The sequence below is a fragment of the Argopecten irradians genome, chromosome 6 (assembly GCF_041381155.1).
Source record: "Argopecten irradians isolate NY chromosome 6, Ai_NY, whole genome shotgun sequence".
NCBI lineage: Eukaryota > Metazoa > Mollusca > Bivalvia > Pectinida > Pectinidae > Argopecten > Argopecten irradians.
In genome coordinates, this window is record NC_091139.1 from 19,670,380 (window position 1) to 19,810,981 (window position 140,602).

General features: G+C 35.6%; 4 protein-coding genes across 7 annotated transcripts; 2 read left to right on the forward strand and 2 right to left on the reverse strand.

Moving 5' to 3' along the window:
- Positions 1-7,159: 7,159 nt before the first annotated feature.
- On the reverse strand, positions 7,160-38,501 carry LOC138325257 (transportin-1-like). 4 transcript variants are annotated; one of them, XM_069270786.1, is made up of 22 exons: positions 38,343-38,501; positions 32,854-32,929; positions 32,445-32,701; positions 27,000-27,130; positions 26,524-26,605; positions 25,725-25,847; positions 24,726-24,905; positions 24,323-24,427; positions 23,853-23,913; positions 20,777-21,102; positions 20,348-20,497; positions 19,914-19,988; positions 19,247-19,333; positions 18,427-18,534; positions 17,946-18,104; positions 16,575-16,662; positions 15,452-15,550; positions 14,972-15,070; positions 12,696-12,771; positions 11,422-11,596; positions 10,642-10,763; positions 7,160-10,162 (listed from the first exon to the last, which is right to left on the reverse strand). In XM_069270786.1, the coding sequence occupies exons 1-21, from the start codon at positions 38,448-38,450 to the stop codon at positions 10,656-10,658; spliced, it is 2,673 nt and encodes an 890-aa protein (XP_069126887.1). In that variant the 5' UTR covers positions 38,451-38,501; the 3' UTR covers positions 7,160-10,162; positions 10,642-10,655. The 4 variants fall into 4 exon arrangements, with proteins under 4 accessions (XP_069126887.1, XP_069126885.1, XP_069126886.1 ...); XM_069270784.1 differs by having other exon boundaries at positions 16,575-16,692; XM_069270785.1 differs by having other exon boundaries at positions 24,305-24,427.
- Positions 38,502-38,810: 309 nt separating this feature from the next.
- On the forward strand, positions 38,811-50,813 carry LOC138325258 (uncharacterized). The gene is made up of 9 exons (XM_069270787.1): positions 38,811-38,866; positions 41,160-42,535; positions 42,735-42,920; positions 43,248-43,394; positions 45,453-45,560; positions 45,728-45,819; positions 46,626-46,693; positions 46,967-47,265; positions 48,167-50,813. Exons 2-9 carry the CDS (start codon positions 41,179-41,181, stop codon positions 48,331-48,333), a joined length of 2,424 nt encoding a protein of 807 aa, XP_069126888.1. The 5' UTR covers positions 38,811-38,866; positions 41,160-41,178; the 3' UTR covers positions 48,334-50,813.
- A 4,259-nt stretch (positions 50,814-55,072) lies between these two features.
- On the forward strand, positions 55,073-89,933 carry LOC138325259 (ras-related protein Rab-3-like). Its single transcript, XM_069270788.1, has 4 exons — positions 55,073-55,297; positions 63,077-63,195; positions 70,566-70,690; positions 87,920-89,933. The coding sequence occupies exons 1-4, from the start codon at positions 55,073-55,075 to the stop codon at positions 88,108-88,110; spliced, it is 660 nt and encodes a 219-aa protein (XP_069126889.1). The 3' UTR covers positions 88,111-89,933.
- A 37,057-nt stretch (positions 89,934-126,990) lies between these two features.
- LOC138325260 (uncharacterized) lies at positions 126,991-134,362 on the reverse strand. Its single transcript, XM_069270789.1, has 5 exons — positions 134,242-134,362; positions 129,853-130,774; positions 129,466-129,530; positions 129,081-129,150; positions 126,991-128,830 (listed from the first exon to the last, which is right to left on the reverse strand). Exons 2-5 carry the CDS (start codon positions 130,766-130,768, stop codon positions 128,703-128,705), a joined length of 1,179 nt encoding a protein of 392 aa, XP_069126890.1. The 5' UTR covers positions 130,769-130,774; positions 134,242-134,362; the 3' UTR covers positions 126,991-128,702.
- Positions 134,363-140,602: the final 6,240 nt, after the last annotated feature.

A 140,602-nucleotide genomic window follows, 5' to 3' on the forward strand; every position in this document is an offset into this window, starting at 1 on the left:
GGTGACGACTTTTTTATTTGACTCGTATGCAGTCAAAAATCCATCTATCGGGTCCATTTATTCTAATAATTGAATTTATGCAAAAATAACGTATCATGATTTAAACTTATATATATCTATAAAGGGATCTTCTGTCGTCAACTTTTATATCCCTAAAATGGTATGAAATAGTTTCGTCTAAGGACATGTAGAGTATTTGAATTTTAGTGAAAGCAAAGATGTGTCAATGAACAGAATTAAAATTACGTCGATGGAATAAGAAAATAAAGTACGGATGTGTCCATGAAAATTTAATTTAAATTGCAATATTTTTTTCTGTAATAACATGTTGCAAAATGATTTTCTAGATTCTATTTTACAATTAATTGAGCAACATTGTAATTTCTAAAACGATTTTTATGCTTTGTTCAGGTTGGGCTTGTTGATGAACGTCATAATAACATCTATAAATAGGGAACTTTTGCCCTTATGATAAGGCTACATCTCACAGAAACCATTTTCGCCTTAAAACACCCACCCGGTCACATTATCATGATCATACCATATGCCTTTGGCATTAAACTAACATCCTATGGCATCTTTGGTATATATAAATGCCAGAGCTTTGCAGACAATTTTCATAATGCGTGCTAGCTCACCATGAGATGCCATACAAGATAGTTTAATGCTTATATTTACATTATCAACTCATTTTGGGGTATCTGTTAAAGCTAGACCATGAAAATTGTTAATCAACGACGATTTAATCCACAAGATGGAACAGTTTTGGGTGTCAGTTATACCGTCATATACTTCACTTTGCCTTGGTTAGTTTATATAGTAAAAGTGACAAGTAAATGCTGATATAAATATGTATATACATCACGTGACAGAATACTTGATTCTGATTGGCTACACACATTGGTACTATTTGCAATACTGCCCGGGCAAGCGGGCACTATTGAAGTGGCGGGAAATTGAACGTGTATGTATTGTGACGTCAACGTAACATGGCGTCATTATAACGTTGCGCTTCGACCAAGACGTCAAGATGGCGGACAGGCTGTTGTGTGAGGGGATGGAAGCTTTTATACAAAAGACAGTTATTTATGTTCTATATTGATCTACTTTTAAATCTTCGTGAAGCTGAGTCCCATTTTATAGAATCACAGATTTCTGCGATAATTCATATATATGTTATACTTTTAATGTGACAACGTGGTGTGGAAATGAAAATAACGTTGCGAGATGTCGCCTGACGTGCTTCTGCTAGCCTACGATGACATGAAAACAGGTCTCATGTGAGGATGATGTACTAAACCCATTATGGCCTGGTCGAGAGGGCACTATTGCCTAATAGTATTGTCTCGTGATGGGCCTATTCCACCCCTCGACAATACTATGAGGCATTATTAGTACATCACGTGATAGAATACTGGATTATGATTGGCTACATACATGCGTACTATTTGCAATAGTGCCCGGGCAAGCGGGCACTATTGAAGTGGCGCGAAATTGAACTTGAATGTATTGTGACGTTACCATTACATGACGTCATTATAACGTTGTGCTTCGACCAAGACGTCAAGATGGCGGACAGGCTGTTGTGTGCGGGGATGGAAGCAAATGTTGCTTTTCTACAGATAGAAGACAGTTCACTAATGTTCTATATTGATCTACTTTTAAAGTGAACAGTCGGGCAAGGATGGCTCAAGTCGGTAAAAATGGTGTGAATGTATCCAGTATAATTTCTTATGAAATGGAAAAATAAAATCTCTCGTCAAAATCTGTCTGCGTACGAAGAAATTAATTTAAAGTATGGAAATTCTAAAACGTCCTCCCGGCTCACTATGTCCGTGGTTACATTTCCACGCAGCCTCGCTTTCAATGCTTTCAACTTTTCTTTACTTTAATGGTCAGAACTGGGAAACTAAGCAGAACTTGACCGTCGTATTAATATATTAATACTTTTAATGTAACAACGTGGTGTGGAAATGGAGATAGCGTTGCGAGGTATCGCTTGACGTACTTCTATTGCGATGATATGAAAAACGGGTTCATGTCAGGGTGATGTACCGCGACAGAGCATAAATGATATTCATCATTTGAACAATAATTGGTGTTTAAAATTTGTTTCGCCTTTGGTGCATGCGCAATCATTACTTCATTCTATATAGGATATAGTTGGAATTTTTTCGGATGCAATAATTATTTTTCATATTTTTACTTGAATAAAATTAGAAGCTTAAACTTTTCAATGGTGGTAATGGGTAAAGTAAATAACTTTGTAACTGAAGAAAATACTAAATCGTCTGCTTATGTTTTTGATAGTGAAAAAATACCATTTGTCAGGGTGATGTACTAAACCCATTATGGCCTGGTAGAAAGGGCACTGTTGCCTCATGATGGGATAGTTCCATCCCTCGACAATACTGAGGCAATAGTGCCCTCTAAACCTGGCCATAATAGATAAATAGTGCCATCTCAACCAGGCCATAATAGATAAATATACGCACATCTCTATATATTGTGACGAATGTTCATTTGAGATCAGCTGACTGACGATCAGCTGTTGTGTGTTTGTTACTGAACTGTACCCCTGGTGTGTTTACATGGAATAAACGTGTAATAACGGTTGGATTGTAAATAATTAAAAGTACATGTCAAATGGCAATGTTTTTTTAATCTAACTGACCATGCTATGAGATCGTAAATGTATGTGATAACAGATTGTATGTTTGTTGGCAAGTAGCGTATCACTGGCCGCCATATTGGATCGTAACTAAGCAAGCGGTCAGAATTTGAATCAGCTATTTTGTTTATTTAAGCTTCATGATCAATCTTCTGATTTAATTCAGTGATCGTTAAGACAATAACAATACTATTCATCAAAATATATGTGTTTAATACGTACTTTGGCGTACAACGGTCGATTTCAAGACATATATGTTACTGTTGTATTTTAGTTAAATCTCTTTATTGTTTCTTTATAAACACAGGCAATATTTCTTCACGTGAATTTCACGTTTATTTTTTCACGTGAATGTTACGTGAAATTCACATGAAAAAATTTCACGTGAAATTCACTTTTTTGCCCCGGTTCACATAAAATTCACGTAAAGAAATATTGCCTGTATGTTTAGATAATTTTACATTTGTACTCGCTACCAATTAAAACTTCTATATTCTGGCATAATCTCTAATTAAACAGTAATTAGAGTAATAGAGAGTGTGATTACACACTGTGACTCTGTATCTGCAGAACCAGAATTATATGTATGAACTTGTATTGAGGCGTTGAGTTATTCTTTCAAATAATTGGCTAATCCGATGATCTGTAATCACAACCCAGTACATGTATAGGTTGGAGACGAGGACATTTAGATAATTTTGGCGCAATTTCATCCCGAGGCATCCTCGATACTCCATGGGTTACTATCACTGACGTTATAGCCCCGTCCTCGACAGGTAATTTGATCTTTTGATGTTCATTAAAGGAATTGTATAACAGAACACTGTGGTTGACTGTGTTGCTTTGAAGTTGGGCGTTGCTCTCTCTCTGTAATCTTCAAAGGAAGTCTCTACAGGCCTATGATTGGTCAGTTTTTAGCCCACCATCATAAGATGGTTATTCAAATTGCTTTTAGTACGTGGTCCGTCCTTCCGACCAAATCTTGTTACCGCTATTTTTCAGAGAGTACTGAAGGGATTTGTCACAAATTTGATACAAAGGTTCCCCATAAGGCCATAGTTGTGCATATTGCATTTTGAGATCGAGCGGTAAACAAGATATACCGTCTTGGATTTTGATCGTTGAAGTTTGTTACCGCTATTTCTGAGAAAGTACTGAATGGATCTGTCTCAAATTTTATAGGTAGCCCCTCCTTGGGTCCTATTTTTGCATATTGAACATTGGGACTTATCGATAAACAAGATGGTCGACACGCAGCCACCTTGGAATTTGAAAGTTGAAATTTGTTACCGCTATTTCTCAGAAAGTATTGAAGGGATCTATCTCGAATTTCAGATGTAGGTTCCCCTTGGGTTTTGCATAATGCATTTTGGGACTAATCGGTGAACAAGATGACCGACAGGCAGCCAGTTTGGATTTTGCTAGTTGAAATTTAAAAAGCAGAGAAATATCCCTCTTTCCATTGTCAGACATAGACCATTCTTTGGGGGCCGCCAAGATCCTCTCGTTTCTTTCCTAAACTGCCTCCGGTTTTGTTTTACTATAAGATAGTCCAGAGACCACATGGAGTATCAAGGACGGGGTCCGCTCTGCAAACCAATGTATTGGCAGACACTCACTCTGGCAAATCTTGTATTACTGAAGTCCATTATTGCAAACACTGTATGGGCTGAAGGCCCTTAATGCCAAACCTTGCATACAAGATGCCCACGCTGCTAATGTACACATAACCTTCGCTTGTCAATAGTAACAAACTAACTACTTCATTAATAGAAGCAGACGTCTATTTTGGCAAACCTTATATGTGCAGGCGTCCGCGTATTGACTGATGGATTTTCACTTCCCCAAACCTTTCGCGGACAGAAATATCTGATAGATATTTACCGACGCTTCCTCTGCCGAAACTTGTCATTCCATTGGCATGTACACGTGTCCACTCTTTTTAAAACCCGTGTTTGCGCATACGTCCGTTCTGGTATAAATATTGTATGGACCGATGTCCACTCTGGCAACCTTACATAGGTAACGTTCACTGCCAAACCTTACATGGGCAGATGCTCACTCTACCAAACCTTGTATGGGTAGATGCTCACTCTACCAAACCTTATAATGGCAGATGCTCACTATACCAAACCGTGTATGGGCACATGCTCACTCTACCAAACCGTGTATGGGCAGATGCCCACTCTACCAAACCGTGTATTGGCAGATGCTCACTCTACCAGACCGTGTATGGGCAGATGCTCACATACTAAACCTTGTATGGGCAGATGCTCACTCTACCAAACCGTGTATGGGCAGATGCTCACTCTACCAAACCGTGTATGGGCAGATGCTCACTCTACCAAGCCTTGTATGGGCAGATGCTCACTCTACCAAACTTTACATGGGTAGATGCTCACTCTACCAAACCGTGTATAGGCAGATGCTCACTCTACCAAACCTTGTATGGGCAGATGCTCACTCTACCAAACTTTACATGGGTAGATGCTCACTCTACCAAACCGTGTATAGGCAGATGCTCACTCTACCAAACCGTGTATGGGTAGATGCTCACTCTACTTAACATTGTATAGGCAGATGCTCACTCTACCAAACCGTGTATGGGCAAATGCTCACATACTTAACCTTGTATGGGCAGATGCTAACTCTACCAAACCGTGTATGTGCAGATGCTCACTCTACCAAACCGTGTATGGGCACATGTTCACTCTACCAAACCCTGTATGGGCAAATGCTCACATACTTAACCTTGTATGGGCAGATGCTCACTCTACCAAACCGTGTTTGGGCAGATGTTCACTCTACCAAACCTTGTATGGGCAGATGCTCACTCTACCAAACCGTGTATGGGCAGATGCTCACTCTACTAAATCGTGTATGGGTAGATGCTCACTCTACCAAACCGTGTATGGGCAAATGCTCACATACCAAACCGTGTATGGGCACATGCTCACTCTACCAAACCTTGTATGGGCAGATGCTCACTCTACCAAACCGTGTATGGGCAGATGCTCACTCTACCAAACCGTGTATGGGCAGATGCTCACTCTACCAAACCGTGTATGGGCAGATGCTCACTCTACCAAACCGTGTATGTGCAGATGCTCACTCTACCAAACCGTGTATGTACACATGCTCATTCTACCAAACCGTGTATGGGCAGATGCTCACTCTACCAAACCGTGTATGGGCAGATGCTCACTCTACCAAGCCTTGTATGGGCAGATGCTCACTCTACCAAGCCGTGTATGGGCAGATGCTCACTCTACCAAACCGTGTATGGGCATTCCTTTCATACCCTCTATTTACTATACAGATTTTATAGCTAGTATGAGCAGATCTGCATAGATGCTAACTCTGCCAAACCGTGTATGGGCTTATGCTCACAGTTATGGCCAAATGTTCACTACTGCAAACCTATATGTATAATCAGACATTATATGTTTTCAGGAAACCGATATCGATCCATGCTGCAGACTTCATCGCTGAATTTCCGTTAAAATAAGTCATATATTTGCCAACCTTATATAAAGGCAGACCTTTCTACTAAACCTTGTATAGACAGACGCTGCTTTTTCTGCCAAACCTTAAATGGACAAACGCTTTCTATTCTGCCAAACCTTAAATGGACAGACACTTTCTATTCTGCCAAACCTTAAATGGACAGACACTTCTCTTTCTGCCAAACCTTAAATGGACAAATGCTTCTCTTTCTGCCAAACCTTAAATGACAGACGCTTGGTTCTCTTTCTACCAAACCTTGTATAGACACACGCTGCTTTTTCTGCCAAACCTTAAATGGACTAATGCTTCTCTTGCATAAAGGTACGATAAACCAGCTATTTCTTCTGTAATTAAATCTAGGCCTCCATTTTTTGGCTAGTTGTTCGATTTGAAACTAGCATCAATAACTACTCTCAGCCTGCGATGGAAAATAATTTTTGTTTCTGAATGCCTGTGAAATACACGGAAATATTATGGCATGCAAAAATAACTTTACAGTAGTCTTTAAAGATGCTCCACCGCTGACAAATGGTATTTGTTCACTATCAAAACCAGGAGCAGATGATTTAGTATTTTTCTTCAGTTACAAAAGTTACTTACTTTACACCATTACCACCATTGAAAAGTTTGAGCTTCTAATTTTACTTGAAGAATTTTTTTTTTTTTTTAATAATAATAATAATAAAAAGTGAAAAATAATTAATTGCATCCTGAAAAAATTCTGTGTCACTATATCCTATATGGAAGGAAGTAGCGATTGCGCATGCACCAAAGGCGAAATAAATTATTTTATATTATTTTTTTGTGTTAATTAGACATATATATACATGATCAAACACCAATTATTGTTCAGCTGATAAATATCATTTATGCTTTGTCGGCGGTGGAGCATCTTTAAAATGCTCATTTAAAAAGCATCTAAATTTTAACTAAAATCATTTGTCCAGATTGAAATTACTCTTTAGAAAATACAACACACAATTCTTCCTTTATACATTTTAATTCCATGCATGCAGATTAAAACTTTCTGTATGTACAAATGGTACAGATAACGCTAAGCACAAAAATGTCCAAATCTAGTGTAGCTGAACAACTAATCATCACATCCTAAAATTGGTTGATCAGAAAAATTAACTCTGTGTATCACAACTTCAGATTAGGCGCTGTCCCTTAACTAAATGGAAATGTGTTTTACTACATAGCTGCACAAAGGTTCACATGACAACATTACTGAACTACTTACACGCCAATGTTGCTGGAGAAGAGAGTAGATTGACAGTTATCCTATAATACAATTTATTACAAAATAATTTATTTACTATTTATAATTATAAATAACGAAAAAAATAAAATCCTTCTCATTATCCTCATCATAACGCTACTTTTCAGTATGGCTGTTCGTACCTAATATATAATAATAACCGCATCTACAATTGAAAGACTTACAAAAACACCTATCATAAAATGAAAAATACAACAACAATAATAATATAACTTCAAAAAAAAAAGATATAAAAAATATTCCCAGATTATAATAACATCACACGTTAAAAACTTAAGAACACCTATAGTAGATCACAGATTGCGGTACACAAGGACCTGCTAATACCGGTGTGCGGTCGGTCGGACTTGGTTCAGGTTGATCCCAAGGGTATCACTTTTGTCCAGACACTGAACCACATACACCTGGGTAACAAGCTTCAGAAGCAAGGCTGTCAATGGGATCACTGGGCATTGTCTTTCATTGTTGGTAATTGTGTAGCAATTATCAGAAACAGAACAATAGGCTACAAGAACATTTCACAGACCCATAACTTACCCTAGCCACTTATAATTACCATTAATCGCGATCATCAACTTCTCAAATAAGCAGTTAATCTATTCCTGTTACCTATCATATATTTAACATCAGTAAAACATAAATAAATATTTAAAAAAAATACCTATCATTTACAAATCTATATACACATATCACATTTTAAAAGTAACCCTCTAAAATTAACATGAATTCATTAGACCTGCCCAATGATCCCAGTTACAGCCTTTGTGATGACAAGTCTTTGAACTTCTGAACTCAAATGAAGCAAGCAAAAGTTGTGTTCGGTCTTACAATTAACACTTCGTTGCTTCAATGTATTAAAACACAGTTTATCAATGGTTCAGAACAATCCTGCCTGTTGTCAGACACGACTCCTACAGGTGGCTTGTAGGACACAGAACTGTGTGAACTCCATAGTAAAGGCGGTGTTTACCTTCTAGAACGTAATGTACGTAAAACGCTTCCAGCGTGGTGGATGCAGGATTTCTTGGATGTTAACTCCTGCTGATCCTCCGCCCCCTAGTCCCAGGGGACCATCCCCTACCTTCTTGGGCGGATTCTCTATTTCAAGTCGCTTATGTTGGGTTTAGGTAATAATTAGTGACAGTAGCGATTATATTAGCATTGTAGATGTTGGTCAAACTAACAACTCAGGACATGAGTAAGTCTGCTAGTATATGAATGGTCCGACTGTCCCACCACTTACGACATATTAGGTCATTCAGTCTTAGCTCCCAGAACATGGAATGGTCAGTCAGTCGGACCACCCAGGACATCAGTCGGTCAGTTTGACCAGTCAGGAGATGGACAGAATAGAAAGGACAGAATAGTGCCCTGGACAATCCAGGTTGTAGTCAACACATTGACATGACAGGTGAAAACACAACTTCATCTTAAGTTGTAGGACATTTCCTCTAGACTACTTAAAACTTACTACAAAACAGCAAAGTAGTTATCTGTATTTACTCAAACTTGGTTTTCTGGTCCAAGAAAATTAGATAAATTCAAATGGTTCATTTTTACTAAATTGCTTTTCTTCTTAAAATCACTTATTCATAAAAACAAAAAAATATTATTTGCGGCCTTTACCCTCTATAAAATTCCAAAACATTTTTGTCTTGTGCTATATGGATTTAAACCTACAAACTCCTTAATATAATATTTCCTAGATTTGTTTTCATATTAAGAATTCATACATTTCAGAAACTTGAAATTCTCAATTTACAATTTTGACCTTGAATTTCAAGTAGGACAAATTGCAGACATTATATTAACTTCATGTGTTTGAAGTGCATGTGGTAATTTGATACTTTGAATAAATGTATAAACCATCTGTGTAGAAAACAATTTGATTAACTGACAAATGTCAAGGCGTCTGAACAGACCAATCTAAACCTGCACATGTACACAGGACGACGCTAACAAAATGAGGATGCAGTCTGCAAGCTATTAACGAAAGCACTAGGTCTCCAAGCTTGTTATGTCCATTGATTTATACATTTCAAACAGAAAACCTGATTTCCTCAACATCAATAAATACATAGAAAAAACAGTTGATTTTCAACTCATTTTGGAGCAACAAAAAACCCTCCTTAATTAAGGTAGTTGAAATAACAGTAATCAAATTTCAGTTCAACGCTGAACATGGAAAGAAAGAGAAAAACAAGTGATTTTTTTATCATCTTAGACATAACCAGCTGTAGAAGGTCCCTAAGCCCTCTTCATTTTACTCTACTGCTATACTTCAGAAGAAAAATACTGATGCTATGAAATACAAGTACTGGACACGGGTCTCGAGGAGTATCACGCAACTTATATGTCGGGCATGCAATACTCTACTGAAACCACAGTTACCTAACAATCCCGGTGACAAATCTGTCGGACATGTAATATGATGTATAAATACTTAGCCCTCCCCTTGACGCGACCCTCCCTCCGCGATGGATACAGTTGTGCTGCGGTACAGCTGGGCACACTGAATGGCTAGTTGTGGGATGGAGACCTCCCCTAGCTCCCTGCCCTGCTGTTACCCGCGAGCTGATTGGCTACAGAGGCCCCCCTCTGAGCTGGCCCTCCCATTTCGCGATGCCAACCCCATTGTGTGTGGCCCCATAGTGCCTGGGCATAGGATTTGCCCGGTTAGCACATTCCCTTTTCCCCGTGGCCTGCAAAAAAATAAAAATAACTTATTACAGAAACTATCAAACATAAGTCATTCAAGATTTCAATAAAGTATGATTTGAATTTTCAAGGAACATTGGTTAATATTGCAAAATTCATTATATATATTATCATTTTTATTACCTGATTGTTTTTTGTAATGTGTATAAGGAACTTATAAGGTTTTCAAATAGAGTTCCTTGGTCTGCAATGATTGATATTTTACTGTGATAATGACGATTATGGCTTTAATTCAGACATCACAATAAGATTGCTTGCATTCCTGTGACCTAGTGTAAAGGGAGAAAACTCCATCACAATTTACAGCACTAATATAGTATATCTAAAGATATGATTGCAAGGGAGACAACATCACTATGTTTAAAACCATTTCACCATGGACCAATTAATAAGAAAATCTCCTACTTATACGTCACACATTGGCAATGTTGTTTATAGGGAAGACAACTCTGTCATTACTTACTGTTTGGATACAGGTCACACAGCGTAGTGGACAGCCAGGCGCTCCCTCAGAGGTTGAGGGAACTGATCAGAAAACTTGGTCCAGTTTTCTTCTCCTACCTGGTTCTTGAAGCCGTGTAGGATCTGCAACAAAGCAAGGAGATTTCTTATTTCTGTAAATTAAAATACCTACAAATTTCAAATTTAATCCAACCTCTTTTTCCTTTTTAAAGACTAAAACATCTGTTCTACATAATATAAAGCATATGTTTGATATAGAAATGATGGCTATTCTCTAGCATAGTAAAATGATAACATTTCATTTATAATCAATGGGAACAGTTCATACACTATGTGATACCCTTTAATGTTTGTGTGGGAATATTACAAATAATTACGTTCCATCACCAGTATCTCTGGTGGTGATTCACCACCGGAGATACTAGTCCCGCACAAACATTATCAAGTATCATGTGTATTAGTCTCATTTCCTAATGCTGAAGATATTGACTTGCTAATTCCTGGTTTTTTATATTGCTAAAACTAGCCTAAAAAGCAGTCATCTGGTATTTGGCAATAGGACAGCAAGTATTCTTTGGAAAATGTTCCCTACTTTTTATTTCATACATTTAAATTGGTTTAAATATTGACGAAAGATGCATATTGCAACCTATTGTGGAATATACCAACTACTGCAGTTTTTATTTACTAATCACCAAGAGGGCACATTTGGACTCTTCTTCTTCACGAACTGGAACAGTGCATTACAAAATTTTGGGGGTGGAAGCTTTGATTGTGTTACCTTGTAGAACATGTCTTTAAGGTCTGCTTTAGGCTGTGACCAGGATGCCACAGCGTCGCAGAAGAAGATGAAGTCCTGCACCACACCTCCAGGGTTTACATTGATCATGTGACAAACGCCACGGAAAGCAGAGTCCTTCTCTTCATTATCACGAATGTTACGCAGCGATGTGCACCTGTAAACCCATACAAGATTAACACTGCACAACACTCACTAAGTCTGGAGAGGCACAAAAAAAACCCAATCAGTCTATAAAAGCTATATTCACTTAAAATTTCTGTGCAATTAATATCATTTCAGATTCTGACACTATGAGCTGACTTTATCACAAACATTTCCTTTTAAATCATGTAAGTGATTTCTGTTTAGTTTGCAAACCCAAGAAAATGTCCAAAAGCATAGAAAAAGGTATCCATGTATTTTGCATCCTTATGTAAAGCTTTTAAAATTTTATGGAGGTCATATTTAAAAACTGCGAGGACTCCAAAAAATCGATACCAAAAGTAATTTGGAATTGATCTTGGATCTTTCATTGGGCCTAGAATGCTCATCAAGGTACAAATTTGCTGTACTTCACATTTATTTTTGAGCCAATGGCTGAAATCAAGTCTAGGTTGGAGTAATGAAATATTTTTGAAGCATAACCCTATCAAAAATATCATAGAATTGTATATTATTTTGATTGGCCAAGAAAAACACAAATAATCTTAGTTTTTGAAGTGTGGTATTTTCTACCATATTTAACAAAATATCTAAAACACTACACCAATGAAAGTCATTTTTTTAGGAAACAGATGGATGATGCACCGAGGCATTTTCAATATTAAGGTTTATCACTGAAGTACCCACATTCCTTACCCCTAACCAGCAATATAGGTGTTCAACAATATAAGTTAAGGTCATCAGTTTGAATTAAATTTCAAATGCTTAAATGCTTCAGGTTAATATTCTGGAGTTTGAATTTCTATCCTAAATCTTTTAACAGCTGTACAGAAAATGTTTGTTGATATTTACAGTACTTTCATTTCATCATGCAAAAAGAAATGATCTTGAATCAAACATTGGACATTTAATTAAATGTACACAATTATGCTTTTTAATTTGGTAAAGCACTGATAACAAGAAATTACAGGATTTTTTCAAAATGAAAAAGAGCAGGCATGTGACCCCATATATTGACTACAATACAAACACATACACTAATATATCAATATATATATCTACTAATAATGATATAAGAGAAAAGAAAAGTAAAAAAAACAAGTGTTACACACCACTGTCGTATAAACTGTTGTAAACTAGGTGCCACTTCTTGTGGGCATACTAAACCAAGGCGACCGATTGTTATGGCTACGTAACCACGGTGACGATGATATCAGACGACGGTGGCACAGAGACGAGCACGAGGGCAATGATAAGGGAAGAAAAACAGAGAAAGACAACAAATCAACCAAACATACAAGCAAATTAAATAATCATTGATAATAAACCCACACCTGCTCCACTTAACCCCACACAAGCTCCCAATAATATATATACCGGATGCTTATTAGTGCTGTTCAAGGAATTTCTGAATCTCATACCAATTAAAAGCTTTTTTAGCTCATGCATACTGGATACCAATATTGAAAAAGTTGTTAATTTAGTTTTCATCTACAGACAGAAACTGCAGAAAAGCTAATGTAATGACTGCACCTAGAGATACTGCAATAAAACAAATTCTCTTTTTTGTAATCCCATCGGAGCACTTTTTATAAGGTTGTGCATAAGGAATGGGTTTATCAATTAACTGATAATTAATAAGATTAAATGTTCTATTTTTAGTTATAATGGTGACTTCTACCTTTGACCTTTAGACATAAAAAGCAATCCCAAAGCAAACAATTTTCAAAAAGAAGATGTGTATGAAGTTCTAAATTAATTTGCCTGCGAAAACAGTAGAAATTTTAGTACCAGGTTTATTTGAAAAATGTGAAAGAATGAATTCTCAAAACCATTTTCACTTTGTCAAATGAACATTATTCCAGGTATATACATGAGCGTATATCTTTTTTCAGACATTATCAAATTTTATTTCAGCTTGTTATGTAGTTTAAATTTCCTTGTCAACATCTTGTAAATTGTGTATCAATATTTTGTTCAAGAGGTTGTGTGAGGTTTAGAGCCTGAAATCATCTTGATAATCATGTAAAATATAATACAAGCAAAAGAATGTGACAATGTTGTGTGCTGGCATTGAATACAACGGTCAGATGAACACTTATACAAATCTTCAGTTCAAAAAACCTGAACAGAAAAAAAGAAACAAGGAATGTTAAAACATGTATAGACGAGACATACACAGATAAATTCATCACCTGTATCTTTGAAGAGCAATTACAAAATGAATTTCTATGATAATTAATCTTTGTCAAAACAACTAAATTCTATGAAGCTGGAACTTACAAAATGAACTCCTTTGATAATTAACCTTCGTCAAAGTAACAAAATTCTATGAAGCTGGAACTTAACGTTTCCATAGAAGAATGAAAATTAACTGAATGTTTATGAACAAATTTAAGTAATTATTACTTGGACTATTGAAACTTGACCGACAGTTCCCAAAATATAGATCAACTTGGCTTATTTTGTATTGACAGCTACTGCGTCAAAAGTTGTAAATACATCATTTTACAATGTATTCACCTCTGGGGTTATGATTTGAAGCTCTAAATGAAGCAGTTCTCTCTAACATTCTGAAGTTTTCTCAAATGCCAAAAACTCGGCATCACCTTAAAGACTATGGCTGTATTGTAACGTAAAACACGCCCAAACTAAAGATATTTATCTATAAGTGAGTTATGCAATCAGACTTGATATCATATCGAATCTTCAACAATAAGGCTGTGTGATGTTATATGAAATTTCATCGTTAATACAAAAAAAATTCTGAGATAAACCTACATTTTTTAAGGTTTTCAATACTGAGCAAAGAACAAACAACTTGTTACTACAGTATTTTATGACACCACATAGACATATACACTAACAAAAATATTTAAAACCTAAACGTTGAGAAAACACAAACTGATTTCTTTGGTGTACATATACACAGAATTAATCAGTTTACAAAACAACGCAGAACATTGATCTAGTTTTTGGCATTTTCTTTAAAAATTAGAAAGGTTGAAATTTGTGTTTTCTGATTCAAATAAATCTGTGTATGAACAGTTTTAATAGTAAGCCACAACCAACTGTAAAAGAAGACGGTATAGCGTGCATATTGGTCAGTCATCACAAAATACAGATTTATTACAATAATCAGGGTACACTTCTATTGTGAACAGTACAAAAGAAATGTATAGAAGATTCTACTGTCCGGCCTCAGGATCTACTAAGTAAGATATCAGCATGCAACAAACAACATAACTATTTAGTAAATTCCTCTCCATTTGTAACATCATATTTATAAGATTTATTTTACTGATTAGTGACCTTACTACAAAAACCAAAATTGAGATATTTTTCCATCGATAATGGACTAGAGTAAATGTGCTGTGGAGACACTTACCTGTGTTCTCGAGGAGAGTTTTAGGTGTATTGGGTCGGTTAATGATGTCAATTAGTGGAGCCAACACCAGTGTAACGTAGGGCTGCATCTCCGTGGCAACTACAAAACATAGCCTTCATTATGTCTCAAAATCTAAATATTTAGATAAACAATACAAGTCTATTTGGATCAACGATCTCTGTGGCAGTCATGGTATCCTAAACTCAATATTCTTATTTTAAAAACATTTCTCATTTGATTTTACTTGATATAAAAGTTAATTGTACCCTACAGAGATAAAATTATCACTATTTTGTGTGAAGTGTTACAGGGCAATAAAATTAACAAATGCTGAAAAATTTAAAATGATATCAATATTACCGCCAAATCTATCTGAATGAAACTTTCTTTTAATTTTGTTATTTTAGATTTAACACATGAGAGGGGAGAGAAGATATATGTGGTAAATTAATAAGCTTCAAGTTACGAAAACATCCATACCCATTTTAATTGAGATTTCTCCAATGGCCCAAGTGGCATTATTACACACAGAAATAAACTCAGGATTTAGGTTGGAGCCTAAAATTGGCATGAAGTCTCCTAAAAATGCAATAAACAACATGAATATGGCTTAAACAGATGTAAACAGATGCAATTATATTTCTGAGGATTTGGTTTCTATTCAAGTGACTTCATAAAATGAATTTATGTATTTATTTTTTAACAACAAGTTCACTCCAGAAAACCTTTCCATGTGCAAGCATTTATAAAAATAATTTTGGGCATGTTTTAAGATTAGGAAACCTTGATATAATTTTGGTTCTGGTATTTTCTGTTTATCAATTAAGGCTGAAAATTTTGACATACAAAATCCTCAGTCCTAAAGAGCACTTACGTAAATGTCACTTTTTTACCCCCATAATAATATTTCCAATTTTACTTGATTTTTAATGAAACTGGTTCAATCAACATATAATTTAAATATTTGTCCTAAAAAAGCCAAGTCAGACAGTACGAATACATTGCAACACTCATCGTCCTGAAACTTGTGTGCAAGTGAATATCATCATACCTAGCTTTCAATACTGATATTCCTTGTAACCTACTTATTGATGATCCTGTGGCCAAGTTTTCTTCTATGTTCAAGGAACAGGCTCTTTAATTTCATTTTTTTTAAACAAATCAAGTCTAATACAAAGTATTATAAGTGTTACGGAAGTTTTTACATCACAGCTCTATTCCATGAACATTATTCACATCCCCCCCCTCCCACAAGATTTTGACTTCAGACTGGATGAATACATGTTTAATGATGAAATGACAAGAACATCTTTCTATTTGAGAAGAATTTTCTCTCTCTACAATTCAGGAATGACACAAGTTATTAGTTTGAATAAATCCCCTTATTGATTTATAGACAGAGCTAACAAGCACTGTCGATACAGAATCACAAAACACAGAAAAGAAGAAAGCCACAGTGACAAAATAAAAGTCACAATAAAAATCACGGGTGATTTCTAATTGATAATGTTATTACCCGCACACGAGGTGTTGAGGAGAAGTATCACTACAGGTACAACATAAGAGAAGTAGTTACCAACCATGCTTGCAAACAAGCACCCACCTATGCAAGGTTTGACATGCTGAAAACAGGCCTTGGTCAAGTCACCTAGAAGTGCAAATGAGCTCTGTCGAACCTCTGGCATGGGGTCCTGTGGTGTAGGGCAAGAATACAATGTCATCTAAAGGCAAAATTAAAACTCAAAAGCATCTGTATAACACCTTGGCTATGTATGTTCCACTTCCGTGACACTTTGCGTCAGAATTATGAATTTAAAAGCAGTAAATTTCAAAAAGTTCAGGCACCATGTTTTCCAATTATATAATCATTTTGAAAGTAATATAATTGTCCTGAAAATTAACAGAAAATTAAATTTCACTTTAAATTTTATTCTGAAGTTGGGAACAGTATAACCAATATCAAAAGAAAAACCATTATCTGACCTAGTTAAAAATGAAGGACATGAAATATTAAACATTGGGGGATATCACAATAGATACTGTAAATGAAACAGATAGGTGAGTAAAACAAACCATGTGTACTAGTTATGTACATAACTACTGAAGTCAGCTACATATAGTCTTGTAGTACTAAACACATGCAAAGTGTATAGCATCAAATATAGACATCATTTTTATCAAAAAAAAAAAAAAAAAAAAAAGTAAAATAAAATACAGATAAAAATCAACAACAACAACTCCGGGCACAGCCTCATTCTGAAAGGGGGAAGCCTCTAACACTAGACAGGAAGTCAGTATCTGTTGATTTATCTAAACAGGAAGTCCATAGCTAACATCTTGTCTGTATCACTTTAACAGGAATGTTAATGCTAACAGGATGTGTATTCCGTCTTTGCATATTACAGAGTTAGCTCCCTTGCGGGTAGGTATCCATTGTTACGTCATTATTTTGTGAGTGCAATTCACGTCATTTTCTCTGAAAACTAGGAATGTTAATGCTAACAAGATGTGTATTCCGTCCTTGCATATTACAGAGTTGGCTCGCTTGAGGGTAGGTATCCATTGTTACATCATTATTTTGTGAGTGCAATTCACGTCGTTTTCTCTGAAAACTATGACGTTATGCTTGCAAACACATGACGTCACAATCAATACCTACCCGCAAGGGCAGATAACTCTGTAATATGCAAATACAGATTAACTCTATGTTAAGTCACTTTTTATATATTTATATTTTTTTTAAAGTCTTGTCTTGTTTTATCTTTGCATAAGAAATCTGTTTGTGGAACACATTAATGACAGCACCTGTGATATAAGTTTGGGATTTAAAATCAGAACTAAGAAGCTAGGACATGAGGCATTGTACATGGAGTAAACAACACATTACCATTATAATGCATAGTTCTATGGCATTCACCCAATTCTTTATGGCAATTTAAAATTCCCAGGATAGGAAATCCTGAGAACAGCTTACCTGCATACACTGGAATAGCAACTTCAGGATGTTACTGTTGGCTACGAGCGCTTCAATGTGTTGTTCAAGACCTTCTGCTAGGCCACTGAGAAGGTCGAGAGCCACAATCATGAAATCCTTGTCTGGGGGTTCATATCTGTCTGGGTGTGACATACTCATCTACAAAGTTACCGAGAATCAAGTCTTCAACTTTCAAAACAACAATTTATATCCGGCTTTGATATGTGAATGCCAATGCAGAAGAGAACAGTTGGGGCTAATTATAACCTTACTTTGAACAAAAACATTTTAAGGATTTTCTGAGGCTGATGATGAGTCCCATTCCAAATTCAAATATATTTCAAACTAATGGAAAAATACACAAAAACTTTCCCACCTCTCTTAAAAAAATAAGGTATTAAAATGAACTCTCAGTCAACAAGGCCTATAATATGAATAGATATAGATGAATTACCAATTGTGGCATGACCATTCTACTTACATAGTTCTGATTGAGAGTCTGTTCCACCAAAGATACACATCTACGGTACACGGGCTCGCAGTATGGCAGGAAGCCTGACTGAAGGGCCGTCGCTACACTAGACAAACACTGTCAACACATAATAGTAATACATATATCAAACTGTAATAGTTCAATATCCTCATCATTCGACAGATTGGTGAAGAATTAAATACCATATAAAACTAGGGATGGACAAATTCATAAGCTGGATAACTAAGAGAATCAGCACTGGTCAGACAGTACGAATACGATGCAACACTCATCGTCCTGGGACTTGTATGCAAGTAAGGTAGTCATCATGTAGCTGCAACAACTTTTCTACTTTTCTAGCAGTACACACTCAAAGACATGGGAGTTTACTAAACCAACCCTATTTTCTATTCTTGATTTAGAATATCATTATTATAATTGGGTTTTTTTGTGTGTGTTTTTGTTTGTTTGTGTGATTACGTGTAAAATTTAGAAACAATCATCATTCTCTGTTCACCTTCATCTCCATTTCAATTATTTCCAAGATGAACACTAAATTTCAAATCTGAAGATGTTTCATTGTAGAGAATGGACAAATCTAACTTTTTCCCATTACATGTTTTCACAAAATATGTCTTATTAAAAAGCTCGCTAGAGGTCAAAGTTTTCAAAATGTAACAAATTCTTCTCATGATAGTTTACATCAACTAGTTCTACAATGATGTCTTGGTCATAGTCGCGTTGTAATACAGAGATTGACCTTAGCATCTTAACACTAGTGGGTGAGTGATTTACAGACTGAATTACTGTGATGCTTTGTATCACTTACCTCTAACAGGGGGAACAGATCTTTGTCTTCGTCCTTCAGTACATTCCATTTCTGTATCAGTGGGGGCATCAACATATTTACATAGTCCTAAAATACACAAATGTGTTGGTAGTGAGTTCTATATATCATCATCAACATATTTACATAGTCCTACATTACACAAATGTTTGGCAGTGAGTTATATATTATATCACCATCAACATATTTACATAGTCCTACAATACACAAATGTTTGGTAGTGAGGTATATATTATATAACCATCAACATATTTACATATTCCTACAATTCACAAATGTTTGGTACAACACTGGTACTAAAACACAAAAATATATGTAAAGAATCGAAGATATTATAGATAGCCATGAGACATCAACATATCCACATATTTCTACTTAAGGAAGGTCACAAATGGGCACTTTTTCAAAATATGTTATTTCTTATAAATTTACCAAGTTAACATGTTAAAATTTAGCATTCAATATCAACTAACTCGAAAATCTCAACACAAGGCTAAAAATTGATGGCAATGAACACAAGACTCCACTCAAGACTGACAGTAGATCAGAGGCTTATATATTAGGAACATTTCATTTTATTTTTCCTCTAAATAAGCTATAAAATCGTCCAATCGACATCAAATCAAGGACAATATACCATCAAACTTACTGGCTTGTTTAGGTGATGTCCAACAGAGTCTGCCAATGTCCCGATAGCATCGTACAGAATCAACAGATTCTTGTGCTGAAAATACAAATCATTGACATGATCTACCACATTTTTATACTGAGTAGGCCAAACAACACACTGACTTAATATATTTCTATGACCAGTGACACTATCACAAAAGTTTGGTAATTTCTGACAAAACCATAAACATTTGATAAATCCTTACAAATGCAAAATCTCTTACTTGTCATCTATTGACATTATACTTGACGATGACCACTCATCTAAGCTAACTCTAAGCTTTTTGGGGATCCTGATTTGTTAAAGGTTGATTTACAAAGATTTTGTTTCACCATGTCTGAAAATCTTTAAGAAGTTCTGTGTGTGTGAAAAGTATTACAGATACTAAATACTACAACATTACATATGTTTACCTGGTATTTGTTAAAAGCATAGACAAGCGTCTCCAGGATAAAGCCGAGGTATGGTACTAGTTCTGTACAGGCCTCCTCTTCCAGTGTAGCAAACGCTGAGCACGCTGCTTCCTGTACTCGCTTGTTGGAGTCCAGCACTCGCTTCAGTAGCTAAGACAGTTAACAAATCATAAGTCTTCCGATTTATCGTTAAATAGTACGACAATTTACCACAAACAATATTTTGAAAACAGTTTAGTGAAAGAAAATCTCACAAGATGTTCATCAACATATTTAATCTTGTATTGTACAATTTGATAAACTTGGGTCATAAGCACATTTCAAATCTTAGCTTAATCATAAATTTTTGATTTTAGTTATGCGTGATTTAATCTGAATTCAACTATGAATATTTTTTATATGTCTGATCCGAGTCATCTAAACTCTTACCTCAGTCATGAGTGGTTTGAGGTAATTCTCATGAGGCTGTCCAACAACCCAGTGGGCATATCGACTGAGTGTCCAGCATGTTATGGATCGAACCAGAGCCTTCTTGTCTGACAGTCGACTGATCAGGTAAGGAATGAGTTCTGGAAGGTGTGGAATCATCCCGTTCATACAGCCCTCAGCGATAGCACCCAGCACTAGGATGCCCGATTCTTTGATGTCCCAATCATTGTGGAAAAGTGTCTCTTTTAGAATTGGTAGCAGTATTGGCAGGATCTCTTCCCTGAACACATTGGCTAGCACATCTAGAGCTGCAGCCGAGCACTTTCCTGTAGATAGAGCGATGTATCAATATATAACATTAATCAAAATCATCTTTGGACAAGAAAGGATCAAGATCAAAATCCTGACGAAATTAACTTACGATAGCAAAACAGCAGAATCAGAAAAGCTCCGACTCATTCTGTCATCAAATTCTGAATAGTACTGATCATTAAATATTGTGTCTATTGAGTAAAATTCATTCAATGCTGTGAACAAGACAACAATGAAACAATATAATTCCATTTATCTTTAAAGATGCTCCACCTCTGACAAATGGCATTTTTTCACTATCAAAAACAGGAGCAGATGATTTAGTATTTTTCTTCAGTTACAAAAATTACTTAATCTACACCATTACCACCATTGAAAAGTTTGAGCTTCTAATTTTACTTAAAGTTGAAAATATAAAAAATAATTAATTGCATCCCGAAAAAATTCCATGGCACTATATCCTATATAGAATGAAGTATTGATGGCGCATGCACCAAAGGCAAAATAAAATATTTCATATTATTTTTTGTGTTAATTAGACATATATGCACGATTAAACACCAATTATTGTTCAAATGATGAATATCATTTATGCTCTGTCGGCGGTGGAGCATCTTTAAGTGGGCTATAAATAATGATATTTTTGCTTTTTTCCCCCATTTCATTTGAATTGACAACCTCAATCAATTCAGCATATCAAATACAGTGAACAATTTTTATAACCTGATTTCAATTTGTTTCTGAAAATAAAATGAAAAGCACGCACAGCAACCATAATTGTTATAAACTATAGTTAAGACACTGAAAACCAAATGCTTTCAAGTAGTTTTTGAAATAAGCATGTACATATAAGTAATATTTGCATTAAACAATGTGCAAGTAGCATTGTAGTTTTTGCATTGAAAAGTACTATATGGGAACTAATTGCACTTCAAAATATTGAATTGAAATAAATATTAAACATCACAAATAGGTTACCATAATAGGATGTCCTTTTTTTCTTAAAATCAAAATTGAGCATGCTGATTTTTTGTAAGGAATGGAGTCAAATATCTTTAAAATTGAGCTTAACATTGAAATAAATCATCACTGTCAAACATGATATAAATCTTATATTAAAAGCATTATATATAATTTATGCTGTAATTGATAAGTATGAAGTGTTTATAGAAAATATTAAATATTTCAAGTATTGAAGCAGAGGCAAAGAACATTTGAAGATTTGATATCCATCTTAGGAAGTACCTTAAAATATGTACCCGATGTTGTAGTTCTCCAATATTTTTGCTTGTTTCTTTACTTTGATAGGACTATTAAATATTTTTTGCTTGTTTGTTTGATTATTTTAACGTCATATGGGTTATGTCAGGACAGCCTCCCATGTGTGCAGTGTGTAGCGCATGTGAAGTGTGAGGTGTTTGTTTTGGGAGACTGCAGTATGTTTGTGTTGTGTCTTCATGTATAGTGGAACTGTTGCCCTTTTACAGTGCTATATCACTGAAGCATGCCGCTGAAGACACCAAGCAACACACCACTGAAGCATGCCACTGAAGACACCAAGCAACACACCACACCCGATCACATTATATTGACAACGGGCGAACCAGTCGTCCCACTCCCTGTGTGCTGAGCGCTAAACATGAGCAGAAACTACCACTTATAAAGACTTTGGTGTGTTTCGGCCAGGGGACAGAAACCAGATCCTTCCTCACAGGGGCAAACGCTCAACTCAATGCCAAAAGTGAGGGGGTGTCAAGGGAGGCATTAGGAAAGATTAAAGTCAGTTTAGGAAAAAGAGAAAAGATAAGATCCTAAATGTAGTCGCCTTTTACGATCATGCAATAGGGGCAGCAGGTACAAGTCTAACGCCCTACCTGCAGGGCAGGGATACTTAAATAATTTTTTGAGTCCTGGAGGAGGTTAGATCATTATGAGAATTGTCCTGATTGTACATGCATTTCTATTACTAACACAAAGTTATATCTAAATAATGTTGTTAATCAAGGTCAAAACAAACAAATTATGCTGTGATAGCAAATAATCTCAGTATGAACATTTTTCAACTTCTACACCAAAATTTGGGGTACATAATTAGTGAAAATAATGATAAAGATATGTATGTATAGTTAATTGATATGTATAATTTTCCTTTATGTGTAAGCAGAATATAGGCCAGTATATGCAGAATAATGTAAATATACACAGTTCAGGGAGGCATCCATATAGCAAAGCAGGTATTACAGAGCAGTAAAATGTTGTGATGTGTCCATCTAAATATTATCAAGGAATTGTTTTTCTGATCAATCTAAACTTGCAAGATATTTTTTTTCTGCTTTTGTTTGAGAAATTATCTGTTTATATTCCAAATATCTATTCTCACTTTCACTTTGCTGATTGATATCCTAACACCTGTTCTGGTGACCTTTGCAGTCTGTGATGACATTTGCACTTTGTGGTGACCTTTGCATGTTCACACCAAAGGTAAATAGTCTAATTGTAGGATGTTAGTGCCAGCAAATTTGTTTGTCATAACATGCAGATAATTACAAAAAGTATTATGCAAGCAAATAAACATATTGATTATTCACATTAATTTTGAAATAATATAATTGGTAATTAGATTGGCCAGTACTAACGATCACAAGAACATGACCTCTTATAGACTGTTATTGAATCCAATCAATGTGGAAATGTAACACAGATTCTTAGGTATTGGTTGGACACAAAACAACATCTTGAAGCAGAACCATTGCTGGAAACTTACGGAGGTTCCAGTCTGAGAGACTATCGTCGTCGTCGAAGCCATCGTCTGATAATTCTCCATCCTGTCATTGAAATAAAACAAATTATCCAAATACAACTGTCAATGTCTTGATAGTGATTAAAGTGCAGTAATTCATAAAACATCTTTGAAATATGAGTCACTTCACATTCCTATAGCATTCATCAATTTTGTTACAGTATTTACATTTTCAAAACTTCATTACCTGTGATTTGAGTGTTTCCACAAAGGTTTGAAATATTGAAAAGACAGAGAAAATTTTTGAAGTGTTGGGGTCAAATTAATTAACCTTAAAATAAGAACTAAAATATTGAGTCAAATTAGCCTTAAAATAAATGTATTTTTTTATTATTCACATGAGGACAACATATGCTTTGTATCAATAATGTTGAGATATAAGAATAACCTTAATAAACAATAAAACTTGTACTTACATTGGTGCCGTTACCTACCTCCTCGCCGTCCTGGTGTTTCTGGCTGTGAGTTCGGGATTTGTGGAAACGAGGTTTGATGTCCGATTCCTTGTCTGGAACCATCTCATCCTCTTCCACATCCCCCTGTAAAAACAAAATGCATCACTGTAAACAACAGTCTTATTTCCCCGTAAAATTACATTTACACCTTTTAACAAACCTTTCAATTCTCTAAAACATATCATGCGTGAAATGCTGCATGTTCTCTTTAATAAATAATAATTATTCTAATTATCAAAGTCCCTAATATCAATGCAGTTGAATTAATAGATTTTTTAAGAAGATTGCAAAAATAAAGTCAATGGTCATTTTTAATTAATTGTATATTTTTTCTTTAAATAATGTTTAATATTATTTCGTCCTGGTGCCAATATCTGCTTACCTTCAGCAGTATAATATCAATCTCGGAGTACTTCATGCCCTTTACAAGAACAGGAACAAGGCGTTCGATGTGTGAAGCGAGGACGTCTTTACAGATGGGCTGTTCAGCCAGTGACAGCCAGAACTCACACGCCTCTAATGCCACACTGTCATCATCATCCTGGGTACGCAGCATCATGTACTGTAAACAAATAACACACAACATATACACTTATCTTATCTAAATACCTCAATGATACAGTTTCCTTAGCAGATCTCTAACTTGTGTATTACTCTTTATGTGACCTCTGACCTCTATGTTACTGTAACTGTAATCCTTATCCTCATAGCAATATAGTTTAATAATACTGTTTCTATGACACCTAACCAATACATGATTCGGTTTATCTGACCCCTGACCTCTATGTAACTTATTGTACATCAAAGAAATTTACAAAGAGGGGTCAGAGAAAGTCTATCATAGATATATATATACATATCTCTGAATATTTCTATGACCTTTGGCCTCTTTGTAACTTACTTTGATCACTAATCCCCGTACCTCTGAATGTTTTTATGACCTCTATGTAGCTTACTTTGACCCTTAACCTACATACCTCTATAATACTGTTCCTATGACCCCTGACCTCTGACCCCTAACCTACATACCTCTATAATACTGTTCCTATGACCCCTGACCTCTGTAACTTACTGTGACCCCTAACCTACATATCTCTTGTTTCTATGACCCCTGACCTCTGTAACTTACTGTGACCCCTAACCTACATACCTCTATGATACTGTTTCTATGACCCCCCGACCTCTGTAACTTACTGTTACCCCTAAGTTACATAGTTACATATCTCTGATTGTTTCTATGACCCCTCACCTCCATTTAACTTACTGTGACCCTTAACCTACATATCTCCGATTGTTTCTATGACCCCTGACCGCTATGTAACTTACTGTGACCCCTAACCTACATATCTCCGTATGTTTCTATGACCCCTGACCTACATACCTCTATGATGCTGTTAATGTGTGGTATCAGCCTATCCATTCGAACTTCCACCAACATGACCAGAGCTCGGCAGACATTCTTTCTGACCTCTGTATCTTCATCTGTGGCCAGGAAAAACAGGTTCTGTGCAAAGGCAAAACATTATCAATAATCAGGACAAGTGTGGCAATAACTTCACAACTGTTATATTTACAAACTATTCTGATGCCTGCATTTGAATTGATCGAACCAGTTTTTAATGAAGCATGTAGAATTTCTTTTTAAAATTTAATATTATATAATCTTGACTTGTAGTTTTCTTAATCCGCTTCTAATCTCACGAAGAATATTGTTAGCTCAACACAAAATGGCAAATCCCAAAGGGATTTCATATCTGTCAGTGTTAAAAATGATATATTGCAAATTGTTTATCATAAGACACATCAAGTTTTTATCCCTGAAGCTATTTCTGGTTATAATCAAGAGGATCAGTGAGAGCAGTCAGAAATCAATACTAATTACACAGTTTCTCAGAAATCTGTTAACAGCATCAAAGATTTCACAATATGTCAAGCAGATACTGAATCAATACATCTAACAGTCTCCCTTTCTAAATCAGATCAGCTATTTCTATAGTAGCACAAGACATTTTTTAACCCCAAAAAATACCTTCTTGATAGGATGACAACTTTATTCTTGGAACTTTTTCTATTGTATACTCAAAAGTTTTCATATAAAAATTGCTTCAGAACCTCTTACTCTCCCTTTTGGAGCAGAATTTGTTTTTATTTTTGATGTAAACTATTTAATTTGAACCTACCTCTATGAAGGCGTCGATATGCACCATCAGGGCCTGTGTACGACTTATGATGAACTGGTTCACACATGCTATAGCATGGGACCTGGGAACACAAAATACATCTGTTACTATATGTGACACTGGATGTTACCCATTAACATAGCTACAGCATAGAACCTTTCAAATAAGTAATATATGTTCCACATAACACATATTGATAGATACATAGCATGGGTACCAATCTATTAGCTGTCAAAGATGTAATATTTATTCAACATACACTCTCTCTCTCTCTTACCAATACTGTATTATTATGTTGGGTTAAATTTTCGAGCTTTCTCAAAACTCCTCCCTCTAAATTATCTTTTGTGGCGATCAATTAAAGACATGAATTCTTGAATCAGAACATTATTCTCATGGACATAGAAACTTGTATATTTGAAATTGAGAAGGAAATGAACACGGTCATCAGCTGACACAAAATGTTGTACAATCACCTGATCTTTGGACTATTGTGTTTGAAGAACTGGAGAAATTTTGGTATGAGGATGTTGAGAGGCCGTGTACTATCATTGTCTAGGTCCTCTGCTGTGTCTTCACAAATCTTCTGGAGGGCTCCAAATGCTCCCTGTCAAAATAATCATCAGAACATCAGTGACATAACAAAATGGTTTTATCAAATTAATAACATTTTACTCGTTGAAATGTTGGATTTTTGTACTATGTTGTGACAATAGTATTATACGCAAGTTCTGTCACATCAAAGCATTTGTTGTAGAAATCATTTTTTTTTTATTTTATTTAAGTTTTGCTGTTTATTTGTAGTTGAAAACTATAAATATCATCTACAAGACATATGGCAAACACCATCCTCGATACTCGAGGGGTTCCGATCACATAAATCTTTACTTCCTGGACTATCTCTTAGTGAAACTGGAGGCAACAGAACTGAACAGGTAACTTTGTCTTTTAATGTACATCAAAAGAGCTGTATAAAAGTACACTGTGGCTTTGAAGTAAGATGTCACTCTTTCTGAAGTCTTCAAAGATAAAACTTGCAGGTCTGTGATTGGTTCAGATTTGTTCCCTTGAGCTACCTAGAGTTTTGCTATGATATAGTCCAGGGGTGAAGAGTGAGTAGTTGATCAGAACCTCTGGAGTATCGAGGATGAGCAAACACTTCCAATAAGAATTGGGATTTGCTTCTAGATAGAGCTGGAATTGAACAGATGGATATATGTCTGATACTACTTCATATGTGTCTCACTCCCCTTTTCATATAACCTGATGTCATTCTTTTATGTGACAATATCCAATCAATCATTTCCTTTTAAGATGCAAGCATATGTTGTGATGTGTACTTGTCATTGCAATTGCAAGTACAAATACCTACGCTTGTGGAAATCACAAGCTTTGGCGACTTTGTAATTGTATATGCATGACAGATTATCAGTTTTGAAATCTCTATGAAGCTCCAGTAAATGTGCGGTGGAGTACTTGTAAATATTATATCAACATAAATACCATGTCTGGAAGATGAAACCCATGATATTCCATTAAAGATAATACCCCACCATTCTTCTTAACCTTTCACTGGTAATCCCCTCCCTCTAGCTATTATAATGTGTCTATGAAAAACATTTCCCTGTAAGAATAATGACACCCCTACCCCGCTTTTGGTTTAAGGAAACTCCCAACGGCCCTTTCCTGAGTTGTATTTACCTTAATTTGTATCCCCTCCCCATTGTTTATTGCCCTATCTTTGATTTAATATATCCATTTCCTTGTGCCCTATTAGTATACATTTCCACATCCCCACCCCTTCCATGCCAGTTCATTGGACCCCCTCCCCACCCTGTTTATTGGCAGTCCTACATGATCTTCCCTTATTTTAGAGCTCCCCCCCCTCCACTTCCATGTTTCCCATTATCATGCTATAAGCTATCATTAAACTACTGTAGTCCAATTTTCAGCTTCTGGAGTTTCAACATTCCTTTCATTAATGGCTTACTCAACAGCAGGTTTCACTTACACACAAACCTATACACATAATACATTTCCCTACAAAATTTAAGAAGCATCAGATCCAGGAATCTCGCTATATATTCTATACAATGTAATATCATAAATATCCCAACAGAACAAAACTTTTAAGGGTATAAATCTTACATATCAATTAAACACACAGGCAGAATAGGACATAATACCACCATATTGATAGTTTTGTTGTAGGAAATTTCTACAGTGTGCTCAACCAAGGATAGTACAACTTTCAAGTGTAGAACATGCCTAGCAAATTGATTTTTCGTTTTGAGTCAGATTTTTTTTTCTTCTAGACTATAGCTAATGCAAAATACCATTCTTGCCACAGACACAAAATACCTCAAACAAAAGTTCAGATTCTATAGACGGCATGTCTAAAACTGGATAATGAATCTTTTTATTATCAGACTTAATCACAACACATGTTTTCTAACTATGCAATTGAAAATCTGTAATTCTATTTTGACCCATCCCAGTATCTAGGTAGTGTGTTGATTAAATCTTACTTCCTCAAACTAAAAGTCACTTAATGACACTACTGGTTTAATGATGATTATCTCATCAATCTCTTATGCCCAGAGTCATGTGCTCATTAAAGTTTGATGAGACTCCAAAGAATTTCTAATGATGGTAATTATAAAATGGAACTTTTAGCATTTCACAAAAAAAGGACTAATTACTTCTGAAAGAATAAATGAGAATAATTTTCAAATTGGTCACTGCATACATATGTGTTACAGCAAATCATAAATCAATTTGACTTAAAAAGGAATTTCCTTGAAAATCAATGACTTTCAATTGTAATATATAAAGAACAACATACTGTGCATGTTTGCTAATTAATGATGGGAGAAATGCACGCAACATATTACATTGATTATACAACCCCTAGCAATAAACCAGTAACATCTTGTCTGAGAACAAATACTGAACATTCCAAAACTACGACTAATGACGGTTTCCATGGCTTTTAGAGTTTGTTGGCAAAACAAAACTGAATTTGGATTCAGTATTACTGTTAATGCTATTTTTTTTACACTAACTGATCTGACTGGTCACGATCAACTGTACACAAAGCTGCTCATTAATCTTTCTGCATTCATATGTATAGCAGGGTATTGTATGGAATTTATTGTATACATTCTTCAGAATGTTGATGAAAAATCCCTTTAAACACATTAAAATGGCACACAGGAACATAAATGATGCCATTATAATGCAAATGATGTACAGCTCTTGTACGACTGCTTTCTTCGTAATATGATATATATAATCCCCGTCTAGATCTCAGTATGCCATATCATGCTTGAACCACTGGTGCCCATTGGTATATGTACAAGTTGTATTGTAAAAGGTTTTGTATCATGAATACAAAAGAATATATAAACTAATTAGTATTTATCGCTAGAATACTATCGAGTCTGGAAAGGCCCCGCTAAATGACTAACTCACCAAGCACGGATATCAGAGATCACTCACTACAACCAAGTCAGCATCTATATACAATGTGCAAACTGAATTATTTTTTTAACAACAAAGTTGGATTCCAAGCAAGTGTTAGTGAACTATTTGTATTATTCTTAACTTTATGAAGTGTTAAGAACTGGACAGCTCCGCATCATCGAAACATAAATAACTTAAAAGCAATATATTGAACTTAATTTTCATGCTAAAATTAGAGATGATGATGCAGTAAACTTAGCTTGACACAATGACCTTGACCTATGACCCACTGTCAATTACATATATATATGCTCAAGTGACTTGATTAATTCCTTAACAGCTTTGCTTCATTGATGTAATCAAGAGAAGGTCCATGAGAAAAGGAATATTTAATATTGACCTTTCAACTTTTGACCTTGACACATTTCAGTCAACTTTGTGTTTTATTGTGAACAACATAATGTTATAACACTTCAGGGTACCAAGCAGTGACTATGCTCTTGAATCTCTTAGTATGAGCATTGCCATGTACAGGGTACCATGCAGTGACTATGCTCTCGAAGCAGTAGGTATGTTACAGCATTGTGATAGGGTGGACCAAACTACAAACTTTACCTTCACAAATACTTAAGGCAAAAGCACTTTCTGTTTTTTTTGTTTTTTTTTTTTACTTATCAAAACCAAATGTTACCATTGATAAAGAAATTGTTACATTGAAGATAGCACTCAACTTTAGTTACTATCACCAAAGAGAAACAATGGCTTGCATCAAAGAGTATGGTATACAAAGATGCAGATCAATGGTTCTTTCAACAATATTAGTTATCATTTTTTTCTATAACAAATATAACTTCAAATGCAGATTTTGTTTTGGTTAAGATTATTTTTTGTAATAATCTTATGTAATACTTTCAGCAATTTTCCAGTCAACTATCTAATCCAGGAACTAATCAGAAGTTTTTAAATATTAATATGTTGAGACTCTCACTGAACAGGAATTTACTGATGAATGCTACCAGCAACACAGTACTGTCAAGCTTAATTAGTCAACCATATGAAAGGAAATATGTCAGCTTTAACATCAATATATGTACACAATTCGACAATAACAGATTTGTAAACATTAATAATATTTGTACAAAATTCGACCAAAACAGATTTGTAGATATACCCTAACTCAATCAAATGTGTTGCGTGCTATATAATACCTAAGTATTGATTTTTTCACCAGTTGTTCAACCAAAAAGTCCATTAGAGTGTTTCTGTCAAATTCAATAAGAATTGATTGATACGGGGCTCATGCATGAAACAATAGCACTACCTAGATCTATGATCTACTCACTGAGCAAGTCAAATTACCAGTACAGAGCAGATGCTTTCAACTGTTGACTAAGCAATCCACACCAATTCTGATGATAAATAATTCAACTAAACAATGGCTATGTCTATCCTGTACAGAGTTAATTGGATGTAATATCTTAAGTGCTCTTTTTGGTCAATTTCTGATATAGTTACATGTGTGAACTTGGTAGAACCTTTGGGCTGCACATGTAAGGAATTAGAAAGAAATTACATACCGGTACCTTACAAAACTTATCCTCAACACTATAATAGATTTTTAAGATATCTGAAGCAGATCATATAATTCAATACTCAAAAGTCAACACCATCTACCGGTCCACACAAGCTAGAACAGTGACTATAACCTGATCACAAAACACAGCCAATGAATTTCTGAAAATAGCAATGGTGACCTTGATCTGACATTCTTTTCAACTTTGTGAATATCTTTACGATGAATCAATTCAGTTTGACATTGATTTTCTATAAATAGCAACAGTGACCTTGGCTTTTCAACCCTGAAACTCAAACTTATCAAAGTTATTTTTATGCTTTACATTGTGCTAGAATTTCATTGAAAACAGCCCATCTTTACTAAAAATATGGAGTAGAAACCACTTTTTAGTACAATATTACTAGAATTGAGGTTACTTCTGGTCAATCTGATTGCTCATTTTACACTGGTGAAACTAGGTAGTACCATGCAATTTTGTGAAGACAGACTTTCCATTGGGTATTGATTTTTTTCCCTTGTAAGGATCTGTGCATGTTCCACAAATTGCAATGTATTCCCCAAATGTATATGCTTAAAACCTTGAAGAATCTTTCAACACAACAGCTAAACTGTTTTTGTAAAGATTCATTTCCTATAACTGTTTATTCTTTACACATTTCCTTTATTATGCATCATATTTTGTCAGAAGGATTGGCTGATAATGAGCATTATTCCTGGAGTTTTGAAAAACTTCATCACAACTTTTCATTCAAAATTAATTATGACAGATCTAAAGTCTTCTGTATCATATATGGCTTACAAAATTGTTGAAAGTCAGTCCAAACATTGAATTATATCTAAACGATAATTTTGACACCAAATGATTTTTCGTCAGACTTACCTCACAGACGTTGTAGTCGTCCGAGTCGAGACTACTACACAGTGACGGTAGTAGCTCTGTCCAGTTCCTAAGCTCTCCCTTGGCGACTATAGTGGTGACGAGGATACCAATAGTGGCACGGATCAACGGTGACGGATCCCCTATACTGTTTAGACATTCTTGCTTTATGAAATTTGTCACCTCAGGAGGAAACTTCTCAAAGTGGGCTCTCACATTGTTCTTCAAAATCAAACCACTCAGTGACCGAGTCGGGTCGTCTACAAACAAAATATTACTTCTGTTATAGTTATTTCTAGTTTCATAGGTTAGCGATAAGTACTAGGATAGGACAAAGTCTGATGACCTTTAAACGGTTTTAATCAAATTACCTTTTTAATATAGAAATTTCACATAGATGTAATTAACTTACCTTCTGTGGTTAGCTTGGTCAACACAAATATCAGGTAGTTGTTGAAGTCTGGGTACTTATTTAATTCCTCAAGTTTCTGGTGGTATTGGTTAAGGCTTTTAGGTTTGTATGTAGCATGTACACATTTTATTTCTTAATGTTCACCATGCCATCGAGCATATACATTGCCCCCACCCTCTCCCAAAGAACAAAACAAAATTACAATACCAATTTATTGCAGTCAAGAATTGTAACATCCTTACAGGATAATTCAAAACAAGTCTTTTTCTACCAAATGCAATTTGCCATAATGACTTTCTCAGCAGCAGGACCAACAAACATTGGCATGCAATCTTTTAAAGTGTGCATGAGTACACATAACCCTTAGCAGTTTTCTTCACTTTTTAGCTACTAATCCATAAAAAGGATATTATGTAACAACACCTAAGAGTGATCAGTTTTTAAATACAGGAGATGTCTGCGGGGGATCTCAGCACTATTACAATATAATCAATAAAAGTCAAGTGGATTGAAATATCTTTTTTTCCCCTCTTGTTCTTCTTTCATGAAACTTCACAAAGCTTTTTCTAACTTTTTTGGAAATGGGGCCTGTGGCTTTGAATTTGAGAAAATGTGCGACAAAACCAAGATTTAGGAAAAATAATGAAATGTGAAATAAATCATAACAAATAAGATTTTTTATTTTCAGTGTAGTTATGTACTTTTCTGAAGCCAATTCACAAATATTTCAAGTCTTGGCAAACTAAATTCATGCAAAATTTTTGGAAAGTTTTCAAGAAACTTTGATTTTGAGAAATTTAAAGCTTGAATTGGGAAAAACTTAGAGGCTTTGCCATAGGGAATGAGGTCCAAAACCGACCCAAAATTATGCGAAAAAGACAACCCTGCTTCATAATCCATGTTCAGCATGTAACAATTTTTTGTTCATGTATGCATATGTATGAAGTGTAAACTTAGCTAACCTTTAAAACTTTAGCTACTGGTGAGAATTTTTTTGCAGTATCATTGGAAACTAACTACAGTATTCATGATAAGACACATGAAAAGCTAGTATTTCAATGTTGTTTTAAGAGGGAATGTACGTAAATAATTTACATTTGAGTAATAAAATAGTTGTATTTCTCCAATTTACATTGTATATTCTATTGATCCTTCCATGAATTATTTGGTAGTCAATCTCACAGGTCAGCGAGTAGTGATACAACTACTCAAAAACAATTCTAGTTCTACAAGGCTGAGATCAAATATTAATGTTTTCTCCAACATAAAGAGAGTTCCTTGGTTTATGTTAACACATATACATAGTTTTACTGATGATCTAGCTAATTTATGATTAACAAAAATATACTTTTAGTGTTTCCCACAGGAAAAAAAAGGGCATGGTGCTGGGTTTTGAAAAGGGCACTTTGACCGCGATAAATAACCATCAGAGGGGCACAAAGGTTATATCGACGACTTCCAATACAAGGGAAAATCTTTAAAACTGTCTTGTTGTTAATGTAATTCTGGTTCAACTTAATATCATTTAAATGCTTTAAACTCTCTTAGTTGCTAAGTAATATCAGAACATCCATTTAATTATTCTGAGTGAACAAAATGATTTTGGAAATAGTTATCTGCCGATCACATATGATCATGACTATAATTGATTCACAAGAAAGATCTAAATTTCATTTATATTAATTAAAAGAATGGGAAAAATGCAAAATGTATTCCTTTATTTCAATCCAATTACCTTTATTTTAATATATATCTTTATTGAAATATTAAAAATACTGTATTGAATTGAATAAGATAACATGTTTCATTATAATGAATAATTAATTAAAAAAATGTTCTAAATTTACAAGCATTAAATTAAGAAAATACAGATAATTAGATTAGTATTCCAAATATTTGAATTTAATCTGATAGAAAAAAAAAAAAAATCTTTTTAATTTGATTTATTTTAATTACTTTGCTATTAATAATTTTATTAATATTAATATATCTTTTCTAAAAATAAATTCACATCGAAATTCTAAAAAAATTTATACCGTTTTCATTTTTAAAAACGTGTACATATTAGTAAAAATCCTGAAATTCAATACCTCCGGATCTACTTTTACAATACACCCAAAATGGCGGCCATTACGATTGCAAATTTTGTGACATCCATCAGATATAGATAGGCCTATTTAACATTAAAAACGTGAGTAAATAATTTACAGTTGTAAGCAGTATTTGTTTTTGAAGTAATGCTCACTATCTGTGGTAGTCATAAAACTTATTGAAAGGCCAGCTGATTGTTTTCTAGGCTGCCGATCGGCTGCTCAGACTTCAGCTTACGTAATACACAGACCTGAAAGTGACACCACAAGCCAAGGTGGAAATAGCCCAAGGCTGCTAATTAGGGCCACTGGGGTGTTGGTCATGGGGTCAGGGAGTGGTCACACCTCTTTTGTTTACTTAATTATCAAGCCACTGCCTGGTATTTTGGTAGTTTAGTAAAAGTGTACTGGGGACAAACGGGGCAGGGCGTTAGGTTATAGGGGCATGGCGTCAGGTAAAAAGGGCACGGCGCGGCGCCATGCTAATCGGGGCTGTGGGAAACACTAATATACTTTTAGCCTGGACTTGCCTCAGATACACTACGTCAACAGTAATGTTCAATAAATTTTTATGCATATAAGCCAAGTTTTAATTCAACAAGAGTTCCCAGAGGGACCTTGGTGCCAACCAAAGAATGATATATATATGAAAATGGATAGAGGGATCTTTCCTTTGCTTTTAAAACTGTAACTATCAAAATGGCAGTCTGTAAGCTAGGGCTGTAACGAGTATCAGAGTACTCGAGTATTCACGAATCATTGAGAAAGATCGGATAAGAATATTCGTTGCTCCTGATATTTGTGGATCGCGATCTTTCAAAAGCAAAAAATAATACCTTCTTTAATGCCGTCATAGCTCAAAAATGTGAAGGTTTGTACACTAAAATCTGAATATCATCGATGTTTTCACTTTGAAGTAGACCGGAAGTACACAAGAGCTGCGTGAAGTAAAGCTAGCAACATGTTATTTTCGTATCCGCGCTTCGATGCAATGTTGTGATTCTTCATAAAATATTAATGATAAAACATAATTATTGAATTCTAGAGATGTAAAAGATTATAATTATTTCGTTTTCATTACTGGTCGGAAATATGTAAAAATACAAATATATTATATTACGCGTACTGAGTACTGTAGACGTGAACCCCATGTCAAAAACGAAAGGTAGGCTAATTATGAGTCAAAATCATAAATCACCCGATTAAAAATAAAAACTATAGGCCTGCCTTGAACCAAATTAAATTGTAACTACTCTTACAGATTTAATTTTTTTTTCTAAACTCAATGTTTTTCTGTATTTGACCAAAATAAAAGTAAGTGAAAATGTTTTGATATGGTGATAATTTATATGCAGTGTAACAGTTCAGATGATTTGACTTTTGATTCATGCCGTAATTGGTGTGCAGTAGTATTTCTGAGATGACGTCATTTCAAAATTCAAATGATTTGATTTTTTTTACAGTTGCAGTGACTGAATCCTGCTGTACTTCACCTGTAACTCTATTGCTTAATGATAACGAATGTAAAATGGTTTTATTATCAATCAAACATTTAGCAATATATCAATATATAAGAGCATTTTGATTTATCAATAAAAACAGTTTTACTTCAATTGAATCTTTTGCTTGTATCTAATTGGTGATTCGTGGTCCGATCTGTGAATCATCAACCCTGAATCGTGGATCGGATCGGATCGCAACCTGTAACTATCAAAATGGCAGTCTGTAAGCAATGTTGTTGACTGATCGGTCCCAAAATGCAATATTCAAACAAAGGCCACATGGGAACCTACAGATGACCTACAGCTTTGTGCCCAGCTTTGGGAAGGTCAAGTGAGACGACTAGTTAGCTCTTGTCAGTATACGTATAATGTGAGCGTGTGAATCGTGACGTGTGCTTGTTTGGTGTCTTTGACAGCATGCTTCAGAAGGATAGTACTATAAAAAGGGCATAATGACACAACACAAATATTCCCGAACCATGCACTACACACTTCACACATACATTACACCACATACATAAGTTAAAGAATTTTCCCAAACCATGCCAGGGATCAATCTAGCTCTGATTTATTACCGTTTATGGGTAAATTTTCCCTCAAGCAATGAATTCCCTTCTGGCCTTAAATTCCCCTGAAGATTTAAAAATACCCCATTTGAAGCTAGAAAATGACTGTTTTTGTAACACAATTTCCCCTGTGACTTATTTTTCATTTTTTTCTTTTTAGATTTCGTTTGCAAATTTCTTCATATTTATCATACAGCTACTACATATTTTATGATTAACTCAAATTTTTCACTATTGAGCTTAAAATATTACTTCACTAAATCTAAAATAAGAAGATTCAAATTCCCCTATATTTTGCCAAACTTTTCATCTATCTTAAAAAAGGGTGATATTTCAGTCTTCTGTCAGAGAGCAAGCCAATTACACAAACAAATTCATACATTGCCATAAAAATATTGGCTTACTACTCCTTAAAATCCTGTGTATAATCATAAGACATTTTTTCTTATCCTATACAATTAACCTATTTGAGGCTTCCTTTAATACAGTGGTTTCGAGATACCAAAGCAATGTCACAAAAATGACGCCACTAATTGGAAGGTGGGACTAATTGACAGTAAATAGTACTTAACAAATGTCGTTTTGGGATCTCAAAACCCTCTTATGTGGAAAACAAGCTGACTGATTAATACATATGGAAAAAGATTTGGAAAAAATAAGAATCTTTCATCCACTGCTACAGGAACTCTCCTGCACTATATATATATCTCTTATCCAAAAGATCTAGGTTTGTGAGAATGAAAAGATAAAGAATAACTTTCTCAATTCTTATAGTTTTGATGCTGTTTATTTAGTAATGCCTCAGGTAAAGCAATGCGATTTTTCTCAAATTAATTATGAGGTCATCATTATCATAGTTGGAATATTTGAAGTTCAAATACAGTATGTACAATACCACAATATCTAATCTTTCACCACAATATAAAACATATTTGTGTTATCTATATCTATATGAAAGTTGGCATACTGATGATAAAGTTGAGCCAATAATAAACCTATCCGTTCTGTCGAAATGAGGTCTCGCATCACGTGAATGCTTACATCACGGTTGGTCTACATCTGATTATAAGAACTCGACAACGATTTATATCAATATTTATTCACAATTTTTGTCCAGTTTACAACCACGAGGTTGATCTTCAGTTCTTCTGTTATCCAAAGTCATAAAATGTCATACATACAGTGAAAAATTGGCGAAATTTTAAACATGAATAGGATAATAAGCTCAATATTCGCGCGAAACACGTGTGGTGAACAAAATGAATATACAAATACATAATTTACCTTCGACACCGAATTTTCAAAAGAGACAAAACTGTTATAAAGGATACTTGTTGAACATTCCTTTGTGTGGCAGTATCAGGAGATTGTGACTCCTTCAACAGCTGAAGGATTTGTCGGAGACCATTCTCCTCCGGCTGCCACGCCATCTTGCCCATTTGATCTTTTTCGTTGGAAAGATTCGGGAATGGTCGTTGAGTTCCGGTAGACTACTTCCGGAAGTTGACGGAAAGAACCGACTCCATGACGCCACGACGGACTTATCCGAAAGTTATAAAAATGTAAAACCTGTACGCACTGCCTGTTCCAGAGCTACATTGCAAATGTTTGCGTATTAAAAAAAACCAATAATATAATAGTTTTACTTTACATTATTTTTTCTTGGTTTAAATACATATCATTTGGAGATATGCTAATTTACAAGATAAAATGTTTCACCGATATAATAATAAACTGATAATCAATGTTCCATTGGCCAAGTAAGTGTGCCCACTTCGGGTACGTAGTACAACGGGCAACCCCCGCAATGCCATAAACAAAATGGTGGACAACAAACAACAATATCTCATTACAGGTAATAAAATGAAATGGTGAAAAATGTATCATTTGAACGATGGTTGAAATTAAATTATGGTTATGATCATTTATTATATACATGTACTAGTAATATACTTATTTTACAAACATTACGTGTCAGTATTTGATTTGTAGACCTCAATAATATGCATTGGTTACCAGTGTCGGTGAACAGTCCGATCACAGGAGTTTGACGTTCTGTCAATAACATATACAGTATACATGTATATGAAAATACCCCTATATACTATATAAATTATTGACAGAACGTCAAACTCCTGTGGTTAGGTTGAAGACAAATGAAGTAACCCGAGATACTCTAACCCTGACACCATCTACATCTACCTTATCATGTTGGGGAAAACCACTAACTTGCGTATTATACGCTATACCCCAATTGGAGTATGAATTTGTTACTAAAAATAGCCTAATTTGCTGAAATCTCAATTTTTGCTTTACTTTTCAAAAAATCGCATTAATATATGCCAAGATAATGTGCAATTTACTAAAATTTGTGCAGTAGTAGCGTTTGTTACTTAGGAACTAGATGCAACTTTTCTCAAAATATTGCATCTATATCCAATACTTTCCGACATGCAAATAAATCTATTTTTTGCATTTGTGTACTGTTTCATAGTTAAATAAATGTGATTTGTGAAAATATTTTGGAAAAGTTCATTTTAAAGCATTTTTATCTATTTTTAGTAACAAAACCATACTCCAATCGGGGTATAATACTCCACTTTGTGTATAATACGCAAGTTAGTGGTTTTCCCCAACCTGCTTATGATTGACCTAATTCATCATATTGAAGACCATGTCGATATGTTGAAGGTGTGGCTATGTACAGGAGAAGAGAAGAAAGTAATCAAATTAGAGATTAAAGATAAGTTTTGAAGCAGTCTTGCGATTTGAGATTACAAGATCTGGCGGAAGCGAGTTCCAGTCTTGAATAGGCTAGTGTGGGGTAAGAAAGAGTGTTTGCAACAATCGGTTCTACAGTAAGGAATTTGGTATGCAAGTGTATGTGATTGTCTGGTAGGGGTAACTGTAAGGTCAAGTTTTGGTCTTTTTTAATAGCTACTATGCTGTTAGTGATTTTGAAAAGGATATATATATATATCTATCCATGCATTTTTCCTTTTAACCGCTAAGCTCACAGGGACTTGTCACTTGTTACGTAGTGAGAAAATCTGACTGCATTTTCTATGTTCATAGTGAAATAAAGGTATATAATATTAATAGATTATTTCGTATTTGAAGTTGTGTTTTCAATGTAGAAAATCTATTTAAGAATATATTGATATTAGATATGTACATATTTATCCATGTTTGACGGAATACGGGTGACTTTTGTTGAGGCAGGTGTACCTCTTCTAAGCGAGCTGTTGGTTCCCTTGTCCTTTTATATAGTCTATAGTACACATGTATACACAGCAGACTTTTTCACTACCTACATTACAAGTCCCCGTGGCTAAGCTAGGCCACTCTAAATGTTTAAGCATGTCACTATAGCGCTGGAGTCTGATATAGGGCCAGAGTTATCCTCGATATTCTAGGGTTCTGATCATTTACGATATCTACACCCCAGAACTATATTTATTATCATATAGTAAATCTGGAGTCAACAGAACAGGTCATTAAGTCTTTTGATTCACATCGAAAGAGCCATAATACATATATGAATCATGCACGGCATGTGAATAGCGAAGCTCTACTTGTTTATTTTCAGTTCTACTTCAAGTAGATTTTGATTTTTGACGTTAGTTTTCTGTGTCCATGCAATGCCACAAGTATCTTAGTGCCACAGGCCTGGGATGCCGCATATGCCAATCCTATGATTTCGCACCATGATTGTCAGATTGGGGACACTCCCGTATATGCTACTCCAACAATGACGAGATACTTTTCATCATTACGTTTTTGTCTAACCTCTAACAATTGAGGCAGTATTCACACGGCGCAGAAATGTGCTCGATATCAATTCAACAAGTTGTGTTTACACTAACCTTTCACATTCTGAAAGAATAACTGTATCCCAAATATCCAATTTTGTAACAGAAAAGGGGAAAGTTTCCGATGTTGGGACTTTTAAACTCAAATAAATTAAGAAACTAAATAGTAAGAATTGAAGGTGTCTTCGTCAGACTATTTCATGAACAAAAACTGATATGCAAATCAGCTTTACAATTGAACTTTTAAGTAGAACCAGTAGCTAGAGGCAAAATAACATAAAAGGAAGTACTATCCACATCTGTTTCAAACTCCTTTATTACTTACTTATTTTGTAGGCTAAGCACCAAGAGGAATATGGATGTCTATAGGAAGAAGGAAGTGGTCCCTCTTTTGGAGAGAGAGTTTACATTCCACCCAATGAGTTCCAAAAAAGAAACCAAGGTTTTTCAAGATGAACCAGAAACTGATGAGGTGGAGGAGAAATTTGAAGAAGAAATTCTTGCGATGGAAAACAAGAAGTGGCGGGGGGTTTCTTTGGTGTGGCAAGACATTGTTTTACTCACACTCGACTTCCTACAAATTTTTGCCCTGGTACAGTCTATGGCGCTTCGCTGGACCTACTCATCAGACTGGTTGGGGAAGGGATATTTTTTCTTCCTGTTCAATCTTGATGTCTGGGAGTTTTTAAAGCTGCATGAGAATGTCTGGATTGATGTGAAGAATTATTACACTCCCAGTGCTTCGATGCCTTTGTCCTATTGGTACATTGCTGTTGGGTGGTTTTCAGGCATAGGGGGGTTACTCCTGCTGTTTGTGGTATTTTACATTTTCCTGAAAATTCATCAGCCAAGGAGACTTGGAAACAAATTAGCATGGGTACGACGTATATTTTTCTACCTGGTGCAAGTGCTTACTCTGCCCTTGGGGACCACCATTGCCCATCTGTTTCAATGTAATGATGCTAATCAAGTTGATGTCATGAATGAGGTGATGTGCTTTACAGGGATGCATTGGTTGTATGTGACATTCGGAATTGTCATAGCTGTTCTCCTCTTCATTGCATTTCCTGTCTATATTGTTTTCAAGGTTCGTAGGGAGTCTGTTGGCTCTTGCAGCAAGCATCATGAATCGTTTCTGCTTCTGAAGGAATCTGAGTATAAAATAGGATTAAGTAAGGCTTGGTTGTACAGCGACATGTACTTATACTCGTCATACCGTTTCTGGGGTATGTATCACCGAGTGGTCATACAGATTGTCAAAATGATTCTGCTGATTGTCTATGTGGCAACTTTTAAGAACATTGTTACTCAGGCCTGGACTACAGCAGCGTTCCTTGCCGTTTTCTTTGTCTTCTTCATCTTCGTCCGACCCTACAGATTAACCAGTTTTAACATCATGTTGGTGATGAATTACCTCCTCCTGATGGGTCTGACACTGATTGGGGCGATGAAGACCGAGTTTAATGCCTACACATTAGACAACCCCTGGATGACACCCAGGTACAGTATGTGGCTGGTGGCCATTTGTATGGGATTCTGGGCCATCCTTTTGCTGGTGTTTTTCCTTTATCTCTTGTTCTACAAGATACGCCATTGTTGTAACAGCAGCAAACTTCCTCTTTGGCCGACCTTCACCACTTCAGATGAAGATTACATCAGTCCTGAGTCTAGAAAATTCCTCAAGACATTCCTCAGGGCTCGAATTATTCTGGGTAAGGTTTTACAACAATCAAAACTGACACTGAAAACTGAAAACTTTAAAATTACTTGTTATTTTCTTATATCTAAAATTTTAAATTAGTTGTGACATATATTCTTTGCTATGTATTGTAATTTTGATCTGCATGTTTCACTAAAGTCTTACTGTTACAATAGTTACAATGACTATTTTATCATTTATTTATGATGTAGACAAAACAAAGGAGTCACCACCGATATTTGCCCAAGTTCATGACCTCGCACAACAGATCAAGATCCTGAATGTGTATTGCCGGGAGGCTGAGTACCTCGGAGACGCCCTCCATGGTATCATGTGGGACTTGCTGGATGAGATGATTGACGTGCACTCTGACCTTTCACAGAAATCGCTTTTTGCAGGTTAGTATCTGATGATTCCTGTGTTCTGTACTAAAGGGCTAAGTTCCCATGTGTAACTTATTCTATACAAGTCTAGAGAAATTATATAATTAAACTTGGAGTTAGAGGTAGGTTGAAAAGTCTGCAATCCAGAAGAGATATTGATACCAAAATGAAATCACAACATTCAGTGTGATTGTTCTTTTCAAATACTTTTGAATACTGGTAGTTGCATGTAACTGTTTAAGGATAAGAATGTTCCTTATCAAGAAAAGTTATAATTGTCCACTTTACCAGATAAGGGAATTTTATTCTAAATTTTGCAAAATTGTTTTTTTTACATTACAGAGACAGTGAAGGAGTCCATCCGCTACACTGCTAACGAATTTCTCAAACTGATGCCTTCCTTTACACAGAGGTTGGCCCAGAGGGATTATGACTTCATCCTTGTAAACCCTGTAAAGAAACGCATGCTCCTCAAAATGTACTGCATGGGTAGGTCCTTTTGCACTCTCTCAAATTGGCTTTTATTTGAGCATTTACACATGTGATGTGTGATTGCCCACTGGCTGGGACAACCAAGAATCTAAAAATGATAAATATTTTTAATGTTATAAAAACACTTCTGAACACATATATTTACACTTGCTAGGCTTGGTCATAAGCTAATACTAGCCGATTTTGTTTACCATAACTGCATGGTAACATTGAACTTTGAACTTGCGTAAGAAAATGTTCTGTGCAACGTAAAAGGACTACTTTTTTAAAAAAGAAACACATGGCTTTGTTTACATTTTGACGCAACATTACGTGTATATTGTTGTTTTTCATAGAATTTTGGAAAAATGTAAACAATATGTACATGTTTTATTTTTATATATGATTCAAACAATTTTTAAATTAACAATTGTATAAAGAAACGGAAAAATATCCCGACGGGGCGACGTGCTTTCATTTTTGTTAAAAATGATGGATGTCAAATGTAAACATTACCTCTGTGCCTATGTTCGTCCTACGATCGAGACTTTGGGGTAGACGGGTGTGAGACCCTCTGATAGAGGTCAGTTATAAACATATCCTCTTGTCTTTGTTCTTTGAGTATTTAATCATGTGTATTATAAAACATGCACCGCTAATAATCCACGTGTTGACAGTTCCGCGTCACCACAAATACATTGTATCCATCGAACACAAGTGAATTTGTTTCATCTATCGATGGCGATATGGATCTAAGCGTAGATTATATAATCACATGGCTCCCAAGGATGTAAAACCGTCAAGTCAGACGACAATTCAAACACATTGAGTTACTTGAAAATCGGTGTCCGACAACTTCGGCAAACTCCAGTGTGTAAGCGTGCGTCAGCTTCGCCTCGCTGCACAATAACGGTCACCGAGTTCACACATGTGGCCGTGTACAAATTCTTTATGTTATTACGCTATATATTAACTTTTAGCAAAATTGAATATATATTTAAAGTTCTGATCTGATTAAATAAAATTATCTATGAAATTTACTTTGTTTGTCATGTTTATTTCACACTAAAATATTGAACTTTTTTGTCGTCGCGGATGAATAATTCTACCTTACGTGAAGCGTCATCATTCGCTGTTCAATTGAGTAAGCTCCTCCCACTTTTGACCGACTTTTATTGAATAATTACGTCACTTTCAAATGACGATTTTATTGCATAAAATATAAATAAAAAATCGTGTCAGTGTAAATATAGGGATTGGATTTCGTTTTTATGTTAACCATGCTTGTATGGAGCAATTCCTCTAAGAATATATTCTATGGGGCGCGTTAGCGCCCCATAACGCGCCCCATAGAATATATTCTTAGAGGAATTGCTCCATACAAGCATGGTTAACATAAAAACGAAATCCAATCCCTATATATTTACTGGTATACAGAGTGACTGTTCTCAGTGGTCAAAGATAGAATCTGGTAAACCTCAGTATTATGACCACCTCGCTATTAGACCACTTTTACTCAGACCACAAGGGGGTCTTAATAGGGAAGTTTTAATGTACTACCGGTAGTTGCTTTGGTCAGTTTAGGGGTTGGATTTGTTCGTTGTAAGTACAATGTGACTAACTAGGGGATGGGATGATAAAATCAAGTTCTTACTGTCGTGGATAAAGAGAGGAACATCAACATCTCTCAGCCTCTAATACAAACAAATGTAGACAAATGTTAATTTCAAAATTGTACTGAGTGTCTGGATTCTGTTGTACTAAAAGATTTTAACTTGAGATATCCTTAAGATTTATATTTCCCCAAATACATTGTTTGAGACTTTCGTTATCTGTCAGAGGTTTTACAATTGTGGACCTTGTTTTATTACTTAAGATTTGGTAATTGTACATGTATACAAATTTCATTATTATTAAATCCCTCCTCTTGTATTCTACTACTGTTTTAATTTACTGATCCTAAGTTCACTAATGCTAAATTGTTTGTCATGCACCAAAGGTAGTCAAGGTCATTATCCAGATTTACCTATATCTGGTGGTAAATGGCAATACGTAATGAGAGAGAATTTTTTGTAGGATTATTTCTGAATGGCCGTAAGGAGAAAGTGGCCAAGACTCAGATATTGACCAAGCCTGCACTGAACACAATCTGGCTGGAATCTGACCACCGCAGTGATGTTGAAGGTCTGTATATTCTATCATGAAGTCAACTAAAAATAAAAAAAAAAAATCATATTGGTAATAAATAGATGTTATTATTATGCCCATTTTTAGGGTGAAAATTGTCAATGCCAAATGCATTTCTTCATTTATTTGTTTTATTTATTGAATGACATAATTGTTTGTTATAGAGGGATACTATGAAGACCTGTTCCCAGATCCATTGGAGATTCAATCAGATTCCTCGGTCGACATGTCCCTGGAAAGTGCAGATTCAGATGATGTATGTTTCAACAGTTACCTACATAATATTTCCCTTAGATTCCATATAACTTGTACAATTATCTGGTTACCTCCAACTTGTACAATTATCTGGTTATCTCCAACTTGTACAATTATCTGGTTATCTCCAACTTGTACAATTATCTGGTTATCTCCAACTTGTTCAATTATCTAAAAACTTTTTCCAGGAGTTATCACCTTTATATCAGAATTCAGGAAACTCTGCACAACTCATGGTTACTTCCCTTGAATAAAAAACAATATCCCTTCTTTGATATTGTTAAAGCATTTCAGTAGAATGATACCTGTGTTGAGGTAGCTTATTCTGAGTTATTGCTTTATGAACTAAAATATATCTAAATCAAGTAGAAATCTTATGTAAATGGAAAGGGACCTCACCAGCAAAGTAATAAAGGTGTTTTACAATCTGCCACTAGTCCACCATATTTGAGTTGCAAGCTCAACACCTTCCCGGTACAATGTACAGCTGTCAGGTTATGGTCATTGGTCACCGAGGTTATGGTGAATTTTCTCCAGAAATTCTGGCTTTACTTCACCATCACGACCTGCTATATGCTAATATAACCTTAGCTGTCCCCAGTAATAGAATGTATAACAAATGGAAACCAGTACAGGTACTGGGATGAAACTTAATGTATAAATACATTCATCACTGACAACACATTTAGACTAAATCAAAGATTTTATAATTGTTTGTGAAATTTCAGGGATGAATGCGTTAATGTACTCCTTTCAGCCAGTGAATTGATGATGATAATGTTATATTGAGTATTTCCTTGTATACAGGATGTCAGCTTCAGCAAAATGTATGGTCAGCTTCCTAAGGTGGAGACCCTCAAACCAGACTTCTTCAGGTATAATATCATCAAACCTATTGATAAATTTAAAAAAAAAAATATAATAAATAAAATAAAATCAGCCAGTACAGACTATAAAAAATGTCCTTTAACTTTGTCTTACTGGGTTTGTATATTGATAAAGTGCTGTCTGGATGGTTGGATGGCTCAGTGGTAAAGCCTTTCACCAGAAAACAACCAGATTTCAATTTGCTTGTTGTCAAACAGTGAATATTAAATTATTTTTGATTTGATGACTTGTTAAGTATGGATTTGCTGTATCATTATCAGGACTGTGAGTTCGCCACGCCCTGGATCCGCGTCTTCTGCATCACTCCATCCAGGGTCAGCTTTGTCCCTGAACCGTCCGGGGTCCGCATCCTCTCCGGTACGTTCTGGGTCCAGTGGATCCCTTCCTAGATCCTCAGCCACACCCCCACGTCCTTCATCTGGAACCTCACTTGGAAGTCAAGGTCACAATAACCCAGGGTTTATCCCAGAAGAGGAGGCCCTACCAGGGTATATAGAGGATGTGGATGGTCGCCCAGCCAGTAGAGAGAGTGTCAGTGTCATCGACAGTCAACAAACTGGTAAGTAAATACAGTCTAATAGTATTATGGTTTTTGAGGTATGAAATACTAATTTAGATTTAATACTACAGACTGCTATACGCCACCCCAAGACTCAAATTTACCAGGTACATGGAAATCTTTGGAAGGAATTTGAACAATTCATAGAATTTATACTACATGTGTATCATCCTCTCAGCACTCAATTTCTTTATGGTTCCAATTTCACTCCAAACAATCCTTTTAAAGTAATCCTCTAAAAGGTGATTATGAATTAATTGTTCATGATATTTAGGGTTAACAGGGCCCAGTTTTACAACACTGCTAAATAATAAGGAATTCCTCGACTTTAAAATTTTCCATTGGAAAGCATTACGGATTTGAAGGAAGGCTCCTAACTTAAGATTTTCCTTAACTTCTGAAGTGCATTCATATAGGGGAATTCCTTCAAGTTAAAGATACTCCATCGCTGACAAACAGTATTTTTCTTCAGGTACACCATTTAATACCATCATTGCAAAGTTTTAGCTTTTAACTTCACTAGAAGATAAAAATATTAAAAATAATTAATTGCATCCTTAAAAAATTCCTTGGCATTATTTCCTATATGAAATGAAGTCCTGATTGTGCAATAGCAAATGAATTATTTTATATTATTTTTAGTTTTGATTACATACATATATATAGGATTAAACACCAATTATTGTTCACATGATGAGTATCGTTTATGCTCTGTCGGCGTTGAAACATCTTTAAGGAATGTTTGTGAAACTGGGTCCAGAGCCTAATTCACATCTTCAGACATTTAGGTAATATTTACAAACCCATCAACGGAAAATTTCAATCCTGTGATAAATATGAACAATAAACTAATAACCAATTGCTATGTTACTTATCCTGATGTAACTGACCGTTGTTTTAGACTTGGGACCAGAAGGAAGCAACATCCCTGAGTTACTACAAGCTGCTGATGCTGTTATCGACATGGACACTCCTGTAACTCCATCACATGGCTCTCCAAAGAAGAAAAAACTGAAGAAAAGAAGTTCCAGGAACAAAATGTCTGGCAGGAAAGAGTCTAATGCCTAAAACATTGGAGGACTAAATTTTGTCAGAAGAAAGTCTAAAAACATTTGTAAAAAAATTATTAAGTTGAGTTTTTCGAATATGATTAAAAAGCGAAATAAGTCTATGATCAATTTTTATATGAAAAAAAAGGGTTATTTTAACTAAAACTTTGATTTAAATGTTCGGAAAATGTCGAATCTCAAAAGAGGTAAACATATTCTGGTTCAAAAGAAAAGATTTGATTTTTAGTCTTTTCAGTTATTTTCTTGTGCAACATTAAAAAATGTTGAAGACATTACGTTAATCAAGTTTAACAAGAAGTGAATCCACACAAGCCTGATGTTACCTGTGATAAAACATGAACTATTGTTCTATATCAGTCTGTGATTTATTGATTTTCTCACCTTTAATTTAGTGAGAGGTTTTCTAGGTTACATTTAAAAGATACTAAAATCATGAAAATTAATACATGTATTTAACTAATTATTCTATGAAAGCTGTGATATTATGTGACCTGTTGATGAATTCATCAATTAATGATGACAATATTTGCATATGTTATGTTTTAATTTGTATCTAAAGATTTCCAATGTCATACTTAGTTTAGATGTCAGAATATCATTTAATGAATTATAGAAACTTTCAAGTTAAAACCATGTAGTTCGAAGAAATCAACAGCTTTTTAAAACATTGTGATTATGGATATTGCCTTTTGGTGGCCTTTTATCTTAATTGCCGTTTCTCAAATATCAAACCTTTTATCTGAGTCTGTGTTACAGAGTAAAATGTTGTATCTATATAGCCCACATTTTTGTAATTTATGGAAATTCATTAACTTATCACAGAAAATGTGAAAGATATATCTATAAGTATACTGTATAATTGCTTATATTCGCAGGGGTTTTAATTTTGCAAAATTAGGGTATTCATCGAATTGGCTAAATTTGATATCTCGCAAAAATGATCAAAGTACCGGTAATGGATTTACATATCAGAGCCTGTCGTGTGAATGACAATTACAAAGATTATAAATATGATTCACAAAAATAAGCCAAAAAAGTTCCGAACTGTAAATAACAAAATTTTACACCCGTGAAATTTAGCATCTATACAGAATTTAAGAAATTGGTGTTTTTAGAGCAGATAAAATTCTGTAGGAGATATTTTACACTGGTGGCTGGACCACCTGTAGTGTTTGTGTGTATCTACTAATGTCATTATAATCAAGTAGCTTTCGTTAATTAATTTTGTATATGATTAAGTTATGTCCCCTTGTTAGACTTACTAAATGTTCTCTGTTTCTAAGTGCCGATGTTTCTACATATCATACGAGTGTATTGGATTACCAAATGAATGCTGAAATTCTTAAATGTACACAGCAAAGTTTAACTTTATTTTAAATACTATTTGAAATAACAGTCAGCAATTTAAGAAAACCAAAATGCGATGGTAATTGCAGCATTCTTCTGAGTAATCTCACGATGAAATGTCTAAAACAGGGAGTGATAATGTTGAAAACAATTATGAAATACTTTTTTTTTCTGGATGAACTTTGTTCAAAACTGCAATTATGAATGCAGCACAATTTACTAGACAATTAATACTGGTTTTGCTAGATTATTTCTGGCTAAACATATAAGTGAATTCAAGACTTGCATGTAATATACATACCTGGTATATATATACAATTTTTTAAGTCCCATAACTCATGATTCGGCAGGTATAGGGATAAGCCTTACAAATTATTTATGTTTAAAGATGTAGAAATTGTTTTAGAAGTTTTAACATTTACTAGATTTTAGTGTATTATTGACTTTAGATGATGAACATATTTGAACATTTTATTGTGTGTCTAATTCAATGCTTTTTCATTCCGTCCTTTTATTTAGAATCTGTCATATTATTACAGTTTCTACTTCTGAGTTATATTGTATAAATCATGCACTGTATTTTTCATATGAAATATTTTTATACTCTAGAGCTGGGCCTCAAGTTAATTCAACAGCTGGATCTGTGTAGCAAGATTAATGTATATAAAATTTGATTTTGATTAATTGAATTGCTGATTTTTAATTAAAAATATAAATATTACTTCAGTAATATGTGATGGTTAATGTGAAGTGAAGTCAATGGACAAATTGTTGATGTACTTACTTTTGGTAATCTCAAATTTTAGAGCATGACACAATATTGCTGTGATACATTGGAAATTTCAATTACTAATATTGTGATTTAGCAAAACAAAAAATAAATAAGATTGGACTAAAATATGTATACCTGTATTTATGAAATATCGTTGATCAATTGTATAGGACAAGATAACAAACTTTTGAAGGATTAGTCCAAGAATACCACCAATATGTACATTAATGTTACAGTATGTTAAAAATATTATTTATTTTTATTTCTTTTTGATATTTGATAATTAATCCGTCCAAATGAAATTAATTGTTTGTTACAATTATGAAAGTTTAATGCAATTAAAATTTCTGTCAATCAAATGTTTGTTAGTTGAATTTTGAATGAACAGAAATTGGTATTCAAAGACTATTTGACTAGCTGGATTTTCAATCATTCCATTTCCTTTCTTCATACAAAGAAGTGTTTACTGGTTTTGGTGTATCCTTCCATACCTCCAGCAAATAATAACTACTGTATTTGACCAAGTAATTTCCCCAATCCCTATCCTCTTTGAGGCCTCAACTTCACTTACATCAACTTTAATCACTTAGGTTTCTTTGTTTTCTTTTCTTTTTCAAATTGTTTGGCAATATTTTTGTACAAGGTTAGCCCTTGGGTTTATTTTTTTCAATTTTTAAGTGCCTTGAGTGCCTATTGGGTGCAATAGGGTAAATAGAATTTTCATAAACTTGAGACATCAAACTTCAAATTTCACGTCAACGAACAGAGTTATGGCCCCTTCATTCGTCTGCTGCGATGATGCTTACAATTACACCAACCTAGTGTTTACCTACAATATGATAGAATAGAAGGCTATATATACATTAAATTTGCCAGTTTTAAATCACTCAAGTATATATATATATACCAACATTTGTCTTTCCTGTTCCTTTTTTACTACGGTATATTTCAACCAATGTTTTGCTACAGAATAGATTTGACTCGACTTTTCCGTCAGTATTGCTTATTTCAACTATCGGGTATTATTCAATGGCTCATAGAGTTGTCTTCACTTCTCCATCAAATTTGTTTCATCTTGTACTTTTGTTAAACAAAATGGTCTAACTACTCTTGTCAGTAGATGATTCAGTTGATAAAGAATCATGATTAATAATACTGAACAAGAAATTTTGCAGTCAATATCATTGTAGCGATGAAATAATATCAAGCATTTAACCACAAGAAATTGACACTTCCTTTGATAAGATACTATAAGACTATAAACACTTTAGTCTCGTATTCCCCAGATTCTTGCCGCTGAACAAGTGTGGTTCAATTCCTATTTCAGTTTGATTATTTCAAATTGAAGCTTACCAAATCATCAGACCAATTCCTCATTTAGCTGATCTCATTCAGTAGTCTGGTGAATCACCTTTCCACAGTTTGGAACGGTGATTGTTGAATAAAGACGACCTATGGACAAACACAATTTGATCTGCTCACAATCCTTTGATAACGCACAACTTTAAATGACGAAATAAAAATGACAAACACACATTGGACTTTCAACGATTTATTATCCGACCGTCGCTAGAGACAGTACTAGACAAAGAAAATATAGGAGTGGGTCTATGGATACATACATAGTAGTGAAATTACTGCTCTATACCAGGAACCTGACCAAAAAAATTTTCTATCACATACGATGAGCATGAGAGACTATGACCTACGTTACAACAGTTTATATGGAACAGTGCATGTTGAGGGACAGCTTTTTACAGGGGTGATGATGAGCACACAGAAAACACATCCACTGGGATTACAAGTTATAAATAACGATACACTCGTAATCTTACAGAAACCTTTACTCGTAATATGTTGGTAACTATTCCAAAAGTATTATTCTGACAGTATGCTTTTCTGTTTTCGAAAACGTTTCTGACTACATGCGATGCTTTCCAATGAAATTCTATCAACATGTTATGACTTCCCATGACCAGATACTCTGATATTATGCTATGCTTTTGAATGATGGGGAATATTCTGATAGAATGATTAGACAAGAGTCAAACGTTGTAAACAATGCAAAACCATCAGCCTAATGTAGGTCTATGAAAGCGTAGACACTGAAGTTGTAGGTGCAATTGTCTATGATTTGTCTCTGGTGCTTTTCACTTGAAAAATATTTTACATTTTTATATTTTTTTCATATCTAATTTCCAATAATATTCAAAAAGAGTCAACAAGACAAGTAACACTGTACAATGACATGGTAATCGCTCATGCTTCTATTCAACCACAGAACCAATACACAGCTGATCAGATTTTGGTCCAGAATTTGTCAAAGATGACCAACAGCTGGCCCCTAAAACATCAAATTGATCAGTTTTGATCCCTGTTATACATCTATCAACTCGTTCACCCGTGAAATTTCATAATGGACTGGTCTAGTCTTTGATTAAGAAGAGTCTAAATGAGTCTTCAGGGTGAATGAGTTAATAAACAAATGTTGGTCCCAAACATACCGCTGAATTTGAAACATAACGCTAATTTAACGACTTTGATAACACATGTACATATGAATATTTTAATAGTATATCATGTAGGTCTGAAAAATGTACTTAATCATATGCTAATATTGTGACCACACTATAAGAGAAACATTATTATATACATGTACAGATAATGAAGATAATGACACTAAAACGGAAACAAAATTCGTCTTTAGAATTTTGTGATAAATGGAATGTTCTGACAGTAATAATAAAAATCCTCACACTTTTACTGCAGAGAATTATAACTGGAAATTTTATAGATTTGGAATGAAAAATTAATATAATAAAATGATGTAGCTGACATTGTTTTTACTAATATCATAAAAGGAGGCCTTGCGTAAGCAACAAATTAGATGCCATTGATTTCAGCCATGTGACCTTTAATTTGGATTTCAATGATTTTATAGGTGAAGGTCATACAAACCAATAAATGGTATGGAATTCACCTTGATTTCACATGTTTTGGATGTCAAGGTCACACAACACCATGCCTAAAGAACTTAACCTTTAACCTTAGATTTCAAATAGCTAGTAGGTGAAGGTCATAGAATATTATGCCTGATGACCTTCACCTTGGATTTCTTAAGAACCTAAAGAATCACACAAACTTTGCTTTGGATAATTGTATATTACTATAGCCTCTTATTAGGAATGCATTGAATAAATAAAAGTATAATTTCCTACATAAAAACAAGGCATTTCACAACCTAATAAATTTATAGAGAGATATAACAACAACGAAGGTATAACGGGGTTATATATATACATCAACAGATGTCAAGGATCTGTGACAGAAATCTGTCTTAACGCTGTGACAGAAATCTGTCTTAACGGAATCCTGATGCATCATAATACCAACCAAAGAGGAACTTCTACAACAATATTTCAACAGGAAACACAGTACATGGATATTGCAGCAAATTCAAAGTGTAAACAATGTCCATTGCTAGGCTTGTCCAATGAGAAAATCTGTCACTGGCAAACTTCAAAATTAATTCTGAACCAGGGTAACTCACCCCAAATAACAAGGAAATATTGCACACAGATAACATTACCCTCAGTACACATACTTGGATAGTTTCACCATACTGTGGGTTGTCCTTTAGGACCTAGATCAACAGGAACAATTCCTTCTGAAATATTGTGCTCACAACTACAGAATAACTCTACACAGATATATAGGTATTCTTGTGTTTACATCAAGTCATTTACACATTTAACAATTATCACACAACCACGTGCACAGTTTACTTAAGAAATATCAAGCAAGGGACATAACTCATGATTGTATTGAGATTGATTAAAATGAGCTTTACTAAATTATCACCGATTAGTCTAACATGGAATATTGTCGTGGGGTTCTGTCTATGTTATTAACTTGTAAGGGCAGTTTATTATCAAGGGAGATTACTCTGGAAGATTAATAATAAATTTCTAAATGAACACAACCATATAACATATAAAAAGAAACAAAATCTGGTAAAAAGCAAATATATACAACAGATGGTTCACCCTTCAGTAAATACTAACTTTCAACTTTACCTCAGGGAGAAAGGGCTGATGACTGACAGATTTTGTATTTCTTCAATTGATTAAATCTTGTTAGGATTTTGGTCAATGGTTCAAATAGCCTTAGGAATTTTACACTATTTCAACCATTGCTATACCGTTATCAAATATGTTTGTATGAGCTAGCTGGTTCACCAAAGCAAGGACTGAAGACTGTGTTTGGGACGTTAAAACCACTATTAGGAAGATCACAGTTCATTTCTCTAATGAATCAGTGAATGAATTTAAGGTACAATGCTATACAGTATTGGTGAATCCTTTGTAGAGACCAGGTACAAAGGTGAAAGGTTGTGCAAAGCTAAATTGAACAACCTTAAGTTTTAGGTAGACAGGCTTTCAGACAAAATATTTCATTGCTACTTCATTGGAAATATCATGTCTAAGGATTACATTTCATGTCTTTCAGACAAATGTCAAGGTTGATGACTCCTTGGTTCTTACATAATTTTAGATGTGTTAAGTACAACTACTCAATTTAACACAACATTGATATCATATTTTTGTTTCTTTCACAGATGGCTTCGGCAAACGATTCGAAATGGCAGAAGGACGCTGCAGACCAGAACTTTGATTATATGTTCAAACTTCTAATTATTGGAAACAGCAGTGTGGGTAAAACCTCATTCTTGTTTAGATATGCTGATGACTCTTTCACATCCGCGTTTGTAAGCACAGTGGGCATAGATTTCAAAGTAAAAACAGTGTTTCGACAGGACAAAAGAGTAAAACTACAAATTTGGGTAAGTTTCTTTTTCTTATTGCCTTTAGTTGTTGTAGCAATAACTTATATTGTATAAACATGATGTACTCAATCATATAATTTGGGGACTGAGTGTTGGAGTGGTTGAGGTATTCCAATTAAATGCCACTGGCTGCCCTTGGCCTCTAGATTTTGTCTTTAAATTTTCCTTGAGGAAGTTACCAGGTACTGACTGACTGTAGCATATACGGCAAGTTGGTGAATTTTGCCTGGGTACTCTTGCTTCCTTTCAATCTCTTAAAACAGGTACATCCTTAAATGAACCTGTCTGTTTACAGAATAAAATAAGATAATTGACAATTTGTTGCTTCGATATTGCCATGTTATTGCTTCATTCATCCTTGTTCTATTGAAATGCCTTTTGAAAGTTACTTGGATCTGTTATCGTCAAAAACCCCACAACAACTGTTAGAGCGGTAACTCGTGGGTTTCTAACGATGAAATCTGTTATAAATGCCACATATTGAGGCCTGAATATGGAACAGCTAGGTCATGAAGTTGTCTTCCTTCATTCCTTTTGATTTCAAGTTATTTTTAAGTTATATCTTTTTTAGACTACCTCATTCTTGTTTGTGATACATAATTTGTGAGAGTAGTGTCATAGATTGGTTAATACTGATGTTTGAATTCTCCTGCAGAATCATGTTACTGAATTACTACGTGTGTTTCCTGACATTTACCTAACACATTTAATGATTGGATATGTCACCAGCCTAGAAAAATGTACACATCATTATCAAAAACTACATGGACATGTCATACAATACTTAGAGGCAGTGGGGGGCTGCAGTGGCTAAGTGGTTAACATGTCCCACATATTACCACAAGCTCTTCACCTCTGGGATGGGGTTTCGAATCCCATGTGGGGCAGTTGCCAGGTACTGACCGCAGATCTTTGTTTTTTCTCTGGATACTCCGGCTTTCCTCCACCAACAAACCATGACATGTCCTTACATGACCCTGGCTGTTAATAATAATAGGATGTTCAAATAATAAAACTTAGGGGCTGGGTATCAGATCTATGTGCTTTTGAATATATATTTTACTGTCATGATATTGGTAGGATAGTGATAGAATAATGATTTAGTAAATTATTTAAGCTAAATGAGCTTTCTGTGAAAGAGAATATTTCAAAATATTTGGTAAATGACAGTTTGCAGTGTTCAACTGTCCTACATTTCCTGTGGAAATTGTATGCAATATGTGAGCGCTGAAGATCATACAACTTTTACATAGGGCTTATGTATTCATCTTGCACTATTGATGATTTATGAAGAATACAGAAACAAGAAACTTCAATCACTAGAAAACGTCATCCATAAATATTCCTAATGTTATATTAAAATGTTCATTGTTTATAAATAGTCTACATATTTAATCTATAGATGTCAAAGTCATTTTGACAGTTGTATCATCCTGCGAAGAATAGGTGTCCACAGATGGTCTGTCATTTTACCACTGGCCCTCCACCTCTTGAGAAATATGTGGCCATATGTCAATGGTTGGTCAGACTTCACACCAAATGAGGTCGAATAACCAGCACACCAAACAATCATCCCCTAGTCAACACCTATTAATATTGATGTAGAAAATACAATGTGGCAGTGCGAGAAAGTGAAGTGGGATTGTAGGATTAGAGTGCACCTTAAAATCTGGTGTTTCTGATATCATACAATCCCTTGTGACGACAATGTGATTTCATAATCACCATTAGGCTGGACTAATTGTTCTCAAACAACATTATTTTATTATCTTACAAACCCTGCATATTGAACAATTCCATAGTTCTACAATTGCCTAACACTCAACGATTGTCTGTTGTCACTTGAATGTGACCATGGGGATTAGATCCACAAAGCTCATCTAACTGATGACGGAATTTGTGAAATTGCTTTAAGATATGTTTATTTTACCTAAGATCAAGAACAGAAAAGAGAAAAAAAATCTGTAACAATGTCTTTTGAAAATGTGTATTGGAATGTAACTGTGCTTAATCGAACCTCATGTGTTTTTTCACCCCAAACTATAGATATTTAATGAGTCTGCTGCAACTTGATTGGATGGGTTTTTCTGTTTGCCACCTTTCAAATAATTATATATTGATGGAAATTGCCTGGTAAACTTTCTACCGAATTATACAAACGTTACACATTGTAGCTTCTCATGCAGGAGCTGGAATTATGTGGTATTGAATGCAGGCAATTGTTTTCTGCTGATGGCTTTTACAATAAATTATTTATAATCTTAAACAATAATCTGAATGAAACTTTTTTTAACTTGATGTATATTACAATACCTGTAGGGTGTGACGTCCTTACGATATTATAATCTTGCATAATCAATGATTTGATACTACAGCATGTATTTTGAAGGTCGCATTGAGTTATCAAGGTAGTTTATCCAAACACAGATCTATACATCACTGTTTTTTTAGTACAAAGTTACAATCAAATTTAAATTGTAAAATAAAATTGTAAAGGGATTAGTTGCTGGACGAAGCCCTGATTCAAAAAGATCTTTTGGTCATAACTGTTCTATTAAGGCTGAAATGATTGTCAAGGATCTCCGCCTGCATGTTTTTCGACACCAATTTTTGTCAAAAGTTGACCTTGTGCAGTCAAAAACTAGGTTACAGTTTAAGTTGCTATCAACTGGAGTCAGAGGGATTCATCATTCCCTACACTATAGGTAATCAAGATATGTAGAAACACTGAACCATAAGATTTAAAGTCATATATTTTGTCATATACTAGCTGTATGTGTGGGTTGAAGAATTAGTCTGAGACGACTGGTGTTAAAACACGGATTCCATCTGATTGGAACCTTGTAGAAGAGGATTGGTACCTTGGCACACAATATACTGTGGAAATGTTCGTCAGTACCGCCGTATGAAGACTAATATTGATCACTGTCTCTCTCTAGGCTGACGTGTGCCAGTCGTTTGAACCGATCCCAACTTTAGCATGACTGGATCAATCGTAATTGTTTCAGCTAAACTTGGCACATCAACCTGCCGTTATGTGTACTGAAGTATATTTATGTAAAGGATCTTCTGCTGTCTCTCAGATAAAAATAGCTCTTATTGGCCACCTACCACAAAGAGAACCATCAAATGAAATTGGCCCGAAGAGGAAATTAACTTAGCATAACTAATCGTCAATGATTCTAATCTGTTCAGGTGATGGCTATAGTGCATTTTTTCCAATTGGTCGTGTTTTTGACACCCAATCGTTAACATTATTCCCTGGAGAAGGGACAAGGCCTTTAATTGCTCTCATTATATCCGAGGCAAGATGATGACGCTAACACTTTTCCTCAGTTGTATATGTGGATAATCAATATCATCAATCAGACCTCGTTAAGTTTCCTCTCGGGGCTATGGTGACCAAACCATTTATACTTTCTTCATTTTTTCTTTTTCCTTCTCTGTTTCTCTCTTAGTCTTTTTTATCTTGAGTGACATTTTCTTTCTGCCTTTTATTCCTTGTGGTCATTAAAATCCATTATCAACTTCTTCTCTGAAACCACTGAAAAAAAATTCAGTGAAATTTTGATTAAATTTTCCTTCGCTACCATTCAATAAGAATTTGTTACAATTATATACATGTATTTTATATCATTTTATCTTTTATTCATCATTTCCGTTTCTTTGTCTGTATTTTCTCTGTAATATTTTTCTCAATCTTTATAACTTTATTTCATTCTCTCTATCTCCCTACCCTATTATTAGTTAGACTTTCCCTATTCCATTATCTTCTGTTCTCAGTCAGTCTGTTCTATGTATTTCTATGTCAGCTAGTCTTTTCCTGTCTTTATCTTTTCATTATCTCTGTTATTCTTCTCTGTCATTCCTGGTCTCCTTTTCTCAGTCAATCTGTTCTATGTATTTCTATGTCAGCTAGTCTTTTCCTGTCTTTATCTTTTCATTTTCTCTGTTATTCTTCTCTGTCATTCCTGGTCTCCTTTTCTCAGTCAATCTGTTCTATGTATTTCTATGTCAGCTAGTCTTTTCCTGTCTTTATCTTTTCATTTTCTCTGTTATTCTTCTCTGTCATTCCTGGTCTCCTTTTCTCAGTCAATCTGTTCTATGTATTTCTATGTCAGCTAGTCTTTTACTGTCTTTATCTTTTCATTTTCTCTGTTATTCTTCTCTTCTCTGTTATTCCTGGTCTCCTTTGCTCTATCAATCTTTCTCCATATGTGACTTGTCAAAAACAGATGTCTCTTGGACATGCATACCTTGCAGGTATAGACAGGTTTCTGGATTATACAGGTTTTCGTTATTATAAACCAAGGAGGAATATACAGGGCAGAGAAGTAATTCTAACAGTGTGGACAAAAAAAATTGTCAAATTTTCGAGGCAATCTGCCCCTTTGTCAAGACACAAAAAAAGAACAAATAAAATTACACAATGATAGGACAGTTATGAGTATTCACAAAAACATAAACAATGAACACATATAGAACATACAGATAAACTACAGGGACAATGGTGATGCCATAGACTTATGTCAGAATAGGCAGGGATTCCGATTAGACAAGGATCGGTTTTAACAGGTTATTGCATTGATCATGATTAAAAAAGTTTGTACATATATCTTGTTTATCCATAAAATACAGATCAATTACAAAATGTGTGTTAATGATATCTATCATAGCAAGTGATAGTATCCTATATATAGATCAACAGAACTGTCCGTTCTCATTCTATAATTTGATTAATAGTCGTGCTGTTTATACATAACCTAATATGTTATGACATGGTATACATAGATACCATCATTATAAAACATGCCACGTACTTACTCTGCGTACTCCTACTGTTGGTAGGGATAGATCTGATCTGATAGGAGAGATATAAATTACTTTTTATGTGCTATTGATGTTGTATATAGATATCATTGAAATGGATCAGATCAAAAATAGAAAAATATCAAATAAATGTGTTGGTCCACAGGACATAAGTTGATATTATACACGTGTGAGGCTGTCGGGTTAAACATAGATAGCTAGTGGTTAATCAAGGCCTTCAGCTGTAACGTGAAATCGTGAACTAAATTTAAAATGTTGTTTGCTTGATGGATTATCTTGGGAAGGAATGTTTAGATATTACTCCAGACAGAATCATATAGAATATACCCTATTCCTTTATATGATATGTAGGTAATCTTCACCCTGTATTCCTTTATATATGTACTACCCAGTATTCCTTTATATATTTTTGTAGGTTTCTGTCAGATCCATTTGGGGAGATGTGTAATTTTGAAGCTTGAAAATCATGGATTTCATATTTTTTTGTGTCCATGTTTAAAAAGACGAAAGCACGAAACATAACATAGAACTGTAGAATGGATATTTTTGAAGCAATAAAGGTGTCAATACAATCTTCTGAATTCTCGTAATAGTTATCATATAACATTGTGGTTAGAATAAGTGCTATACTATAATACAGTTTTTAAGCCTTATAAAGCCAATAATTTTGTCTTAAAATAGCAAATAGGTAACAAAGCAGTCACTTGTTCTTTATAAAACTCTGGGCACATTTATGGGCCAGGTTCGATTCTGTTTGTTGTAGAATGAAAATAAACAAAATGGGTTTAGGTTTTAAAAGATTATCTAAGTCTTTGTGACGCCCACAGCAAAACAAAATTGTAGTCTTAAACAGATCATTTTACACATAATTATATATATACACAATATATACCAGCAGCAAAAAATAAATGAATTGGGTATTTCTTTCACAATAATTTGTTTATTGTGATTCATTCTGTCCTCTCACTTCTATCAGATAATGTAATGATATGTACATTTTATTGTAGAGGAAGGCTGGAAGGATATATGTGTAGCTCTTTATTACATGCATGAGTTATTCTTGATGATAACATTGATAATGTCCTGATAAAGTCCTTGTAGTTGGTTTATGACCTTTGTCAAAGCTGACCTTTAAAAAAAGATGGAAGTGAATTTGTTGTGATATTTTCCGCTCCTGTGAACAAATTCAATGTTACCCTTGTATCATATAGAACTCCTTTGTTCATCTTTTTTGTCATTTGTTTGTTATATTTTGTCAAGTCATCAAAAAAACTGGCTCAGACAGTACAAGCTAATGCATTCCATGAAAACAGGAATTTTATTAAAACTATCCTGTTGAAGAAAAACATAAAAGAAGAGGATGGAAAAAAGAAATGGAAACAAAATTTCCTTTTACGTTCAAACTTAACCGAAGTTTTCTATTTTCCATTGAGCCAAAAGCATTACGGTATTTAATTAACAGAAACATTTCATGTGTAGCTTTCATTTCTAAAAGTGGTCATGAAGTTTTCATTTATAAATTCTGAAGTTAACAACACACTAATCTACCAATGCAGCATGATGAGCATGATAGTATGGGTTGTACGTAGTGTTAATGATGTCTCTGTAGCTACACTAATGGAGAAATACTTTAGTTATGCCAGAGATTTTAAACCTAACTCTTCGCGTTTTTTAAACAAAATAAAACGACCTAACACATTTCAATGTTACAGAAGAGAGGGATGTATAGTGAACCTTGTTGGCTAGAACATAACTTTTACAACTAAAGGCCTTAATGCTTTATTTGAACTATACTGTATTTTGTTGTAGGATTCAAGAACTTTTACAACTAAAGGCCTTAATGCTTTATTTGAACTATACTGTATTTTGTTGTAGGATTCAAGAACACTTAACTTGAATACAGTAAAACTCACCCCTGTCTTTATAAGTGACCACCTCCGTATAGATCATCTGCTAAATAAGGCCACTTTTCTTCCAGGGGCTTAAATGATTAATTTCAACACAACCTGTGTATAAAGACCACCTGGCTATAAAGACCATTTAACCTCTGTCCCTTGGGTAGTTGACTTTATAGTATTGTACATATAGGATCTTATATTACATGAGTGTTCATTTCATATGAGATTTTATGAAACGAGTCTAAGATGTTTTTATTTTTGCGAGCCTTGGCGAGCAAAAATTAAAACTTTAAGACGAGTTTCATAAAATCTCATATGAAATGAACACAAATTTAAGATACTTGTTATCACATATCTACAAATACCTACAAAACAAAGAATTTCGCGTCAAAATGAATTCTGAAAATCAATTAAAGGCCGACATTTTGTCCTGCTGTCCTCGTCATCCTGACGTCACGTCATATTTCCTGACGTCATTTTATTGTTTCTCTCTGACGTCACAATGAATTTCCAGCCAATGAAAATTGATCCATGTCATATTACACTAGTGACATATGCAAAAATATTACCCAGGCGAAATCACTGGATATCAGGTGGATTATGTGATAAAACAGTATTTGGAATACTCAAAGACTTACCATAATTCCATCACCTTTCAGTAAGAGGTGTGACTGTATATATATTGATGATATAGCATAACTACAGATCCCTGTGTATTCTGACATTATTGTATGGCATTTTCTTTCATTGCAATAAAAACCTGTATAATCGGAAAACCTGGCGATACCAGCCAAATATGCTGGTCCCCGTGACATGTGATTTTTCAAGTTACATTTTTACTAAAATATCAACAAGTTGCACATATATATATATCATGTAAAGTTGCTTTCATCTGAAAAAATGATAAGAATGATATATGCTTTCTTTAAAATTTTGAGTTTTATATTTTTAAGATATTCCCGTGTATATGTTACTGCTCTGAGGTTGGTATTGTGTCTTGGTGTATATAGATATGAGGCAATACCGAGTGATGTATTTATGTTGACAGGACACAGCTGGTCAGGAGAGGTACAGAACTATAACAACAGCTTATTATCGTGGTGCTATGGGATTTATACTAATGTATGATGTCACAAATGAGGAATCCTTTAACGCTGTACATGATTGGTAAGTTTTATTTGTAAGACACATTTTCATTGGCTAATACATGATTATACATAAGTGTACATAAATTTTGTATTTGACATTTTATGATATGGAAATTGAAGCTGCGTCACTTGCATAATAATTTTTCAGCAAAATAGAGATGACTATTTTTTTTTTTCATTGCAGAGTCATTTGATCCTATATTATGCTTATTAGTATTCTTGTTTGCCTATTGAGTAATTTTGTTTGAAATATGGGTTTCAAGCTTATAATATTATTTTTAAAAGGCAAACAAAATCAATTATAACTGCATATTGTTAAACTATATTTATCAATATTAGTATATTATATCTTCATCGATTTTCAATATTTTCAGTTCTACCTATCAATATTAATTGTGTTTTTCTGTTATCTCCCTTTGTTTATGAAGTTACCTCCCATCCTTTTGACATCAATTCACAAAGACATCATGTATTAATAACTACTACTGTTAATATCTATTGTTCTAAAGGAATATGGATTAAAGATATAACATTAACCTTTATCTCGAGGCCAGGTTGGGCTGTAGGTAATTCTATTCTCTTCAGTTGAATGCGATATCACGGTCTAGATAGCTTCGTATGGATGAGGTAGATCAATATTGTTTTATTTACTGATGCTTCAACTGACTTAAATTAAACAAAGACACAAATTTGGTTTATTGTGTGTCAGTTAAACAATACAATGTTGTAAATTGGTTCACATTGAGTAGATGAAGTTACAAATTATCGTTACTTTATTCCCCGCCCACACATTAACAAGTCAACAGTTTGTACAAGGGATTGCCGTATAGACATTCACCTGTTTCATTCATACAGGTTTTGTTCACTCCCAACACATCTGTTACCTGGTTCATCACTTTGTTATTTTTATAGAATTTTCAGAACAGTGTTAACAATATCTTGGGGTTTGGCAGGGGGATTTCTTCATCACATCTCAATTTTATAGAAGGTTCTAGAGCTGTCAATTAATTGATATTATTAGATATGCTCAGAATATGGTTATCTCTCATGATCATTTGCTTAAACATTTATTGTTATGTTAAGGTCAATAATTTGATACATTTTTAAACAATTAATTAGAAATCAGTATTGCACATTGTATTTCTTATTGCACTGCCCTTTGGTCATAGCAGGGGTTTTCAATTTACATGTTTATCTGCTTAAAAATCACAATTCATTATTTAAAACTAATTACACATTATCTTTAGAATTCAGGTCTTCCCAGAATGTATGTAAAATGTTAAACTCTGGTAATTTTGATTTCCTGTTGGTCAATATTTGATTTTACCAGGTTGATACATGTGTAAGACAATATTGACCTTGTCAAAGGTTCATTATTGATAGATATCTAAATTTGCTAACATCTGCTTGTTTATTAATTCTAGCTTGATCTTATTAGTTGATGTGGGTGAGGGAATCAAAGATATAATAATTCTTCACTAACTCTTTAGTGCTTGATCTAGAAAACATTTGTTTAGTACACCAGTCAATATCAATCCTACCAGCCACCAAAAATATCATTTCCTGAGTTGATGTTGGAAATTGTGGTAATTAATATTCATGACCATGACTGAATTAAGCTTATATTGATAATACAGAATTAGATTATACTTTCAAACTATATTGATCTATGGTAATTAAACTTTTCCTACAGGATTTAGTTTCAGCATTGCTTATACATTAACTAAATTATTTTTCCTTCTAAAAAATCAACCTTAACATCATCCTCCATTTAATTATTTACTTTGATAATATTTTTGGTTAAATAAACAACTTTCACAATATTTTTCTTCCTTCTTTGCTTTGTTTTCCTTCTACATAATTAATAATATATTTTGGGAATTTATTCTAACAAATGGTTTGGGAAATGTCGCTTGCTGTGTTTCAAGAGAGAAGGAGTATATGTTGTTGGGAAACTTTTAACTTGTATTAATTCTTACCTAAGATAGTCGAACCTTGTTGTCTCAAAATTAATTTTTCTGCTGTCAAATGTTTTCACAGTTATTGATCAACTTATTCCCCCCTGAAGACACATTAAGACTCTCCTAAATCAAGGACTAGAACGGTCCATTATTAAATTTCAGGGGTGAATGAGTTGATTAATAGTTTGACCTTGAAAACTGGAACTTCATACGAAGATCCTGGTTATATCACAGCATTTTGTTTGTCCCAACCAAAATGTTCACCATTGGGCATTATATACAGGGTTTATAGAATACCACGATAACTTAAAGTTTAAGAATAACTCCACTGCTTTTGAATGAATTATAACAAGGTTTTCTTGTATTTGTGTTTGAATGTTTGTTGTTAACATTGACCTTTAGAGATTTTCCAACTATCCTACTTTGACTTAACGAGGTTTAGAATAATTTGTAGTGATCTAACCTGTATGTAGTCTCTCTATATTAGTCACTCTACAGTAGTGCATTAACAAACCATACAAATCTGTATAGCATGTTATCATATATACAGCATTAGCACAAAGTGTTGTGAACTATGTGAACACTAAATACTCAGAGGATGTGTTTGATGTTTTAATCAAGTTTGTGGTGCTTTCACGAGTTATTTGTTGTTTTGGGTCAGTGTGTATGTTCGTGAAGTTTGTGGTGCTTTCACGAGTTATTTATTGTTTTGGGTCAGTGTGTATGTTCGTGAAGTTTGTGGTGCTTTCACGAGTTATTTGTTGTTTTGGGTCAGTGTGTATGTTCGTGAAGTTTGTGGTGCTTTCACGAGTTATTTGTTGTTTTGGGTCAGTGTGTATGTTTGTGAAGTTTGTGGTGCTTTGATGAGGTACTCTATTGTTTTGGGTCATTGTGTATGTTTGTGAAGTTTGTGGTGCTTTGATGAAGTACTTTAATGCTTGTGAAGTTTGTGGTGCTTTGATGAAGTACTTTAATGCTTGAGTAAGTTTGTGATGTTTAAATTCAATGTGTGTTTTGTAACCTTTGAGTCATTATGCTGTTTGAAGACGATGTGATGTTTTGAGTATCTTTGTGTTGTTTGAGGAGGATGTGATGTTTTGAGTGACTGTTTGTTGTTTGAATAGGATGTGATGTTTTGATTGTCTTTGTGTTGTTTTAGGAGGATGTGATGTTTTTAGTCTGTTTTTGTGTTGTTTGAGGAGGATGTGATGTTTTGAGTGACTGTTTGTTGTTTGAATAGGATGTGATGTTTTGAGTGTCTTTGTGTTGTTTAAGGAGGATGTGATGTTTTTAGTCTGTTTTTGTGTTGTTTGAGGAGGATGTGATGTTTTGAGTGTTTGTGTTGTTTGAGGAGGATGTGATGTTTGTAGTGTTTGTGTTGTTTTAGGATGATGTGATGTTTTGAGTGTCTTTGTGTTGTTTGAGGAGGATGTGATGTTTTGAGTGTCTTTGTGTTGTTTAAGGAGGATGTGATGTTTTGAGTGTTTGTGTTGTTTGAGGAGGATTTGATGTTTTGAGTTTCTTTGTGTTATTTGAGGAGGATGTGATGTTTTGAGTCACTGTGTGTTGTTTGAATAGGATGTAATGTTTTGAGTGTCTTTGTGTTGTTTTAGGAGGATGTGATGTTTTTAATGTGTTTTTGTGTTATTTGAGGAGGAGGTGATGTTTTGTGTGTCTTTATGTTGTTTTAAGAGGATGTGATGTTTTGAGAGTCTGTGTTGTTTGATGAGGATGTGATGTTTTGAGTGTCTGTGTGTTGTTTGAATAGGATTTGATGTTTTGAGTTTCTTTGTGTTGTTTGAGGAGGATGTGATGTTTTGAGTGTTAGTGTTGTTAGAGGATGATGTGATGTTTTGAGTGTCTTTGTGTTGTTTGAGGAGGATGTGATGTTTTGAGTGTTTGTGTTGTTTGAGGAGGATGTGATGTTTTGAGTGTCTTTGTGTTGTTTGAGGAGGATTTGATGTTTTGAGTTTCTTTGTGTTATTTGAGGAGGATGTGATGTTTTGAGTCACTGTGTGTTGTTTGAATAGGATGTAATGTTTTGAGTGTCTTTGTGTTGTTTTAGGAGGATGTGATGTTTTTAATGTGTTTTTGTGTTATTTGAGGAGGAGGTGATGTTTTGTGTGTCTTTATGTTGTTTTAAGAGGATGTGATGTTTTGAGAGTCTGTGTTGTTTGATGAGGATGTGATGTTTTGAGTGTCTGTGTGTTGTTTGAATAGGATTTGATGTTTTGAGTTTCTTTGTGTTGTTTGAGGAGGATGTGATGTTTTGAGTGTTAGTGTTGTTAGAGGATGATGTGATGTTTTGAGTGTCTTTGTGTTGTTTGAGGAGGATGTGATGTTTTGAGTGTTTGTGTTGTTTGAGGAGGATGTGATGTTTTGAGTGTCTTTGTGTTGTTTGAGGAGGATGTGATGTTTTGAGTGTTTGTGTTGTTTTAGGAGGATGTGATGTTTTGAGTGTTTGTGTTATTTGAGGAGGATGTGATGTTTTGAGTGACTGTGTGTTGTTTGAATAGGATGTGATGTTTTGAGTGTCTTTGTGTTGTTTGAGGAGGATGTGATGTTTTGAGTGTTTGTGTTGTTTGAGGAGGATGTGATGTTTTGAGTGTCTTTGTGTTGTTTGAGGAGGATGTGATGTTTTGAGTGTTTGTGTTGTTTGAGGAGGATGTGATGTTTTGAGTGTTTGTGTTATTTGAGGAGGATGTGATGTTTTGAGTGACTGTGTGTTGTTTGAATAGGATGTGAGGTTTTGAGTGTCTTTGTGTTGTTTTAGGAGGATGTAATGTTTTTAGTCTGTTTTTGTGTTGTTTGAGGAGGATGTGATGTTTTGAGTGTTTGTGATTTTTGAGGAGGATGTGATGTTTGTAGTGTTTGTGTTGTTTTAGGATGATGTGATGTTTTGAGTGTCTTTGTGTTGTTTAAGGAGGATGTGATGTTTTGAGTGTTTGTGTTGTTTGAGGAGGATGTGATGTTTTGAGTTTCTTTGTGTTATTTGAGGAGGATGTGATGTTTTGAGTCACTGTGTGTTGTTTGAATAGGATGTGATGTTTTGAGTGTCTTTGTGTTGTTTTAGGAGGATGTGATGTTTTTAATGTGTTTTTGTGTTATTTGAGGAGGAGGTGATGTTTTGTGTGTCTTTATGTTGTTTTAGGAGGATGTGATGTTTTGAGAGTCTGTGTTGGTTGATGAGGATGTGATGTTTTGAGTGTCTGTGTGTTGTTTGAATAGGATTTGATGTTTTGAGTTTCTTTGTGTTGTTTGAGGAGGATGTGATGTTTTGAGTGTTAGTGTTGTTAGAGGATGATGTGATGTTTTGAGTGTCTTTGTGTTGTTTGAGGAGGATGTGCTGTTTTGAGTGTTTGTGTTGTTTGAGGAGGACGTGATGTTTTGAGTGTTTGTGTTGTTTGAGGAGGATGTGATGTTTTGAGTGTTTGTGTTGTTTGAGGAGGATGTGATGTTTTGAGTGTTTGTGTTGTTTGAGGAGGATGTGATGTTTTGAGAGAGTGTGTAATGTTTTGAGAGAAGGAGTGTGTGATGACATCATGTTTTGAGAGTGAGTGTGTGATGTTTTGAGAGAGAGTGTGTGATGTTTTGAGAGTGAGTGTGATGTTTTGAGAGAGAGTGTGATGTTTTGAGAGAGAGTGTGATGTTTTTAGAGAGTGTATGTGATGTTTTGAGAGTGAGTGTGTGATGTTTTGAGAAAGAGTGTGATGTTTTGAGAAAGAGTGTGATGTTTTGAGAGAGAGTTATAATGATGTTTTGATAGAGAGTGGGATATTTTAGATAGTTATTAGTCTAGGGGTGTTGTTTAGGGTTGTTGTTGTATATAACACTTGATGTTGTGTTTTAGCACTAGATGTTGTGAGTATGACTGTTGTCACCCTCTGTCTCTGCTTGTATTGTGACCAGGTGTACTCAGATCAAGACCCACGGATGGAGTAACGCCTGTATCTTACTTGTGGGTAACAAGTGCGACATTGAGGAGTCGCGCTGTGTGTCCACTAAGACAGGAGAAGAACTGGCCAAGGACCTAGGTAACACTGCTGACCGCCAGTGCCTTGCATGCTTAGGCTTAGCTTTACTGCCAACACATGCAAATCTGTTTCTGTATAAAATTCACAATAACCATCTGGGATAAACCCCCAAATGTACATCACTGTGTTTGAAAATGGTTTTTATGATTACCAACTAATAATCAAAATTTATCACTTAATTAAAATTTCATCTGAAATCAGTACAAAATACTGCTGTCATTTTAGGAACATTTGTCAGTCAAATATCTTAAATCAGTTGCAATCAGACTTTCTTGTCAAAGCCCTTTGATTTCAAAAGGTACCTTAACTGTGTATGTACATGTAATTGGTTATTTTGGAAGTTGTACGTGTCTGGCAAATCCTTTAAGGATTGGTTGCTTCAATTCTCTTCCCAAAAGTACGGATGGCAGATCAATGGGATATATACCTGGTAAAATTAACCATAATGGTATTTTATTATTAAAGAACTTTTATTTGCCTCCTCATTCTTGTTGAAACATTAGAGGAAAATCTGTAAAAGTAAATTAATAATAGATCCAATTGGTATGTAATATTCAATAATTTCAGCTTCAAATATTAGAAATGCTTAGCAATGTGCTCATAGAAATGAAATTGATAAAGATCTTTGATTACTTGGTAATTGAAATATATTGATTATAAAGAAGGAGCTAGGAAGAAGATCAATTTCTTTTGATTTCTATTAAAAAAAGAGTTAACAAATTATTTTATTCTTAGACTATGTTGAAGAGAACCTCATTCAAGTGTAAATTTAATGAAAATGTTGAAAGTTCAGACACAGAATTATTGATGCTTGGCATACAATGATTAGAAATGTAAAGAGATCTGATACAGATATCTTGATACTGGTTATGCAGCCAGACAGCTTAAACCATTGATCTGGCCTTTACGAGTACTTAGCCTTCCCTTTCGCAAATAGATTTTTTTCATATTTAAACACTTACTACAACAATAGGTGCTTTGTCATGTGATGGAACCAGCCATATAGAAAGTGTGTTTTCAGAAAGATAAATGGATCCTGTTTGAGTAAAAAGGAAATTGATTATTTTTACTAGATGGTGAATCTATATGACAAGAACCTATTTGTTTGTTGGAGGTTTTCCTAATGGTTTGGAGTTTGTGTCTTGTGTTTGGGCAGGCTGTTGGTTATCTTTATCTGCAGGCTTCCAAAGCTTTTAACACGTAGTGTAGTTATATCTGTGCATGCCTCAGCTTGCTTTTACCAATAACCATTTCCTTTTGAAACAGGGTTCTTTTTCAGCAAACGTTTTCAACGGAGATTTACATATGGACAGGATGAGATGTCTACAAAAGTTACCTCCCTTTGGCCCTTTATTGTTTTCTCCTCTGAACCATGCGCTATTGTTACATTGCAGGTGCACTCAGATCAAGACATACTCATGGGATAATGCACAGATAGTTTTAGTGGGCAACAAGTGTGACCTTGAGGATGAAAGGGTCGTTTCCACGGAGAGAGGAAAGCAGCTTGCCGACCAAATAGGTACACACCACTGATCATCGCACCATACTCAGTTTTATTCTGACGTCAGACTGATTTACCACTAGGTGGCAGCATAAATTGTACTGAAATCCTTGTGCGGTATGATATCATGCATTATGCCAAAACCACCCTCTAATATGTGGTTTATGCTGTATCTAGTTCATCAATAGATGGCAGTTTGTAAAGTACCAAAGTCACCACCAAGTGGCGGTTTGTATTAAGTACCAAAATCACCACCAGGTGACAGTTTGTATAATACCAAAGTCACCACCAAGTGGCAGTTTGTATAATACCAAAGTCACCACCAGGTGGCAGTTTGTCTAGTACCAAAGTCACCACCAAGTGGCGGTTTGTATAGTACCAAAATCACCACCAGGTGACAGTTTGTATAATACCAAAGTCACCACCAAGTGGCAGTTTGTATAATACCAAAGTCACCACCAGGTGGCAGTTTGTATAGTACCAAAATCACCACCAGGTGACAGTTTGTATAATACCAAAGTTTGTATAGTACCAAAATCACCACCAGGTGACAGTTTGTATAATATTAAAATCACCACCAGGTGGCAGTTTGTATAATTCCAAATTCACCACCAGGTGGCAGTTTGTATAGTACCAAATTCACCACCAGGTGGCAGTTTGTATAGTACCAAATTCACCACCAGGTGGCAGTTTGTATAGTACCAAAGTCACCACCAGGTGGCAGTTTGTATAGTACCAAAGTCACCACCAGGTGGCAGTTTGTATAGTATCAAAGTCACCATGTTGAGTACCAAAGTCACCACCAGGTGGCAGTTTGTATAGTATCAAAGTTGGCACCAGGTGGAAGTTTGTAAAGTACCAAATTCACCACCATGTGACAGTTTGAATAATACCAAAGTCACCACCATATGACAGTTTGAATAATACCAAAGTCACCACCAAGTGGCAGTTTGTATAATACCAATGTCACCACCAAGTGGCAGTTTTTATAATACCAAAGTCACTTAGATGGCAGTTTGTATAATACCAGTCACTTAGGTGGCAGTTTGTACAGTACCAAAGTCACCAACAGGTGGCAGTTTGTAGTGTACCAAATTCACCACCAGGTGGCAGTTTGTATAGTACCAAATTCACCACCAGGTGGCAGTTTGTATAGTACCAAATTCACCACCAGGTGGCAGTTTGTATAGTACCAAAGTCACTACCAGGTGGCAGTTTATATAGTATCAAAGTCACCATGTTGAGTACCAAAGTCACCACCAAGTGGTAGTTTGTAAAGTATCAAAGTTGGCACCAGATGGCAGTTTGTATAGTACCAAATTCACCACCATGTGACAGTTTGAATAATACCAAAGTCACCACCAAATGGCAGTTTGTATAATACCAAAGTCATTTAGGTGGCAGTTTGTATAGTACCAAAGTCACTGCCAGGTGGCAGTTTGTATAATACCAAAGTCACCACCAAGTGGCAGTTTGTAAAATACCGAAGTCACTTAGGTGGCAGTTTATATAGTATCAAAGTTACCACTAGGTGGCCTTTTGTACTGTACCAAAGTCACCACCAGGTGACAGTTTGTATAATACCAAAGTCACCACCAGTTGACAGTTTGTATAATACCAAAGTCACCACCAGGTGGCACTTTGTATAATACCGAAGTCACTTAGGTGGCAGTTTATATAGTATCAAAGTTACCACTAGGTGGCCTTTTGTACTGTACCAAAGTCACCACCAGGTGACAGTTTGTATAATACCAAAGTCACCACCAGGTGGCACTTTGTATAATACCGAAGTCACTTAGGTGGCAGTTTATATAGTATCAAAGTTACCACTAGGTGGCCTTTTGTACTGTACCAAAGTCACCACCAGGTGACAGTTTGTATAATACCAAAGTCACCACCAGGTGACAGTTTGTATAATACCAAAGTCACCATCAGGTGACAGACTTTCCTATGTAGTATCGAAAATTTATATTAAGCACCAAAGTCATTAATAACCTGGTCAGGTGGCAGTATTAACTATACATGCACATTGCCATCATCCAGGTTAAGCTATGTATCTGTACCAGTGGCTGATAAAGAATTCCTCTAATTTCTCTTATCAAAGTGATGTGTTTGGATACAACAATATCAATAGATTAATATAATTCATTCACACCACTCTGTGTTCTAGCAAGCATGCTTCTTAATGATTGAAATTTGAAAGATCGGAAGGAAGAAGCATAAAATTAAAATAATATCAAGGGAAAGTATTGCCCTGTACATTTTGTCAGAATTTTATCCTACAAAAAACATTTCTGTCCTATTGTGGTTTTCCCATAAATCAGTTATCTGTACATTAAGAGTATATCAGCTTTCTCCAAACCTCTTGTTACCGTGTACAGATGTTTACTGTCTTTGACTGGAGTTTAGGACTCGAGGGATTACTGAGTAGTTACATGGAAAGACGTCTAAGTAATCTGATAGGTGTCAAGTGAATGTTGTCATGCAAAATTCACTCATGTACCAGCATTGTAAATATGTGGCTCATGTTAAGGTAATTTGATAATGTCTGCAATCTGATTTATCATGGATCTGTCTTGGTGGCAGTTCATTGGACAATTATTGGATAATCTTGATGATCACACATTTAGAAGTTTAGAGAAAGCTGCGTTGGCCGAGTTTTTTCAGTCATACAATTTAGTCTCCTACCTGTGGATCACAATTCCTAGATAAACAATCTGTGTGTAGATACTAGTCCGCTAAACCTGCCTATATTATTAGGCTTTTTTTTAATTTTTTTTTTTTTTTTGCCTAATATATAGTCAGCTCGCGGTACCTCTTAAAAATGTGAAATCGTAGGCCAGATTTGGCCTATGCTACGTCAGCGGCATATTTCTAATATATCGTCCATGCAATGCCGGGAAAACGTACACATACCTTTATATTGGGATCTTGTGTACTCCTTTGCCCCCATGTTACATCCCATTTATGAAATTAAACAACTGTGTACAATGAAATACTTCCGAGACCCTTCTATTTCACACATTTGTAATGGCCACCGTATACACATTTAGTAGAGCAAACGGCAGCCAATCAACTTCGCTTCCGGTTTTATTTTTTAAATATCCACGTGTAGTTGAAAGATAAACAAAATTCTACCGTGTATATGCTACATGTATATGCAACGTGAATATCGCGAAAGTTATGCGGTACCAGCAATAGTCGTGTTCAATTTGAATATTTGACAACATGTCGTGTATGTCGACCATGATTTTACTTTAAAAACTCTAACTGGCTAGCATTTTGTTTATCTTTCAACTGCACATGGTTTTTTTGAAAAATAAAACCGGAAGCGAAGTTGATTGGCTGCCGTTTGCTCTACTAAATGTGTATACGGCGGCCATTACAAATGTGTGAAATAGAAGGATCTCAGAAGTATTTCATTGTACACAGTTGTTTAATTTCATAAATGGGATGTAACATGGGGGCAAAGGAGTACATAAGATCCCAATATAAAGGTATGTGTACGTTTTCCCGGCATTGCATGGACGATATATTAGAAATATGCCGCTGACGTAGCGTAGGCCAAATCTGGCCTACGATTTCACATTTTTAAGAGGTACCGCGAGCTGACTATATATTAGGCAAAAAAAAAAATAAAAGAATAAAAAAAAAAAGCCTAATAATATAGGCAGGTTTAGCGGACTATGTAGATACATATAGATTATGTATGTAGGCTGGGTGTCTGGGTGTCAAAGTCATAATCTAGATTATGTAGGAAGTCTGGATGTCAAAGTCAGGGTCTAGAATATGTAGGGAGTCAGGGTGCTATTTCTGACTCTGCCTAATGTAATATTGAGTGGTATCGGCTAAGAAATTAAAAATATCCTTTCTATAGTGGTTATACTCACAGCAGCTCTAATTAACACGAGATAAACAACGCGAAATTACACATTCATTATATGGTCATATCTGTGGGTAACTATGGCTGGATTCTGATGGTATAAAAACAATAGAGAAATGATAGGTAAGACTACAGTATACCGATCAATGTTAGAGATCAATATAAATGCTGCAGTGCCTGGAGGCCAATATCAATAACCATTAACATAATTAGTTTACTCTCAAATTGATTTACTCCTGCTGATGTCCAGATTGGAGAGCTTGGTATAGGGGAATGTCTCAAAAGGCAATCTCATTGTTCTAGAGAATTCCACTGAATACTGTATATTTTGATAGTACATAGTATATTTGGTTGATGAGGAGGGAATAACATTACCACATTAGCTAAACTATACCATACACAGGCAAGAGGGAGGGAGATGTGTGAATTCTGTGAAGTAGAACATCCAGTATATTTGGTTGATGAGGAGAATACCACATTAGCTAAAAAACTATACCATACACAGGCAAGGGAGGTGTGTGAATTCTGTGAAGTAGAACATCCTAACAAACTACAGTACATTAAATTTACATACAGGTTTTGGAGACGTTCCTGCAGCCAAACTGAAGTACCATTGAATATGTACATAGCAAGTAGAGCAATACAGGGTTTAGGAGAACGTTCCTGCAGCCCAAACTGTAAAGTACATTGAATACTGTACAATACAGGGTTTAGGAGAACGTTCCTGCAGCCAAACTGTAAAGTACATTAAATACTGTACAATACAGGGTTTAGGAGAACGTTCCTGCAGCCAAACTGTAAAGTACATTAAATACTGTACAATACAGGGTTTAGGAGAACGTTACCCTGTAGCCAAACTGTAAAGTACATTGAATACTGTACAATACAGGGTTTAGGAGAACGTTCCTGCAGCCAAACTGTAACAGTACATTGAATACTGTACAATACAGGGTTTAGGAGAACGTTCCTGTAGCCAAACTGTAAAGTACATTGAATACTGTACAATACAGGGTTTAGGAGAACGTTCCTGTAGCCAAACTGTAAAGTACATTGAATACTGTACAATACAGGGTTTAGGAGAACGTTCCTGTAGCCAAACTGTAAAGTACATTGAATATACTGTACAATACAGGGGTTTAGGAGAACGTTCCTGTAGCCAAACTGTACAGTACATTGAATACTGTACAATACAGGGTTTAGGAGAACGTTCCTGCAGCCAAACTGTACAGTACATTGAATACTGTACAATACAGGGTTTAGGAGAACGTTCCTGCAGCCAAACTGTAAAGTACATTGAATACTGTACAATACAGGGTTTAGGAGAACGTTCCTGTAGCCAAACTGTACAGTACATTAAATACTGTACAATACAGGGTTTAGGAGAACCGTTCCTGTAAGCCAAAAAAAACTGTACAGTACATTGAATACTGTACAATACAGGGTTTAGGAGAACGTTCCTGCAGCCAAACTGTAACAGTACATTGAATACTGTACAATACAGGGTTTAGGAGAACGTTTCCTGTAGCCAAACTGTAAAGTACATTAAATACTGTACAATACAGGGTTTAGGAGAACGTTCCTGTAGCCAAACTGTACAGTACATTGAATACTGTACAATACAGGGTTTAGGAGAACGTTCCTGTAGCCAAACTGTAAAGTACATTAAATACTGTACAATACAGGGTTTAGGAGAACGTTCCTGTAGCCAAACGTACAGTACATTGAATACTGTACAATACAGGGTTTAGGAGAACGTTCCTGCAGCCAAACTGTAAAGTACATTGAATACTGTACAATACAGGGTTTAGGAGAACGTTCCTGTAGCCAAACTGTACAGTACATTGAAATACTGTACAATACAGGGTTTAGGAGAACGTTCCTGCAGCCAAACTGTAAAGTACATAAATACTGTACAATACAGGGTTTAGGATGAACGTTCCTGTAGCCAAACTGTACAGTACATTGAATACTGTACAATACAGGGTTTAGGAGAACGTTCCTGTAGCCAAACTGTAACAGTACATTGAATACTGTACAATACAGGGTTTAGGAGAACGTTCCTGTAGCCAAAAACTGTACAGTACATTGAATACTGTACAATACAGGGTTTAGGAGAACGTTCCTGTAGCCAACTGTACAGTACATTGAATACTGTACAATACAGGGTTTAGGAGAACGTTCCTGTAGCCAAACTGTACAGTACATTAATACTGTACAATACAGGGTTTAGGAGAACGTTCCTGCAGCCAAACTGTAAAGTACATTGAATACTGTACAATACAGGGTTTAGGAGAACGTTCCTGTAGCCAAACTGTACAGTACATTGAATACTGTACAATACAGGGTTTAGGAGAAACGTTCCTGTAGCCAAACTGTACAGTACATTGAATACTGTACAATACAGGGTTTATGAGAACGTTCCTGTAGCAGCCAAACTGTAAAGTACATTAAATACTGTACAATACAGGGTTTAGGAGAACGTTCCTGTAGCCAAACTGTAAGTACATTGAATACTGTACAATACAGGGTTTAGGAGAACGTTCCCTGTAGCCAAACTGTACAGTACATTAAATACTGTACAATACAGGGTTTAGGAGAACGTTCCTGCAGCCAAACTGTAAAGTACATTGAATACTGTACAATACAGGGTTTAGGAGAACGTTCCTGTAGCCAAACTGTACAGTACATTGAATACTGTACAATACAGGGTTTAGGAGAACGTTCCTGCAGCCAAACTGTAAAGTACATTGAATACTGTACAATACAGGGTTTAGGAGAACGTTCCTGTAGCCAAACTGTACAGTACATTGAATACTGTACAATACAGGGTTTAGGAGAACGTTCCTGTAGCCAAACTGTAACAGTACATTGAATACTGTACAATACAGGGTTTAGAGAACGTTCCTGCAGCCAAACTGTAAAGTACATGAATACTGTACAATACAGGGTTTTTAGGAGACGTTCCTGCAGCCAAACTGTAAAGTACATTGAATACTGTACAATACAGGGTTTAGGAGAACGTTCCATGCAGCCAAACTGTACAGTACATTGAATACTGTACAATACAGGGTTTAGGAGAACGTTCCTGCAGCCAAACTGTAAAGTACATTGAATACTGTACAATACAGGGTTTAGGAGAACGTTCCTGCAGCCAAACTGTACAGTACATTGAATACTGTACAATACAGGGTTTAGGAGAACGTTCCTGTAGCCAAACTGTAAAGTACATTGAATACTGTACAATACAGGGTTTAGGAGAACGTTCCTGCAGCCAAACTGTACAGTACATTGAATACTGTACAATACAGGGTTTAGGAGAACGTTCCTGTAGCCAAACTGTACAGTACATTGAATACTGTACAATACAGGGTTTAGGAGAACGTTCCTGCAGCCAAACTGTAAAGTACATTGAATACTGTACAATACAGGGTTTAGGAGAACGTTCCTGTAGCCAAACTGTAAAGTACATTGAATACTGTACAATACAGGGTTTAGGAGAACGTTCCTGTAGCCAAACTGTAAGTACATTGAATACTGTACAATACAGGGTTTAGGAGACCGTTCCTGCAGCCAAACTGTAAAGTACATTGAATACTGTACAATACAGGGTTTAGGAGAACGTTCCTGTAGCCAAACTGTAAAGTACATTGAATACTGTACAATACAGGGTTTAGGAGAACGTTCCTGCAGCCAAACTGTACAGTACATTGAATACTGTACAATACAGGGTTTTAGGAGAACGTTCCTGTAGCCAAACTGTAAAGTACATTGAATACTGTACAATACAGGGTTTAGGAGACCGTTCCTGCAGCCAAACTGTACAGTACATTGAATACTGTACAATACAGGGTTTAGGAGAACGTTCCTGCAGCCAAACTGTAAAGTTACATTGAATACTGTACAATACAGGGTTTAGGAGAACGTTCCTGTAGCCAAACTGTACAGTACATTGAATACTGTACACAATACAGGGTTTTAGGAGACCGTTCCTGCAGCCAAACTGTAAAGTACATTGAATACTGTACAATACAGGGTTTAGGAGAACGTTCCTGCAGCCAAACTGTACAGTACAATTGAATACTGTACAATACAGGGTTTAGGAGAACGTTCCTGCAGCCAAACTGTAAAGTACATTGAATACTGTACAATACAGGGTTTAGGAGAACGTTCCTGCAGCCAAACTGTAAAGTACATTGAATACTGTACAATACAGGGTTTAGGAGAACGTTCCTGTAGCCAAACTGTAAGTACATTGAAATACTGTACAATACAGGGTTTAGGAGACCGTTCCTGTAGCCAAACTGTAACAGTACATTGAATACTGTACAATACAGGGTTTAGGAGAACGTTCCTGTAGCCAAACTGTAAAGTACATTGAATACTGTACAATACAGGGTTTAGGAGAACGTTCCTGTAGCCAAACTGTACAGTACATTAAATACTGTACAATACAGGGTTTAGGAGAACGTTCCTGTAGCCAAACTGTACAGTACATTAAATACTGTACAATACAGGGTTTTGAGAACCGTTCTGCAGCCAAACTGTACAGTACATTGAATACTGTACAATACAGGGTTTAGGAGAACTTCCTGCAGCCAAACTGTAAAGTAACATTAAACCTGTACATACCAGGGTTTAGGAGACCGTTCCTGTAGCCAAACTGTACAGTACATTGAATACTGTACAATACAGGGTTTAGGAGAACGTTCCTGTAGCCAAACTGTACAGTACATTAAATACTGTACAATACAGGGTTTTAGGAGAAACGTTCCTGCAGCCAAACTGTAACAGTACATTAAATACTGTACAATACATGGGTTTAGGAGACCGTTTAGCCCTGTAGCCAAACTGTACAGTACATTAAATACTGTACAATACAGGGTTTAGGAGACCGTTCCTGTAGCCAAACTGTACAGTACATTGAATACTGTACAATACAGGGTTTAGGAGAACGTTCCTGTAGCCAAACTGTACAGTACAGTACATTGAATACTGTACAATACAGGGTTTAGGAGAACGTTCCTGTAGCCAAACTGTAAAGTACATTAAATACTGTTACAATACAGGGTTTAGGAGGAACGTTCCTGCAGCCAAACTGTAAAGTACATTAAATACTGTACAATACAGGGTTTAGGAGAACGTTCCTGTAGCCAAACTGTAAAGTACATTGAATACTGTACAATACAGGGTTTAGGAGAACGTTCCTGTAGCCAAACTGTAAAGTACATTGAATACTGTACAATACAGGGTTTAGGAGAACGTTCCTGCAGCCAAACTGTACCAGTACATTGAATACTGTACAATACAGGGTTTAGGAGACGTTCCCCTGTAGCCAAACTGTACAGTACATTGAATACTGTACAATACAGAGGTTTAGGAGAACGTTCCTGTAGCAGCCAAACTGTACAGTACATTGAATACTGTACAATACAGGGTTTATGAGACCGTTCCTGCAGCCAAACTGTAAAGTACATTGAATACTGTACAATACAGGGTTTAGGAGAACCGTTCCTGCAGCCAAACTGTACAGTACATTGAATACTGTACAATACAGGGTTTAGGAGACCGTTCCTGCAGCCAAACTGTACAGTACATTGAATACTGTACAATACAGGGTTTAGGAGAACGTTCCTGTAGCCAAACTGTACAGTACATTAAATACTGTACAATACAGGGTTTAGGAGAACGTTCCTGCAGCCAAACTGTACAGTACATTGAATACTGTACAATACAGGGTTTGAAAGTTCCTAGAGAGAACGTCCCTGTAGCCAAACTGTACAGTACATTGAATACTGTACAATACAGGGTTTAGGAGAACGTTCCTGCAGCCAAACTGTACGAGTACATTGAATACTGTACAATACAGGGTTTAGGAGAACGTTCCTGTAGCCAAACTGTACAGTACATTGAATACTGTACAATACAGGGTTTAGGAGAACGTTCCTGTAGCCAAACTGTACAGTACATTGAATACTGTACAATACAGGGTTTAGGAGAACGTTCCTGCAGCCAAACTGTAAAGTACATTGAATACTGTTACAATACAGGGTTTTATGAGACCGTTCCTGTAGCAAACTGTAAAGTACATTGAATACTGTACAATACAGAGGGTTTAGGAGAACGTTCCTGCAGCCAAACTGTAAAGTACATTGAATACTGTACAATACAGGGTTTATGAGACCGTTCCTGCAGCCAAACTGTAAAGTACATTGAATACTGTACAATACAGGGTTTAGGAGAACGTTCCTGTAGCCAAACTGTACAGTACATTGAATACTGTACAATACAGGGTTTAGGAGAACGTCCCTGTAGCCAAACTGTACAGTACATTGAATACTGTACAATACAGGGTTTAGGAGAACGTTCCTGTAGCCAAACTGTACAGTACATTGAATACTGTACAATACAGGGTTTAGGAGAACGTTCCTGCAGCCAAACTGTACAGTACATTGAATACTGTACATACAGGGTTTAGGAGAACGTTCCTGAGCCAAACTGTAAAGTACATTGAATACTGTACAATACAGGGTTTAGGAGAACGTTCCTGTAGCCAAACTGTACAGTACATTAAATACTGTACAATACAGGGTTTAGGAGAACGTTCCTGTAGCCAAACTGTACAGTACATTAAATACTGTACAATACAGGGTTTAGGAGAACGTTCCTGTAGCCAAACTGTACAGTACATTGAATACTGTACAATACAGGGTTTAGGAGAACGTTCCTGTAGCCAAACTGTACAGTACATTGAATACTGTACAATACAGGGTTTAGGAGAACGTTCCTGTAGCCAAACTGTACAGTACATTGAATACTGTACAATACAGGGTTTAGGAGAACGTTCCTGTAGCCAAACTGTACAGTACATTGAATACTGTACAATACAGGGTTTAGGAGAACGTTCCTGTAGCCAAACTGTAAAGTACATTGAATACTGTACAATACAGGGTTTAGGAGAACGTTCCTGTAGCCAAACTGTACAGTACATTAAATACTGTACAATACAGGGTTTAGGAGAACGTTCCTGTAGCCAAACTGTACAGTACATTGAATACTGTACAATACAGGGTTTAGGAGAACGTTCCTGTAGCCAAACTGTAAAGTACATTGAATACTGTACAATACAGGGTTTAGGAGAACGTTCCTGTAGCCAAAACTGTACAGTACATTAAATACTGTACAATACAGGGTTTAGGAGAACGTTCCTGTAGCCAAACTGTACAGTACATTGAATACTGTACAATACAGGGTTTAGGAGAACGTTCCTGTAGCCAAACTGTACAGTACATTGAATACTGTACAATACAGGGTTTAGGAGACGTCCTGAGCCAAACTGTAAGTACATTAAATACTGTACAATACAGGGTTTAGGAGAACGTTCCTGTAGCCAAACTGTAAAGTACATTGAATACTGTACAATACAGGGTTTAGGAGAACGTTCCTGTAGCCAAACTGTAAAGTACATTAAATACTGTACAATACAGGGTTTAGGAGAACGTTCCTGTAGCCAAACTGTAAAGTACATTGAATACTGTACAATACAGGGTTTAGGAGAACGTTCCTGTAGCCAAACTGTAAAGTACATTGAATACTGTACAATACAGGGTTTAGGAGAACGTCCCTGTAGCCAAACTGTACAGTACATTGAATACTGTACAATACAGGGTTTAGGAGGAACGTTCCTGCAGCCAAACTGTAACAGTACATTGAATACTGTACAATACAGGGTTTAGGAGAACGTTCCTGCAGCCAAACTGTAAAGTACATTAAATACTGTACAATACAGGGTTTAGGAGAACGTTCCTGCAGCCAAACTGTAAAGTACATTGAATACTGTACAATACAGGGTTTAGGAGAACGTTCCTGCAGCCAAACTGTAACAGTACATTAAATACTGTACAATACAGGGTTTAGGAGAACGTTCCTGCAGCCAAACTGTAAAGTACATTGAATACTGTACAATACAGGGTTTAGGAGAACGTTCCTGCAGCCAAACTGTACAGTACATTGAATACTGTACAATACAGGGTTTAGGAGAACGTTCCTGCAGCCAAACTGTACAGTACATTGAATACTGTACAATACAGGGTTTAGGAGAACGTTCCTGTAGCCAAACTGTACAGTACATTGAATACTGTACAATACAGGGTTTAGGAGAACGTTCCTGTAGCCAAACTGTAAAGTACATTGAATACTGTACAATACAGGGTTTAGGAGAACGTTCCTGTAGCCAAACTGTAAAGTACATTGAATACTGTACAATACAGGGTTTAGGAGACCGTTCCTGTAGCCAAACTGTACAGTACATTGAATACTGTACAATACAGGGTTTAGGAGAACGTTCCTGTAGCCAAACTGTACAGTACATTAAATACTGTACAATACAGGGTTTAGGAGAACGTTCCTGTAGCCAAACTGTACAGTACATTGAATACTGTACAATACAGGGTTTATGAGAACGTTCCTGTAGCCAAACTGTACAGTACATTAAATACTGTACAATACAGGGTTTAGGAGAACGTTCCTGTAGCCAAACTGTACAGTACATTGAATACTGTACAATACAGGGTTTAGGAGAACGTTTCCTGTAGCCAAACTGTACAGTACATTAAATACTGTACAATACAGGGTTTAGGAGAACGTTCCTGTAGCCAAACTGTAAAGTACATTGAATACTGTACAATACAGGGTTTAGGAGAACGTTCCTGTAGCCAAACTGTACAGTACATTGAATACTGTACAATACAGGGTTTAGGAGAACGTTCCTGTAGCCAAACTGTACAGTACATTAAATACTGTACAATACAGGGTTTAGGAGACCGTTCCTGTAGCCAAACTGTAAAGTACATTGAATACTGTACAATACAGGGTTTAGGAGAACGTTCCTGTAGCCAAACTGTAAAGTACATTGAATACTGTACAATACAGGGTTTAGGAGAACGTTCCTGCAGCCAAACTGTAAAGTACATTGAATACTGTACAATACAGGGTTTTGAGAACGTCCTGAGCCAAACTGTAGTACATTGAATACTGTACAATACAGGGTTTAGGAGAACGTTCCTGCAGCCAAACTGTAAAGTACATTGAATACTGTACAATACAGGGTTTAGGAGAACGTTCCTGTAGCCAAACTGTAAAGTACATTGAATACTGTACAATACAGGGTTTAGGAGAACGTTCCTGTAGCCAAACTGTACAGTACATTAAATACTGTACAATACAGGGTTTAGGAGAACGTTCCTGTAGCCAAACTGTACAGTACATTGAATACTGTACAATACAGGGTTTAGGAGAACGTTCCTGTAGCCAAACTGTCAGTACATTAAATACTGTACAATACAGGGTTTAGGAGAACGTTCCTGTAGCCAAACTGTAAAGTACATTGAATACTGTACAATACAGGGTTTAGGAGAACGTCCCTGTAGCCAAACTGTAAAGTACATTGAATACTGTACAATACAGGGTTTAGGAGAACGTTCCTGCAGCCAAACTGTACAGTACATTGAATACTGTACAATACAGGGTTTAGGAGAACGTCCCTGTAGCCAAACTGTACAGTACATTGAATACTGTACAATACAGGGTTTAGGAGAACGTCCCTGTAGCCAAACTGTACAGTACATTGAATACTGCACAATACAGGGTTTAGGAGAACGTCCCTGTAGCCAAACTGTACAGTACATTGAATACTGTACAATACAGGGTTTAGGAGAACGTTCCTGCAGCCAAACTGTAAAGTACATTGAATACTGTACAATACAGGGTTTAGGAGAACGTTCCTGCAGCCAAACTGTACAGTACATTGAATACTGTACAATACAGGGTTTAGGAGAACGTCCCTGTAGCCAAACTGTACAGTACATTGAATACTGTACAATACAGGGTTTAGGAGAACGTTCCTGTAGCCAAACTGTACAGTACATTGAATACTGACAATACAGGGTTTAGGAAACGTCCTGAGCCAAACTGTAAGTACATTGATACTGTACAATACAGGGTTTAGGAGAACGTCCCTGTAGCCAAACTGTACAGTACATTGAATACTGTACAATACAGGGTTTAGGAGAACGTTCCTGTAGCCAAACTGTAAAGTACATTGAATACTGTACAATACAGGGTTTAGGAGAACGTTCCTGTAGCCAATTGTAAAGTACATTGAATACTGTACAATACAGGGTTTAGGAGAACGTTCCTGCAGCCAAACTGTAAAGTACATTGAATACTGTACAATACAGGGTTTAGGAGAACGTTCCTGCAGCCAAACTGTAAAGTACATTGAATACTGTACAATACAGGGTTTAGGAGAACGTTCCTGCAGCCAAACTGTAAAGTACATTGAATACTGTACAATACAGGGTTTAGGAGAACGTTCCTGCAGCCAAACTGTACAGTACATTGAATACTGTACAATACAGGGTTTAGGAGAACGTTCCTGCAGCCAAACTGTAAAGTACATTGAATACTGTACAATACAGGGTTTAGGAGAACGTTCCTGCAGCCAAACTGTACAGTACATTGAATACTGTACAATACAGGGTTTAGGAGAACGTCCCTAGTGTAGCCAAACTGTACAGTACATTGAATACTGTACAATACAGGGTTTAGGAGAACGTTCCTGCAGCCAAACTGTAAAGTACATTGAAATACTGTGTACAATATACTGGGTTTAGGAGAACGTTCCTGCAGCCAAACTGTACAGTACATTGAATACTGTACAATACAGGGTTTAGGAGAACGTTCCTGCAGCCAAACTGTACAGTACATTGAATACTGTACAATACAGGGTTTAGGGAGAACGTTCCTGTAGCCAAACTGTAAAGTACATTGAATACTGTACAATACAGGGTTTAGGAGAACGTCCCTGTAGCCAAACTGTACAGTACATTGAATACTGTACAATACAGGGTTTAGGAGAACGTCCCTGTAGCCAAACTGTACAGTACATTGAATACTGTACAATACAGGGTTTAGGAGAATGTCCCTGTAGCCAAACTGTACAGTACATTGAATACTGCACAATACAGGGTTTAGGAGAATGTCCCTAGTGTAGCCAAACTGTACGCTGAATTAAACGTGTGCATTAGAGATTAGGTGAACGTTTGCAACCAAAGTGTACAGTGCATTGAATTCTGTAAATTACAGAATTTAGGAGAACGTCCCTGCAGCCAAATTGAACAGTACTACAGACAATCTAGGAGTGATTTTTCTGTGTTCTGGAGCATATCAGAAGGCAAACTGTCCGTAGAAACTGGGCATGGATAGTTTGGTATTGACAGAATTTCACAGATTCTACCTTTTCTGGAAAAGATAAGGCTTTCTGATTTGGCTGTAAGAACTAATACTACATATACATATAGCATGTTATTTTCATAGGGATTATATGATTGCAGTATAGAGGGACAATTTGGTTTGATCCAGAATGTTAAAAATTGAGAAATGGTTCACGGATATACATGTATACCCTGAAATCCAGATTGTACAAATTGAAAACTAAAAATAGATCACAACCATTTTCACCCATGTAAATAACCGACTTCACAAAATTTCCTGGCAGTTGAATAGATGATCTTGCAGGCCTATTGGACCTCTTCTCATTGTTACATGAATCAGATCATAATTTCTCTTAGAACATCTTTCAAATTGGGCCTAACGTTACATGTACATTTGCGTACAGATGGTCTAAGATGTACCTTATAGGAACCTTCGTTAGTGCCTGAATCATTCGAGAGACAAAATCATATTCCTAACTTTTGTGGAAGCTTTCCTAACAATAGTGTCTGACTGAAATAATTGCCACCTTCTGATCAGGTATCCGCAGCAGTTGTTCATGGCAACAGCACATTTGCAAAGCTAGCAAAAATACTCTAAATGAAAGTTTTGGTTAACCGGGCTGTACATTGATTTATGGAGAGAGTGATGGTTTGATTGGCCATATTGAAATGAAGTGAATTCTGAGGTATAATGAATACCATATTAACTGTAGCACCTAGCACACCTAAGAATCATAATTATTGTTTAACAAGATAACAAAATACATGTTCAAGATGAAAATTGCATTTCATGAAGTCAATAAGCATGTGTTGTAACCAGAAAGTGTCCATAGTCATCATTATACTACGACACTCAACAGTTACTTCCAAAGGATGAAAAAATAAACCTTGTAACTATGGTATGGAATAACTTTAAGATTTGTCTCCTTGAATATGTTATCTATAAGTAAAGACTTCTAGTTCACCTGGCCTGAAGGGTAGAGCCCAATGGAAATAGTGGTAATTAATATTAATTCGCTACAGTATATGTCTTTAAGTTCTGAAAGGATTTTAAACCAAAATTGGCTAGAAACATCCTTGAGGGAAGGGGAATAGATTTTTGATAAAGGATGGGTCTGATCCCCTGGGGCAGGAGGAGCAGGTGCACCCAAAAGGGAACATAGAGGACACTCTTTAATATCATTGTTGTACTTTACTTAAATATTGCTGGGCTTAACAAACCAGATGAGTGATACAGGCCCTCTGGTCTCTTGTTTTCTTTTCAGGTGTGTTCAACAAATTAAAGCCATTGCAATTAATTATTTATCTAATAAAATGACTATTAAATTTTCCCTAAACTTTGTGATAATACATTTATAATATCATCAGTTGATGAATGTAAATGACTTGGTTGCCTTTTAAATGATGATGAATATTTATGACTTAATTGGTTGTTCTAGTGATTCTATCAGTTGATGAATATTCATGACTTGATTACTTGGATGATGTAGCCAATTTATGAATATTCATTACCAAATTGTTATATTGTTTTATTGCTGAAATAATGTTATATTTTGTAAAATGTTCATGACTTAGTGAATGCTGTTGATGAATGTTCTTTTAAATTGTTCAGACAATTGCAATTTCTTATTGAGTTTACCCATGGTTTGGTAATTTCATAGAAGACTTATTGAGTTTACCCATGGCTTGGTAATTTCAAAGAAGACTTTTCATTTGAATGCTTTCCCTGGGCCATACTTTACATTTTAGTTTGGCTAAAAATTTTGGACAAAACCACTGATTTCTTTTATCCAAAAAATACAAAAAAAAGAAAGAACCAGATAATTTTTGAAAGTATTTTTCACTAAGATATCGTAATTTTGACATATGTAAATGATTTATCATATATGATTTTCTTCAAGTTATCTTTCAGAATCCCTTATAGCATGGTACATATAATATATATCCAGAATGTACTCATATAAATCTTTGTGTAAAGTATTTGCCAAAGTCAAAGTTTTCCCCTATATTAATAACAATATTTTATTAGCTGTTTCATCTGTCCAGATACAAATATTTCTAAGCATTGTTTTTTTTTTTTTTTGCTTCTTTCAGGTTTGGAATTCTTCGAGACATCCGCTAAAGAAAACATCAACGTAAAAGCAGTGTTTGAAAGATTGGTAGATATCATTTGCGACAAAATGTCAGAAAGTTTGGATTCTGACCCTTCGCTGATCAACAGTCAGACTAAAGGAACCAGACTGACAGAGAACACCAACCCACAACAAGGGGGATGTCAGTGCTAGACAGGGGCAGATAACTGGACACTGTGTGACAATGTGTAGGCTCTGTTTCTCACAAATAAGTGATAGTGGTTAATTCTTGTTTTGGACACTGCACATTTCTGCCCTGTTCGTCAGGGGGACAAACTGCCCCATATAGTTGAAGAATCTCACGAATTAGTTGAGTTTATGGGTATGTTTAATTACCTCAAGTTTGTTAGTTTAAAGAATTACAACCTTATCTGCCATAGTGACACAAATACAAACTCCTGATCTGCCAAAATGATAATAAGTTATTAATACCCAATAATAATGCTGAAGAAAGTCAACATTACAACACTTCTGTAGATCTGTACATTTATAACTTTAAAGTATCAGCACGAAAACTGTCTTTCTAAATGTCGCTATGTATTCAATGACAGATCACAGATATCTCCACTACGGGGTCTGCCATGCCCATATTCTTAATTATCTCCCTTTCCATGACTGAAGGAGTTGTGGTTCCATCTTGATATGGTTGACATGGCAACCAAGCATGAAAATTAGAATAACTCCTGTACAGAATATAAAGCCTTGTTAGTGTGGTTGCCATGGCGACTTGAAGGATGTGAGGTTTTGTTAGTAGAAAGCCAGAGTACTACATAAGTAACCCTGTAGGTGGCGCTCTGTGGTTCCGGTAGATATTATTTGTGTAAAATATTGGAGAGTCGCATGCATGGCTGTCCCGAGTTTCACAGTAGATGTCATGTGACTTTCTGAATTCATTGCAGATGTCGCATCACTATCTGAGTTATACTTAAAATGTCACTAGACTATCCATAATGTACTGTACATTATGTATATGTTGCATGACATCCAAGTTAAACAATGGATAATATCAAATGGCCATGTGTCATGTGACTATCTGAGTTATGGATATCATATTCCTATGTGAATTTTACTGTAGATGGCACATGACTTTGTCACATGACTATCAAAGTTATACTGTAGATGTCATTGACTATGCTGCTGATGTCACATGACCATCTGACTGATACTATAGATGTCGCATGACTATCTGAGTAATACGGTACTGTAGATGTCACATGACTCATCTTAAGTTATACTGTAGATGTTATCTGACTACTGCTGATGTCACATGACTATCTGAGTAATGCTTAGATGTCACATGACTTTACTGCCCATGTCATGTGACTCTCTTAATTAGTAATACTGTAGATGTCACATGACTATATTGCCAATATCATGTGACTATCCGAATTATACTGTAGATGTATGTATTATTGTGCATCCCAGTTGTGCTGACAAATTAGACGAATCGCATTTAGATTACATGTTATATTGCTAACATTCATCCCTGTATATTTTCTCTCATCATTTCATTGTTTTGTTTAGGATATTATGTGCATATTATAAACCACCTACATGCCAAAGAGTTGACTCGTTCTAAATCTCCCAAATTCAACTAAAGTTAAAAAAAAAAAGAAAAAAAAAAAGCTCTGTTTAAACATTTGGTTCTTTATTGCAAGCCTGTAAACAAAGTTGAAGGAGATCAAAAAAAAAAGATATTCACATCAGGTAAAATTTTTATGAAAAAAAAACCACACAAAAAAAAAGGATTTTTCACGGAATTGTAATTAAGCTGATCTGTCGGCAAGCTGGTTGTTCTCGAGTGTTTGAGGATATTGTTTGTACTGTTGAAGAAAATCAATTTTATAAGAACATAAATGTATGTGAAGAAATCCTCTGGTTTATGTCATTTCATACTTGATTTGTTAATGAAGACAGAGAGAGTGATTATTTATCATGAAATACCAGACTATAATTAGTCTGTAATGAGAGAAAAATATATTTTAAGTTTTTTTTTTTTGCTTTTTACCAGTTCCTAAGGCTATTTGAACCATTGACCAAAATCCTAACAAGATTTAATCAATTGAAGAAATACAAAATCTGTCAGTCATCAGCCCTTTCTCCCTGAGGTAAAGTTGAAAGTTAGTATTTACTGAAGGGTGAACCATCTGTTGTATATATTTATATGTAAACCTCTCATTTGAATTCCTGATACATACATTTGTAAACAAATTTTTTACACAATTTATATTAAAGACAATACTTATCTAATTGACATTAAATAGTTATTGTGGAACCTTATTATCTCAAAGTTGGCAGGATACTGGTCAAATCCCGAGTATATTCAAGTACTCCACTCATGTTCATTTGCTATATACTTATTGATTTTTATCCAGCATGATCATCAACATAGAGTATTAATCAATGAAAAAATCAATAATGAATCTAATTCAAAATTTCTTGTCAGCTGTGCAGTCTATGTATATAGATATATATATATATATATGCATGTATTTATGAATTCTATATAGTAAATGAAAGAAAATATCAAACCTACAGTTTGAAAATTCATCAGATCTACCGTGCTGTCAATTAAAGCAAAAGTGTATACTCAGCAGATTTTAAAAGCTAATAAAGCAGACTCAGATATCGCAAGTTTTAAATCAGCTGAAAAGGTAAAGTGAACCTTACTACTAGACTGTGAAATGGTACAGTGTATATAAATACCTGTTCAATTGTATATTCAGGAATAAGGAAACTATATAAATCACTACCAACGGTAACTATTACATGCAGGTAATCTATACACATGTATCTGCCTCATATGTAGATGTACAATAATGAAGCTACATGTATTTAAAAAGGATCACATGGAAAGAAATCAAAACAGATTGCATGTTTTTATCAAAACGTAGATCTTTCATTTATAACCATGTTATGAATTATATTTTTAGTACATAATTCTGCCAGAATTACTGTAATCTAAGGTGAATATGGCTGAGGAAATGATGAACCGGTATGGAGCGCAAGGGCCACATTGAAACAGATATACTAATTATAATGTCAACATCAAAAACCATAAAGCTGAAAAAGCAGAAAGTTAAAAGCAAAATGAACAGTGCTTCGCTATGGCAATGTGTATCAGATGTCTAGAAACATTACCGTAGCATCCCCAGGTTGTGGAAGGAGAGCCATGATATAGACAGAGTGGTAGACACAGGAAACAAAGGGAGAAAGAGGGTCCAAAACAGGCCGACGAAACAGAACCGTCCACAACAGTCCCGCTCCACAAAACTCGGCTACACAGCCTCAGCCCCTGTGTAGTGACAAGTGGTTAGAACACAACTCTACACAGTCTGAAATCAAAGATGGCTTCCACTACTTCCTCAGCTTCATTGGCCATAATATATGCCTGAAGATAGCATCAAGAAAATCAATATTGAAAAATCTAATAATAATGTTCTTCCTTCGACAACCTTTAGCATCCTGAGTTGAACCTACACCTCTATGAACCCCAGACGTGACTCACATATATAATTTGTAAAAAGATAAGATTGGAGTTGAACAGTATACATACTGACCATTACAGGGGGAATTACAAACAGGAGAAGATGGATAATAACATACTATAAATTAACATACCTGGTCTGAAGGAATGTGATAAGAGTGTAACGGTTTGTCTACTGGTGACACTGTCGGTGACACAAGTCCAGAGCTATAAACAGCTGTGACACTAGGATTGATATTCCACACAACTATAACGACCTCCCCAGATCCACTCACCCACAACCAACACCACAGCAGCCCTGTACTGTGACTATAACAAGGTGGGCCTAAAAATCCATACTATTGGCAAATCCATACAGGGCTCGTTTCAAAACCGAAATGGTATTGGTTCAAGGGCTGAATTATTTACCATACATGAACTAGGAGGATGGGTGGGTCACAAGTAATCTACATAAATTGTCTACTCTACACATGTACACATGTTAAAAGGGATGGTTAATGAAAACTTTTATACATAGCTTAATGGTAACTTAAAGAGTTGAAGAGATGGTTTACTAGTAACCAATGTACAAGGCTTATTTAATAGTTTCTTGTATATATATTGAAGATTCAGGATGGCCTTGGTAACTTGTACAAAGCTTCAAGCTTTATGGTAACTTAAATGTACAAGTAAGATGACTTAATTATATTGGTAACTTGAACAAACTACAAATAGAATGACTTATTGGTAAAAAGTACAAAGAATAGAGAATGGCTTATATATAAAACTAGAATTATGTACAGATGATGGCTTTATGGTTGCTTGTAAAAAAAGGATTGGATAAAGCTTAAGATAAATTGTACTTGAGGATCAGCTAGTTTAAGTATGTACATATAGGATGGCTAATGGTTGCTTGCACAAAGAGAATGGCTAATGGTTGCTTGTACAAAGAGGATGGCTAATGGTTGTTTGTACAAAGAGGATGGCTAATGGTTGCTTGTACAAAGAGGATGGCTAATGGTTGCTTGTACAAAGAGGATGGCTAATGGTTGCTTGTATAAAGAGGATGGCTAATGGTTGCTTGTACAAAGAGGATGGCTAATGGTTGCTTGTACGTAAAGGATGGCTAATGGTTGCTTGTACATAAAGGATTGCTAATGGTTGCTTGTACAAAGAGGATGGCTAATGGTTGCTTGTATAAATAGGATGGCTAATGGTTGCTTGTACAAAGAGGATGACAAATGGTTACTTGTACATAAAGGATGGCAAATGGTTGCTTGTACATAAAGGATGGCTAATGGTTGCTTGTACAAAGAGGATGGCTAATGGTTGCTTGTACATAAAGGATGGCTAATGGTTGCTTGTACCTAAATGATGACAAATGGTTACTTGTACATAAAGGATGGCTAATGGTTGCTTGTACATAAAGGATGGCTAATGGTTGCTTGTACAAAAAGGATGGCTAATGGTAAATTATAAGATGTAAGCCTTATATTATATGGTTGTAAAATGAGGATGACTTAATGATAATTTTACGAAGACATGCATTCTTGTTGTCCATATACATGAAGGATTACAAAGAGGACATAGCCAGGCAACATGTACACAAATGATACCTGGGTAATAATGTCAGCCAGTATCTGATAACATTGGGGTAGCTCTGACATTTCATTCTGGTGTGAATTTCTAATGTCTTGTTTATTATCGGCTGAATGGCAGTATATTAGTTTTACCTATAATCACACCAACCAAATATATTAAGGTACAGATTAAAGTGCCCTTTACAAAACTATCAGATAAAAACCAGGGGTATGTTCATATTTTATTACTTTAATGCTAAAGGATTAAAGCAACAACAAAAAAATAAGTATACAGTGTAGTGAATTTAACAGATTTAAATTCAAATACAGCATTTCAAACTATTATAATTAAAGTAGAATAAAATTTTCTTCCATTTTGAATTTTGATAACTAAAGGTTGCCCTAAATATGTGGCTTCTTTGATTTTGAAAACCTAACTAAAAAATTATATCTTTAAGTATTCATCGTTATTCAAGAATAACAAGTTATCTACAAAAGGTGTTGGTGTCAGAAATGAGAAACAATGGGGTAAGCATGTTTAAACAGACAACCAGATACCTTTAGTGAACACTTTTCCATACAAAATTAATTTAGTGTCCATATGGTACATAATAAAGAGAAGATCATGGCTGACACAGATGGTGTCCAAGCACCTGTTAGGTATGTCATGGCCATTGTTATACTACTGATCTACCTCATTGTTATATCATTGCTTGGTTACATATTTATAAGTTCAATCTAAGCAAGTAAGAACCCTGTAGAGAAGCCTAGGTTATATACACAAATTTTGCCTTGATTATGTGCAGTATTCAATTTTATCATTAACAATTTCAGATTTAAAATATTTATTTTCTCTTTAAAAAAAGTTTTGAACCAGCATATTTGAAATATGTAGGTTAGAAATTCAAGCATTTAGATTAAAAGTTTTTGTTTAGTTTAGTTCAAATAATTTCACTGCAAGTAAATGAATGTGAGCTTATGAAATCTAGTGCCATTACCAAGTACAATCCAATCCTTTCTGAGGTGTATAGTTCCATACTAAATGTAATTGAATTCATTAATTCTTTTGACACAAATTATGGCTTATTCTCTTCAGGCAAAGAATGACTTATTCTTCTTAAGGCAAAGAATGACTTATTCTATCTGATTGGAAAATGATTTTAAACTATTTCTTATAGAGATTAATTTATTCAACCTCGGTGCAGAGTGACCTATTATGAGTGGTAGATGACTTTGTATATATGTTTAAGAATGCCTTATTTATTTCAGTGGAAAATACCAGTAACTACAATCAGTCTGAGCGGTGATGTTATAGATTTTAATTATGTAGGCTTTGTTTGTTTGTTTGATTAATTAACTTCCTATTAACAGCAAGGGGACAGCCTTTCATTAATGCATTGTGTACGTAGCGTGTGTGAAATGTGAGGTGCATGTTTTTGGAGACTGCAGTATGTTTGTGTTGTGCCTTCTTGTATAGTGGAACTCTTGTCCTAATTAGGCAATAAATGGCTTATTACATACCGGTAGGTTATCTTTGTGTCTTAAATGACTGTGAACTATTAGAAGAATATGTAACTTTTATTGATATATGACTTGCTCTATAACTTCAAATGTTGAAATAAAAGTCCAAATAATGTGAATTATACCCAAAGATATTCTTTCTCCATTCATTTGTGTCCTAATTTTTTGTTAGTGTTTTATTTATTTATATTTTTTTGGAGAAAAACTTAAAACTCGCTTAATGTCTGAGAAAAAAACCTTCTGTTCCATGAAATCCGATGTGATGGGACGTGATGTAATAAAGTGTAATGGAAGGAACATAGGTAACACTATCTGTCTATCTCCATTTCATGGCGGGGACATAAAATATCCATGGCGTCTTCCTCAGGTACAAAGAATGTTTCAATCTCAGAGATATACACTAAAATCTGTTACGTTGAAGAACATGTATGTGCTAAGCTGATATCCTATAGCAACATGATTGATCTGGTGATGAGGATACACGTAAAATAGGCCTCTATCCTATAAAATATTGATCTAAATCACACAGAAGCTTGGTTGTTAGAGGTGTACAGGGGTAAGACAGCCACGATAAACACTAACTAAACCCAGGCAGAGCTGCCAGTCTGAACAAACATACCAGGGGGAAAATCAATACGGTGCTGGCAGTTCCTCCAGCTTCTCACCAATACTACCCATAACCATTACCACATAGAAATCACTATACAACAAGCAGATGTATGTTTTAATTCAATAATTGATCACGGTCAATAGCTTACCTCATTGAAGTAGGTATTGAAACAAGGTTAGAACTATTGGGCAAAAGCTTTGAATATGAGGCGTGCTGTTCAGCCTAATTGCCAGACTGTGTTAAGTCCCTATTGATTGAAATACTTTTTAATTGGCTACCAGATAAACTATTGATGTTCCCATTCTCGTCAAAGACTAAATATTCCAAGTACAGACATGTTGTATTTCAATTGATGCTGGGTGCTTACAAAAGTCAACAAGAGATCCCAGAGGGATCTTGGCGCCCACCAAAGAATGATCTATATCTGACAAAGGAAAGATGGATCTTTTCTCTACTTTTTAAACTTTTTCAAACATACTACATATAAAATTTGAGACAGATCGCTTCAGTACTTTTTGAGAAATAGCGGTAACAATCTTCAACTATCAAAATCCAAGATGACTCCATGGCGGCATCTTGTTGATCAATCGGTCCCAAATCACAATATGCACAACTAGGGCCCTAGGGGAACCTACATGTGAAATTTCAGAAAGATCCATTCAATACTTTCTGAGAAATAGCGATAACAAACTTTGAATATAAAAATCCAAGATGGCTGCCTGGTGGCCATCTTGTTGACCGATCGGTCCCAAATCACAATGTGCACAACTAGGGCCCTAGGGGAACCTACATATGAATTCTGAGACAGATCCCTTCAGTACTTTCTGAGAAATAGCGATAACAAACTTTGAATAACAAAATACAAGATGGCTGCCTGGCGGCCATCTTGTTGACCGATCGGTCTCAAAATGCAATATGCACAACTAGGTCCCTAGGGGAACCTACATATGAAATTTGAGACAGATCCCTTCAGTACTATCTGAGAAATAGCCATAACAAACTTTAACTATCAAAATCAAAGATGGCGGCCTGGTGGCCATCTTGTTCACCGATTGGTTCAAAAATGCAATATGCACAACAAGGACCCTAGGGGAACCTACATAATAAATTTGAGAAAGATCCCTTCAGCAATTTTTGAGAAATAGGGATATCAAACTTTAACTATCAAAATCAAAGATGGCTGCCTGGCGGCCATCTTGTTTTTCCGATCAGCTTAAAAATCTGTATGGCACAACAAGGGCCCTAGGGGAACCTACATAATGAATTTTAGAAAGATCCCTTCAGCACTTTTTGAGAAATAGGGATATCAAACCTTAACTATCAAAATCAAAGATGGCTGCCTGGCGGCCATCTTGTTTTTCTGATCAGCTTAAAAATCTGTATGGCACAACTAGGGACCAAGGGTAACCTCCATGAGAAGTTTGAACAAAATCCCTTCAGTAGTTCTCAAGAAATATCGATAACAAACTTCAACTGCCAAAATCAAAGATGGTTGCCTGGCGGCCATCTTGTTTTTCCGATCAGCCTCAAAATCTGTATGGCACAACTAGGGACCAAGGGTAACCTTCATGTGAAGTTTGAACAAAATCCCTTCAGTAGTTCTCAAGAAATATCTATAACAAACTTCAACTGCCAAAATCAAAGATGGCTGCCTGGCGGCCATCTTGTTTTTCCGATCAGCCTCAAAATCTGTATGGCACAAATATAGACCAAGGGGACCCTCCATGTGAAGTTTGAACAAAATCCCTGCAGAAGTTAAGTTTTAAAGAAATAGTGATTTTTAACAAATAGTGATAACAAGCATTGTTTATGGACGGACGACTAACCACGGACGGCAGAGGGCGGACGACAGACCACGGACGCAGGGCGATTTGAATAGCCCACCATCTGATGATGGTGGGCTAAAAATACTAGGAGGAACATCCATTGTCTAAATCTATTGATTCATAATTAAGTCATCAATATATTTAGATCTTGATGTTAGAAAGAATTTATGATTTTGACCTAAATATTTTTCAGGATCAAACCCAGCGTTAATAAATATGAGTTATATGAAAGATTCAAATGTGAAAGAAACCAGAAACTAACACTAGATTAGATGCCCTCACTCACACACACACTTTTCATGACTGGAACATAAGTACAACTGTTCATAAATCCAAAATCGAAAAAAAAAAAAAAAAAAAAAAAATCATTTGAAATAGAATGCACAAAAAGTTAATGGTCATTTATGGGTAAGAACTAGTCAGGTTATGGTTTAGCAGAAGACTAAAGCCAGCATATCAAGAGTTCAGAGAACTGAATACCTGTAATTTTCATTTCTTTTCCCAAACAAAGATGACCATGTGCCTTGATGTAATACATATACATGTAGAATGTCAGACACCTTAAACATTCAGCTACTGCTAAATTTTCTACCTCTATAAATTGATTACTGATGTCAAAGAGCTATATGTATGTCCAATTAGTTGATGAGAATTGTAGATGGCAATCACCTGTGAGACGCCGTTGGAAGACACGAGACATGCTAGGGGTTAATCGCACCATCATTACAGGCAAAATGAAAACCCAGGCCAGTTCTGAAAGATTCATCATCTTTTTCCATGTGTTGCATTTATTCAATCATACTACCTGTACATTTATATTTACCTGTATATACATGTTCTCGTTAGCAATATGATGAATAACAGGTTTTACATCATCATCCTGTCATGGCAGGTTGATATTGTCGTACTTATAATCTAGAGTAAATCACTACCGAACAGGCAAAGATTTATTGAAACTCATCAAATTCTTTAATTACTACATTGTATTCTCATCCCACCACAAGTTTCAGTCAGCATTTCATTCAAGATCAGTCAAAATGAGGCCTCAAAAAGGGAGAGGAGTGCTTATAGGAATGGGGCACTTATTGGGTCAAATATGGTACAGTATAATTTGTCTAAACCGGATGTTAACGGGACCGGTTCATTTGTTCGGTATAAACAGGTGTCCGGTTTGTAGAGAATATAACCTTTTCATGGTTATCTGTGATAACGTACATCGAACGGCAGATGTCAGAGCTACGAGTCTGTTTATCAACTATATTGTGTTGCTAAACATCCAGCGGTGAAAAGATGTCAAGTAATTTTGCGATTATTAATTCAGCAATATCCAACATATCTAACATAGACTGATTATTTACTTATCCACTTCCATGTCTATTTCAAGCACATTTCAATGGCTAATTATCACAAAAACTCTTACAATCAGAAATTGCGAAATTGACCAGATGATTAGTTCAATTTTGAATCCCAACCATACAATGGTGCTATCATTATTATATGACTACGAGTGTTAGTCAATGCTTAGTATAAGAGTAGAAGTCGTTTATATGAAAATAGCTAATTAGATCCCAGAGGGATCTTGGCGCCCACCAAAGAATGATCTATGTCTGACAACAGAAAGAGGGATCTTTTCCCTGCTTTTCAAACTTTTACTACATACTATATATGAACCTTGAGAAAGATCCTTTCAGTACTTTCTGAGATATGTAGCAGTAACAAACTTCAATTATCAAAATTCAAGATGGCAACCTGTCGATCATCTTGCTGACCGATCTGTCCCAAAATGCAATATGCACAACTAGGGTCGTAGGGGAACCTACATATGAAATTTGAGAAAGATTCCTTCAGTACTTTCTGGGAAATAGTGTTAACAAACTTTAACTATCAAAATCCAAGATGGCCGCCGGTCGGCTATCTTGTTGACCGATCACTCCCAAAATGCAATATGCACAACTAGGGTTCAAGGGGAACATGAATATGAAATTTGAGAGAGATCCCTTCAGTACTTTCTGAGAAATAGCGGTAACAAACTTTAACTATCAAAATCCAAGATGGCTGTCAGTCGGTCGGCCATCTTGTTGACTGATTGGTCCCAAAATGCAATATGCACAACTAGGGCCCTAGGGGAACCTATATATGAAATTTGAGAAAGATCCCTTCAGTACTTTCTGGGAAATAGCGGTAACAAACTTTAACTATCAAAATCCAAGATGGCCGCCGGTCGGCCATCATTGTTGACCGATTGGTCCCAAAATGCAATATGCACAACTAGGGCCCTAGGGAAACCTACATATGAAATTTGAGAAAGATCCCTTAAGTACTTTCTGAGAAATAGCGGTAACAAACTTTAACTATCAAAATCCAAGATGGCCGCCAGTCGGCCATCTTGTTGACCGATCACTCCCAAAATGCAATATGCACAACTAGGGCCCAAGGAGAACCAACATATGAAATTTGAGAAAGATCCCTTCAAAACTTTCTGAGAAATAGCGGTAACAAACTTTAACTATCAAAATCCAAGATGGCCGCCAGTCGGCCATCTTGTTGATCGATTGGTCCCAAAATGCAATATGCATAACTAGGGCCCTAGGGGAACCTACATGTAAAATTTGAGAAAGATCCCTTTAGTACTTTCTGAGAAATAGCGGTAACAAACTTTAACTATCAAAATCCAAGATGGCTGTCAGTCGGTCGGCCATCTTGTTGACTGATTGGTCCCAAAATGCAATATGCACAACTAGGGCCCTAGGGGAACCTATATATGAAATTTGAGAAAGATCCCTTCAGTACTTTCTGGGAAATAGCGGTAACAAACTTTAACTATCAAAATCCAAGATGGCCGCCGGTCGGCCATCATTGTTGACCGATTGGTCCCAAAATGCAATATGCACAACTAGGGCCCTAGGGAAACCTACATATGAAATTTGAGAAAGATCCCTTAAGTACTTTCTGAGAAATAGCGGTAACAAACTTTAACTATCAAAATCCAAGATGGCCGCCAGTCGGCCATCTTGTTGACCGATTGGTCCCAAAATGCAATATGCACAACTAGGCCCCTAGGGAAACCTACATATGAAATTTGAGAAAGATCCCTTAAGTACTTTCTGAGAAATAGCGGTAACAAACTTTAACTATCAAAATCCAAGATGGCCGCCAGTCGGCCATCTTGTTGACCGATTGGTCCCAAAATGCAATATGCACAACTAGGGCCCTAGGGGAACCTACATGTAAATTTTGAGAAAGATCCCTTTAGTACTTTCTGAGAAATAGCGGTAACAAACTTTAACTATCAAAATCCAAGATGGCCGCCAGTCGGCCATCTTGTTGACCGATTGATCCCAAAATGCAATATGCACAACTAGGGCTCTAGGGGAACCTGCATGTGAAATTTGAGAAAGATCCCTTCTCTACTTTCTGAGAAATAGCGGTAACAAACTTTAACTATCAAAATCCAAGATGGCCGCCAGTCGGCCATCATTGTTGACCGATTGGTCCCAAAATGCAATATGCACAACTAGGGCCCTAGGGAAACCTACATATGAAATTTGAGAAAGATCCCTTAAGTACTTTCTGAGAAATAGCGGTAACAAACTTTAACTATCAAAATCCAAGATGGCCGCCAGTCGGCCATCTTGTTGACCGATTGGTCCCAAAATGCAATATGCACAACTAGGCCCCTAGGGAAACCTACATATGAAATTTGAGAAAGATCCCTTCAGTACTTTCTGGGAAATAGCGGTAACAAACTTTAACTATCAAAATCCAAGATGGCCGCCAGTCGGCCATCTTGTTGACCGATTGGTCCCAAAATGCAATATGCACAACTAGGCCCCTAGGGAAACCTACATATGAAATTTGAGAAAGATCCCTTAAGTACTTTCTGAGAAATAGCGGTAACAAACTTTAACTATTAAAATCCAAGATGGCCGCCAGTCGGCCATCTTGTTGACCGATTGGTCCCAAAATGCAATATGCACAACTAGGGCCCTAGGGGAACCTACATGTAAAATTTGAGAAAGATCCCTTTAGTTATTTCTGAGAAATAGCGGTAACAAACTTTAACTATCAAAATCCAAGATGGCCGCCAGTCGGCCATCTTGTTGACCGATTGATCCCAAAATGCAATATGCACAACTAGGGCCCTAGGGGAACCTGCATGTGAAATTTGAGAAAGATCCCTTCTCTACTTTCTGAGAAATAGCGGTAACAAGAATTGTTAACGGACGGACGGACGGACGGACGGAAGGACGGACGGACGGAAGGACGGACGGAACGGACGGACGACGGACCACGGACGAAAGGCGATTTGAATAGCCCACCATCTGATGATGGTGGGCTAAAAAGCTAATTTGACCTCTTTTGGCTCCATCCCTCAGGCCCCCCCGGGGATCACCCCCATCATTTGTACAGTTTTTAATCCCCACCCTATAAGGGTGCTATCCCATTCAGAGAAGAAGTCGTTTATATGAAAACTAGCCTCCTAGGGGAATCTCCATATAACATTTAAGAAACATCCCTTCAGTACTTACTGAGAAATAGTGGTAACAAACTTTAACTATCAAAATCCAAGATGGCCGCCAGTCGGCCATCTTATTCATTGAACGGTCCCAAAATGCAATATGCACAACTAGGGTACTAGGGGAATCTACATATGACATTTGAGAAACATCCCTTCAGTACTTTCTGAGAAATAGCGGTTACAAACTGGAACTATCAAAATCCAAGATGGGCCGCCAGTCGGCCATCTTGTTGACTGATCAGTCCCAAAATGTATTATGCACAACTTGGGTCCTAGAGGAACCTACATTTGGAATTTGATAAAGATCCCTTCAGTACTTACAGAGAAATAGCGGTAACAATCTTTAACTATCAAAATCAAAGATGGCCGCCGGTAACCTAATATAATATCTGGTCATATCTGGTAATAATCAAATATCATCAATATTTGGTCATAAACAAGTATCATCAACATCTAGTCGTAACCAAACATCATCAATATTTGGTCATAAACAAGTATCATAAACATCTAGTCAAAACCAAACATCATCAATATCTGGTCATAACCAAATATCATCAATATCTGGTCATAACCAAATATCATCAACATCTGGTCATTATCAAATATCATCTATATGGTCATAACCAAATATCATCAATATCTGGTCATAACCAAATATCATCAATATCTGGTCATAACCAAATATCATCAATATCTGGTCATAACCAAATATCATCAATATCTGGTCATAACCAAATATCATCAATATCTGGTCATAACCAAATATCATCAATATCTGGTCATAACCAAATATCATCAATATCTGGTCATAATCAAATATAATCAATATTTGGTCATAACCAAATATCATCAATATCAACATTATTTTTTTTTTAGTTTATAATGTTTACAAATTCTCAAAAGAGTAGAGCCAAAAGAAAACTCCATAGATTTTGTTTTCTTTGAATCAGTTTGTAATGTGATAATTTACACGCTGGCTATAAATATCTAGTGAAATTATCCACACATTAAAATTGACACTTGTTAAAATGTTCACTTGTGGATATATTTATCATAGATTTAATGAAAGGGAAATAAGTGAAATTTTCAATGCTGAGAAAAATTCTGGATTTACTATTATTTTTTTAATAATATCTATAAGCTCCATATTTCAACGAGTGAGACACAAGTTACAAATCACTTTTTATGGTCTGTATATGTGGGAGGTTACGAAAGTGTCCAGAGAGAAAGGCCACATGATCAGACGCAGGTGACTTAACTGACCTTTCACCCTAGATTAGCCAGATGAAAGGTGAATGGTTTAATCGCTATGCAACCCATGTGCACCTACGGCTAATTACCAAGCTCATTAATGTTATTTGAAAAGATACTTCTTTCAAAAAAGAAACTCATCAAACTCACTTGTTCTAATTTCTCATAAAAACAATCATTTTCAGGATTGGCAAGCAGAACAAACAGAATTTGACAATTGGTATCCATCATTTTTGACTAACAGACACCAAATTTTTCACAGACCCCTAATTCAATAGACACTGTTACCCAACGGTTCAACTGACTTTTTCAAACCTTTTTGCTACCATCCCAGGATGGTATAGCTATTAGAATCGGTCGCTTTGCCTGCCATGTTGTTGGGATTTCACATGGTTATAAATAGTCTGTTCACTTTGATTGGCTGGCCACAACAATTTAGGTGTGTTGATTGGTTACTTGTTTTTGAAGATTTCATGTGTATAAGGGGTACCAGTGGGGAAATTATTGCAAACAAATTATCATTAGATAAACCCAGAGAAGTCTGAATATTTTTTCTGGTTGTCGGACATTATTCTCAGAAATCACACAAGGCGGCGCTACACGATAGATCAGCGTGTGGAGGATCTATATATAACCTAACTAGTACCGTTAGCTAGATGATCATGACCTACTTGTAAAAACTGTCCGTTGCATGGGAAATGCTTAAACAAAGTAAAGCTTTACTTAGGGGATATTTGTGAAACTGTATGCGCTAAAGGAAAGTACAGTTTTAAACGAAATGTTATGCTTGTTTCTAACATGTTGTGCGTATATTATGTATTTCACCAACTTGTCCAAGTACATGATTAGACAGAAAACTTGTTAGCGTTAGGAAAAGGCCAACTACACCTTCTGAACAACTTCAAAATAAACTTAATAAATTTATCAAAATAAACAAAACGTTAATTTTCGTAGAGCAGGTCGTATTATGTTTCCCGACGTCGTGTTAGTTGACTATATCTGCACCAGACGGCAAAACTTCAACTTCGTTAGTGTTGTAACCTCATCTTTGGCCATCATTATCAATTTTATTATGTTATAATTGGTTTAAAGAGACTTTTATGTATTTTTTCGGAAAGGTAGCCTAGTGGCCCTTTCATGAATATCATCAAGTCAATTATCTTTTACATTAAATGTGAAAACATTTAAATTATCATTCTTCAAAAATGAATTGTCATAAGAACTATGCCAGCTAACTGTGAACAGAACAATTCGTCAAGCTTTCCTATAATTGCTTATTAATAATAAAACAAGAGGCCCAGAGGGCCTGTATCGCTCACCTGGTTTTTTGTTAGTAATTATCACAAGACTCTGACAATTAGAAAAATAAGCAAAATTGACTCCCAAAGTTTAATTTTGAATCACAACCATACAATGATGCTAATTGATACCATACAAATATGCTATCCAATACAGTTCAGAGACAAAGTAATTTATATGAAAATAGTAGCCTAATTGACCTTTTGACCTCGCATCTATTGCCGTCTAAAGCCCCGGGGGTCAGCCCTATCATTTGTACAATTTCAAATCCCAACCCTATAAGGATGCTACCATTGCATTATAAGTGCTCTTCCATTCTTAGTTGCAGAGAAGAAGTCGTTTATATGGAAATAGCTAAATTGACCCCTTTTGACCCCACCCTTCAGGCCCCCGGGGGGTCAGCCCCATCATTTGCAAAATTTTGAATCCAAACCCTATAAGGATGTTACCATTGCATTATGAGCGTAATCCCATGTTTAGTTGCAGACAAAAAGTCATTTATATGGAAATTGACCACTTTTGACCCCGCCCCTCAGGCCCCCGGGGGGTCAGCCCTATCATGTGCACAATTTTGAATTCCCACACTATAAGGATACTACCATTGTATTATGGGTGCTATACCGTGCTTAGTTTCAGAGAAGAAGTCGTTTATATGGAAATAGCCAAATTGGCCACTTTCGACCCCGCCCCTCAGGCCCCCTTGGGGTCAGCCCCATCATTTGCACAATTTTGAATCCCCACCCTATAAATATGCTACCATTGCATTATGGGTGCTATACCATGCTTAGTTTCAGAGAAGAAGTCGTTTATATGGAAATAGCCAAATTGGCCCCTTTTGACCCCGCCCCTCAGGCCCCCTGGGGGTCAGCCCCATCATTTGTACAATTTTGAATCTCCATCCTATAAGGATGCTACCATTGCATTATGGGTGCTATCCCATGCTTGGTTTCAGAGAAGAAGTCGTTTATATGGAAATAGCCAAATTGAACCCTTTTGACCCCGCCCCTCAGGCCCCCCGGCGGTCAGCCACATCATTTGTACAATTTTGAATCCCCAACCTATAAAGATACTACCATTGCATTATGAGTGCTATCTCATGCTTAGTTTCAGAGAAGAAGTTGTTTATATGGAAATAGCCAAATTGACCCCATTTGACCCCGCCCCTCAGGCCCCCGGGGGTCAGCCCCATCATTTGTACAATTTTGAATCCCCACCCTATAAGGATGCTACCATTGCATTATGGGTGCTATCCCATGCTTGGTTTCAGAGAAGAAGTCGTTTATATGGAAATAGCCAAATTGACCCCTTTTGACCCCGCCCCTCAGGCCCCCGGGGGGTCAGCCACATCATTTGTACAATTTTTAATTCCTACCCTTTAACGATACTACCATTGCATTATGAGTGCTATCTCATGCTTAGTTTCAGAGAAGAAGTCGTTTATATGGAAATAGCCAAATTGACCCCATTTGACCCCGCCCCTCAGGCCCCCGGGGGGTCAGCCCCATCATTTGTACAATTTTGAATCCCCACCCTATAAGGATGCTACCATTGCATTATGGGTGCTATCCCATGCTTGGTTTCAGAGAAGAAGTCGTTTATATGGAAATAGCCAAATGGACCCCATTTGACCCCGCCCCTCAGGCCCCCGGGGGGTCAGCCCCATCATTTGTACAATTTTGAATCCCCACCCTATAAGGATGCTACCATTGCATTATGGGTGCTATCCCATGCTTGGTTTCAGAGAAGAAGTCGTTTATATGGAAATAGCCAAATTGACCCCTTTTGGCCCCGCCCCTCAGGCCCCTGGGGGGTCAGCCCCATCATTTGTACAATTTTCAGTTAGTAGCCCATAAGGATGCTACCAGCCAAATTTTGTTGAAATCCGACCAGCGGTTATGGAGAAGAAGTCGATTGTTGACGGACGGACGGACGGACGGACGGACGACGGACGACGGACGACGGACGACGGACGCCGGACGCCACGGTATGGCATAAGCTCACCTTGGTCCTTCGGACCAGGTGAGCTAATAAATAATGCTGTATGGTAGCCTTAATACTTGTTTCATTTAGTTTCTAATCACATTGATAACCAACATTTTTCAATTTTGTTTTTTACAATTCTGTCATAGATATACAGCTCTATTAAAAAGTGAAAAATTGCAAGTACAACTAACATTTTCTAGAAGAAATTCTTACAAAAACACATGGAAAGTTCATAGCAAATTTTCCTAACTCTGTTTCCGGGACAACCAAAATGTTGTAAATTCGGCAGTTTCGAGATCCCAAAACGACGTGGGTACAGTACAATTTACCGTTGATTAGTCCCACATTCTGGTGATTGTGACGTCATCATTTGACGTAAATTTTGTGACGTCTAAATCACTGAAAGTTGGGACTAATCGAAGGTAAATTGTATTGTACCCACGTTGTTTTGGAATCTTGAAACCGCTGTATTGTTGTAAATTTTCCTTGCTACCATGCTTAATATAGACCTTGTTGACTTAAGTGCAAATACAGACATATAGACAAGTGTACAGTGTAAAGGCAGAACCTCTACAATGGAGCTGATCACAACTATGGAGTGGGACACAAGTTGTAGCAAGGCTGGTATTGATTGGGCCCCAAAGTCGACTTGTTACCATGGAAATAAGGATTTTAATATCTGAACGTCTAGCTATGGTTCCTAAACCCTTCATCTGTAACGTGTCAGGGTTTGGGATGCTTTACTTTGTTCCTTAGGCGGCAATAAATGTTTCCATCAATTGGCTTCAGGTCTATACCAATATGAATACATGCATTTATCATGGGACAAGGCACTTTAATGTAAACGCAAAGTGCTGATCCTCAGTTTTGTAAGTGGTAGAGAATCAATAACATACAAGTCATACATCCGACATGATCTTTTAAGGAAACAGACAGCTTTCACAACCGATAAGGTGCTTCAAGATCCTTTCAGTATAAATAGCAAGCAGTACTTCTACTCCTCAAAGCTTCAACAACAGGAGCTTCAATAAACAGACAGCTTTCACAACCGATAAGGTGCTTCAAGATCCTTTTAGTATAAATAGCAAGCAGTACTTCTACTCCTCAAAGCTTCAACAACAGGAGCTTCAATACTCCTCAAAGCTTCAACAACAGGAGCTTCAATAAACAGACAGCTTTCACAACCGACAAGGTGCTTCAAGATCCTTTTAGTATAAATAGCAAGCAGTACTTCTACTCCTCAAAGCTTCAACAACAGGAGCTTCAATAAACAGACAGCTTTCACAACCGATAAGGTGCTTCAAGATCCTTTTAGTATAAATAGCAAGCAGTACTTCTAATCCTCAAAGCTTCAACAACAGGAGCTTGAATAAACAGACAGCTTCCACAACCGACAAGGTACTTCAAGATCCTTTTAGTATAAATAGCAAGCAGTACTTCTACTCCTCAAAGCTTCAACAACAGGAGCTTCAATAAACAGACAGCTTTCACAACCAACAAGGTGCTTCAAGATCCTTTTAGTATAAATAGCAAGCAGTACTTCTACTCCTCAAAGCTTCAACAACAGGAGCTTCACTAAACAGACAGCTTTCACAACCGATAAGGTGCTTCAAGATCCTTTTAGTATAAATAGCAAGCAGTACTTCTACTCCTCAAAGCTTCAACAACAGGAGCTTCAATAAACAGACAGCTTCCACAACCGACAAGGTACTTCAAGATCCTTTTAGTATAAATAGCAAGCAGTACTTCTACTCCTCAAAGCTTCAACAATAGGAGCTTCAAATCATACAGCATTATATATATAACAATTACTTTTTAATCTTTCAGCATGATTGAAAACCAGGCTTCATATCAAAAGGCTTCAATAGGGGGGGGCATCAAATCATTCAGCATCAATGAAAACCATGCTTCAAATCTAAAGGCTTCAATAGTAGGAGCTTCAAATCATACAGCATCATATTAACAATTACTTTTTAATCTTTCAACATGATTGATATCAAAAGGCTTCAATAGGGGCGGCTTCAATTCATACAGCATATCATATTAACAATTACTTTTAATCTTTCAGCATAAATGAAAACCAGGCTTCAAATCTAAAGGCTTCAATAGCAGGAGCTTCAAATCATACAGCATCATAGTAACAATTACTTTTAATCTTTCAGCAATAATCAAAACCATGAAAAACAAGGCTTCAATAGCAGGAGCTTCAAATCATACAGCATTATATTAGCAATTACTATTAATCAGCACCAATGAAAACTGTGCTTCATATCCAAAGGCTTCAATAGCAGGTGCTTCAGATCGCACCACTTCAATATAGAAAGACAAGCCAGTAAATCTACAGTCTATCTAGATCTGCTTGCTCATATATCAATTTTCGACAAAACTTTAAAATATATACACAAGTATATAAAGTAGCCTTAGTTGTGGCCTTTTGTTATATTTGGAGCCCGGGGGATGATACCATGCTTTGTGGCTTCTTGTTTAAAATTAATTCAATCCTTGAATTATTGATTGAGCACTTCAAGCCAAAAGCAGTTATAGTTTTGTCTTACTTTGTCTCCTATTGCACATTATCTACCAATGATTCTACACAATATTTTGAATTCTCTGAACTGCAGCCAACAGTATCCTTGATACTTGTGTTATGGATTACTATGATAACGAAGCTTTTGATGGAGTTGGAAGGTCTGACATGTCTTTTACTGTAACTAATACATCATATTTGCTTTTGAAGTCGTATGTTAAAGCTTTTGATGTGGCAGTTGGAGGGTCTAAGAAATCTTATTTTAAAGTTTAAATGCCCCTGGAGAATCAGACAGTACCTGTCTTAAATCTTCAGGGGTTTGAAGCATCCACTATCACAAAAGCACACTATCACAATGAAGCATGATCTTCAAAATGTAGGATTTTAAGCATCTGCTTTTAATGCTGTGAAATTAATTCAAAGTAATCATCATTTAAACTGAAGGCATGTTATGAAACAAGAAATTAAAGGAAATGTCGTTGAATTAAAGTATTTGTAACTTATATTACAGATGAGAAATAGCTTTTATATGAAGCTTTATTTGAGAAACATAACATATGAATTGCAGAATTTAAAACAATTGAGTGTCATCATTGAAACCAGAATTTTCATAATGTACCCGGCTGTAGAACTTGTGTGATTATAAATACATCTGTCACTCAGAAACAGTAATAACAAGTTAAACTAGAACTGTCACCCACGAGGCCATTAACAAGTTGAACTCTGAATAAGGTGAAAGTACCTTGTTCTGATGAAATTAAATAACAGACATCTAACCTTCTACACTGCATAAGGGTTTTACCACCAAGTTTCGTTGATATCCCTGCAGTAGTTCAGGAGGAGTAGTCAGTCCATTGGTGTGTATTCTACCTGCCTTTTACCTTTGGGATAAGAGTCCAAGGCATGTGATATGTGTCCTTAGCAAACCATTTATAGAACAGAAAACATAAACAAGCCGAAACTGATAAAGATAATGCACTGTTAATGGTTAAACAACGGACAACATATAAACATCATGCCATGATATACTAAATCTAGATTTTGATCCATAAACTGAGGTTAAATTGTTCCCATTATCTATAATTCATATAATTACAGAAGGAAACACAGAAGCTATGAATATAGAAACATATTTAATTATTTCAATAATGATCTCAACAGATGATAATTTGGATGGTGTTACAATGCTACACTAGGTGTATGTACTGTTGACAATAGCTGCAAGAAATGTATACCACAAAATCTATATACAGCCCTGAATTTAAGCCAAATAACGCAGCTGCTCTGGGAGGACAGTACTAACTAAATAAGTAAGAAATGCATTTCCTTTGTTTTATTTCAGTAATTAACTCCGAACAAACAAAACCAAGACCAATTATTGCATCATCCTGAGATTACTTCCTGGTTTAGGTATGGCATAATCACAATTAAAGACTAGATTAGATTATGATTACCTGGTATAACATAGTAAATATAAAAATACCTTGTCTAAATAAATCCATTCATGCATTACATCTATCAAAGACATCTTTTTTTTCCAGTATTAATGCTCGATCATCACTATAATGTATCAATATCTAAATGCTGTTGTGAATTAAAGATGAGGCCCAAATATGACCTGAAGCATTCAACAAGCTGTTTCTTACTAAAACTGAGAATGCTATTTTGAAAGGTTTTGACACTGAGATATTTCAAAATGACTTGAATGAACTATACTTATATACACTAATACAATAATTTCTATCTTTGGCTTATAAGCTTAATTTGAAACAAAGTCAAGTTAATTGCCAGAGCCCCATAGTAATGGTGCATTAGCTTGCAAAATATTGCTGATCTCCTATTTTGTAACCAGCTGCTTCAGCTTTCTAGAAGATTTTTTTATATATACACTTAGTATTTGACTTATATGATCAGACTTTAGAAACAGGTCAATGTCATTTATGTTAGAAAACTTGTTAGTGTCTCATGTCAAATACCTGTTTTTTGGGGGGCATTTTCTATTTCATTTTTTTTGTTTTTTGAAGAGACATATAGAAGTTGCGGGAACAAAAAAGTCGAAGGATTGTCTGGGTCATAGTGTCCTGATTGAAACCGTGTCTTTGAGGGACAATGTGTGGAACTAGTCTCTTGGAGCAAAAATGTAATTTTAAGATGAAAATTCCTGGTCAATGTCTGTGAAGTTACTTGTGAGGGACAAATGTCTATGCAAATAAAAGTAATATGATGATAATTGTGTGAGTTTAAAATGTCTAGTTGTGCTTTGGTAAGATGGGGTTGTTTTCCCTTATCACCCAAATCACTGAATGTCCTCGTTTTAAGAGACTGCAGATATAATCCTGTTTAAACTCAGCTGATAGCAAAGAAGTTATAATGCTTGCCCAATTAAAGTGTCACCATACTGAGATATACTGCTGAAGAAAGTAAGCCCAAAATAGAACACTTCACCTTGAGACCTTGGGTAAACCAATAGGTGTTACTATAATCTGCTGAACATATACTAAAACAGCAAGATTAAAGCCTTGTTTGTCTCAACCAAGGGGGTTAACTCATCCCCTTCTTAAAAAGGAATTGCAAAGTCAGACACACTTTTTATGAACATTCAGCAAATAGACAGATAGTCATCAGATACCTAGCTGTTACTGGACCTCTGAATGCTTAATTTGGCAGGCAGACACTGTGTACTCATAGCTATATTCTGGTCACAATGAGACACCCACACATAACTGTGGTATGGATGCTGAACAGACACGCAACAACAACAATGTGAGCAGGTGTTTGCACCTGTACAATACCTCAACACATTAACAGATGTACCTGTAAGGCTCCGTCTTGTCTCATTCCTCCCTACACAGGTAATTAAAGCCTCCCTGTCACTTCTGATGAGCTTCAAAGTCTCACAGGCCACTCTCAACGAGCCAATAGCACAGTCTCTTCTGACGCAAACAAAATTCAATAATAGCTGTTCAGAAAATAGTCTGCTTCGAACAGAGTTGTGAGTGTCCACCCAGATAAAATGGTAAGTGTACACTGTATGTACCTGTTACATTAAAGCTGGTTACAGTTGAGAACACCTCTGTCACACTCCAGCGAAACACATTAACATAACAATATAATATCCCCCACACAAGCTCCAGTCAATGGACCATCAATAATTACGTTTGTATGGAACAAACAGTCAGGCAAATGTGATAATGACACCAGCTTCTGCAGGCACACAGCCCGATACAACAGAGACTTGTTAGTGCTGCCACCAGTCAGGCAATGCACTGGTCAGCCAGTCACAGCTCGCTCAGCAGGTACCCGACACTCACCAACACTCACCACTGGGATTTCTGACACCCATTTTATTAGCAAACTTACATCATATGTCATTTGTATGGATTTTATCCTAGAAATTATGGAACAAAATCCATTCCCTTAAAGAAGCATTACAAAAGGTTGCAGAAAATCAATATACCAGAAATGTCTCTGATATATAATTAGCATATACAACAAGCATGGCGAACGTCACATGTACACATGACCATGAGTGTGACATTGTACATATTCAATGCATGTCCTTACTCCACATACTCATTGTTTATTACAATCGGTGATCGTTATCAAATATCAGTACATTTAAATGACATCCAGTGAATTACATACACAATTTCAGCAGCATGCACCTTTTGAATTGGGATAATATAGTACAATCAATAGTTTATCAATTTTTCTTCATTAGGGAAAATACAGCAAACTTTATTCAGTCCAAAATTAATGCATTCTAAGTCATTGTGTTATGGGAATTTTAAAATTATCAAAAGAGTTGTCGTTTTTCAACAATTGAAAAAGTTTTCAGAATTGCATGGTCAGAAAAACTTGTTATATCATTTAAATGCCTTTTCTATGCCACCACAACGGAGTGGAGGATAATCATAACCAGTATGCCCTATATATATATATATTTGCCCTAACGTGCGGCATCATATTATGTTGAGTAGCGTCAAGGTAGGAGCCATCCATTGTCTTACAGGCATTTCAAGTTTTTTCTATACCCTCGTACTATTGAAAACTGAGATTTTCCTAAACTTTATATTTCCCAGACAATACATTGCTTGAGATTTTTTCAGCTTTGAAATGTTCTATTCAAATGGATTTTTGAGCATTCTCTCTATATTCCCAAAGCTTTATTGCACTATTGGGCCCTATGTCTCATGTATCAGGTATGCAATCAAATGACGTAGTCCCCATTAATACCGTAACAGTTCTGTTTACCTAAAAATTTGTAATAGAAATTTTGTCCACATCAAGTAAGTTATCAGCCTTTAAATTTCAAAAGGCAAGATTGCTCCTGTACCTTTGAAGTCACTATACCAATATCTATGAAAAATCTGCTTCCCCTATATACAAAGGATATATGTCTGAGCAGCCAGTTAAGTGTAGTTTTCTGCGTGATGTGTCTTTTACATAAAATATCCTTACTGTAATGGCAACTTTATTGCAATTAATTCATCCTTTGTAACCCAATACAAAAACTCTTAAATCCCCTATTTTGTAAATAAAGGTAAACTTTTCCCCAAAACTGAAAACACGTTACCAGTAGCTGTATCTAAAACATCATAAGATTGTGTGATCACTGGTAGCAGTTATCTAATTATAAAGAGTTGGAAATACTTTAAAAGCCCATTTCTCTTGCTATATAAATTATTATATATACCCCGTATATAACTTCCCCTATAATAAGTCCAAACCCCTATGTATACCCACCCTCCATTAGCCCTAAGAGTAAGTTATCAATCCATCAATTAATCGACAAGAATTACAACCAAATCCCAAAACATAAATGACAATTAAATTACATAATTACAAAATAAACAAACACATTTACACAAAATAATGAAGATATATGGACGTCATCAATATATTATACATGTATGTCAATATAATAATGCATATGAATTTCAGCTATAGAATTTAATAGATTTTGTAATAGATATAATATGTAAATATACATTTTCATTTTAATCTACAGTATACATTCAATACAAATGAATACAAAATAACGTCAAACAGCTGTTTCCTACTCTACATGCAAGTTTCAGCTTTAATGTATGTATAAGTCTTACAGATAGCATCAAATCCATCAATATCAGGGAAATCGAAATAAGAAGAACATGAGCTCAGATACCTGGTACGTACTAAAGGCTCCATTCACATGACTTTTGGGAAAATCTGAGTATAAATTTAACTGTAACAGTGAATAGACTCACAGATCCTGGTCTAATAAAGTTGTATCAGCAAGTACTAGTATATTACAGTAGCAGATGAAATTAAATATCAAAATCCCTATCACTGACTACTTAGCTTCAGGTAATTTCCTCAAAAAGACTTTGTGTTTGGTTTTGGTTTGATTTGTGTAGTTTTACCTCTCAGCTGGGTCATGTAAATAAGAATGTGCCAAGTTTGATGCATGTTGGAAGAAAACCGGAACACTGGAGAAAAGCCAGCGATCAGTACCTGGCAACTGTTCCACATGGGATTCAAACTCACGACCCAGAGGTGGAGGGCTTGTGGTAATATGTCGAGACATATCTTAACCACTCGACCAACATAGCCCCAAATATATTTGGTTTACTATGAGAATGACTATATATTTATAAGCAAAATTTATTGAACAACTTCTAAAAATGACCTTTTGTTGACTAATCATACTTTTTATCTTAGCTAATTAAGTCCTGTTAAAGATATGGCAGCAGCTTTAATAGTCTCATCAAAACTGAATTTGCGCTCTTCAGAAATATTGAGCTTTCCTTGAATCATAAGATATTTATGATCCAATAAAGCAAATTTTATTTTTTGAAATAGTCATCTATATCCTCAAATCCTGTTGCTTTAATTGTTTTCGACATTGCTTTAGACTGAGGTGACGTATGATAAACATGCTTCCACAAATATTACAGAATACTAGCAACAAAACATACATGGGACAGCAATATAATTTGGGCACATTTGGGTTGTTTTGACACATAAGATCATTCTAAGTGGTAAAATCAGTCAAATGAAAATTGTGTTTCCTTGCATTAATTGACATGTGAAAAATGAAACATAAATTGAGTAATTATAGGCAACACCTGCCTTTACATAAGGGAAATGTTGTCATTCATAAAGTTGCTAATATCTACAACTCCATGTAAAACATGATATTAATACATTATTCAAGCAACAAATTGAAATTTTAGATATTTTTTTTTTATTTGATAAAGCCATTATAAGGTCTACTTCCTGTTGGTTTTGTAAGCTTGGCTACAACACTGTTGAACACACGTATGAACATTAATATTTACCACGTCTATTTTTATCTGGCCGACCAGACAATTACACCTTTCTCGTTTCTGGCCTAGTCAAAGTTGTCAGGTGTAAACTCAGGTAAAACGTTAATTGGTTATAAATAAAGAATGGAGCTGGTGCTGTTCAACGCTCAAACATGCTTAGTTAGCACGGTTCATTATATCAGCTTACATTCTGCCATACAGCTCTGTGTAAGATAATGGTGCTGGGTGTTCCATACATGGGGTCCTTTTAATTTTTCCCTATTAATTGGAATAGACTTCCAGTAAAAAAAAAAATGTGGGGGATCCTTTTCATTTTCTATGTTTAGAAGATATGGGGATGGAGTACGTAAACGTACATATATCCACAAGAACATTCACATAAAATGTGCATATTCCTCACACAAACACTTTTATACACACACAGTTATTCCTGTCTAATCTAATTCCTTTCCATAAACTTTAGTATATGTTGAAGGTGGACACATAAAAGAGATCCCAGAAGGATCTTGGCGCCCACCAAAGAATGATCTACATCTGACAATGGAAAGAGGTATCTTTTCTCTGCGTTTAGAACTTTTACTACATACTACATATGAAATTTGAGGAAGATCTTTTCAGTACTTCCTGAGATATATAGCAGTAACAAACTTCAACTAAGCAGTAACAAACTTCAACTATCAAAATCCAAGATGGCTACCTGTCAGCCATCAGTCCAAAAATACAATATGCACAACTAAGGTCCAAGGGGAACCCGCATTTGAAATTTGAGACTGATCACTTTTTGAGAAATAGTGGTAACAAACTTCAATTATCAAAATCCAAGATGGTGGCCCATCATCCATCTTGTTGACTAATCCGCCCCAAAATTCAATAGCACAAAAACATAAAAACCCCTTGGGAAACCTGCACATGAAATTGGAGACAGATCCCTTTGGTACTTTCTGTGAAATAGCGGTAACAAAAATTAAACAATCAAAATCCAAGATGGCGGCCTGTCGGCCATCTTGTTCACCGATCAGTCCAAAAATGCAATATGGACAACAAGGCACCTAGGGGAACCTGCACATGACATTTGAGACAGATCCCTCCAGTACTTTCTGAAAAATATCTGTTTCAGTACTTTCTGAGAACTATCTGTAACAAACTTCAACTATCAAAATCTAAGATGGCGGTCTGTCGGCCATCTTGTTCACCGATCAGTCCGAAAATGTAATACAAGACCTCTTGGGGAACATGCACATGAAATTTAATACAGATAGCGATAACAAAAACTTCAACTATCAAAATCCAAGATGGCGGCCTATCGGCCATTTTGTTCACCAGTCAGTCTGAAAATGTAATATGCACAACTAGAGACCTAGGGGAACCTGCACATGGAATTTGAACCAAATCCCTTCAGCACTTTCTGAGAAATAGTGGTAACAAACTGCAATTGTCAAAATCCAAGATGGCTTCTTATCGGCCATCTTGTTCATCGATCGGTCCCAAAATGCAATATTCACGACTAGGGACCTAGGAAAACCTGCACATGAAATTTGAGACAGATCCCTTCAGTACTTCTGAGAAATAGCTGTAACAAGAATTATTAACGAACGGAAGGACAGAGGGACTGACCACAGCCTCAAATGAAAGGCAATTTGAATAGCGCTGATGATGGTGGGCTAAAAATGTAGAGGTAGATAAACACAAACTCTGTCTGCTCCATACTATGTGCACCTTACTTTCATGTATGCATTAAACATTACAAGACCAATTACATTTGTTTTAACATTACACATATTTTTTTCTGTCAATCAAGATATAGGTATAGGCCTAGAATACTGCTAAATGAACACTTAATACCATAATAAATTTTCAGTATGCTTATGAAGTTGTCCTTCAAAGTTGGCCTACAAATACTTTAAAATGCACTTTCTAGTTTCATACATGTTGACCCAGTATTTGCATTAATTTAAATCTGAAGAATGTAAATGACTTTAAATCTCATTAATACTACAGATTTTTTGACATTCAGAACAAAAATCGAATGACTGAATCAGCATTTAAATTATATAACAATTATAAATACGGCCGGTACATGTACCGAGCTATTGATATTTTAATGAGCTCACTTCAATTGAAAAGTTGTTTTATTTATTCTGTGATAATGAGCTTCAATTTCTATTATCTAAAACAATATATCAAATGATGAAACGAAGAAGGCTAATTTTAACCCTACCGATTCTGGCGGAAGTCTACCGCTTTTGAGACTGATATTCCGCCTACCGCTTTAATATCCAAATATTCCGATTTCTGCAAAACATCGTCTTCATTTTTTTTTTCTTCCGATTTCTGAATTTTCATAGTCGGTTGGGGCTGCCATGGTGGCTTCAAAATGCATACCAGACTAAGTAGGCTGACTTGCTTCATAATTAAGTAAACAAAGGAGGTGTGAACACCCCCTGACCAACACCCACTGGTGCTAATTAGCAGTCTGGGGCTAGTTCCACCTTGGCTTGGTGGTGTCACTTGTGTCTGAGTGTAACGATGTGTGTTAGGTAGGCCTACCGTAAGGAAACAATCATCTGGCCTTTCAATAAATTTTGTGCTTAAAACTAGTAAGCATCATTTCAAAAACAAACACTACTTATAATTGAAATGATTTACTCACGTTTTTTTATGTAAAATAGGCATACAGTGTCTGCTGAAAATCATAAACTTTGCAATCGTAATGGCCGCCATTTTGGAATGGGGTGATTCTAATAAAGGATCCGGATTTTGGTTTATTTTTTCAGGATATCACTAAAAAAAAAAGTTATTATTTTTTTCAGGGTGATAATTTCTCTAGAATATTGGTGTAAATTTTAGAAACAAATATTTGTATTTTTTCTTGCATAAATCAAAAGAAAATGAGTCCAGTATGTATTACAAAAAAAAAAAAAGTGAAAAAAAACACAAAACAAATAGACAAAATGTATAATTAAAAAAGGTGATAAATAGCATTGAAATAAAAGTATACAATGTATTTATTGGCATTTTTCATCTTCTAAATTTAATGTAAGCCTTAATTAACATTTAAAAAATACAAAATGAGCCACCATGCAAGGCCTATGGTAATAATTAAAGTTAAATCATAATTTGTTAACAAAATATGTTTTTGCAATTATTTTGCATATTATTGATATTTATACATCTCTGACGCGTCGCGAAAATTGCCGCGTGTAATGCTACCGCTTTTGAGTCAAAAATCTACCTCTTTTTGCTCACCAAAGGTTAACATGTCTGTCAAATGATGAAACGAAGAAGGCTAATTTTAAGAATATAAAAAAAAATTGTTTTAAATAATACCATGATGAAATTTTACTTTTGTGCTTCACATGTGATTTTTAACATAGTTTTAATATGTATAACAATGAGGATTTTTAACTCCATGTACATTTTCATAAGTGTCTCATAAGCCGATATCGGCTGGGCATCAAAAATTACTTGTACATTTATTTTATCAATGGCTGTATATTTTTACGATGCGTGACACTAAAATAAAATATTGATTGATTATATTGATTGATTGATATTATTATATGGAGACATTAGTATAAGAATCAGCATGTTACTACTTATCACACTAGAGGAAAAAAGACCTTGACAACTTTCTAGATTTCAATTATTTGATAAAATACTAGAAACCTTTTCTACTCCTAGCAATTTCTTCAGATTAAAGGTTTGCATTGGCTATAAGCTTCATTTAATTCTTTCCATACTGCAATTCTAAACCAGGTTCCAGATCGGAAATCAGTATTACGCTCCTTCCTGGACATTTGAGTAATATGGTGACATCTTTATTGTGGGTTTTGATAAAGTTAAAATTAAGCGGAACCAATGTTCGTGGTATTCATAAATTTGTTTGATTAAATATACCATATTTGCCGTAATTAGTGCCCATCCCCCTATAAGCACCCCTCCACTTTTCTGGAGAAAAGTTAGGGTTGTATAAACACCCCCATTCCATGAATTAAACAATGTTTTACAACATGTGATACATTGCCTCTAACATCAGCATTGTATCCCATATTACATAAACTTGTGAGCGTTTTTACATGTGAATCAATGACATAATAATGTGTCTCAAAGGATAAAAGGCATATGCATGTTTACTGTAACAGATTATAAATGTACCATGAGTACAAAAAGATTTTTATAAACATTATTGACTTTTTTCGTCCACAACTAAGCACCCCCCTTTGTTACAATTTTCAAGTCCCCTTGACACTAATTACGACGAATACGGTAGATATCTTCATTTTCCGAGGTTTGTATTTTACACAGTAGAATGTACTAGTTGAATGATTACGATCTTTGCTATGTTGCATACAGAAGGTTTGTAATTAGAAATCAAGGATTTTGTTTTTTGCGTAAAATTTTATTGTGCAACTGATATGTTGTCTGCTGGACACAACTAATCATAAATCAGGTAACTCGAAGTATTTGGTCGTCTGTATACAACAACAGGAATGAGATGCCAAGTGTTTCTGTCGTCTGTGTACGACAACGGGGATGAGACAACACATTTTCTGCTATCTGTATACAACAATGGACGAAAAGAGTTAACCTATACCTTAAAGCTTTCTCAAATGATATTTTACAAACAATTTGCGTGTAATAATGACTGATTGCCAGGCAGAATAAAGTCACATGCACGCCTCTTCCCTCTTGTTCGTAAACGCATGTGTACCTATATTCAATGTCAGAGCAAATGTCGAAGCAAGGTACACAAAACAAAATGCCAAGTTATGTATAAATTCATTTAAGAGTAAGGAATTCAAAGTAAATTTTCAGAAATTGAAAATTATGAGCTCTTTCCATGCTCTCCAACAGTCCGACAGAACTTAATTTCAAACTTACAAGCATACTGGTCGTCAAGCTTTCATAGCTAATATATCATTTTAATTATTTCAATAATAATTACTTTTGGAAACTAGGCCTATATATAATTGCTGGAGAGTGGAGGTTTTAAGATCTTAGGCACAGCTATGGCATACGAAAGAAAATTTATCATACTCATTCTAATCTGGAAAGAATCAGACTTTTTATTTGAATAATGAAATAAAATATTCAAGTGAACAGTTGGAATAGAAAATAAACCCTTTAATTTTTTGTTGCAGAACTGGACTGGGATGATCATCAGCAATCAGATTCAAGTAGCTCAATCAATCTGGCTATAGTGCTTGGAGGTCTGAGGTTTGAGTCCCAGTCTGGTCAATCTACAGTTTGTCCTCTCCTGTTAAAAATTTGGTGTCCCAAAAAAAAACTTGCAGTTGCAGTATATTAAGCTTAGTTCATATTAATGTATGTCTGTCCTCTAGCACAACAACCTTGAGAAAGGAAGGAGGGGGTGTAGTGGGGTAATGGGACTTGATTGGGTTGAATATTGGTGACCAGTTAGCTCAATCAGTAGAACATCTGGCTAGTGTTTGGAGGTCCTGGGTTCAAGCCCCGGTCTGGCCTCAGACCTCTACATTTTCTTAAACTCCTGTTATACTTTAACATGTAACGTGCCAAGGGCCAGACTCGACCCTGTGTCGTCACAATTACCCCCCTCGACAATCGCCACACGTTGTCACATTACCCCCCTCGCCGACAATCTTCACCATGATGATTCCATGGGTTTCAACCTCACACACAACTTATAGCTGTGCTGCCTCAATGACTAGAACTCCACTAGTCATCAACCAGTACCAGAGACATTGTGCGCTGCCCCCTTCAGGATTTCAGACCCGTTCGCTGCTAGTAGCATGCGGAGTGTAGGCTTGAACCAATAGAGCAGTCACCCATTCCAAGAGCAGGCCACTCACAACCTTATAACTAACAGTTCTATGATACATCTATTGGACTTTAACTGTGGCTGTAATGCACATATCCATGTATTGTCAGAATTGAAATCATCAAGGATTCCACCAGCTTTAAAAATTATGATATTATTTGCTGTTACCTTTTAATGAGTTTTGCATTAGTTGTTATAATCATAATTGTTTGACATTTCTGTAACACGTGCACGCAACTACTGTTTTTTTGTGTTTTTTTTTTAATATTACTTAATTTGACAGCGGTAATTAACAACTAACATTTAATAATAATCACTCTTAATCACAACATATCGAAGTGCGATCTGTAACAGAATTCCTAAAATCACTCTCTGATCTGTGGACAAGCTGAACCTCGGTTACTCACTGTATGCTATTCACTGGCTTGACTTATTTTTCTATTGATCGTTTTGCGATACTGGCTAAAAATTAAGTGCGTTATTCGAAAGCAATGAATGTTAAAATCATAATGAAAAGCGATAATAGTAAAAATGATTTAAGTTGTTGTTACCGTGGAGTTAAGATCTCTTTCAGCTGAATTAAGGGCAAAGCTGGATTTTCAGAGCGAGTCAAGATGTGCAGCCGATGTTGTTGTCGTTCAGCAGTGATGCTTCAGTGATCATTTCCGGTTCACGACTGCCCGGATGTTCCTTCGTGGCAAAAGGGGCGTGGCTCCATTATTCCAACCGCGCTTATTTTTTAAACGCATTTATAAATATGATTTTTGATTTTTCTTTAAACATTTTTGGCCTTATATTTCTGATTATTAATTTACTAGCTTTATACCGTTTTTACCTCATTATGATTAAAACAGATGAGTTTACCATTATGTGACAGGAGGGACATACCATGTAGCAACAGCGACGCCGAGAAGACATGCACTAGTATTAAAGTCTATATACTTTTATTAAACTGTCTAGGACTCAACACTCCTTTTTCACCTTTTTACATTCTAACAGCCATTAAAAAAGACAATAAAATAACTGCAAATCTACAGTCAACAACTTCTCGTCTGGTAACAGGAGTGACATCAGACATCAGAGAAATGCAATAAAATTGGAGAGAAATATACATGTATCTAGTAACAGTAGTGATTTTAATGAGAAATATATCCAGCTAATTAAGACTAAAAAACACATTGTAAAGCATGCCTTCTTAATTTTAATATTATGTTTTTAGTGGAATTGATGATTTGTAATAACATAATGACTAAAAAGTGTTATTTATTTATCATGACCACTTTCTATATTAAAATTTCCTTTCTGTTACAATTTTACGTAATTGTCACGCATCTAAGACACATTTGGTATTGATTTAATGATTTAAGACAACAGAATTTGTTAAAAGGCTAATATTTTATTGAAAAAACATTCTCAGATCTTTGTAACATAAACGTGTCACGATATTCAAAGCAATAATTGTTTAACAAAAACATTATTTGTTACAGAGGGACATGCACAAAGTGATTTAATAAGAAAATATTGCCATGGTAACCAAACGTAACTTTTTTTCAAATGTTCTAACTTGCCATATTGATCTTCTCAAGGATTTATAAGTGAGATACGTCCTTGTCGTTCTATATATTTTCTGTACAGTGTCTCATATATTGGTAAAACAATATACATCTTCTACATTGAAGCGAATTATTTTTTCTGAATTATTTAATGACAACTGTGTTCAGTTGTCTTCCGTGTTTTGGGTAAATAACTTATATTATGGAATACGTATTCAGCCTTCTTCAGTCCAAAATAACACTACCACAACGTGTTCGTCTACATGTTTGTTTACATCTATTGTGCGTATCTTTTTTAATATATCCACCTACCAGTTCATCACAAAGTTGTGAAATTAGAAGTATTAGGACTCATTTACCATTTTAACCATATTATCAATTAATTTACCAGAAGCATAGATGTAAACTGCATGTATTTGTCACTCCTGTTATAATAACTGTCCTCCTGATAAAAAGGAAGAGATAACAGAAGTGACCCTTACAGAAGGGACATTTGATGAGGTTTTTCAGAAATTCAAGACAGTTCAGAATCTTTTTAAAATTATACAGACATGTGCTTCTATTTGAAGTGTGTTAAGTATGCGAATCAGGCGATAAATCTTTTTCGTCTCAACATCTTTTAAAAGTGTTTACAGAACATTGAGTACAGTAGTGACGTTGCAAAATTTGCAAATATATTTTTTACGTACATATTTATATATATATGAACATTTTTCCTTAATTTCCTTGTTTTTTTTAAGATTTCATTTAAAGCTTAAAATATGACAATCAAAGCTTAAAATATGACAATCAATGTATTATTATAATTAAATGTAAAAAAAAAAAAAAAAATTAAAAAAAAAAAAAAAATCTTACTTAAAGGGACAATTCGGTCTAAGAGTACATTAAAACGTGCACATATTTCGGAATCAAACCAGTTCTAATGGAAATTAGATAAGTTGGTTTTAATGTGATATGCCAGAAAAGCCCACTGTAGTCAATTGTATGTGAAATGTTCAATCACCATTACACATAGCCTTGTATGCCGAACCCTGACCCATGCCTGTGTAATAAAGATTTTTTTGTCTAGAACTACTCAAAACGCTCTAACAGTTGTGTTAACATTATTAGATGCATGTTCTTGTCTAAAAATAATTTTATCAACTCCTCAGTGGTTATGTATTGCATTTGTTTAACGTGCGTGACTTTGACTCGGGTAAGGGTACAGCGTACATGTTGTACCTGCTTAATCGTATTGATCAACGATTTGGAATTTCAATAGTATTAATCAAAATACTTAACCATGTTGTGGAATTTGTCACTATATCTTGTTATATGTTTCATAAGGAATGTAGAACAATATATCTATGTCATATTTTGCTTCGTGGTTATATAACGAATTAGCCTCACTAAATTGTCTCTTTAAGCACCTTGTTTACTGATAGTCTGATAAAAGGAAGCAACAACATTATAACAATAATGGCTTTAATGGATACCACTTCCAGAGTACATCTATAACTGTACCAGACCTGTATCTATCAATTGAAAATTGAGAATACAACAAAAATGAGTGTTGCAAATGTCATGAGATATATAGGTCTAACCGGGAAGGTAAACATAGAACAAACATTTTTACAAAAAAAGTGTTTTAAGCAAGAAGCAGGCACATCACACCATGGTAATACTACCGGGAGGGTGGGAGTGGGCAAAAAATAATCAGCCTTTAGCGTGGCTGTTGAAGCGCATGTCAATTGAAAACGAGGCGCGGTAAAACATTGTGGAAGTACATCAATTTTACAAGCACTAAAAATACAGAATGCGGGAAAATAGCGAAACGACAATACTAAAATTATATTTACATGTAAATAACACTTTACTGATAGTCTGATAAAAGGAAGCAACAACATTATAACAATAATGGCTTTAATGGATACCACTTCCAGAGTACATCTTTAACTGTATCAGACCTGTATCTATCAATTGAAAATTGAGAATACAACAAAAATGAGTGTTGCAAATGTCATGAGATATATAGGTCCAAACCCAAGTTGTTGAAAAGGAAGGGAAAAGGGGGTTAGGATACAGGTTAACGAGGAAGAGGTAAACAAAAGAGGTTCATAGCGTTGATACGTTTGCTCTTATCAGTTTCAATATAGCGTTTATAGCAAGCACTAGACCATAAACCTAGAAGTTGGATATCGTCATCTGCGACACCACACGAACTAGCCCAAGTAGCAGCCCCCCGCCTCAGAGAGTGACCCCCATAGGAAGCGGCGTAGTACCCTAGTTGAGAGAGAACCAAGCGGAAGGCCTAAAGGAAACCAGAGTAGGATAAGCACTTCCCAGAGGACAAGAGGAACAGAGGTTGGGTCAAATCTGGTCGTACTAAAAGCTGCTGAAGTGGGGCACAGGGGCAAAGGGGGTGACCTTGATGTAAACGGGGAAGAACAATTTCAATAGGAACAGCTCTAAATTGCATGGTCTTTACAACTTTTAAAGACAATAACATACCCCATGGGTGAGACAACAAATCCAGACACTGAACATGACGGGATGGGTCAAATACACCTTTAACTAAGAAAGCAAAAAATAATCAGCCTTTAGCGTGGCTGTTGAAGCGCATGTCAATTGAAAACGAGGCGCGGTAAAACATTGCGGAAGTACATCAATTTTACAAGCACTAAAAATACAGAATGCGGGAAAATAGCGAAACGACAATACTAAAATTATATTTACATGTAAATAACACATTTTATTCGTGGTAGTTAACGCTATCTTTAGTTTCTATTATAAAAATAACACTTCTGAAGCTAATATTCTAAAGGGGTTTCATTATGGATAGCGTGACGTTACCAGTTTGTTCGGGTAAAATATCTACTGCTAAATGCGTTCCCTCTTAATTATTTCTATAGGTGCGGTTAAATGACTCCGTTCCAGAACAATATGTCATTTTCGCAATGCTGATTAAATATCACTTTGAAGTAAAATGAAAGAGAAATCAATCCAGAAAATGTTTATTCTTACATCATCGATATTTTAGAAAATGCCAAGCTAGGAATTCTATGATACGCAGGAGACAAGGAGACATGCGAGGAAGAAAGTTGGCCTTCCCAGAGGTGGCGGAGACAGCAATGGAGAAGACTAAGTATGTTGCGTTGGCGGACAAATGTGGAAGGAAATGTTGACAAGCATTGAACTTGTCTGTGGAGGTAGGCTGTCGTGGATTCCCAAGCCAGTGATAGTACTGGGGGTTGTTAGAATTACGAGGAAGACGAACAAGACTGACGTTAGATAGTTGGGGAAGGGGGAAGCGAGAACATCCAACGGGCTGAATTGAGAGTAGCTGGAAGCTATCCGTCAGAGCGAAGGAACTGATCTTTACAGACCTATAAGAGTTGAAACCCGTGAAGATAGATGGACCTGGCTGATGACGACAACGGTTGAGCAGCAGTACTAACAGCTGTATTCAGGTAGATTGTCGTTATTGCCGACACAAGCATGCCACCATCTTCCTTGGAATGAACTATTTTTCTGCTATTTAAACTGTAACTACATCAAAATCTTTAGTTTCTCTACCATGAATCTGTCCCGGACAAGTTCTTTAGTGGCGTCACAAAGCAGTGATATTATCTAAATATGAAGAGGTCCTTACTCAAAACAGGTTGATGATGACGTCAGCACATTTCTTTGACGGGACGTATTCGACAGGAGGCGTGTTTTCTGATCGATCTGGGTTATTTAGTCAGTGGATTTTTCGAGTATGCAAATAGTAGCATTTGATTCGACAAATTATATTGAATTCATGAACTCGCTTGGAGTTTTTTATGCAATTATAAACTTTAGATATATTGTCACCATTTAAAGTTGTATGGTCTATCACTTTCGCTCTTTTTGTCATAGTGAAAACTGTTTAAGTGTTATACACATTTTTCCCCGTCTGTCCGAGGTTTAAACTTTCTACTTTTACCACTTTTTATAAAGTTGCAGCACTGGAAGTATTTTTAATTATAGAAGTAAAAAAATCTTTTTAACGTGTACACGTTAAAAATAAACTCGAAAGATGCCGAATCATTCCGAACTCTTCCGAACATCGTCGCGACAATCTCGAAGTAGCACGAGAGTTGTTAAACCAAATGTCGACAATTTTTTTCATAAACAAAACATGCGGTCGACCTCAGCAGACTGGATCTACAAAGAAAATAATGCTTGCACATTACAATATTTGATACACACAATATTGAATTACGGCAATGTGTGAATTAGATGTTTCAAAAACTCGCTCTGTGGACAAATACCAGCACGATTTGCTCATATTAGCCAGAAGGAAAACGTAAACAAACACATGTGCGCTTACGCTAGGTACCTGGATCACCACGTGCAGGACGTGTAGACATAAGTCACGTGGTACGATTCGGAATGCCGACAAAAGCCGAAGGTACTGAACATGGCGGTGATTGAAGGCGCTATATTCAAAACCAGGAATATATGATCCCTAGATTTCAGCGCTCTTATAGGCCGACATATTCTTTTGGGGAGCTTAATCAATAAGTTACATGTGCATGTTCAAATATCAAATGTTTAAGCAATGTATCATTACAGTGAAAATTACCAGAAATACAACTTTAAATTGACTTACGTGATGTTCAGCCCCGTATAGCAAATTTTGTTCTAAACAAAATGTTGATTCACGATAAATTGAAATGAAAGTTCAACTGACCCAAGAATTCAAAATGAATCAAGGCTACATCCATTTCTATCTTCAGAGTACAAAATCTATTTTTTGTCAATAAATTGAACCAACACTAATGAATAATTCATCAGAATTGTATTTCAGGTAAACATTTTTATCATTGGCACTACATAAAATAAAGATGGTGTCTAAAATATGCATCAATAGCTCAATAAACTTGTCTTATATTGAATAGTATCGAAATGCTAAAGTAAATAGTTTCATACATCCGATATAATAATTTGTTGTAAAAAAGTATAGAACAAATCAACATTTCTAATAGTAGACTAGTTGCCATTAAATGGTACACAGATGTAAAACAATTTTAATAATTCATATGCACTATTGTCATTATTCGCAAATTAAAACATGTAAATAAAGTTTGTTTAACAAGTGGTGGAGATATATGTAAATGTAGGACAATAGATTAAATTAAAAGAATCCCTATATCAGAATTAAAAAACAAATAATCAGACTCATGGTTTATAACCTTAAAGGGCCTCTCGTACTAGATAGATTCTTAGTCTTTAAAAAAAATCTGTTTCAAAATTGGTACCAGGAATCTGTCCCCCAAGCGAAGAATTATGAAATTTAAACCTTTTAGCACCATAATGAAATCAAGATTGTGTCTAAATATTTATTAAATTGGCCTTAAGCATGTCTTAAAACGAAAAACACTGAGTTATAAAAATGTACAATGTAAAATGAGATTAGTATCAAAGTGTTCAATACAGGTTACATTGCATCCAAGGTCGTAACCGCAATATAAAATAATATGTATATTCATATATTCCTAACAAATAAACAGACAATGCAATCTGATTAAAATACAGATCCTTATATTATCACTACGTTTGATAAGAGGATCTGAGAAAATCCCATTAGGGGTCATGTCCAGGTGACCTTTGGAAATGGCCAATCAAATTGCTACTTGCAAAATTTTGACAGTGAATTTCAGGGACGAAATAGTTTGAAAAAACTGTCAGAATTATTTTGGTTTACGTAGTCATCTCGCCCAAAGACCACAATAAAGCTAATTGTTTATGTATACTGGGACGAAATTTCGTTTTCGATGGATGTGACAGGTGTAGAAAATGTATTCTATATGAAGACCACGTGGTATAAAGGTCATCTGGACGTGACCTCCTATGAGATATTGTCAGATCCTTTGTATAACGGAGTGGTTATAAGGATCTGTATTTTAATCAGATTGACAGACAATGACGAAAAAAGTAAATATCAAAATCTAATAATATGGTGATTCTTACAAGCTACGCGTTTGTACTTTGAACAAAGCTGCACGCTCATGGCTAACATTGTATTTATGATATTATAATGTCTGTGCTAAATGTTCTCCATTAATATCACCAGAAGAAGTACTAGTTCATCTTCTGATAAAATGAAGATAACTAGAATTAAATTGTATTGACCTCAGTTTTCATCTTATGACAAACAAACCCATTTAACATTGGGCCAAACTTCTCCAATCTTCCATCAAACATTTTGTTTTGGAATTACATCTTTATTAGAATTACCAAAACGTAATTTTTAATTTCTTTCTTATGTTGATGTAATAAAATCCTTAATAAAACTTCTAAAATCTACATTAAACTTACAATGTTAGTGGCTAATATGGATAAAGACACCAAAAATCACAAGTACATTAAAATTCCTTTGGCCTTATTATATCAATCTTTATACCTCAACAAGTTAAAATGGCCAAACTTGAATACAGGATGATAATTGATTAGATGAGTTGTGTTATAGACAGAATGTGCTGTGCGGAACCCTTCATGTATCATTAACAGGGGCCACCTTGCCTCCTCTCTTCCTCAGACATGAGACTACTCTCCTTAAAAAACCGCGTTTCTTGGTACGGCAGTGGTTCTTGTTGTCATTGACATTGTCCTCGCTCTCAACTGTAATTTAAACGGTAGATTTTAAGTATTAAAACTGTCAAAATGTCAGAATAGGCCAAAAATACTTTAAAGCGCAACGTTCTTTAGTGTAATAATGCAAAGAAGCATTATTTCCAAAATTATACTCAATACCAAAAATACATTTTACGAACAACCAAAACGTTCTCGAGTTAGATATACGCATTCAAAGTACACTATTCGTAATGCTTTAAATTTTATTTACTTGATACCATAATTATTAGTTAATTACCTTGAGCTGTACAACATAACAGTCCGTGAAAAGGGAACCTCAACTTAAGCGAACCGTTAGATCTTCTTCTCTGAATTACAAAAGTAAAACATTCGAAGGGTTTCTGAATTTAATGGTAATTTCACCAAATATTTAATAAAGAACTGTTGAAAAAACATTTATGTTATTTCCAAAAATATCTCGTGTCAATACCAGTATTAGTATTACATTGTTTCTTACTTGATTTAAGTGTACTTGAATATCAGGTGACAAAAAAAAAAAAAAAAAAACATGTTTGGGACTAAAATAATGAATAGGGTCTTTTGAGTTAAGAGTTATAATATTATCTCTATTTAAATAAAAACTGAATTTCTAATATCAAAGCAAAATGTTTTGAAATACTTACATTGAATAAAAATCCGAAGAGACTCCGAGATGATGATTTCGCAGTGACAGCAGTCTCGTCCACGTCTGTAAATGATATTAGAGAAAGAGCTTGTAAACAATTATGCTGACTTTTGAATAGTTTTGGATTTTTCTGGGTACTTTTTACCCATTAAAACTTTGATTATTAAAAGATAGCTAAATTTAAACTTAATAAGAAGATTGATTTTTTTAGTTCGAAATAAGTTAAATAGCCTATAACTCTGCTACGACTATAATAAGCATAAATTTCCGGCAGAAATAGATAAGCTATTAATGATTTAGTAATTTGTCAGTACAACACAACCTCTTTACTATTCTACAGTTAAAATGTTGATGAATCATAATAAACCGGGATTACATTGCTTACCCAAACTCTCTTTGGTGTCAGTAACATCTTTCTCGACAATGACAGTTGGTGCTTGCTGACTAATACTACCATCTTCGTCTTTGAGGAACTCTTTCTCTGCCTCCTTTACAATGTCGACTGTTCCAATCCTCTGATTTTCATTTCTTTCATTTTGGCATAGTTCGTTCTCCATTTCTTTCTTGGTCTTTTTACAATAAGAGACTGGTGAAATTGACTGCCTGACGTCTTTGTACATTTCGTTTTCGTTGTCTTGCATCAAAATCATCGCTGCTGTTTCGTCAGCCATTTCCATGAGGGATGCATCAAGAAAGTCATTTATATGATTATTAACTTTGTCTTTACTTGATGATGGATCTGCATTTTCTTTATTGCTCGCAGCACCAGACTGACCAGGTGTTTGGTTTGAAATGCTCTCATTGCCAATGGCATATGCTGCTGTGTCTGTAGCTGTATCGCTTTCTGTAGGATCATATCTGAGGTCTGTTATTGGTACTCTTCTTAGTCCATCGGGTTCCTCCCTAACCACAGGGACGTGGTTAATGTATTGGTCAACCATTGCCTTCCTGTACTGCTTAGTCAATAGGAAACGTCTTAAATCCAAATCCTCGAAATCCACATCTGGGAGCTTCTTGTTGACAATGGGTTGTGAGCTTGTTCTTGACATCTGAGGTTTTTGTATATTATCCATTTGCTTTTTCAAACAAGGCAGGGACTTTGAAGATGAGAATTCTTTCTTTTTTGGTTTCTTATCCTTATTGTCAAAATCAGGCAGAGGAGTTTGTTCGTCTTCAAACTCGCCTAAAGTTTCATCTTCTTCAATTAGGTCGCTTATCGATTGGTCCACTAGGCGGTTCAGGAAACCAGACACTTGGTCTTCTGAACCCAGAGCAGGGTCATCATCGACACCACAATCCATGGTAAACTGTAAAAAATATAACAAGTCTTAGATACTTATGGAAATGTCAGATAAATGTTGTTTTTAGGTCACCTGACCAGTGACCATAGGTCACGAAAACCTATTGTGATAGTCTTATGTCCGTCGTCTATCATCGTCCGTTAACATTTTCACGATAACTTCAGTATGCATCGAGCTTAATGAAACTTTGTATGTAGACTTACATTGGATATATCTCAGAAGACTTTGAAAATTGGCTTGATTCGACTCTAAGTTACAAAGTTATTGCCCTTTGCAATAATAACTATTAATGGAACTTGTGAACATGATAACTTGTGTAAAGTTAGCTAGCAAAACAACAATTATGAAAGATGTTCTTATTCCATCGTGACTTAAACAGGGAGAATGGTGCGAGTACGATGAAATAATCACATCGATTATACAACGACAATACATTTCTATCCATTTCAAAGATATTTGTACAGACGTAAAACCCAGTCTATACAGTGTATATAATATTTATCAAACTCTATTCCTCTGCGCCCATGGAATTTTCTCGCCAAATTTGGATACAGTTATATTAGTGTCTGCCCTTTTTTAGCTTTCACTACAATCCATACATAATTCTGTGAATAGAAGCGATTTAAAGGATTTATCTGTCGTGTTTTAGAGTGGGAATTAACTGATATGTGGCAGCGATTCAAAAACAGGTCTGACTTCTTTGACTTTAACATTTATTCTCAACTTTTTCATGTACAAAACTATTTCCGATACATGCTTGATGGTCAATAAAATAGATTACAGGTAGATCTGTGGTAGAGCATTATACTAGTGTTCGGAGGTCCGGGATACGAATCCCGGTCTGGCTGCTACTTTGTCTCTTCTCCTGTTACTAAATTGGTGACCAACTAAAACAATCACGGTGGTGGTACATGTATTTTGTATAAGGGTCGCGTATGAGGGAGGGTGGGATGAGTGTAGTAGGATTCGACTACGTTGAATCGTCGAACGTCAGTGATCAGGTAGCTCAGCGGTGACCAAGTAGCTCAGCGGTAAATGGGCATTCTGCTTGTGTTCCGAGGTTCCGGGTTCGAACCCCGTCAGGCCGCTACTTACACATATATAACACACAGGGATATGAGAATTAGTTACAGATTATATAATCAGGGACCCACCAGAATGCCCTATGACCATTTTAGACGTTTTATGGGCACAGATTATACTGAAACGGCCGGGTTTACATAATTTACGCGTGCTCCATTATTATTATACCCTCATAACCTCAACAAAATAAAAATATCTATTCTTTCTGTATATGAGAAGGGTGGAAAGCTCTTCACATCTTCATAAAAACGGTTACTACCGTTGGAAAGAACGATAATTTTCCTTTCAAAATCATCCTACGCATTTATACAAAGTGCCGTCACCAAGACGATTGAAGTCCCATTTACACAAACATTACTCCAGATTCTTGAAACTCGTCTATTAATCAAAATTCATGATGTCTTTTGCCGATATATTACATGAGAGAGGCCTCGGCTGCAATCTCATTGGCATTAAAATAAGAAGCTCAGACTTTTCAATGATGGTATTGGTGTAAATTAAACGTAAGTAACTTTTGTAACTGAAGAAAAACTAGGTTTATCACCTCCGTGAAGTTGATTCCTAGTTCCTTATTATAAGCAATGGGTCCTATATGAATAACTAAAAAGTCAAATAGATCGTAGGCCTAGTGGTGCATAATAATGCATTTTGAATAATTCTTGATGTTAATTAATAGTTAGAAATCGAATAAGTAATCTGGGAATCGAATAAGTAATCAGGGAAGCGATTAGTAATGGAATAAGTAATCTGGGAATCGAATAAGTAATCAGGGAAGCGATTAGTAATGGAATAAGTAATCAGGGAAGCGATTAGTAATGGAATAAGTAATCTGGGAATCGAATAAGTAATCAGGGAAGCGATTAGTAATGGAATAAGTAATCAGGGAAGCGATTAGTAATGGAATAAGTAATCTGGGAATCGAATAAGTAATCAGGGAAGCGATTAGTAATGGAATAAGTAATCAGGGAATCGAATAAGAAATGGGCCCGTAATTGATATTTTTTTAAAAGGTCAAATAGATCATTGTGGTTCATAATACTGCATTTTGAACCATTTTTTATGCTTAATCAGGAAAGCGATTAAGTAATGTAATGTAATAAGGAAATAGAAATCAACTTCAAGGAACTACTCTAATTCGGTTACTCTTGTTCTTGATAGAGAAAATAACGTTGTTATCATTTACTGTTACCAGCGGTGGAGCAAGCTTAACGTCATTGTACCGAAATTGATAATGTACCCAAATTGATACCACAATTGAAAAAAAAAATACCTAAAACATTTGTTTTGTTAAAGTTTACCTCATTTCTCAGTGGTGATACCATATAGATGCATCATTTATTGATAATTACGCTTCGTTTTATGTATCTATTTCTGTTATTTTCTCTGAAAGATAACATTGAAATTGATAACTCTGTCTGAAACGTGTTAATCCTTAGAAATGTGGCCGTGCGACAATTACTATTTGTACTATAGTTATGTTTTTTTCCAAAGAGTAAGGGCTCCTCAAAGAAAATCTTATTAAATAATGAAATTTAAGATATAAACACTTAACAGAAATACATAAAATATAGTTGCTGCACATTATTTTTTTATTTAATCACCTGCAAATTGCTCTTTGTATAGCGTTATTTCTCCATCTTGAATTTTACTAAAACTGTTAATAAGCTTAGATTCAAGTATCTTGTATCTTGATTTATTCAGTTTGTAGTTTTTTTACATTGATTTTTTTTTTTACAATCATTAAAAATAATTGATCGTGTTCTTTTGACATATATACACCACATTGGAACTTTATAGGCTTAGGTGAATGCCATTGAAAACTTAATTTAAATCATTGAAATATCACACAAATCATTACGTAGTGTTACGGGTGTACTAAATTAGCGCAGGTACTGTTGTGAAAACACTTGTTCAATTTTTACAATAAAATGTATAACCGTATTTAATTAAGTATAACTCAGTATAATACACACAACTACATCCCCTTTATAAAGTAAAATTATAAAAATGTATCTGCAGGCCTATTGATTTTTCTTAATTTTATACATTTTTCCTTGCTGGGTATCAATTTGGGTACACATCATCTGACAATACTAAAAATCTCGACAATCGTTCTAACAGTAAAAAAAATTATCGACAATCAAACAAAACAGTCAAAAAAATTTGTATGCTCTTTTTGAAAAATAACAAAAAAGTGAAGCACACCAAGCAACAAATGTCATATAAGAAAAATTTACGTGTATTGGTATAAGTCGAGTTACTGTGACGTAATCATGAAGGATCAAAAGTAACACGATGGCAGAAAAGAATCAGAAAACAGATAACAGTCACGTTAGCTGCGAGAAAGATTAGAAAACTTAGAAACCATTGTGAAGTAAGAAAACACTTACCTTTTGTAGTAATAAAATCAGACAATCAATTAGTCTAGTAATCAAAATATTTTCGCAAATAGATCAAATATTGGTACAGGAAATTCGCACTGTTGCCACGCGTCAACTTCCAGACGACAATAGAAAGGGGGATAACTCTAATGTACTTTGAAACAGGTTCGATAACCCACGATTAAGACTATTTTGAGAAAAAATATTTTAGAATTCGCATCTGCATATACAGCAGTGTTTCGGTTATTAATAATCATATATAGCAACGTTTAACCTTGCCTCCTCTTAGGTATTAAATCTTAGAATTTCCACGGTCTAGTGAATTTATTCAAGAATTTAATCGGCATGATTGTCTCTTGGACGTTTTTTTTCAATATTTCTAACATGCTATATTTTCCATTTCATGTGCCTGGGGTTGACCAAGAGACCACAAACCTGAATAATAAGATACATTCATGTGATTAGATAGTATTTTTATATAAGTATGCAAATAACTTGTAACAGAATAAACAATCAATCAAATTATATATGAGTATATAGTATATGACTGTTTATTCTTGAAATTATATATGAGTATATTGTATTTGACTGTTTATCCTGTAACAAGTGATGCACATGAGTTTTGATGAAATTGCGAGCGCCCAAAAGCGCGAGATTTTTGGTGTGTGTGTGGGGGAGGGGGGGGGGGGGGGTCCGGGGCCTCCCCTGGGAAAATATTACGATTAAGAAAAGCTTTAATGAGTTTTGATGAAATTGCGAGCGCCCGAAAGCGCGAGATTTTTGGTGTTTGGGGGGGTCCGGGGGTCTCCCCCAGAAAAAAAAAATACGATTTAGAATAGCTTAAATGAGTTTTGATGAAGTTGCGAGCGCCCGAAAGCGCGAGATTTTGGTGTTTGGGGGCCGGGGGTCTCCCCGGAAAAAAATTACGATTTAGAATGGCTTAGATGAGTTTTACGATGCATTTTGATGAATTTGCGAGCGCTCAAAGGCGCGAGAATTTGGTGTTAGGGGGGTCCGGGGGTCTCCCCCGGGCAAAAAAAAACCACGATTTAGAATGGCTGAGATGAGTTTTATGAGGTATTTTAATGATTATAAAGCGTTCTTAACATGGTAATTTTTCGATTTAAAGCTACCTGCATTTAGAAATGATAATTGTGTCGCCATAACATTATGCAACCCTACTCGATCTGAATATACCGGTGTAACGTTGAAAATGGACCTCCGTTGAAAATTGACCTCGGGTCAGTTTTCAACGTTGAAAACGGACCCGAATGCCGTTGAAAATTGAACATGCCGTTGAAAATTGACAGTGTCTAGGGTCAATTCTCAACGGCAGGTCTGTTGAAAAATGACCGTTGAAAAATAACCTTGGCAAACTATTAACGGATGGTCTATTGAAATATTACCCTAGTACATTCACATACATATACATATATAACTGTTGCACAAACATAATTCTCGAATTCTGTTATCGCCATTCCTAATATAAGCGACCCTTCTGTGCTGGTATTTAAATTATGTAATCACTTCGATTTGAATTGAAATTTGGTATTGTTATCATCGTAACAATACCTCAATTAAATATTTAGGTGCTTGTATGTTTATCATGGAGAATACGGCACTACAAAACTTTCATTTTTTCTATAGTCATTTTGTTCGTCCGTGTAGATAATGTTAATTTAATTGTTCTCAAACTGAGGAATTGCTATATAACACTGAGGTAACGTAGTAAATAAAAATGAATTGTTGTTATCAACTGAATGCAAAGTTTGTACTGTGTGGTGTTCACTTTGGAGTACCAGTGGATAGTGTTACAAAACTATATTATGGGATATTATTAATTTGTTTCTTAATGATTTTTATTATTATATTTTCGACGATTTTACATTTGTCAGATATTCAATAATTGTTTGTATATATTTATTCCCTGCAATACAAGAATGCATGTATAATATATCTGCGCATGGATCAGTTATGTTGTGTTCTACGTATGGTTGTGTTGTGTTGTGTTGTTTTGTGGCTGTGTGTTTTTGTATTGTGTGTTGTTTGTTGTGTGGTCTTGTTTTGTGTTGTTTTGTTGTTGTGTGATGTTGTGTTGTGATGTTGTGTGGTGTTGAATTGTGTGTTGTGTTGTGTTGTTATGTGTTGTTGTGTCATGTTATTGTGTTGTGTGTCATTTGTGCGTTGTTGTGTTGTTAGGTGGTGTTGTATTGTTGTGTTTGTTGTGTGTGTTGTTTTGTTGTGTTGTTGTGTGATGTTTTGTTGTGTGATATTGTGTTGTGTTATGTTGTGTGATGTTGTGTTGTGTGATGTTGTCGTGTGTTGTGTTGTTGTGTGTTATTGTGTTGTTTTTGGGTGGTGTTGTATTGTTGTGCGTGGTTGTGTGTTGTGGTTGTGTTGTGTTGTGTGTTGTGTTATGTGTTGTTGTGTGATGTTTTGTTTTTATTTTGTGTTGTGTTGTGTTGTGAGGTGTGTTGTGTTTTTGTGGTGTTGTGTGTTGTTATTGGGTGGTGTTTTGTTGTTGTTGCGTGTTTGTGTGATGTGTATTTGTGTTATGTTGTGTGATGTGCTGTTGTGTTATGTTGTGTTGTGTGATGTTGTGTTGTGTGATGTTGTGTTGTGTAGTGTTGTTGAGTATTGTTGTGTTGTTGTTGGATATTGTTGTATTGTTGTTGCGTGGTTGTGTGTTGTGGTGTGGTTGTTTTGTGTGTTGAAGTGTTGTATGATGTTTTGTTGTGATGTTTTGTCGTGTTGTTTTGTAATGTTGTCTTTTGTTTGTGGTTGTTTGTTGTATGATGTTGTGCTTAGTGTGATGCGTTGGTGTATTGTGTGATGTTGTGTAGTGTGATGTTGTGTTATTTTGTTGTGTGATGTGTTCTTGTGTGGTGTTGTGTTGTGTAGTGTTGTTGTGTTGTTGGTGTGTTGCTGTGCTGTGTGATGCTGTGTGGTTTCGTGGTGTTGTGGTGTCGTGTTGTGTTGTTGTGTAAAAACGAGTTCTTATGGGGTCACTTTTCAACGGGGTCTATTTTCAACGGGTCGGTGTAAAAAGTGCGCTGAAAGTTCAGTTTTCAACGGTTTCGGGGTCATTTTTCAACGTTGAAAAATGACCCGAGGTCAGTTTTTAATGGGGGTCCATTTTCAACGTTACACCGGCTTCACACCATCGGCACATTGTTGTGTAACATAAAAAATGAATTAATTGTCTCGCTAAGACATATAAACAAATTGATCTTTTAAGAGACATTTTTTTAAATAGTACATAGAATCCCTTGATGGACATTTTAGTCTAGTTTGTGTGTAACCTTCATGTCCTTTAAAGGCCCACTACCTTTCCGAAACGGTTTTTGATTTTTAAAATGGGAATGTAAAACGAGAATGGTAATTTTGTAGAGTTGCAAAAGTTATTAACTTAACGTTAATACAACACTTATTATCACCTCCTAAACAATTTAATTAAAATAAATAAAATGTTAATTTTCATAACGCGGGTCGTCTTATGTTTCCCCCCGTCGTCCTAAATACCGCGCGGTAGTTGGCTATCACTGCGGCAGACGGTAAAACAGCGAAATGACTCTCCATTGTTATCATGTATTACGCAGGAAATCTTGCATATGTTTGGTGTTGTAACCTCATCTTAGGCCATCGGTATATATTTTCTGAGGTTATTAATGTTTTTAAGAAATCTATATATTTTGCTCCGGAAAGGTAATGGGCCTTTAAAGGTTTGACATTATGTGCTTGTGCGCCGCGTAGCGGAAAATTTTCTAGAATGAAGCACGAAAAATGTGCAGGAGGACCCTTTTTTCTTTCAAATAAGCATTTTTTAGAAAATTTCAGTCGGCGAAAATGGGGGGGGGGGGGGGGGGGGGGGGGGGGGGGGACAAAAGACATGTTCCCCCCCCCCCCCCAACTCGACGGCATATAGACCGTCGTAATTTTACCCACCCAGTCGACGTCGTGCTAGTGCCGTCGTAGAATTTTGAGATTTAAAAATAATTTGCTGAGTCAATTTTTAATGATCTTTTTTTTTCAATGATGGTATTTAGTTAGCCATTATTCATACATGTATATATATATATATATCGTAGGATATACACTATACCACAAAAGTATAAAAAAAAAAAACGATATATCGGTACAATGTTTCCGAAGAACTGAACGGCCTTTGTAGAAGCCTATGCTAATTAGTCCGCTAAACCTGCCTAATTATTAGGTTTTTTTTTTTTTTTTTTTTTTTTTTTTTCTGCGGTATATACGTGTAATACATTTTAAGTAAAACAAAAATAATAATGATGATAATAAAAAGCCTAATAATTAAGACAAGTTTAGCGGACTATATGTTAAGAACCGGGTTTTTGCAAAGGAGAAAGGCATAAGAGACCTATGATAAAGGGCCATAACTGTTAACATTTCAAAGGTCAAATCCTCAAAAACCAAATTATAACAGCAACCATGTATACTATGGGAAATGAAAAATGGGGGAGAAAGTGGATTTTTTGATAAAGGAAATATTTTGTTAACCAACCAGTTATTCATGGCCAAATGCTATTGGCAAAAAAATCCGAAACGCCTAGAATGTCTGAACCAACTAGCTGATCCATGTGGAAACCTACATATAGTATAAAGAAAGATAACTCTTCTGGCACTTTGAGTTTAGTTTGGGTTATTACCTATTTTTATACATTTTCTGATCAATCATTGAAAGCGGGGTGTCATGTAGCAAGTCATCAAGTAATGCTAGAATGGTTTCACTCAAACAAAATGATAGATCACCATTCTATAAAATGTTAAACGGGACCTTCAGCACGACCATGGGGATTTTTACCCCCTTTTTTAGAAAAGGGAGGGAAGTCGGAGTATCCGGAAAAAATATGGTGAGTTGATATTCAAACTCGAAACCCAGAGGGGGAGGGCTAGTGGTAACATGTCGGTCATCCTCGATACTTCAGGGGTTTCGATCACACGATCTCTACACCCCTGGGCTATCTCATATTAAAACTGAAGGCAGCTCAGGGGAACAAATCTGAACCAATCACAGGCCTGCAAAAATTTTCTTAGAAGACCACAGAGAGAGCGATGCCCACTTCAAAGCAACACAGTCAACCACTGTGTACTGTTATACGGCTCTTTTGACGTGCACCAGAGAACTAATTTACCTGGCCTTTTCTGTTGTTCACAGTTTTAGTATGAGATAGTCCATGGGTGTAGAAGATCGTATGTGATCCCTGGGGTATCGAGGATGTATGTCGGTATATGTACACTATACTCATTCAGCCACTGCGGTCCCAACTAAAATTTAAAAAAATCCTTCATTATGCTTTTGTTGTGATATACTTTTTAGTTTTTAAAGTCTTTAGCGATGTCGGAACTATTATGACTTGACTCGTTTGACCTACATTTGTATGGCTGATGCCACTAATATGGCAGATAACGCTCACTCCTACTGAACATATGGTTCTATCAGATGTCTTCTTCCAGATGTTTACTTTATCAAGTTCGACTATCGATGTTTGTTTAAGTCGACTTCCTACATTCTCGTTATGTTGCTCGAGAGTTTAAATACAATTTAATTAATTAGAAAAGGTAATTTACGGACGGCGAAACGTTGAAAATTTGCCCCCGTTTCAACAGAAAACATATCCCGAATTCCGTTGCTTTCTGCACTTCGCCACGCACGTTGAACACGGGATCCGTTGAATAGCTACCTCATAGAAAATGTGTTACAATTACGTCCGAATGAAAACTGATACTAGAAGCTGTCAAATTACAACGGCACGATCCAATTTCAATCGCATCCCGGGTACACATTCAACGTTTCAATGACCTCCCGTGCTATGTCGCCAGAGACACCGGAAGCATACTGACAACGGGAAAACCAGTTGCTCCACTAGCATAATGCTGAGCGCTCACACGAGGCGATCGCTCAAATGAATACCTTTACTTTGTAATAACAATAAAGACGTGTCTTATTAACAGTTTTATTAACACATTTGACAAACAGAATGTTATAAATACAATGTTTTGAATTTCAACACGTCATAGTTTTTATGTTTACATCAAGATTTAATTTACTTTGTATGGTAACATAGTATACTATTAAATTAATTAAACATTACATGTGATATCTTATCAATTAACGTGCAATATATTCTTAATATAGCTGATTGCTACCGTTTTAACAAATTGCACTGCCCGATTTTATTTGAGACCTTGGTCCGACCTAGATTTGTATGAAGAAGTACAGGACGCATATTTCTCTAAAACACCCAGCCCTGTTACATTTTTATCTATCAGAATTACTTCCCTTCGTTCCTCTTCGTCGGTAATGTAGTGTAGCTCTGACAAATCACAATGCCACAAAGGTAGCAGC

Coding starts and splice junctions, on each gene's coding strand:
- LOC138325257 (XM_069270782.1), bottom strand. CDS start 38,450: ATGGGCAAGATGGCGTGGCAGCCGGAGGAGAATGGTCTCCGACAAATC. Junction 19,334..19,913: donor GACATCACCTAAACAAGCCA/GTAAGTTTGATG, acceptor TGTGTATTTTAG/GACTATGTAAATATGTTGAT. Junction 10,764..11,421: donor TTAAAGACATGTTCTACAAG/GTAACACAATCA, acceptor GCTTTGTTGCAG/ATCCTACACGGCTTCAAGAA.
- LOC138325260 (XM_069270789.1), bottom strand. CDS start 130,768: ATGGATTGTGGTGTCGATGATGACCCTGCTCTGGGTTCAGAAGACCAA. Junction 129,151..129,465: donor TCTTCGGATTTTTATTCAAT/GTAAGTATTTCA, acceptor TTTGTAATTCAG/AGAAGAAGATCTAACGGTTC. Junction 128,831..129,080: donor GTTATGTTGTACAGCTCAAG/GTAATTAACTAA, acceptor TTTAAATTACAG/TTGAGAGCGAGGACAATGTC.
- LOC138325258 (XM_069270787.1), top strand. CDS start 41,179: ATGGATGTCTATAGGAAGAAGGAAGTGGTCCCTCTTTTGGAGAGAGAG. Junction 42,921..43,247: donor ACAGAAATCGCTTTTTGCAG/GTTAGTATCTGA, acceptor TTTACATTACAG/AGACAGTGAAGGAGTCCATC. Junction 43,395..45,452: donor CCTCAAAATGTACTGCATGG/GTAGGTCCTTTT, acceptor AATTTTTTGTAG/GATTATTTCTGAATGGCCGT.
- LOC138325259 (XM_069270788.1), top strand. CDS start 55,073: ATGGCTTCGGCAAACGATTCGAAATGGCAGAAGGACGCTGCAGACCAG. Junction 63,196..70,565: donor TTTAACGCTGTACATGATTG/GTAAGTTTTATT, acceptor GTTACATTGCAG/GTGCACTCAGATCAAGACAT. Junction 70,691..87,919: donor GCAGCTTGCCGACCAAATAG/GTACACACCACT, acceptor TGCTTCTTTCAG/GTTTGGAATTCTTCGAGACA.